The 143,401-nt window shown below is 49.5% G+C and overlaps 1 protein-coding gene and 1 long non-coding RNA gene across 7 annotated transcripts; one reads left to right on the top strand and one right to left on the bottom strand.

Moving 5' to 3' along the window:
• Positions 1 to 48,003: 48,003 nt before the first annotated feature.
• Positions 48,004 to 102,734, top strand: St6gal2 (ST6 beta-galactoside alpha-2,6-sialyltransferase 2). 6 transcript variants are annotated; one of them, XM_063229734.1, is made up of 6 exons: positions 48,004 to 48,102; positions 77,698 to 78,656; positions 84,911 to 85,008; positions 86,315 to 86,416; positions 86,879 to 87,053; positions 98,749 to 102,734. In XM_063229734.1, the coding sequence occupies exons 2-6, from the start codon at positions 77,753 to 77,755 to the stop codon at positions 99,018 to 99,020; spliced, it is 1,551 nt and encodes a 516-aa protein (XP_063085804.1). In that variant the 5' UTR covers positions 48,004 to 48,102; positions 77,698 to 77,752; the 3' UTR covers positions 99,021 to 102,734. The 6 variants fall into 6 exon arrangements, with proteins under 6 accessions (XP_063085804.1, XP_063085803.1, XP_063085802.1 ...); XM_063229733.1 differs by lacking the exon at positions 48,004 to 48,102 and adding an exon at positions 48,257 to 48,393; XM_063229732.1 differs by lacking the exon at positions 48,004 to 48,102 and adding an exon at positions 48,654 to 48,792.
• Positions 102,735 to 134,190: 31,456 nt separating this feature from the next.
• LOC134471510 (uncharacterized) lies at positions 134,191 to 138,800 on the bottom strand. Its single transcript, XR_010040960.1, has 2 exons — positions 138,634 to 138,800; positions 134,191 to 138,032 (listed from the first exon to the last, which is right to left on the bottom strand). It is a non-coding gene; the product is annotated as an uncharacterized LOC134471510 (long non-coding RNA).
• Between the last annotated feature and the right edge of the window lie 4,601 nt (positions 138,801 to 143,401).

A 143,401-nucleotide genomic window follows, 5' to 3' on the forward strand; every position in this document is an offset into this window, starting at 1 on the left:
GAAACAGGGAGCTTTTCCTAAGCAGAGCTGGGTATTTCAGGCACAGGTGAGCTTGTAGCAAATTCTAATAAATAGTGCTTAATGAACAGCTGTTGAATAGGTGGTGAATAAATAAATAAGAAAAGGAAGCCCATGTTTGGATAAGATACCTGGGCAAGTGTGTTTTTATTTATGAAAGGAATAAATTCAGAGCACTCAAGACACAATAGAAAAAGGCTGGTTACGTAGAACATACTATATACTTACGCTTAGTGTATGTTAAAGGGAAAAAACACTACATGTGAACATGGAAAAAGGTTCAAAGTATCTCATTAAATAGCATAGATTAAAGCAAAATTGTAGACACATGCATATATTTGTACACTGTTACGGATTATGTCCGGATGTCCCCACAAAAACTCACACAGTCATAGGTGGGGCTTGGATCCATAGTGTATGACTGATTTACAATGCAGTGATGGGGTGAAGGGCGAGTGGTTGCTGGATCAGCCTCTGATTGGTTTGACTCCGCCCTAGTCCTAGTAGCCTGGATACAATATAAAGAGCAGAGAGAGTTTTGTCTCGCTCCTTGCTGGTTTTTGTTGTCTTCTGTCTGCCATGGGCTGTTTCTCCTCTGTGATACCACTCTGCCATTCACCCTGTCTGGGAGCCAGCCGACTAATGACTGAAACCTCCACAAACTGAGCCAAACAGACCTTTGCTCCCTTAACTTGTGGGTGTTTGTTGTTTTGTACCAGCAATGAATAAGTAACTAAGACATACATGTATTTGCACATATACATGTGGAAATACATAGGCGCATGCTGTATAACAATGTGTTAGTCCATGCAACACAACCGCTGGATGGTGATCTCACGAGATCATGGTGGAGGCTCAGACATCCTACTCCAAGTACACTCAGCACCCCTTGCCCTTTCCTCATGCATGTGCAGAGACACAAAAACTGGCTGGCGAGTTGCCTACAGCACCCAGCCTGGGATGTGCTGTGCAGGTCTGTGGCCGGGAGAGGTTGTACCCGAAAGCTAGGGTGTTGGTTGGCCCTGGCACCTTAGCATGTGAACTCCCTGTGACAGCCGCAAGGACCCCACTGCCGAGAATGCGCTCCCCAGAAGGCACCCACCCCTGAGCAGCACCTGGCTGTGGATGACACAGTTTTATGTAATCATAGTGCCTGTTGATTGACACACAAACTCTAGATGGCCATGCAAAGAGCTGCCCATCATCTGCGTAGGAGGGTCGTCATCTCCGTGCCTGTGCACTCCTGTAACCTAGCATTTGCTCTCTAGACACAGACATCATGCAGAGAAGGAAGAAAGGTCAAGAAGACAGCAACCATGGCCCCGTGGGAGCTACACACAGCGCTGGGGCTCAGTGGTGGCTGGCAGTGTCACACGAGGGAACCCTGGCCTCCCAACTCCTCGGAGTGGCACGCTGTGTAGGGAGTGCCAGGGCAGCAGCTCTGGGGCTTCAGGAAGCAGAGAGCTCAGGCAGCGCATTCTTTATTCTCCCTGGCATTCAGCTGGGGATGCCGGGGCAGGCGCATGCTGTCATCTCTCCTGCCCTGCCCTGCCCTGCCCTTCTCTTCTCTCTGTCTCACTCTCTTTTCTTGCCCAGGGGCCCAGGGACTCTGAGGCACCCTGTCTTTCAGCAGCACCTATGGGTGTGGACCCTGGCTTTTCTCAGTGCCCAATCTATTTGTTTTCTCCCTGCAGTTTGAATTCTTTACCGGAGCCCCCAGTCCAAAGTCCAAAAGGGCTAGTGATGGCTGCCTGCATGCTGAGGACTGACAGGGAATTGTGGTCACTGGGCAGAGTCACAGAGGGCTGAGCTGCAGAGCTCTTGGAGGAGACAGTGGCCTCCAGTCCATTCAGCCAGATGCTAGTCAGGGAGGTCCTGCAGGTGATAAACAAGGCCACCAGACAGGGTGGTCCTTCCTGGCCATGGGACACCAACAATGAGAGACCTCGCTCTGTTGTCTCTTGTTCCCAGAAAAAGTAACAAATCTCTCTCTGCAATAAGCACTTTTGATGCCATGGACCACTGTCCCCAAGGTCCCACGAGGCACCGAGTGGCCAGGTCACACCCAATGCCCTCTTTGCTCTCACATCAGCCACCCCATGACGCCCTTCCGGCTTCTCCGCTCCAACAATTTCTGTCCTTCCACAGCTGCTGCTCAGCAAGCCAGGGGTACCTTGAGGCCCACCTGCACCCAGGCCCACCTGCACCCAGGACCCACCTGCACCCACCTTGAAGCCCCTGGCTTCCCTGGATTCCCGTACATTTCTTCCAAGACACATGAAACAGCAGGTGACGGGTGCTTGCTAACCCGCTTTCGTGTTTTTCAGTATGACTGAGATCCATCACAGTTGTTTTTTATCCACTTCCTTTAAAAAAATCCCAGAAAGTTCTAGCTTGTTTGAGGCCAAGGACCTCTACCTTCTACAAGTTCTAACCATGTTTGGAGGCAGAAGACTCAGGGATAATGAGGAAGGAAGATTTAAATGGCAGTGACCTGGGGCAGATACGCATGGGAAGAAACTCTTCTTCAGGGGTCTCGGGCAGGCTTTCGTGTGGTCAGTGCTGTCACGTTCACAGTACTGTTTAAATGGAGACCTACAAAAGGTCAGGGAGGACTTGAATCCCCCTTAATCACTGCACACAAAAGTGGCAGGATCCCCGTGGGGCTTGGGGACAAAGCTGCTCTGTCCTAGGGCACGGAGTCACATGGCCACTCCCACAGAAATGTGGTGAACACATAAAAACATAAAACCAGGTCCACACCCCAGACCTGAGCCACACGGTCTGAGTGGATGAGTCTGAGAATTTTCTGGGTGCACCAAGCCACCAACTATGGAAGGAGCCATGGGCTCTGCCCTCTCCCCAGCCACGCCATCCACATCACCTCCTGGCCCTGCTGCCTGCTGCTCCCAACCCTCCAGGAGACCCCATACAGGGCACAGGGGAGGACTTGGGACCAGGCTGTCACCCAGCGATGCAGACCTGGCCACTATGGGTCTCTTACTGCCTGTGCTGCTGGGTGATGAAAGCCCCAGGCTACAACATGGAGAAGACAGGCCTCTGCTCTCAACATAGCTGTCCTCTGCTGTGTCCCTCGCTCCCTCCCTCTGTGTGTGGCCCTGTAGCCAGATGCCCTTCTGTGAGGATGACGACCTCAGTGCAGCTGGGACAGCCCCAGGAGCCACTTTATGTGCTGCACACGACAGTGCTCAGGAAGGTCACACTCTGCAGCCCCAGGGCTTAGGACTGCAGACAAGGGGGACCAGGTCTCAGCTGCCAATAGCATCAGTCCAAAACAGTGAAGCACTTTGCCCTCCAGTGATGCCCAGCATCTGGGAAGGCTGGGGCTCAATGTCCAGACCCACAAGGCTGCCTCGTAACCAGAGAAGCAACAGCAAAACGATGGTGGTGTTCACATCTCAGCTGAAAGTGTAGCCAGGACTCCGTGAATACAGGTGCGAGTGTGGTACCGGACGCACACGCTCCCTGCTGACAGAGCTACCTTTCAAAGACAGCTTGGTGCTTAATCAAGGACATTTTTACAGAGTTGTTTAATTCAATCATGATTCTTGATTTTAGACACAAGGACTATAGTGAAAATGTTCGTTAAAGCACATTCTTTCCAGTAAACTATAATAGTAAAAAAATTTGAAAAAGGACATAAAATATGCTTATATGGTGGAGTAACTACATTGAAAATAAAAATAAGAGGTTAAGATAATTTTAATGACAATAATTGTATTATCTAACATAAAGTAAAATGTCAAGTGAAACAGCCAGGAATCTATAATTTTCAGTGTCATCAACGCAAAGATATTATTAAGAGTAACGGGAATCCCTGCAGTGATGAGCTGCGAAGAGCACAGCATTGCTTGCTGACAGGCGACAGGGTCAGAGATGATTTTACTTTTTAATGTATTTCCTGAACTTCTGGGAAGTAATATCTTGCATGTGATCCACAAAAGGCGAGAGTCAGGGCATCTGCACTGCACTTTCCTCCCATTTCCCCTTCTCTTCCCCTTCCCCATGGCGATTTTCCACCCCGTGGGCCAGGGTGGGACTGGAGCCAGGGCTCCGGTGCCCAGGGCTAAGGGTTCTGCAGCAGGGAACTCTGAGACCGAGACCTTTCATCTCTGAGCTGGGTGGGGACACCCACCCCGGAAGGGAAGCACACAATCCAGGTGAGCTTAGAGCTGGAGGATCCTCAGGAGGGCGGAAACCGTAAGAGCTGTGGAGCTTGTGCTAAAGGAAAACAACACAACGCAAAACCAGCCAGGCTCGGAGAGTGTGAGAAGCAGAGTCCATCTGCAGAGTGCACTTGCCTTCTGCAGTGAAGGCCAAGGAGGCCTCGAGTCCCCCCGGAAACCAGAGTGCAAGGGAAGAGTGAAGTGAAAGAGAGTCGGTAAGAAGCCAGGGTGAAGACCAGTGAGCGGGAGACACCAAGAACGGGCCAGGAAAGGGAAGGATCCTGATCCCAATCCCAAGGCCCCAGCTCTGAGCTTTCCATCACTGCCCTGTGCCCCATCAAATCGTGACCTCACCGGGGGTGGCACATTGATGAAGTTGTCACCCCATGATCCAGTCACCCCAAAAACCCCATCTCTGTATGAGACTCTGGGGGAGTCTTAGATGGAACTGTAGCACCCACACAGTGAGGGAAACCTGCTCTTCCCCAATTCGCTACTCATCCTACAAACGCCCTAATCTACAGGAGAAGGAGTTGGCCGGTAACAGGAAGCCACACAGGGCAAGCACACATTCATGTCTTAACCTGAAAAGAAATGTCCAGGGCACCTGAGCTTCCTACAGGGTTCCTGCGGTAACCAGGAATTGGGCACCTCCAATCACAGCACGGAAAGGCCCCTGGGGCTACCAGCTCTCTGCTGCCTCCAGCCTGCTCAGGTGGCTCCTCCTCCTGGATGCCTTCCAGGCTCTGCCGCTGCCCTTCACTCCTCACCCAGCTCCTGCTGCCCTGGGATGAGCTGGAGCTTGAGCTCCGGCCCACTGGCCCTCCTGTCCTGCAATCCTGCCGCTCCCCACATTCTTCATGCCCTGAGCCAGCACAGTCCTCTGCCTAGCGCGGTCGGGGACACAGTAGAACTTGAAGAACACGTCTTGATTGCATTCATTGGCGAAAGGTTGCCCAGAATTGCATTTTCTCCAGAAATGGGCTGGGCTGCCATCGGCCCCTCCCTCTGGCCCTGCCCTTTGCCCCAGCCTAAGGGCTTAGCTGAAGAAACTTGCTCTGGAGAGAGGTGGAATAGAGATGTGGGTGAACCTAAGGCATCCCACAGAGAGCCCAGCCTCACACCCTGACCAAGATGCTCAAGGAAGGTAAATAACACTAGCTTACAAAGGCGTCTGCAGATACTGTTAAAACAGAACTAGAGGGAAGAGTAATTTCCTCCTGTGCACACGCCAGCTTGGGGGGGGGGGGGGACGACACCGACATAGATGATTTTTCGCTGCTTCCTCTTTGTGGAAGACTCTCTCCCCAATTACTCCCACATAAACACATGTCACTGCCAGTTTTCTCTCTCTCCCTTTCTTTCTTGTTTTCTTTCCCTTCTTTTCTTCCTTCCCTGCTTCCTTCCTTTCTGTAGATGTCCCAACTTGAGAAGATTTACAGTGGCTGTAAAAATCCTCATATTCCAGTTCTCTACCTGAATACACTTAGTATTTGTTGGTTAAGGAAAAGCTTCATTCTCCAGTGAGCGCTGATCTTCATTCTCAGAAAGGACAGTGCGGTGCATTTGTCAGTCACTGTGCTGACCCCGTTCACTTGAGTGTCCGCTTTCCACACATGTGAAACAACTGAAAACACTGGTGGCCATCCTGGAAGTGGCAAGGATGGCCAGTACACAGCCCAGAGCCCACTGGGTTTCCACCAGAAACCCCCAGGAGTTCCTGTTATGGGTGACTCAGGCTTTATGGTGACAGATGCAAGCAGGCTCCACTCCTGCAGAAGAGACGGAGGGGGCATCTCCCAGGCTGAGTGTGGGCTGCATGCATTCTGGTGCAACCACAGCAGAAGCAGCTCTTATGGCAAGGACGCAACAGCACCCTGAGGACAGTTGTTGTCACCTCCCCCTGCACAGACCCTGGGCCACTGACCCTGAGACCAAGCAGGGCCCAGAGGCTCTGTTGCTCACTGGCTTCTGTGGCTGGAGTCCATGGAGGTGTCCACCTGGGATTCTCCTCCTGAGACACGGGCCCCCTGGGGCTTCTTCCTTTGTGAGTCCTTCAATGTCCCTTTCTCAGTCCCTTGGGGCCTGCCCTGTCCTTCACAGAGGCTCAGCAGCACCCAGCCCTTGTCCACAGGACAAGTGGCCCTCACTGAGAACCTGTTCCTGGGCAGCAGCCGGAAGTCCAAGGCAGCTCCCATGCACAGGCCTGAATCCTTGCCTCACAGGGTGGCCTCTGTCCTCCCCAGCTGTCCCTCCTGGGCTCCCTGAGAACCCCAGGAGGCTACAGTCACAGGCAGGCCAGGAAAGCCCAGGCAGCTGAAACAGCCCTAAGGAGCCCACAGAGGCCCTGGAGTCCTTCTGACCACAAGGGCACGACCCCTAAGGCCACCGCAATGCAGACCAGCCTCCTCTGCACCAAACTCCAGGCTGCTATGCTACCTCCAGCCCCACTCGGAGCACTGCAAGGCAGAACTTGGGCTGAACCTTTGTCCCTTAGGGCCACAGTGAAGACTTGTGGGGCCAGAGTCCTCCTGGAGTGGCCCTGGCACCCCAAGTGGTGCTGTCTTACAAAGGTGCTATTCCCCAGGGTGCTATCAGGAAGTTCTACCCTTGTCTTCCCTCAGGGCCCCATCACCACCTGTCACCATGAGCCGGAGCATGTGACCACTGGATCCTCAATGGTGACCAAAAGTGACTCCCTCTATAGTAAGCAGCCCAGTGTCTCCTGCACTGTTCCAGCCACAGAAGCAGACCTTCGGGACAGGGCTGTCCTGCCGCAGCAGCAGCTCCATTTTCAATCACCGGGGACACTGATAGGACGATGCATGACACCAGCACACGATGGTCCAGGCCTCCTCCTTGGGAGGAGACTGAACCCTCGCTTAACCACAGTCCACCTCAGGTTGGCTCTTGCTGGTTTTTCATGTTAAGAGAGAAAATGAGATGCCGAGGCTCACATGCTCCTGCGGGAGAGCTCCGGTCTAAGGAGGAGAACGGAGAGAACCATGCTCTGGAGAGCTGCAGACAGGGTCCCTGTCCTCCTGCCAGTCCCCAGTCAAGCGAGCTCCTCTCAGGGACAGGTGCAGACTGGCAACTTCACCTGAGGAGGGGTGTGCTGCTTTTCAGACAGGAATCAAATTCCACTGTTTTTCCAGGCCACCTGGAATTATGCCATCCGTGCCCCCCTCTTTCTGTAACCTCCCACAGGAGGCAGAGTCCTCAGCATGCCTTGCAGTGCCAACGTGCATGGAACGTGGTTTCGCGACGAGCCTAACGCTTTCTGCACTTCCTGTGAGTGAAGGAGACTCCGGCCGAGGAACTGACTGCCTCGAGGTGTCCAGCCCAGCTCACTGGCTCTCCATGCCTCAGCCTCTTTCACGTGGAAATCCCGTCTCAGGGGTGTTCCCATGATGAAAACCAGTCTTCCGCTTTGGAAAAACTTATCAAGAGCAGTTTTCTGCTGAGCCACACGGAAGTCCCCTGGAGAGACCAGGGGTTAAATCTTAAGGTGGGAGGACCCCAGTGCCATAGGAGCTGATACTGGCCCAGTGTAGATGATGGCATGCAGAGGTTTTTCCATGTGAAAATTCAACATGGAGCTCAAGGTAAGGCTTTCCTTTGCACAGGAGAACACAGGCCACGTGGAAAGGCTTTGGTTGAATTTGAATCAGGAAATGCAGCCAAAATGACTAGAGAAAATCCAGAGGACCCAGGGGCCTCAAATCTGCCATTGTCTGGTAAGGGGCATTGAAGTGTGGTGCCCTGCATGGTCCTGACCTGGCCCTGAGGCTCTGCGTGTCCTGAGGACACTACTTTGGACAGAGCACAGGAACACATATTGGGGTGCAGGGTAGAAGTCAAGCCCAAGGGTGGCACCAAAGAGACTTCCAGATGGGCACCAAGAGGCCCTGGGCAGGCTGCTTCCCAGGAGCAGCTGGAACTGCTGGAAGGAACCTGTGGAACAAAGAAGGCGCCGAAGTCCCTGGGATCCAAAGCGGCTCTGGTGTCAGCAGCGGGCTGCTTTGCATCCTGGATGCTGAGCTGCCGGCAGACCTAGCTTGGGGAGAGAGGCGGGGCACTGTGGAAGGATGTAGGTTAGGGTGACCATCTTGTCTGTGGTTCCTGGTGGCTGCAGGGGTGGTCAGGGTGATGCGAAGGAGACCACGGGAGTGGCTTTCAGAAAGATTCAGTCACAGTCCTGGACATGAGTATCGGGTATCTTATCTTATAGAAGAGAAAGCTGACCACTGCAATGGCATACTGCAAGGAAGAAACTTACTTATGTGGTATTCTTGAAAACTCCCATCCCATATGGAAAATTTGTCAAAATAAATCGCTGATGAACCAGTTGATAAAAAACAAAAATAAATTTATTTTAAAATATGATTGGCAATACACAGAAATTAGCTCAAATGCTCATATATAAGGATACTTGTCAAACTATGTACAATATTAAAAACTGCAAGGTATCACAAATCTCTAAGAAAGAAAGACTATACAGGGCTCTGTAGTATTGGATGGGAGCCTCAGGGGAGTTCTTTCTGGGCTCTCGAAATCCCAAAGAACTGAGCAGGTCGCTCAGAAAGAGTAGCCAAAAGCACAGAGTGAGTGAAGGACATGAAGGTCCAGTCTGCAGTGAGGTGATGGCCAGAGAGGGCAGGTGTCCACAAGGCAGGGCAAGTGTCCAAGGTCCTGGGATCATGGGAGGATCTCTAGCTGGGGGTGGACAGGAGTCCCAAGGGGCCCCAACTGGGCCCCCAGCATGGCCTCTTACGCTGTAGGAGGGGGAGACTTTGACCACACAAAAGGAAGTGTCATGGTGGCCACAGCCATTGTGGGCAGAAGGCTCATACTGCAATGCAAATGAGGGTGGGCAAAGACCAAGGTCAGGGACCTTCAGTCCGTGCATGCCTGGGGTCCTGGAGGGACAGGGTGGCCTTTATCTGCTGTTGCCTGGTGACACAGTGATCCTGCTCTCTCCAGAATCTCAGTTCTCTCTCTAAACTTCCCACTGCCCAGGGATCTGTGCTCCATCTGCTGCCTCGGGACAGTGCACCACTGAAAGAGTATTTAAATAATGTCTTCAGAACACTTTTATGAACAGCAAATATTCAAAAACACATTAATTGTAAGAAGTAGAAGACAGTATGATTTCGTTGAAAAAAGTTGCAGTTATCAGGTCTCAGTAATGAGGCTTTGCTTCCCTGTGCTCCTCTCTGTGTGTGAAAAATCTGCCACAGAGTGTGTAGTAGTTTTGTGATCAGAAGGAAATAGTCTACCTGGTTGTTTTTAGGTGTAACATATTAGAAACATAGTTTTTGCCAGAGATTTAGCTCAATGGTGCCTGACAAGCATGAAGTCCCGAGTTCAATTCCCAGTACAAAAAAATCAAAAATAAAAAAATACAGTTTTTAAATAAAACTTCATATTTGGAAGTGTAATTTTTACTCAGAACAAGAAAAATGTTGAGCACCTAAAATTTTCTCTGGTTTTATTTCAGTGTCCATCTCAGTGTCCCGAGCATTCAAACCACTGTCTGCTGAACCTTGGTCTTGCGTAAGCAAGGCCAGGAGCTTGGTGGGGACGGGCACAGCCAGGGCAGCCAGCAGCATCACCAACTGTACGAGAGCAAGGCGGGGCTCCACAGAACACACCCAGGCCACCAAAGGCACGGAGGCGATGGGTCTCCCAGGGCCGAGTCCGGGGCACTAGGAGGAATGAAGTAACTGGAGGGTGGGTTCGGGGTGAAACAAGCCCTGAATCCACATCAATACAAAAACGGTCGATGATAAATAAATACCAGTGACAGATGGATAAAGGGATAGACAGACGGATGGAAGCACAGACAGACAGAGAGAATCTCCTCCTTCCTATAGAACTCCGAGCAACAAAAAAGGTTTTAATAATTATACCATGGTTACATAAAATGTTAATATTTGCTGGTATAAGTTCAAGTTTGATGCACTTTTTGTAAAATTTAAAATCACTTCAAGATTAAGAGTTTAAAAATGAAAGTCATTCAAACAACACAACACAATACTCTATATTATGAAGTTAAATGCTGTTTTCTTTTGTTTTGCAGTAGTGGGAACTAAAATCAGTCAGGGCCTTGCACTGGTCTGCTTCCCCAGCCTTGTTTTATTTTTGTCTTCTGCTTTAAGATAGAATCTGGCTAAATTGCTATGTAGCCTCAAATGAACTCAAACTTGCAGTGCTCCTGTTTCAGCCTCCTGGAGGGCTGGGATATAGGTATCCACCCTAACTCTTGGCTGCTTGTAGAAAATCTAAAGGAAGAAAAGAAAACAGACCACTGCACAAAGACCCCTTATCCACAGGTAATTTCTGCTATGTGTGCTTTCTACTGGATATTTTTAAATTAATCCACTCCAAGGTGAGGATGTTTGTAGATCTTAAGAGACACTCGGGAGCCCCCTCGGTCCCCTCAGGCCTACAACCCTTTGCTCTTGTGTAGGGTGCAGAGGACCAAGCCACAGGCAGTAAGTCGCAGGGTGGAAGGAGACAGTGGGTGGGAATTCAGCTGGCCCCCCACCTCTCACAGTGCCGACTTCTGGCCAGGAACAGGTCACCCCATGTGGACAGTGTTAGCTGAGATTCACATGATAGTGTCCAAAGCCCTGAAGCAGCTCACAGGCGATTACATGCTTTTCAGATGCAAAGAAAGAGTGAAAGTGAAGCTTTAAAATCACATAAAATGGCCTTTAGTATTGCATCTTGATCAGAAATGAAAGCATCAGAAGGAATCACCAGGTGTCCACCTGGCCAGGTGTGTCACTAACCTGTGTGTAAACACACAGGCCTCAGCCCCCATCCACCAGAATCTCAACTCCTTCCTGGGGCACTGGGTCCCCACCCAGGCATGGTGGCTGGGACAAAGAGGGGAGACAGCTCAAGGCTCCGGTTGGCAGGAGCCTGCAGAGCAAACCCCTCTCTGGAGCTGGAACTAGGTTATTGCTATAGCAACAGGCAAATGATGGGCAGATTTTTGAATGCACTGTGCTCCACTGTGATAAAAGCTTCCAGGACACAGCTCCCCGTTTTCAGGTCCAGTGAAACACACACCCTGTGCAATGGTGCTAAACGCTGCACTTCAGGATTGATTTTAAATGCCTTTCTTTCAAATGCTGAAATGACAGTCTGAGCTATTTTGGTTCCAAACGACCATTGTGCTAATGCCAGTTTTATTCACTGGCCTGTGGAGTCAAAGCTCCATTCCTGGAGCAGCCCTTCCTCGAGGGGAGCTTGAGCTGGTTAAGGGGAGTGAGCCCCCAAGTCAGGGTGAGTCACTCTGAAGCCAGCGTGAAGCCTGTGCTGGGAACCTGTGCAGTGCAAACCCATTCCTGCCTTTGACTTTCTCTTCAGTTAAGAAAACCCTACACCTAGGAAGCGGTTTCACCGGGATGGATTCAGGGCCGAGCTCCAGGAGGGCCTGGGGCAGTGCAGTGTCACCCTGGAGGCGCTCAAGGCCACCAGAGGACTGCAGGGGGCCGTGGGCTATTGGAGGCTGGGGGACCCCAACAGGTGAGGTCCGAGGAAGGAGCTCCAAGGCCCTCGAGCAGCCCTGAAGGGACCTCAACACCCTCCCTCACCCTCCTGCTGTTCCCTGGCTCAGGGAGCTGAGCAGTTTTCTCTAGGTCACAGAGTATCACTCGATGTGACACTGCAGGGTGACAGGTGATTGCACAGGGGGATGCAGACCAGGACCTCTGAACTCCTGAGCCACAGCCACCTTCCCTCCTCCTTGGGAGCTGGCCTCGCCGAGCACCCGTGCAAGTCATGGAAGTGAAGGACACAGATGCTAGAGCGGCAAGGCTTGCAGCAGGGGGCTGTGCCTGTCGCCAGGTAGCCAGACCCCACCACCTGTCCAGGAGACACCGTGGGCTGAGCAAAGCTGTCAGCACATACGCACAGTGGTCACCACGGCTGCTTTGCAGCCTACACACTTCAGGAGAGTGGCGGGCTCCCTGTCCTCTGTACCTCCTCCCCGCCCTGTCCTGGGAAAGGCTTCACCCCCACTGCCTCAGGGGCCAAGAAATCCCGTGGAACCAGGGAAGCATCTAGGATCCAGCAACAGGGAAGCCAGGCTGCCAGCAGAGATGAGCAGCAGGCGCGCTTTGTCCTGGCTTCTGCCTCACTACACTTACTGCTCTGGGGTGTCCCCACTCACTGCTGCCCACTTCTGATGTTTCAGGGTGCATGCCCTGCTGCATGGAAGACCGGTTGTCCTCTTCGTGGCCAGTTTGTGTTGGCCTCTCTACTCAGGGTCTCTTTTCCAATGGGTTAGACCCTTTTCACACCCTGGTCCCACACCCTTCTTCCTGTCACCAAGAGAGCAGCTCCCCAGCTTCCGTGACCTCAGGAGAGAACAGGCGGTGCTGACTCAGCCCCTCCACTCCCTCGTTTCTGCCACAATCTGCCTTCAGTCAACTTTTCACTGACGCATGAGACACACAGGCGAGAAGACAGCTACCTGTCACCACCTCCCCAACTGTCACCGAAGGAACAGACCTGCTTAGACAGCCTGGAACAAGACAGGGTAACAACTGCCAGGCCAGTGAGGACCCTCCTCACAGTGCTGGCTGCCAAGGCAGCCGCCCAGTTCTGCGCGGAGCACAGCTGCCCTGCCTCACTGGACCAGGCTCTGGATCTTTCCGTGCCACTGCGCTGGAGAGGTTCCTGTCTGCATCCTGTGTAAAAGGGCAAGCAGGGTCAGCACCAGGAAACAATCAGGGTTTCCAAAGAAACTTTCCCTAGAAATCACAAGAAGTAACAGGCTGAGGAGGTGCATGCCCTCCTTTGAAATGTGAGCGGGCAAATTCCTGCTTTATTGCTTCGGGGCCTTGCAAGGGGAGGTCAGTCATGACTGACCTCGGGCCCTGAGCAGCACAGGGAACTATCCCCGCTGTTAAACATTCTTCTCGTGCACACAGGTTCAGGCCCAAATATTCTTCCACTTAAATGCATTTTGAGATTTCGTAAGGAATTTTCAGTGGGGTCCTGATTTCTTTCTCTAGCTTTCCTTCCCTCCTCCTTGGTGTCCTCCTGCTCCCTCTTCTTTTTCTAAGGCATCTAAAATGATTTTTGAAGAGAGGAAAAGTCATATACTGTCAAATATACATCCAGTAACAAGAGACAAAAACCCCATGCCTGTGGACCAGCAGTATATATTCAGAGATGTCCCCATTTTATTATTATTTTTTGAGTCACCAAGGAACACTTTGCAAAAGCTCCAGAATATCTTCCATTGAGAGCTTGCAACACCCTACCCAAAGCACCACTCTAAGTACAGACTGATTTCTGGATCATTTGCATTTACAAATGTTTTACCATAGCACCTAAAAGGAAATTACATGGCTGATAATTCATTCAAATGCATAAATTCTCAAATTTATTTATTTATGGCAAATACAGATCCAGCCTTAAAAGTCAACATTAATTCTATATTTTACTGTCTGCCACATTATACAATAAGGCAAGCACTACTATCTTTCCCTCTGAATATAGGAGGACGAGAACTAGGTAAATATTTTATCTTGGATTTCCCACAGAGGATTTGGAAGCAGAAGTCTCAATGTGCCCAGTCCTTGGCTACGACTTCCATTTTTCCAGACCTCGGCTTCCCATCAGTGAAGTGAAAGGAACTCACTGCCTGGTTGGCCTCAGGTTCCTCCAGAGCTAGCCTGCTTTGATTCACTTGCATAAATAAATTGAGTTGTGAGCAGCAGGAAGGAGGTCCAGGCTGAGCTCAGGGCCAGACGGTGGTTCCAGGAGCACAGGACCTGGTGGCTGGCAGGTGGTGAGGGGTGCATTTCTGGGATCTCGGCTGGGATGCACAGGCCTGGGTCTCCTCTGAGCACCCTTCGCCGTTCCTGTTGAGAACAGCATGTGACAGACACAGCTCCTCTGATCGTGCAGAGGAGGATCCAGCACCCGCCCTGCGAGGCTGTGTGGCACCTCCCTCACCTTCATCCTCTAAGGTACTCCATCCAGGGCAGGATGTGGGGTTTTAATGTTTTAAAATAACTTTTTAAAATTGTTAGAATAGGACCACATTTTCGACCAAGATAGCGCAGGACTTTCCCACTATCCCCAGCCCAGCTTCCCTGCTAACATCATGCCACTGCAGGACTTCTGTCCCAATCCATGACCCAACACCAAGGCATCATTATTAGCAGTAGTCAACACTGCATGCATGATTTCTGTAGCCACTGATGACTCTTTCTCCTGCCTGGTGACTCTGCCTCAGCTTTTAAGTTGCAGCAGCAGGAAGAACCCAGCATGTACAGGACTCTGCCTTCTGCCCTGCACATCATGCTACCCGAATGGCTTTGGGGAGCAGGACTCAGACCCCTGGAGTGGAAGCACAATGCTCAGCCAGCTGCACCTGTGTCTTCCAGTCTGTCCTGTTCCTTCAGGGCAGCCACCTGATTTGCGAGGCCAAGACGGTGCTTGGTAGGGCAGGCAAGGCCGTGCTCTGTTAACTTCTCGAGGCTGTACACCTGCAGCCCGCATGCCCACCTTCACCTCCTTCTTCATGACGAGTTTTCCACCAGTGTTCCAGAGACCTTGAGCAGGAAGAGGACACAGTGCCTTGGTGGCCTCACCTGTGAGGCCTGAGCAACTTTGTGCGTGTCTTTCTTTTAGACAAAAACAATTTAAAAGAGAAAAGAGCTTAGAAAGTAGGGTTATAAAGAAGGAAATCATTTTTGTATAACTGCACAATGAATTATTAGTGCTTTAAACTGAGTATTATTTTAGTTTAAAAATACTAAAATTTTCACAAAATGACAACATTATGGGTAAACCTAGGTTGATCCATCATGGAGATAAGAGAAGTATTCTGTGTCAGCTGGCTGTGGCCCAGGTGTGCAGTATTGTAGCACGTGCTGTCCTGCTCAGCAGCACCTGAACTCCACACTCTCCCTCACACTCACCATCACACTCACCCTCACACTCGCCCTCACACTCGCACTTGCCAGCGCCTCACCGTGCAGTGCAGGGCCGGCAGATCCTTCCTGGGAAGTGGCCCTCACAAGGCACCAGTGTCTGCCCTTTACACCTTGCTTTTACTGCTCCTTCTCCACACCTAGTGTGCTTAAACGCACCAGTGTTTGTGTCCAGCTGCACACAGCATTCAGAACAGAGGTCAACCTCGGAGTCACGACCCACACAGCTCCTTGAAAGCGTGCAGTGGCCCTGTCACCAGGGCCATGGGAAGGCACTGTGCCCTGCAGATGAGGCCAGGAGGTCACCAAGCCACCAGTCTGCTCTCAGAGGCTTCCCTTCAGGAAGCTCCTGGGACTGAGCCTGCAGCCACGAGAAGAAAGTGAGGCCGCCAACCCTGGTGTGCTGACTTCTTCCTTAGGCTTAACCTGCTGGAGTCCACTGCAGATTTCAAACCCATTAATGAGACATCGATGCACACACTGGCCAGTTTGTCTCCCTGGCCACCCGACCTGGGGAAGGGACTCCTGGAGCAGGGCCAGGTCCTGTGCGCTGCACTCAACAGCCTTTTCTACTGTGCTGTGTTCATAAGGCCAGGCGCTGGTGAGCGGCAAGCCAGTGTCACGGGCAGTGTGAAGCCAGGGTCCTCCACTGCACAGGCTCTGCAGCGCATGGCCGACCCCTGTCCCTGCCGCACTTTGCCATCTCCATTCTTCTTCCCAACTCTCCCCAGGACAGAAATGACAACCACTCAGATGCCACACTCAGCGTATTAAGATTGAAGCCATTGGGCTCTGTTATGGGGGCAGCAGCATGCTGTTTGCGGGCCTGCCTCACACCTGTGTGGCTTCCCAGCACCCCTGACTAAGTAAGTGCGTAGCCGCCTGCTGCCTGGCGCCATGGCCTCATCCCAGAGCACTCACAGCACCACACTGGACGGGATGCAGCGTTTCCTTCCTTCTGAGGGGTGTGCTCCCGGGTTTGCTAAACCATGCACTAGAGCACTGAGCCTGAGCTCCTGCTGCACCACAACAGGATGTGTATCTCACAGGCCAGGAGTGAGGAGGCAGAGACAGAGGCAGAGGCAGAGGCAGGAGTGTGCCACCTGGCTCCCAGATAGACGCAGCATATCTCCCTCCTCACGTGCCAGTGCTGTCTTTTCAGGGCCCTTTATGAGGGAATCTTTTATTACAATGTGTTCCTGGAAGGAAAGGGAAAATATTCATCCACGGATTTCCATGTTGCCTCCATCACTGAGCTGCTCCCAAGGGTTAAATCCTTAATCTCCCAAGAGATTGCACACCGAGGACAATGCTAAGCGGGGCCATTGATTTCCTGTATAACACATGGCAGAAGTCCCCACTGTACCTGTGTGAAGGGGCATGGCCTTAGGGAGTGACCAGATAATGAGGCCTCTGCTTACATGAGTGGATCCACACCCTGACTGAGGCCTAGTGGAGCCTTACTGTCAAGGACCTCATTGCTTTCCACCTAGCACCCTATGAGGTTGCAGTCTTTCAGGTGCCAGCTCAGCAGAGGCCAGGCCTGATGGGCACAAGACACACCACCCCCACTGGGTCTCCAGGACTGGGAGCAGGCGGTGTGGGTCCTTCACACATTACCAGTCTCAGATGTTTGGTTAGTGGAGCATCAGTTATGGCAGTGCCAAGGTGGGACCATGTCCTTACACCTCAGAGTCAGCAGGAAAGCCTGGCGGTGGACACAGAAATCTCCACCAGGTGCTGGCCACAGGAAGTGAGCTGTGTGACCACACCTGGCCAGGCAAACAGTTTCAACTGAGAGCCACAGCTGCAGGATGGTTAATAGAAGTACCTCATTCCACCATGAAAATTCCATGTTTGCCTTTGAAGGATCAGTGATATATGTGCTGGAAACTCCTGGCCACAGAATGGACATGGGTATGCCCGGACACCTGACCAAGGTGCAGTCACAGGTATTCTGGGACATCTGACCAAGGCCTGGCTAATGAGGAGAGGCCTGACACAGGCCTGAGCAAAGGAACCTTCTCTAGCCATCTGCACACCTAAGAGGCAAAAGCTATTTTTCCTTTGGTTACAAACGATAAGCTGATATCCTGAGGATCTCACTGTCTCCAGCCCCGGTCTGTGACTATCTGTAAACAACCATCTGAGTAAAGAAGGCCAAGCACATGCCTATGAGGCTGATGCTGACCCAAGAATGTCCCAGAGCAGGCCACAGGCATTTCACAGGTGAGAGCCCATATGACCTCGGACCGGAGGCTGAACCTGTAACTTCAACCGAAACCGAGTATAACTTCTGCCTGAAACGACTGACTTTGAATAGCATGTTAGGACTGACATTTGCCAGCTCTGACCAACTGGCCCATCATCCACTATGAGAAACTGTCTCTGCTCCAAACGAGGTCAGGAAAACCTGACAAATCTTACATGTGTTAAATTCAGCCAAATTGAGAAAAGGTATTATCAAGCAATCTTCAGCTTCCTAAATAATCTCTAAATATTTTCCAGTACAAAGTACTGTTCCACTGATTGTGAGTTTGGTTTCAAAGGTAAAAGCTAATTGGATCTACTGCAAAACCAGCAAGACTGCAGGGGTAACAGTAACCCATTTTGATGATGAAATGCTCAGCACACATCTGGAGGGGGCATCCAAAATGCAGGCCATGAGTCACTCCAAGATACTAATCAGAGAGGGAGGGGCAGGGCTTTGACCTGAAGGACTCAGATTCGCATTTCAAAGAGAAAATGTATTTCTGAAGGATAAGGGCACAACAGCAGCAAGGGGAAGCAACAGGCTGTCAGCTGCCAAAAACAATCTGATGATAACCTGCTCAGGTACAAACATGGGGAATCGGGGTAGGTGAGTCATCGTGGTCAGCAGATCCAAAGCTCAGAGTGTGAGTCAGGAATATCCATGGAATGCTGGGGAATGAACACTGAGAATCTGCATGTTATGGTTTGTGTCAAGGTGACCCCTCAAGCCTCATGCAATCATGGATGCGGCTGAATCTAACGTTTGGGATTGGTTCATTGTCTGGCATTGGGATTGGTGATGTGAGTGCTGTACTCACCCAGGGGTGGAACTGGCATATAGTGTAAGGGCAGGAAGGAGGCTGTCTTTCCTCTTTGACTCTTTTCATTCTTGCTGTTTGTGGTGGCCATGAACGGATGCCCCACCATGCCATCCTGCCTTGGAGACAGCTAAATGTAGACTAAAACCTCCAAAAAATATTAAACCTTCCCTTGCTTCACTTTGGGTGTCAGGTATTTTGTTTTACCAATGAGAGCAAAATAACCAAGACATGATGCTTCCTTTCTGTAGTGAAGACATACCCAGCTCCCCAATTCAGTGGAAACTGCATCATCAATTTAAAAATAGACGTGGGTGAAATATGTGGTGGGTGTGAAATACGTCTTGTGGGTTTCACTAGGACTAACCCATGACAGCATTCAAAGGCATTGTTCTTCCTTCTCTTAAGACGTTTCTTACTGTCAGACACTAAAATTAAAGAGTTTTTAATGTGATGGAGACTCACTGTCTCTTGAAACCAGTTTATCTGTGTTCTGGCTTTATGTAGCAGCCTTGAAATTAGCATGATTTTGAAGCATTTTGGAAAATCTTAGTTTTCTCTTTATTCTGAATGACTAAATGTATTACTTAATTTTTTCTTTCTTGAATCATGTTTGCTCAACGTTAGGTAGTTTCTCTTGAAAATCAGACAGACATTTTGACAGATAGATAGTCACTGTCTGAGTGACAGAAATATGAACTCATCCTAACAACCCGAGCTCCCAGTAGGAGACTTTTGGCAATTTCTACTACATTTGATTATATTGCCTGGAATGTGACAGGCATTATTTTGGCATGCAAGTTGGCTGTATTTTTAAAACTACATTTTTAAATATTTTAAGCTATGAATTGCAGATCCAAACTAAATTAAATTTCAGATCCTCCTACTATTACTATTCCCACTGTAAATAACTCAACAGATATATCCAGAGAATGCAAAGTGCTTTCAGGATGTGGCCAAACCCACAAGGAAAAATAACACTAGTTAGTGTCAATTACAGAGCACTTCTCCTTCTGAATCATCTTTCAAACTAGGGATAAAATTAATGCGAAATTCACTTGAAGGAAGTGGAGAGCGGCTGAGGTGGACAGGATTTCAGGGTCCAGATTTTGGACAGAAGGGAAGTTCTGGAAGTGTGTGTCTCTGTGTGTTGCTTTCATTCTTAAAAGATCTCATGATGAGATCCTGGGAAGGCGGCTGGGGGATGGCTGCATGGAAGCCAGGGAGCAGGAAGTAGCAGAAAGCCATACAACCCAGAAACACCAGCAAAGGAGGGTAGAGTCTGGTGCAGGAGGGTAGCCTCAGCAGGCTGAGCTTCAACTTCAGACTGTTAACTCTCTCTGATCGCCTGTTCCTTTTCTATCGATTTTTGTTCTCATCTGCTCTAGCTCAAATGTGAAATGTCCATAGAAGGCCCACATGTTGGAGGGTTGGCCTCCAGACTATGGCCTTTGGGAGGAGGTAGAGCCTTTGGGAGGTGTGGCCTCACAGGAAGAAATGAGATCACTGGGGATGTGCCTAGTAGTAGGAAGTGAGGGCTGGGGGAGCATTTCCTTGAATAAAGACATCACTCCCCAAATACCTAGAGGTGAACAGCCTCCTCTGCCACATGCTCTGACCATGGTGCCTGAACCTCCACGGTCTCAAGCAGCCCTGGACCCAAAACTCTGAAACCATGAGCCAAGACAGATTTTTTTCCCCTTATAACTTGACTGTCTCTGAATCTTGTCAAAGTGACAGGAAGCTGACTGGTGCATCTGCTTCTCTTGAGGACAATGCAGAGTTGGCTCTCCTATAGCATCTGAAAATCTGTGTCTTTTTACTGAAGTTTTGTATCATTTATACTTAAAGCACCTACTGATAAGGTTATGTATAAATTAGTCATTTTATCACTTTCCTATTCTTTCCTCCTGTTTTTTTTTTTTTTTACTCTGTGTCTCATTTCTTACCTCATTCTCCTTTGAAGTAAAAGCAATTCAATTCAACATACAATCAGGAAAGCTTTTTAAAAATAAACACTCAAAGTGTCCGAATAGGCTACACTATGCCCCTCAAGTTATAGTGAATTAGCCAAGGATGTTGATTTCTTACAAGAAAGAGGTACCCAGCGGAAGAGGGGGAGGCTTCCAGGGACTCTGTGCCTGGGCCTTTGTCTTCAGGGTGCAGATCTTCATTCATGGCCAAAGTAAAAGCTCCTCTTTACGGGAGTTGAAGTGCTCAAGCTCTTCTGAGCGCACTATGCCTCCCTGGCCTTTTGAAATTCGGTGTGGACACAGTGCTTACATTAGTCAGGAAATGTGAGAGAGATATTAAGTATCACTTAGGCAGAAATGCCAAGAGCAAGAGTTAAACCACAACATTCTTCTGCAATTACCCTCAGGGTCACATGGCTGTGTAAAGTCAGAGTCCCTGGCAGCCTCAGTGCCCAACCACACTAGAAACTCAGTAATGTGGGAAGAAATGAGCGGTGTTGTGGCGGACTGCTGACTCTGAGGACACTTGGTACCACAGGAGAACCTGCCTCGTCCTCTCTGACACCTGCTGGAACTTCGGTTGTATTAGCTTTTTAATATTCATATTCTTATTTGTACTGCAATGCACAATTTTATTTATCAGAGAACTGGATTTTTAACTTCAGGAATTATTACTCAGGAATTCCACATTATTAGAATGTGGAATAACACACTTTTGGTTATCATCAGGACTTTCCTTTTAGTCTTACTTTATCATGACAACTTCCTCTCTCAGAATTCAGTCTAAAATTATCTATTCTTGGGAGACCCTGAACTAACACGTTAGGGAAGTCTTGAGATAGGGTACTTGATATGTGTATTCCTCCTATACCTGGCACTTTTCCTCAAACACAAAAAACTCATTAAGAAGACATTTTATTTGTGAAAAAGGACAAATATCAGACTACTCATGAAAGAACACAATTGAAGTCCATCTAACCTGTATTTTTATAAATGATCTGTAAATTATAAGGTAGAAATTGAGCCTGCTCAATTTAGATAATAAATTTCAAAACCAGTAAAAATAACATGTATGGAATTGTGGAATTGCTACTCTTTTCATTAACTAAGCTTACACGGACCTGCCATGCACTCACCTAATGTCTGCTCCATGCCAGGCACTGGGAAAACAGCTGCCAAGCAGGCAGGGCCCTCAGTAGCTCACCTTTCTCACAGATAGCAAACGTATCCATGGGAAGATGCTCTGCGCACTCACATCTGAGTCTCCTCAGCCTCCACCACACTCTGTGAACCTGAGCCTGAGCGTGAATGTGAGTGTGTGCCTGCTTGCTGCTGGGCTTTTGGACTGAGCTGCACCCCTCACTCACTTTTATACATTTTCATTTCCAAACAATGTCTCTAAGTCCCTGAGGACTGAAACTTGAGACCTTCTGCTTCGGCCTCCAAGTGCAGGGCTCCCTGGTACACCCCACACCGGGCAGCCTGAGCTGCGGAAGGGGACACACGCCCTCTGCTTCCACAGTACACTTGGCTTGCTGGCATTGAGCTGCACAGAGAGCTGAAAAGTGCAGCACTCACAGGCTCTTCACTGAAGCGGCAGCCTCAACACAAAAAGAGTCAAATGAAAAACGTAAAAAACCAACGCCTCTGGCACAGTATGCTACTCTGCCGGTGTAAACGAAAAGAATGCTCTTCAGAGAAGAAAGGAAGACACAACAAAAGGAAATCCTCGCTATTATCTTGGCTTTCTGTAAACCCACAGAAAGCTGATGTCTGTAAGAGACACTCAGCTCTTACCCTTGCACTTGAGGGAGAAAAGGAACAGAGAAGACGATCCTCACAGTTAAAAGAACAGAGGCTGATGGGTGGGCGAAACCATCTGCATCATCCTGGTGCAAGGTCAGCGCTGGGTGCGTGGGGGATGAAGCCCAGCCACTGGACCGAAGGACAGCAGTGAAGGAGGCCTCCACCTGCACAGGGTTGGACATGGTCAGGACGTGGCCAGGGGCTGGCGGCTTCCCAAGCAGGCTACACAGGGGCCCAACCCCAGGGTCTTGTTCCCACTCATCCCATCTCCACTGGCCCGGCCGAGTCTTCCCTGGCTTGCACTCTCTGCTTCACCCACTTGCCTGCCCCTGAGCCCTGGCAGAAGCAGGTGACAGCACGGCCTCTTTGTCACCCCACACTGAGCAACACCTGGGCCCTGAATCTGCTGCTAGTCTCTGTTTACTCCTACAAGGAACAGCGTCCAGGGGGCAGTGGTGAGGGCTGTAAAATCCAGAATTACGCGGACAGGAGGGCAGAGGTGCCGGTCCTGAGGAGGGTGTAATAAGTTACTCAGTGTCTCTTAAACATGAAGGCGGGTCAGGAAATGTCCCCTGAGCGTGACAAAGTAAACAGCACACAGGCCTGAAGGGGCTACGCTTGATAGGCTGTGAAGTGGATATCCCTACAGCAACTCCTCCTCCCTGGACACAGAAGTCAGCACACCCCATCCTAACCTGGATCTGCTCGGCACACCCAGCACTGTGCCCACAGACATCCACCTCACCCTGCAGACCACAATCACCGTGAGCTGGCACCCCACTCGAATCGTTCGTGAATTGGCCTCAAGCAGCTGTTTGTTTTGACAGAGTTGTAGGATGGGTCACCCCAAGCCTCACTGCAGTCCCAAGGGGACCTTGTCCATGTGTCAGCGACCAGGCCTGGTTTCCCACACTATCTCACTTCCTGCACTTGACCTGTTCCTGGCTGTGCCCACCACTGAAAGGAAGCCCTTTAGGGTCAGCCCTGGTTAGGGGTTTGCTTTTTTTTTTCCTTGCACCCCTGTTCCTGACAGTTGCCCATCACCTCCACCTGAGAAAGAGCCACACCTCAACAGGCAGTGATCTGATGTGGGAAGCCACCAAGGCCACCGCTGGATCCTCCTGCACTTCCCCGATGGTATACTGTGGGCTCCAGGACAGATGGGGCTCCTGGGAGACTACTCTGCCCTCCCTGTGTCAGCATGGGCAGCTCCAGACAAGAGTGAGCTGACAGCCTGGTGCCCGTCTTCACAGGACAGAGAGCTGGCTGTGCCCTGCAGCTACCATGACCTCACCCCTGGAGAGAAGGCCAGCCCTTCAAAAAGAGTGGATCTGAAACAGACCCTGCATCCAGGTCCCATCCACCTGTGTGACAGCCACAGTGGGGCCTGTAGACCATCGAGGAACTGGCTAAAATCACGCCGACCACTACTGGCATGTGAGGAAGGAGCAGGGTGACCCGTTCCGTCTGAGCACACAGGCTTGTGTGAGAAACAGCAGCCTTGTGGTCCCCATGAAAGCAGGATGCACTGTAAACTGTGTACCCCTGGCAGGCGCTGGAGAAGCCTGCACAGGGGGAGGATGCATTTAGTGGCAATGACCAGCCCTGACCTGATGGCAGTGGGTCCCTTAGCTTCCGGTGAAACACAGTGTCAACTTCCTTTCAGCTCTCGAGCCCTGCCCTCCGAAGGCCAGAGGAAACCCCTATGGTCAGGTTTAGCAACTGCGCCAACTTCCGTCGATCAAACACAACACGCTTCGGGGCTCAAGAGGACCTCATGTGCAAAGAACTCTCACTGTTTTAAAAGCAGATGATGTTTTTCCTCTAATCAGATGGTTTTCTTTGAAACACATCTGGAGGGTGTTCAGAAGCTCTGCCTTTAACGTTCTCACCAAAGGCTGGGTTCTGAGAGGTAGCGTTGGTCTGTAACATCCACACACCACTGCTCTCTACTTCTGGCAGGGTTTAGAATTTCTTTCTCCACAGATTCCACCAAAACATCCACGAGGATCTTCTTTTCTTAATCACAGAATCCAGGCCTGCTGAGTAACTGACTCAAGACACACACAAAAGCCTGCAGGGTTGGTTTGTGCCCCAAGAGATTTTACCTTCCTGACACTTGTCCCTTGGCAAAGGATGCAGGTGACAGTGCAGGACGGTAAGGAGGTGGGACCCCAGGGGCACGACTGGGACTTGGCTTTGGGAGATGCTGGCAGAGAGGGTGTTTTGTTACTAGTTTTTCACCCCTTGACACACACAGGCACGTGTGTGTCCCATGAACGTGTTCACACACAACGGTATTTCGAACTGTCGTCCTTAGGGTCTGAGGCTTCCACACCATCCTCCTCTGGCTTAGTGTCCTCCAGTGACTGGACGCCTGCTCAGGAGCAAGTGCTGTGAGGGTAGTATGCGGCTCTGCACTGAGGAATTCCGGCCGTATTCTGGGGACGTCTGTCCTTGGACTGGGGACATGTAGCCCTGGGCTCTATCCCCATCACAAAGTCCCAAAACATAAGCTGTAAACCCACAGCAGATTTCAGGCAGGGCTTCCTGGGTGCCTGCTGTGCCCCACTGGACGCGTGTGCCCAGGTCCTGCACATAGCTGGGGGCTTTCGAAGCTCATCTCCGTGTATATACACAGAGAGCCAGGGTCCACCACGCTACCCTCACACAGTATGCACAGCTCAGTCACCAGCAGAGCCCAACACAGTGAAAAATGACGCAGAGAGACCAACAGGTGAAGGGTTCCAGCGCTTTATTAGCCGCGATCCTGACGGCATCCACCAACCCTAGCAGGTAGCGCTTCAGTGTTCACTGTGTATGCGCCATAGCCTTTAATATGTTAACTCAAGCCCTTCCTTCTGAGCCGAAAGTGCTCCAGACTGGCCTATTAGAGAAAGCTGCATTTCATCCACAAGCTCTCACTGTCTTTTGCGCAGATCCACACATAGTGGAGATGACTTCCGAGAGCTTGTCTGGTCCTCAGACTCTCAGGGATCCCAAGCCAAGGACAGGAATCCCCGGGCTCCCTGGTCTGCTGAGCAGCAGGATCAAGGCAGTCATCAAACACAAGTAACAGCACCCTGCATCCTGTCTGTAGCCAGTTCAGTAGGAGGAATCGGCCAGGCCAGAGGAGGGAGGAGTGGGGACCAAACTGGGTTGGCCGCTCCTGCAATGGGCCACTTCCAGCCCGTTATTGTGTGATTATGAGCTGGCTCTACCTCAGCCACTGAAACCCAGGAGGCCTGAGCAATTAAGATAAAACTGAGTCAGAATGCTTTGAGCCATTCAACTCAAACAATAAGTGGATTTATTACACCACATGACAAGGAAACCAGGTGCCCAGGTTTGGCGACTGCTGGGCAAGGTCCTCACCACCTCCCCAGGGCCAAGCACACCCTTTCTTTTGTTTGGCATTTGGTCAACTTTCACCCCACCCTGTCCTTTTCTGCCTGCCAAGGGCTGGGCAATCTCGGGACCCCAGCTTCATGCAGCAACACCTGGAGGTCCCAGGAGATGCCCAGCTCTCTACTGCCCTTCACCACAAAGACACAGGACCTCTGGAGAGGTCGTATGGCACAACTGCAGGGAGGACTCCATCAGGTTCCAGCCTTTTTGTTTCCTTATTGCTTTGTTTTAAGAGATTTTGGAACATTCTGAATTCCAGACTTCACTGGTCATGCAGAGAACTCATTCCATCCAGTGACTGGCTTCTCTTTGTCAGATTTCAGAGAACCAAATTTATTTTTAGAGACACTCAGTTTATTTTGCTTTTCCTCTGTGGATCATGCCTTATTTTTGCTATGTCTCAAAAGTCATCACTAAATCCAAGGCCACCTAGATTTTACTACGCATTGCCTTTTTGCTTTATCCTTTTGGCTTTTGCAATGAGAACTACTGGCCAGGACTACCAGAGGTGCAGACAAAAGCAATCTGTGCCCTGCACAAGTCTCTTAGAATGGACACAAGTCTCTTAGAATGTCTTAGAATGGACACTCATTGTCATTGGTTTCAGCTACTGATTCCCTGGCTTCTTCCAACATTGGCATCATCATATACATTAAGCAGGGTTCCCTAGAGAAACAGAAAAATTCAGGACATCTGTGTAGAAACACAGAAGTGGGGAGACATAGTCCTGCCTTCCCCCACCTTGCTGGGTAGCTGAGGAAGACTGGAGTGTGGAGGCAGAATTACAATATAATGCAGGTTAACAGTTACAACAGGCGAAGTTATATCACACAGACATTGCCATAGAACACAAGAAAACACTCGTGAACTACTTAGTTTTCAGCTTTCCGCTTTCTGAAGCATTCTATGTTTGTTTTTTCACTGATAAATTAAAGTAATATTATCATGCACTTTTAAGAAAAAGAGTGTTTAAAAGTGTAGAAAATAGAGAAATTTTCCTTGAGGTCAGCTGTGTCTGTAATGCATGAACCCAGACACTAGGACGTATGTGACTGGGGTAGCACGGACTCCAATTAGTCATCAAGAAATGAACATGGGAAGGAGAAGCCAGAGCCCCGACACTGGCCCAGGCCTGGGTGCACAGTCCTGTCTTGGAAAGCTCACAAGACAGAAGCACGAGTCTAACACGCCAGCTCTTGCCCTGGCGGTCCAGTCTACTGGAAGGTGGCTGCATTCCCCCAGGTGCGGATGAGTCCCGCAGCAGCCACCACATCACATGACATGGCATCAGAGTTATGAGAGCCATGGTGGCCTGCTCCATCCATGCTCCATCCTGCTCAGGCTGCCTGGACCCCGGCCTGAGCGGGCGGCAGAGGATATGCTGGCCACACAAATTACAGGGAATGATCTTCTCATTCAGTGGCCACTGACCAGTCCTGGCCACCAGAGTCCCTCAGTGGGTTGGGCTGGCAGAAACTACAGTGGCTCCTGATTTTTCCCGCCCCGAACCCTGTTCCACGCAGCCTATCCTCACTACAGAGTGACAGCCACATAGGGTGGAACTCCCACGGGAAGTGGTGCTGCTAGGGGGTCAGGGAGTGACAGCAGCTCATGGCCTACCGTGAGGGAGATCTGGGCACCGATGGGTCTGTCTTGCAGGAGATCCTGCTGCAGCAGAGTCCTGTGGGCATCCTGGAACCCTCACAAAGGTTCGAACATTTAAGTGGATGAGTAAAATCATCTCCTCAAAGGGCAGAAATGCTGGCAAGGAGGACTACAAGTAAAGAGCCAGAGACTTTCCAATAGAGCCTTAACTTTATTACAATTTGAATCCTGGGGAATAGAGGTTCAAAAAGGATGCTGAAATGGTTCAAATGTTGGTCCCTCTGAAGACCTTGCTGACCACAGAACCGTGTTTGGAAATAAGGGTTTTCAGGTACGGTCATCCTGGACTATCCAAGTTGGCCAGGAACCCAGTGACAGGTGCCTTCACAGGACACATGCAGGCAAAAGGCTCAGGGACACAGAGGACAAGCTATGTGGAGCTGAGAATGCAGATGGGCATCACACAGCCCAGACCCAGAAGCCTAGGCCCTCAGATTCCAGAGGGCAGGCAAGGACCTTTTCCTGGGACCCATCAAAGGAGCTTCGAGGAAACCTGGCTTTAAACCAGCTCTAAAACTGGGAGAAAATAAACTTCCACTAATTATAGCTGCAAAACTTACAATTTTCTTACAATCATAGCTGTAAGAAACTAAAGCAAAGCCTATTAAAAAATCGCTCATTGAATCACTCCAAAGCTGAGCCTTATGAGGTATAAACCTGAAGCCAGTTTTTTGATATGTATTAGTTCTTGCTCTAACATTAAAAGAATAGTAAACAAAATGCTTGACATTTATCCAGAAATATTTTCTTTGAAGCTAAATCAGATTTGGGGAAAGCCCTGGCTGGGTTTCATAGACTCTGAGTCCTTTTCTTAAGTCGCAGGCAATGCTGTGTGCGACTACCACTGGAGGATGCAGAGAAAAAAAAGTTAAAAGAGATTATTTATCTTCAAATGGCTTTCGGGCTTTGTGGGGAGAGAGGGATGCTCCTACCCACGTGGGTTTTCTGACAGACACACTTAGGGCATTGAAAAGGACTTCCATTGTCTGCTTCTATATTCTCACATTCCAGGCCAAGAAAAAACATGCAGGAAGGGTGAAATCGCTATTATCCTTTGAGAAACAGAGGATGCAGTCTTCCCCATTTGTTATTATTGGGCTCTTCATATTTTTAGAGGTTTCTAAGGTGCGTGGCAGCAAGGGAGGAGAAGGGGCACTCCCCCCAGAGAGCACTGCAAAGTGCCCGACAGAGAGGCGCCCTCTGTGATGGTCAGGAGACCACACAGGTGTATTTGCAGCAGAGTCAGGCAGTGCCCTTGTGTGGGGCAACAATGCTATCTGTGAGCTCTCAGCACACAAAAGCTCAAGGTCCACAGTTTTCCCCAAAGCTCTGGGGCGCTCAGGCAGGCAAACCTCTGCCTCTCTGGGCATCTGCCTCAGCACCCTAGATCTTAAGTGCTACTCACCCACTTGCTTAAGTCTTCCTGGCCCTGCTCCTCCTTGGTGTGAGCCAGAAGTGGGCCAGACCCAAAGCAGCCCTGCTGGTACCTGTTTAACGTGCTCTCTGCTTGGGGAAGAGAGGCTGCGAGCAGGAAGCACTGAGTGGCTGCCCATCGCCCATCGCCCTTTAGCTTCTCTTTCCCTCTTGGAGCTCAGCACAGGCTGGAGTGGAGGACACTCACCCCAGCGCTGCCAGTGTCCTCTCATGGAGGAGGACAAGGACTCTAGGGGTGTGGGTGCTGACCCAGTGCAGAAAGACATGTGTGCTCCCTACCAAGGCTCCTGCATCTGATGGAGAGGCAAACATGGCACCTGACAAGGTGCCTTGATGCCTTGATCACCTGCTGGGTACCAAGGGTGGACCCAGGGCACTGCAGGACACAGGCGGAGTCCCTGTGTCCTCAGGCTTTGTGTCATCATGCACCAGCCTGGTTCCTGGAGCCACCACAGCCTCTCTGTGATGGAGGATTTCCCTGGCAGCTGGAGTCTTCTCCACCAGCACCAAGAATCTACACTTCTCTCCACCCCAGGCAGGCCTGGTGCAGATTGGCAGAGACCCGGGCACGAAAGCCCCTCCCAGCACAGAGCCAGCTGCCCACACCCTGCAGAGCTGAGCTCAATGCCAAGAGCACTGTCACAGTTCTCAGCCTGCACTTCACTCTCCACCCCTCTTCACTGCTTGCTGAGATCACCTTCAAGCAAACGCATCCTTGCCTCAAGGTCGGCTTCTGGGGAACTGAACTGAGACTCTCAGTTGGTGCATTCTTTGTGAGCAAATCCCACTGCCTAAGAGGCTGCTGGCTCTACGTTCCCAAGGGCCTGCTCTGTCGGAGGGCAAGCCAATCCCCCTAGGAAGGATCAGCCCGGGAGTTATGGGGCCCAAGCGCATACTTTGTTTCTTGGTTTGTATTGGTTGACAGAGATACTTTGAGATTTTCCATTTTAATACAAGAAAGATGGAGTGCCAGGCTGCCAGCTCAGAAGCCATACAGGCTAAGGAGACAACTCACACTTCACCTCTTCTCCACCATGCCCCGGGGCCTGTCTGACCCCAGGTAGCTGCTGTGGGCTGGTAGAGCCCCATGGAGGATGCAGACTTTCATCACTATCTCAAGGACAATTAAGAGATACCCTTTCCTGCAGTGATGGTGTCAGAGAAGCCCTGCCAGAGCAAGCTCCAGATGAGCCCCTCCATCATGCAATACTCAAAATACTCAGGTTTAAGTAAAAAAAAAAAATCTATTGCCATCAAAACACTGGAAAGATTTCAAATTACATGAAAAAAATGACAGACACCAACACCAAGATGATATCAATGCTAGAGTTAATGACAGGGCCTTAAAGAGAGCCATCATAAAAATGCTTCAGCACTCATTATAAAATGCTTTAAAACACATTGCAATAGAGAACATCTCAGAAAGGAAACAAAAGATATAAACAAGAACAAATAAAAGATTTAGAACTAAGCCGGGCACGATGACCCACACACCACTTCTGTAATCCAGGAACTTCGGGAGGCAGGAGGATGACAGATTTGAGCCTAGTATGGGCAATTTAGAAAAACTCTGTCTCAAAATTAAAATGTTGAAAAATGTTTGGGATGTAGATCAGGGCTCAACCCTTTGTGCACTGAAAAGAATGGAAAGGAAAAGAAGGGAGAGGAGGGGAGGGAAGGGGAGGGGAGGGGAGGGGAGAGGAGGGGAGGGGAGGGAAAGAGAAAAGAAAGAAAAATAAGTTAAGAACTACAAAATACACCAGCCAAAATAAAACTTGAAATAGAATCAATAGCAAAATGGAGAGAAGAAAAAAGAGAATTTGAAGAGAAGGAAAGTAAGTGAACTTGAAGATAGAACAATATCAATTACCAAACCTAAAAATAAAGAAAAAAAGAACTATGGAAAGAAAACTAAGAGAATAAGGAGGAAGAAGAGGAGGAGGAAGAGGAAAACTAGGCAGAGAGTCCCTTCAGGGACACATGAGTTATAACAAAAGATCTGATGTTTATATCAGAATCCCACCAAGAGAAAAGAAAGAAAACAGGGATAAAAAAAAAAGTTCAAAAAAAAGACTCAAATTAGCAAAAACCCACATACATAAAGAGGCAAGCAACCACGTGGAACATGAAACTATCCATATTAGGACATATGATTGACACATTTCTGAAAATGTGTAACAAGAAATCTTAATAGCAGGCAGAAAGAAATGACACACCACACACATTAAGAAATAATTCAGATGACACAAAAGGTCTGAAGAGAATTCATGGATCTCAGAAGAAAGTTATGCAAATTTCTGCAAGCAAAGTGCTGCAAGGAACAACACTTGACCCAGAATTGCATATTCATTGAAAATGTCCTTCAGGGATGCGGGGCAAATACAGACATTGTACAGGAAGTGAGACAGGAGAACCTGTCACCAGTATACCTACCCAGAGAAGGGAGACACAGGGAAGCACTCCAGAGAAAAGAAACTAGAAAAACCTTGGAACAGCAGGAAGAAATGTTAAGAGCAAAACTATGAGAAACTGAAATAGACTTTTCTACTCCTCTTCAAGTTTTTAAATTATATTTGATATTGAAGCAAAATTATAACATAATCTAATGCAATTCTCAATGTATGCTAAGGGAAAACTTAAATATAAAACTGAGGAAACACATGGATATAAATTGATCTGAGTTTTCTATGCTTTTCCCAATCTGGCAAAATACCAATCCTAACAGGATTTTATTAAGTGTGCGTCTCAATGTAATACCTAGCAACCAGCAAATAAACTATAATCAAATGTACTCAAAACTATACACAAAACTAAAAGTCTAAAAATGTAGCAGTTCACAAAAATATAGAAAATAAAAACTAAAAAGTGAAATGGGAAAAATATAAAAGGTAGACTCAAGAGTCTAAAGATCAATAATTGCATTAAATGTAAGTAGTCTAAACATACCAACTAAAAGAGATTAAAAGAGCAGGTTAAATCTGTGGATGAGAAATAGTCAGAACTTGATAGTAAAAGATGGAACATAACATGCTATATAAACATTATTCCAAACAAAGACAGAATTACCACTGAATATTAGATGAGGTAGCTTTTAGAGAAAGTATTATCAGAAATAGAGGATAATTAAAAGATACATCCATCAAGAAGGCATACAAATCATAAAAATGTCTGAACCAAGCAAAAGGGCTAAAAAAATATGTTTAACTGAAAAAAGATACAAACATAACATTATAGTTTGAAACTTCTCCGAACTCTATTTCATCAACCAACAGAACATAAATCATGGTTATAGACCAGGTCACCTAACAATATTAGAAAATATATTTCTCAAGCACCCAGAGAACATATACTGAGGTTACAATAATTTGGGTCATAAAATCAACTACATTGCATGAGAAACTCAAGCAAAATAAAAAAACATATGAGTGGGAAATACTGAGCTTTTTTCCCCCAAATGCATAAGGAAACAAGAGATGGCGAGGAAAAGAGGATAGAAAAAATTATTGAAAGTAGAGAAAAACAGAGATTCTGCAAATGGAAAGGGGAACAAGAGTTGGAGGGGGCAGAAAGACAGGGAAGTGGTGGAAGGCAAAAAAAGAAGAAAAAAGAATTGAGATGTGATATCTGCCTGTGCCAACTCCCTGTGATAAAAGTAATCATTATGTACTACAAACATGTATTAGTTCAAAAAGAATCACAATAAATTTTAAAGAGTTGGGGGCTGGGGATTTAGCTCAGTGGCATAAGCACCTGCCTTGCAAGCAGGCGGTCGTGAGTTCGATCCCCGGTACCGATAAAAAGAGAAATTTTAAAGAGTGGTGTCCTGGTTACTTTTCTATTATCGCTGAGACAAAATACTTGACACCCAAAGTGAAGCAAGGAAAGATTTATTCAGCTTACAGCTTTGAAGGATTCAGTCCATATTTAGCTGGTTCCAAGGCAGGGTGGCCTGGCTGAGGCAGCCGTTTATGGCAGCCACACATAACAAGAGCCAAAGGGCAAAAGAGGAGGCACCCTCCTTCCTTCTCTTATACTGTATGCTGGCTCTACCCTTGGGCGGGTGTACCTCTCACACTTCCAATCTCAGCACTCGACAATGAACCAACCACAAATGCTAGATTCAGCTCCATGACTGCATGAAGGTTTGCGAGGACATTTAAACAAACTACAACAAGCAGAAATCATGAAGATCACATTCTCTGACTATAAAGAAATGGAAAAGAGAAAGCAATAACTTTTTTTAAAATTCCATGTTAAAGAAAAAGTTTTAAGAGAAATAACTACGTTCAGTAAAATAAAAATGAACATAAGAAAATTCATAAGATAAAAAATGGTAAGAGTGAAATTTATAGCAATGAATACTTACATTAAAATAGACAAAATTTCTCAAAACAATTATCTAGACACCTACTTCAAGACAAAAAAAGAAAACCAAGCTAAGCACAAAGAAATCAGAAAAAAAAAAATCATGAAGATCAAAAGTCAATAAATTAGTAAGAGAGCAAATAGCTGGGAACATATCTTGCCTAGGAGGTGGCTCTGTGTTCTATCCCCAGCATGTGTCAATGAAGATACACACACACACATGCACACACATGCACACACATGCACCACTACCACCAACAACAACCTCTAGCAAGACTAACACAGAGAAAATACTCCCACACAAATACCAATATTGGAAGTGGGAAAAAGCTACCACTACAGACCCTACAGGTGTTAAATAAGTAATCCAGAAATATGGGGAGCTCTACATACATAATTTTGATGACGCAGATGAAATGAATTGAAATCTCAAGGTATATGAGTTGCAAGAACTTACTGAATATGAAAAGATGATAGACACAGCCCTATAGCCTTGAAGGAATGAAATTTATATTTCTTAAAATTCCTGAGAAAGGAATCCACTAACCCAAAGGGGCTTATTTTATAAATTATCAAGTGTTTAAAAGAGAATTAATTACATTCTACATAATCTTGTCCAGAAAAAAATTACTTTTAACCCAAAACATATTGGAAAGTAGAACATAAAATTATTAAACTCTTTGGAAGAAAACATAGAAGAAAATTTTTGGACCTACATTTTAGTAAAGAATTCTAAGTCATGACACTAAAAACATGATCCATAAAAGAGAAATACTGACAAATTGCAAAAAGACTCTGTTAAGGCAAAAATTAGCTGAATGTAGTGACACACACCCATAATCCCAGCATACAGGAGACTAAGGCAGGAGGATCATTTGGAGTTTGAATCCAGCCTGAAATATGTAGCAATACCATGTCTGAAAAATTTCACACAAAAATGTTGAAGGGAAAACCCAAAGAATATGAAAAAAAAAAAAATTCCAGCTACTTCTCAGGCAAAGGACTAACACCTACACCACATAAAGAACTCAAAAAAAAATTAGATTCTCCAAACTTAAAGACCCAATTTAAAAATGGGAATCTGGAATAGACACATCAGATGGAGAAATACAATTATTTTTGAATACATATATAAAAATTTGCAACATCACTAGTCATTCGAAAAATGTAGATTGAAATAACACTGAGACTCCATCTTACTCCAGAAAGAATGGCTGTCATCAAGAAGTCAGCCAATAACCAGGGCTGATGGGGCTGTGGGGACAAAGGAACACTTCTTCATTGCTGGTGGGAGCGTAGACTGGTACAACCACTGTGGAGACATTACAGAGATGTCTCAAAAAAATAAAATTAGAAATTCAATATCACTTGACTATGCACCTTCTGAGTATCTTCCCAAAAGACTTAAAAACACGATGTCACAGCAATATAGGTACCTATGTCTCAGCATAGGTACACATGTACCTATGTCTCAGCAGCACAATTTATCATTGGTGTCCTGTCACAGTTCAAGTCACAAACCAAACTGGAAAAGAACTGAATCAAATTGTTAATTTTTAAAATAAAAAAGAATAAAATTATACAGAATTTTTTAAAAGGAAATAGGGCCGGGGATTTAGCTCAGCGGCATAAGCACTTGCCTTGCAACCGCACAGTCGTGAGTTCGATCCCCGGTACAAAAAAAAAGAAATAGGAAATTAACACTAGTTATTATGTTGCATATTGTTATCTTGAAAGTAGTTGTTCAGATCACAAGAAAAAAATGATCAAACAATTAGATGATAAAAACACAAGTAGTGAACCTAACCGTCAAATCTAATTCGGTTCTCACCCAGCTTGGTTTGCAACCAGAGTTACGGGAAGAATCAAGCCCATGACCTGAGGTACCATGCTGTACTCTGCCATAATGGAAGATAAACGAGTCATTGGTAAAAAAATAGATTCCTCTCAACACAATAATGTTAAGTGAAGTAAGTCTAACACACAAGTTTGTAAATCATATGGCTTCCTTTATATGAAAAATTTAACAGGAAAGAGAGTAAAAAGAAAGAGAACGTAAGAAAGTATATTCAGAGTATGTTGTTGGTCTCCAGCTTCACTGCAATATGGTGTGAGGCTCACTTTCTAGGATTTACATTTCGCTGGAGGCACTAAGTACCTACGTACAGACTCTTGATAGTTTTTGATCCCCTTTCACTCCCTTCCAAATTTCTCAGTCCGTCCTAACCCCCTTCCCACCTTCCAAAGAGTCTAAGCCCTGTTCCTTGCCACTTCTCTCTCTTTTGCACTTCACTTACGTTTTGGGATTCTCATGTAAGAGAAACCGTGTGATACTTAATCTCCCATGTCAGACTTATTTCACTGAACATCAGAATCTCAGGATCAATCATTTCCCATAAATATGATCCACTCCTGGTCATGGCTGTGCAGTCCATTTCGAGCACACACGTTCTCTCCTCGTTCATCTGTCGATGCCACCCGCTTGCTGCCCCAGCCCTGCTGTTGTGAGCAGAACTGCTATAAACAGGAGTGCCTGAGTGTAATATGATGTCCTCAAGCTTAGGCAAGATACCTAGGAGGGGAAATAGCTGGGTCAAACGGAATTTCTATTTGTAGTTTTCCAACAACTCTCCACACCGACTTCCACAGTGGTGGTGCCAGTTTATGTTCCCACTAACTATGGAGAAGTGCTCCTTCTCCCTCCACTTTTCCCAGGATTTGTTGTTTTTTTGAGTCTTTGGTGATAGTCATTCTGCCTGGAGTGAGACAGGGTTTCTGGGTGGTTTTGATTTGCAGTTTCCTGAATGTGGAGATGCTGGACATTGGTTTCACACAGCACTGAAGTCGGTCCTACCCCAAGGGAAGGAGGCAGTCAAGGGCACTCCTGGTTTCTGGTGTTTGCAGGCCAGCCAGAGACATTCAGGAGCAATGACAGAGCTGTCACCCAGCACATGCTCCAAGTCCCAGGTGAAGTTGTACAGAGGGATATTTTGTCTTCTTATAAAATCCCCACACCTTAAACACACATCCTTTGTGTAGTTTATTTGGTCCACAATTCTCATTTTTATGCTTTTAATTTTAGACTCACTGTTTAAACAGGCCCCCAGCACTACCCCAAGGGATGCTGGTGCCCTGGAAATGAGGCTGGGCCTTGCTTCAGCAGGAGACGCATGCCGGAGGTGTGAGGTGGCATGACTGAAAATGTGACAAATGCTCACCGGTCAACAACATTACTAAAGTACAGGGCATCTCATCATTGAGCACCCTAAAATCCCCCCTCTCTCGAAACACACTTATCCTGGCATTTGGGCCACTTTCCCAAGGAGCTCTGGAAGTCCTCTCTCATGAGAGTCTTTAACTATCATGGCTGCCTCAGGGTCCTGAATCAGTTCAAAATGCTTCCCCTTCCTGGTCATTCTGACTTCTTGGAGGAGCCAGAAGTCTATGGTGACTAAGGTGGAGGAAGATGCTCTGCGTCTTAGCCACTTTCAGTGTCCCGAGACTCAGCATCTGATGCCATGACTATCAGGAAGAGAGGTCTCTTCTGCCTCAGATTTAGTCTGAACTCTTGGCTCCAAAGCAGAAAGAGGGGAGAGCTGCTCACATCACGGCTGCCAGGAATCAGAGAGCCAAGGGGCCACAGAGGGAGAGGAACCCCTCCAGGTCACGTCCAGTGACCACCTCTTCCAACCAGGCCTCTTCCTGACTGGAGCAGCTAAGTTACCCCCATAATGCAGCTGCTTCCCGAAATCCCTGCCCTGAGTGTGTGAGGACTCTGGGAGACTTCTCAGCCAAACCTCGGCATTCAGATCTGCGTTTAAGGCTTTCCCCATCACTGCGACACAACACTGGACGCACACAACTGAGGGTTTATTTTGGTGCAAGGTTGCAGTCAGTGGCTCCAGGGCCAACTGGCCAAGGGACACAGCAAGAAAGGTGCTAATTTCATCGTGTTTGAGAAGCAGAACGAAGTGCAGAGCCAGGAGGGAGAGCTGCCTTCTAGGTCACAGCTCCAGTGACCGGCCTTTGAGCAAGCCCTGCCTCCTACAGCCAGAGAGCCATAGCGCCCCACGGCCCAAACCTCCTCTAAAAGCCAGGTGTAGGAACATACCAGACTCTGGGGCACATCCAGCTGTAAATGGTAGCACTCCACCCCTGCCTCCAAAAGACTCACATGCATCTCTTTGTGTAAGATGTGTCCAGTGCATCTTTCAGAGCTGCCGAAGTCCTAACAGTGCCGAGTCCAAGCCTCCTCTGAGACTGCAGGAAACTCTTACATGTGAGCCCCTATACAAGTAAAAAAGAAAATTAAAAACTGCTGTTAGGCAATGGTGTGGGGTAAACATTTCCATTCCAAAGTGAAAGAATAGGTGAATAGAGAGAACGTGGACAAAAACAAGACCAAATCCAAGCAGGGTCAGCATTAAATCCTCTGGCTCTGTGTCCAGCACCTGTGGGCAGGCTGTGGTGAGATGTGACCCCAGAGACTTGGGCAGCCCAGTCTCCATGGCAGTGTCGTGCCTTCTCTCGGGGCTGCCCATGGTCTTCCTCCGCACGGACCTCCTGCTCCTTGCAGACCTGATTTCCTGGGGTCTGCACAGCAATGTTTTGCTTTTACCCTCACAGCTTCAGCACTGCTCTCTCAGGGGCACCCTGCTTGGCTCCCCAGCTTCTGAAATCTGGGTGGAAATGTCTATCACTCCACAACTGTGGCATTGGCCATGCTTGTAAAACCAGTGCCATGGAGGCAATGACACCAAGGTCTGCCACAGCTGGACCCCAGGAGTTATGGGAAACTCTTACCTGGCCTTAGATGACTGGTTTTCCTCAAATGTGCTTTTCAAAGTGAAGCCTTTCAACTTCACACCTTGTAGCCTATGAAGAGAGGGTTCTTGCTGATTTTTGAGGTACCCTCAAGAGATATTTCCTATTATCCTGATAGAAAGTACTGGGCTTCTTTTTAATGCTAATCTTTTTAGCTGGTTAAAAGCAAATGCTAATGCTAATCTTTTTAGAAGCTCTCCTTGACCAAAGTTTACAGGTTCTCCGCTTCTGGCAAAACTGAAGATTTTAAAGTCATTCAGTTGTGCTGTTTGCTTTTGCTTGGCTAAAAGATCTCAAGGGTGTCCACACTGCAGCCTAAATGTTGGGCTGCTTTGGAATTTCCTCTGCCATACTAATTAGTCTGGCATCCTTAATTGCAGCATCCTGGCAAGTCCTACATCAGTTGATTCCATGCAAGGAAGAATGTGAAAAGGGTCTGGCAGAGAGAAGCTGTGCACATCAAGGCAGCCAGAAGCAGAGCACAAAGGGGCAATGGGAACAGTGTGGGCCAAGTGAGGGTGAAAGGACACCTTTCCAGGTCACATCCAAGATCTGCGTCTTCTGACCAGACTCCACGTGTGAAGGGCAGCTCACCAAGCAGTCCTCGTGAATCAGTCACCTTCCAAAAGCCCTGCCTATGAGTGCATGGCATCCTTGGGGGAAACTATTAATCCAGCTTACTGCACACAGAAATATTTGTATAAACCTCTCCCTTCATAGGATGGCACACGGCAGCAGCATTCACCTACTTTTGATCACACCTCATAAAGAAACCCTGGAAGTCCTCTGCCATGCACCTCTTTAGTTATGCTCTCATGGCCGTCTTAGTGCCCTGGACTGACTCAAAACTTTCATGCACTCATGGGCTTTTTGACTTGGGAACAGAGCCTGGTGTCACACTGGGCCAGTACAGGGAGAAGATGGAGCAGGACGCACTGTGATGGTCTTCAAGCCTGCCTTTCCACTCAGGGGCAGAGCAGCAGCACTCGCTGTCCTTGGTGCCACATCGCGTGAAGACGTGCACGAAACAGAACTTCAGAGCTGCTTCGGAGAGTGCAAGGAGGACAAATGTGTTCAGAGTGGGGTGGAGGCTTGGGAAGGGACCAGTGGCAGTGTGTCCTTAGTGTAACACATTTTTACCTAAACATTCATGATTTATTTCAACCACCTTTGATATAATGCTTCCATGTAAAAGAATGAGAAAAATCTGTGTTAAAAAAGGCATCTTTAAAGAAACTCACATGAAAGTAGTTGATGTACTGACTGGCGAGTGAAAATTTGCTGGCCAGAGGCTCACAGGAACTGATCCTGCATTTCTTCCAGCAGAAGGGACTCGGTGTTCACGAATGCAGGGTCCAGGGACAGCACGGAGCTAAGTGTGCTGGCTAATGATGATTCACTGTTGGTGTCTAAGAGGAATAGATACAAATTGAAGGGCAAGTACTTTTACTCCACTTTTTAGGTATTGGATCCAGGGTCTTTACACTGAACTGTGATCCAAGCCTTTTGTTTTATTCTGGTTTGGTTTGGTTTGGTTTGGTTTGGTTTGGTTTGGTTTGGTTTTCACTGGGACAGGTTCTCACTACTGCCTCCAGGATGGGCTCACTCTTGTGATCCTTCTGTCTTGGTCTCCTGGAGTGCTGGAGTCATTGACATACACCGCTGTTCCCAGCTTTATTTTATTCCCCATTTGAAATCCCCAATTAGCTGATGGCATGTGCTGCTTAGATCACTGCAGACCTTCTCGAACTTGAAACCAGACTGAGCATTACCTTCTTTAGTCTTGTTTCACTTAGGTTTTTACATCGCACTTTGAGCTACAATAATTTCTGGAAACACAATGTCGAGAAGACACAATCTCATCAATGAAAATGCCCCAGAATCTAACAATGCAGTTATCAAAATGGTTCTATCATGCCTCAACTGGATTGAGTCCCCAGAGCTTTCTCTGGAAGGTTCAAACATCCTGTGGCATCCTGGGGAGTCTGCCTTGGCACCCTGGGCACCTCCACCCACAATTTGGAACTGTGCATCTAATCAAAGAAAAATAAAAACAGTTTAACTGGATACCTTAAGAGATCACACTATTACTTTAATATGGAGATCGCATATTTATTAGAAATGGGAAAAATTTTAACAGGCTAAAAAATGAATTTTTTTGCACACTAATAATTGTTCCTTTACTTTTTAGTTCAGTTGTTCTAGCAGCTATGTCGTATCTGAGTCTGCTTCTGATGATTTGCATTGCTTTGCTTTAGTCTTTTTCCTTAGTACACACATGTAAGGGTCTGCACAGGGAAGCAAGCATCCCATCCCAATTCTGTCTCTTTCCCATCTCATCCCTTGCTACTCCTTCCATCTCTTATTTCTTGTCTCTTTTGAAAATGTTTCCATTTTTCCTCAATTCCCTCTTTTTAAAGTCCCTTTGCCCTTCTTTCTCCTTCCCCTCTTCCGTCTCTTGTTCCCCTTTTCACCGGAAGGAGACAACCCTACTTTCTAGTAGTTCCCCTCCCTTGGTCTCTGTTCACATTGTAGGTTTCTCATAAGAGATGCCAGGAGAAAGTTAAACCCTTGTGTCTGTTACTTCACCTAGCATCATGGTCTCAGGGGCATCCATTTACCTACAAATGCTCAGGGCTATCATTCTCTAAGGCAGAGAACACCGCACTGTGTGTAAATCTGACATTTTCTTTATCCATCCAGCTGTTGATGGGTACACATTGTTTGCAAGACTTAGCTATTATAAATTGTGCTGCTATAAACACAAATGTGGGTATCACACGGTATGATGACTCTAAATTTTTCAGGAAGATTCCTAGGAAGGGGATACTTGGGCCAAATGGAGTTTCTAGTTTTAGTTTTTTGAGCTCTCCAGCCTGGTTTCCACGGTGGTTGTGCTAGTTACTAAGTCTCCCAGCATTTGATTTCTAGGAGAAAACCCTTCTGAGTAAGACACACTCTCAGTGTTGCGCTAACTTTACATTTCTCTAATGGTTAGTGACAATGAACTGTTTTTAATGTATTTATTGGCCATTTGTACCAATGAGAAGGACTCAGTGTCCTTCACGTCGGCTGCCCATAAAAAGAGACCTGAAGTTTCCTGGGTGAAGACTGTGATTACTCCTTCGTGCTGGCCAGTTTTTGTCACTCTGTCACTGTAACAACCCTGAGAGGATCAGCTGGAAAGGGAGAGAGGCTCCCTGTCCTCGTGAGCTCAGCAGTAGGAGTCTGTGGGCCCTGGACCTGCGCTGAAGCCACACAGTGAGGAAGAAGCTGCCCACCTCACATGGTGGGTTCATCCAGGCTCAGTGTGGCTCCCATCTGTGATGAAGCAGACTGAATCTCTGCGTCCCTGAGCCCTGTACTGCCACACTGAGCACTGCCCGACATCTTCACTGACCCACTTCCCTGCCGGAGCCCATCCCTGGTCAGCACCACAGCCAAAATTCTGCCGCTTCTGGGTTCTAGGACCAAGCCCAAGGTCTGGGGAGCTCATAGGTTTCATTGTCAGCCTTGAGGAGGTCCAGCTTGCTAAGGAGCATACAGACAAGGTGCTAAGAGGTGTATAGGAGGCTCCCTGAGGACCACACCCAGGTCCAACACCGATCAGCTGGGTGCAGGTGAGCTGCACCAGGCTGCCTGAGGAGGAGGCTGGAGCCCAGAGGATGCTTGCCATTCCAGGTGCTGTGGCTGGAACCTGCACCAGGCTCTGGAGGAAAAGCAGATAGCTTCGAGAAGCAGGTGCGGAGGAGGACAGAGCAAATATTTACCAAACACAGAGCAGCACGGGTGACACCCTCGCCTCTGTTGATTCAAGCAAGAAGGAGACAGGGGAGCACACCTGAACGTCCTTTGAATACTTAGGCTTCCTTGTGTGCTTAAGAAATGACTGAGGCTGCTGCGGGATGCACCGCCCTCCCAGCAACTGCATTGGTGGCCTGGCCCACCTGGCTGTGCTTGGAGGCAAGGAGGGAGGGAGGGAGGGGACGTCAGGAGTGACTGTGTGGGATGTCCTCGGACCAAGTCCCCAAGAGGAAGTGACTGTCATGCACTGCGAACTCAGACTCATAAAGGTAGTAAATAAAAGTAAAGAAATAACCCTGCATGCTCTTCGGAGAAGCCGCGGTCTCATCTGATGTACTGCACCCTTTACCCACTCGGGTGCCCCTTATCTGCACCCAGTCCCTGTCTGGAGAAGCAGCCCCCAGAGGCCTGGATATCCTGAGCACCGTCTGGGGACATTGGAGACCTCCACGTGAATCTGTCCAGTGCCATTGCAGGCAGCGGTGCCCTGGGACTTTCTCCAAGTGGGTAAGCAATTGAAGCTGGGGGCCACGGCACTGCCTGGGATGAGGAGGGGAGTGCATGGCCGTGGGGTGGTCACCCACTGCGGTCACCGTCACCTGCCCTGGGCAGCTCGGGGTCCCCACTCCGTGGGACACCATGGTGGGAGAGAGGCTCGGCTTTTCAGGGTCTTCCTGCCCTTACTCCAGAGAAGAACCAAGTGTTGTGTTTATGTGGGCTGCAGCTTGGTGTTCACCATGTGTGAAATGCATTTAACTCACTTAAAGTTAACAAGCTATTGCAGAGCAACCTAAATTATGTATTTTATGTAAATTTAATTGTATTTTTTAAAAATATCTAGAAAGACGAGACACATTGTTTCCCACTTTTGCAAGTCATTTTAAAGCCTAGCTCAACAGACAGAGATCCCGAGGGCTGAAATAAGAGATGTCACAGAGCGGGAGAAAATGAACGGAGTAACACCCAGGGCCCACCTGGCCCAAGTACCTGTGCTCTTCCCTGAGCCTACGCTGAGCTTTAATGGCAGGTGCAGTGGGAGAACAATACTAAATTACAACAGTGTGCTGTGATTTAAACCAGGACTGATGAATTTTTTATTTCTGGAATCTTCCAAATAGTTTTGGGCCAAGGTCCTGGCAATAACTGAATTGAGCAACACCGACACACAGGGCAATGGAGGTACCATGTGAGACAGTAATGCTGGAGACTTTGGGTGCCCTTTCCAAGGTTCCAGGATTGTCCACTCCCTCAAGGGCAGCCACCCTCCCCAGCAGTCTGGGCCCCCAGGCCACACACTGCCCCAGAGCTGTACCTGCAGCACAGCTTCCTCCAAGCGGATATTACTGCACTTAAACAGTTCAACTGTGAAAGTGTATTTCTCTTTTCATCATTTCTCAACACTACATAAATAAGGGGCATCCTTTACAGCGCATATAAACTAGAGAGCAAAGAAAAGACCAAACTTTCAAAGTGCTGGCTTTTCCAGAACAAATCACCTGGGTATCTTAATAACACTGCCACTATAGGACACAAGCCACTCAAAACTTTAAAAAAAAGGGGGGGGGGTTCTTGCACATAATATAGTTCATAGTTTTTTTTTACTTTTGTTGATCTTTGAATTAAGGCATGCCTGGCTGCTGAGATTGTGCTATTTAATAGGTGACAACCAATCTTCATGTAAGAATCCTCATGGGAAACATGTATGGATTTTAAACTGTGTTGGAAGAGACAGAAAAATGAGCTGAGCTGAACAAGAGAAACAGCAGACAGCTTAGCACCTCTTTCCTAAAAATGCATGCAGTGTTTAAAAAATCATCCACACTTTCCACCTCTACTCATGCTTCGACACCTTACCTCCCACATTATCACCCCCTGGTTCTGGAATATAGCTGCCGGATTCAGTCTTCTGAAATAGAAAGGTGTCTTCAACCTGCCGTAATTGTGTGTCAGTACAGCCTGCCTCGCCCCAGAGTGATTAGTGATTTGCGGAAGATGGTTAGAAATTGCCAGGCTAATCAAGGGAAAAGTTCCCAGGCAGTTGAGGTGGGTTTTAATTAATTACCTCACTCGCTTGTCCGGGAAGGTCTTTGGGAACAAAATCAATGACACGCCACACACGGCTGTTTGTTCTCTTCAGAGGGTTTTTAAGACGGAAATGTCTTGAGTCACATTCACGTCCTCCCCAGAGACCCCCGACACGTCCTTCTGGTAATTTCCTGACCAGTATCTCTTCTTCCTGTGAGGAAGGAAACAGAGACCACCACCCAGAGCAGAGCAGTCTACAAACTTAGTGCCCGTCACAGCGGGCAGTGGGACACTGCAGGTTCAGGGGACGAGAAGGTGGCAGGTGACCCCGACAGAGACCTGTGAGCTGGAGAGTGGCCCCGTGGAGGAGAGGAAGAGGGAGAAGGAGGGGGCCACTGTGGGAATGAATGGTTGGGGTCAGAAACTTGCGGCCACAGAGCAAACATCCTCCTGTGACACCTGCATGTGATCCCGAGTCAGCTAAGCTCCCCTCCAGGGGCCTCTCAGTTTGCCTCTCTTAGAGTGCTAAAAATCACCGCATCAAAGCTTGCTCTGCATGGGGAGAGGAAAATATTCCTTGTGGGAAAATGCCGAGTGCTAAACAAAGGGGCTGCGGATGATGCAGAAATCTACTTTTGCAGTGGAATCGGGCCAGAAGGCAACAGCTAGCGAGAGGCAGGTAGAAGGCAGAGGCATCCAACATGTGCCCTCATGGCACCTGGCAGCCAATAAGGGACACGTGGCAGTGTCCTGGGCGCATGCTTCTGAGGTCCCCCTCACTGAGTCACCCAAGCCTCCCCTCCCACTGCTGGAGCAGAAAAATGACTGGGCTTGAGGTAAGGTAAGGCTGAAAGCTTTCCCGGGAAACTAATCTGATGTGGAAAAACAGGAGACAAGCCCGAACAGAGGGACATTAACAAAAGACATAGCTCCAATTCCACAAATATGTCAAGGTCATAAACACAGTGCCCTGAGGAGATGAGCGGGCTGCACAAGGCTCTGACCACGTGGTGCTGAGGTCAGGTTGCAGCTCTGATCACTGCTGTTCTCACAATCATGATAATTCTCTGGTTGTAAAAGAGAATGGGAAATGACAGTGCTAATTTCCCTTATCTGGCCACTGCATACCATCTACATGTACTGAATTGTCACTCTCCCCTATTTATGCACAACTATTATGTGGCAACAAAATATTTTGGGGGGGGGTGGTTTCCCATCCTTAGGGAGAATTAAATGGAGGATTTTTAGGGCTAAAGGGTTATGAGGCATACACCTTAATTTCCAAACATCCAAGGAAAGTCATGAAAATAAAGAAGCTCTAGGAATGCTAAGACAAATGCAGGGAAGGCTCAACATTCAGGCAGCCTGTGTGGATGGCATTGTTTATGCAGCTTTCCTATGGGTCTGTCATGGTTTATGTCTGTGGCCCCCAGGACTCATGAGTTTGTGATGGTTCATTGTCTAGTGCTTGAATTGATGGTGCCAGTGCTCCACAAAGGGGTGGAGCCAGGATGTAATGTAATGGCAGGAAGAAGGTGTGTCTTGCTGTTTTGCTGGTTTCGGCCTTGCTGTTTGCAGCTGCCATGAACTGCGGCTCAGCCATGCCAGCCTGCCTTGGAGCCAACTGAGCATGGACTGAAACCTCCAAAAACTGTAAGAAATAAACCTTTCCTTTCCAACTTTGGGCATCAGGTATTTTATCTCAGCAACGAGTAAAAAGTAACTAACACAGGGTCTTAGATTATTTCCACTCAAAGCTAGAAGTGAAGAGGGTCTTGAAAACTTGTCACAAAGGTTGGCACTAGAAGCCAGGTCTCCTGCCTGGAGTCCGATTCTCCTAACCCCAGGTTGTGGGGGACGGGACAACAGGGGGAGGAACAGTGACCTGCCACCCCACACGGTTTCCAGTCCTCTCTCGGACCCTGTTCCTTGCAGACTGAGGCCAGGTTCAGGCCAAAGGACTTGACCTGCAGAGGCTTCTGAGCCCAGGGCAAGGCCAGGGGGTGCCAGATGTGGACCCTGGCACCAAGTGCAGCCCCCCGTCTGCACCATGGTGAAGGCTGCAGACGCATCTTAGTTACCTTCAATGCTGAGAGTTACAGTTTTCTGTCCATGTTAGTTGGGCTTCACTAAACGAACTAATCAGTAGGAAATACATGCATAATTATATGAGGGATGTGTTGGGTAGAATCCAAAATGGCAGCCTGTGTGCTGGAGGCTGGGTGACCCAACGGCCATCAAAAGCCACAGGTTGGAGCTCACTGTGGTCCCCGGGGAGTCTGCGTTAGCAGCTGAAGTGTCTACACTGGGGGCCAAGGAAACCGGAAACAAATGTCCAAAGGCAGTGGTGAGAACGGGAGACTTCCTTTTCTTCTCCCTCTTTAGTCTGCCCATGCCCCAGCCTAGGGATGGGTGCCCCCCCCCATCCAGGGTGGTCTCCCTGTGGTGTGCAGTCCACAGACACACCCAGCATCTTGCTAAAGCTCAAGGCAGCTTTTCCTCCAGCCCAGTGCCACATCACAGGTAACACCCACACCCCATGTGACAACACCAGAGGAAAGGTGGGGAGGACCTCCCCCAGCTGTCTCCTTCCTGCTGTCCTATCTCTTTAGTAACATTGCCAAAGATTAAGAGAATTAATTAAAAAAATGTATGAGTTGGCTAGTAAACAAATGCCTTGCCCAATTTTTGGATTAAATAATGGATTCCCAAGAAGCCAGGGTCTGAAATTCATTTTTATAGCAACTTGCACAGAAGATCTGTTTCACTGATTAAGTATGAAGCATCCAGACACAGGCGATTTCCTCCCTGAGGTACTAATTTCCCAAGCAAGGAAGAAGTTGTGTTTTCCTAATGCCAGGGCATGAAAATCTCACATTCATCAGGGCCCGAGATGATTGGTTTATACACAAGGGTCCTACAAGTATCTGTCAGCCAGTTTCCCACCTGTAAAACAACCTACTCCCCTGCAAAGCATAAGGAGAAGGAGAGAAGTAGGTGTCTGTGAATACTAGGAAGTGAGAATGGCCCCTGAATCAGCAGTGGTGCCATGAGAAAACCTCTGGGTTCCTGACCCTCTGATGCCTTTCTCCCTGCATGACTTGGCTTGGGAACTGACCTTCCTGGACTGGCCACTTGGGGTCAGGGGCCTCAGGTGGCCTCTACAGGACAGGAGGTATTTACCTGAGAGCAGTGGAGACCCACAGTTGATGGAGGGACCTGAGTGTAAAACAGGAAAAGGAAATGTAGTTTATTAGAAGCCAACAGAAACCAGCAGTTGCTTTTGGAACGTCCCTTGTTTTCTGTTTTTCTTATTTTCTTATTGCTAGACTTCAAGAATTCCTCTTCAGACTGTAAACAATGAAAGTAATCTGCTTTGGCTTCTGTCCCTCTGAGCAACCCAACTGAAGGCTGTCAAGACATTTACCATTTTGCTCTGAAGGGGCAGCCACCAGCGTGAGCCTTCGTGTACACAAACCAGCATCGCAATTTCCCCGGAAGGCGACAGATTAATCCACAGTCCCTTCACTTTGTACCTAAATCATAAATAATCTCATCCAGCTAAAAATTTAAAACGGCAATGTGCTTATTTGTCTTTAGGTGACAGCTTTTCTATAAGCACAAAGTTAGTTGTTGCTTTCCTGCCCTTCTTTAACTCATTAAAATCTCTTTATAGTGTAAGACGACAGGTTTGCAGGACATATGCAAAGAACAGGAAATGTTACACCCCTAAGAAGTGTGCAAAATATTTTTTCTATTGCATGGAAACGCGTTTCCATGATGGTTCCTATCATACATTAATTACAACTCCTTAGCTGTCATATGTGAGGCACTAGGAAAAACACTCCTAGTGTTCACTCCATACATCCAACACCGATGGAAGGTACAGTGCTAACACACCCACTATAGGGGCAAGAACCCCGCAGTCAAGAGGGTTAGAGGCCACGCGGGGGACCTGCTGCCCTGCCCGCCGTACATCACTGGCAGGGCACTTTCGAGGGGCACTGTTTAGCACACTGGGTAGGGCCCACTGGCTGTTCTGACCAGGCGGACAACAGCAGCGCCGCAGAATCCCCAAGTGTCCAGCACAGATAATGCAAGCCAGAGCGCCGTGCCGGCTGCCTCCGCCCTGCCCTGCTCAAGCACTGGGGGGGGGGGGGGGGGTAGTTTAACTCTTGGAGGTTTCAGCCAAGCCCCTGTAACTTCCTTTTTTGTTGTTGTTCCATTTTCATTGTTTTATGAGTGGATGTTAGCAGCGCACAGTGAGTGGTTCTTTTCCTCGTGGGCAACTGGTGTTTGCATATCACACAGCTGAGTTCTGTTTTCTTCTCCACCCCTCCCACCCCCCACCCCCATCTCTGATCCCTTTCCTTTCTGGGGGAGCCCTGCTCACCTCCCCAGAGCGCAGCTCCAGGCTCTGAACGCAGGGCTGAACTCAGCATGCCTGGTAACTCAGTCAAAAACCCAGCCTTCCTTGCAGAGCCTCTGGGAGTTCTATGAATACACTTAAGGTTCCTAAAATATTCCACGCACTGGAGCATCCCTCACCAGGACAAGGGTGGGTTCTCGCTATGTCCCCCAACCCCTCCTGCTCCTGGACCCTCGCCCCAGCCCCGCTGGGCTCTGGGGGCCACGGCGGCCACGGCGGCCACAGGCTCCAATCCAGCCCGCCCAGCTGCGCGGACAAAGCGCAGCGGACTCGTCCCAGGACAGCTGCGCGGACACAAAGGCGAAGGCCACGGGGACAAACGGGAGACTGCAAGCGATACCCAGGCCTTCCGAGCCCCGCCCGCCGCTCTGGTGGTCCCCGCGCCTCGGCCCGGGCTCGCATCCCCTGGATGGGGCCAGGGTGAGGACCGCGCGCGGCGGGACCCGAAGTCCAGAGCCCAAGCTGGGCTGGGCGGGCCCGCGTCCTACGCAGCAGCCGGGGCGGGCGCAGGGCCGCGCGGAGCCGGGAGCGCGGGGAACAAAGAGGACCCGCGGGTGCGGCGCCGCGCCCCGGGCGCGCAGGTCGCGGGCGGGAAGGGCCCGGCGGGGCGCGTCCCTGCGGGGTGTCCCGCTCCAGCAGCCCAGCGCCCCAAGCCTCGCGGGTAGCCCCGAGCGCCGGGAGGATAGCAGGCGGGGAAGAGCAGCCTGCCTCTGTGGACAGCGCGCCGCCTCTCCCAGCCCGGCCCGGGCAAAGCTGGAGCCGCCGGCAGTGCCGAATCGGGGACGCGGGGACGCGGGGACGAGGACGACTCCGGCGCGGGTGCGCGCCTGGTGAGCTGGGTGCGGGGCGGGGAGGCCGGGGCGGGCCGGGGCGGAGCCGGGCGCGGGATCCACTGGAGGCTGGGGGCGTTGCCCGCCCCGCGCCCTGCACCGCGGCCCCTCGGACCCCGCGGCCGCCGGACCACGAGGCGCGCGGCGCGGGCGCGGACCCGAGGGCCGAGGCCGCCACCGGGGGCACCGGCAGGCCTGGGACGCCCGCATTCGCCGGGAGCCGGCGGCGGCCGAAGCCCGAGGACTGGACCCCGGCCCGGGTCCCCATCCCACCCCACAGAGCCGGACATCGCGGGAGTACGAGACGCGTGGCCGGGCGTGCGATGTGACGCGCGCGCCCCCGCGCCCGGTCCGCGCCCCGCACCGCGGAGCTCCGGGCTGGAGCGCGGCGCGGCGGGGAGCAGGTTGGTGCGCACCGAGCGCGAGGATTCGGGGCGCGGGGGTGGTCCTGTCCCAGCGTGGGAGGGCGAATGCGCGTGGGGAGAACGCGACGCGGAGAAGAGGGGCCAGACCGACACCACGCACGCGGCCTGGGCAGGGACCCTGGCCGAGCTCAGGAGCCGGTGCTAAGTTACTGCGTTGCGTTCAGGCTGTGGAAGGAAGCGGAGAACTATAGGGTCCTCTTGGCCCACAGCCCTGGGAACTACACGCGCCCCGCACGGAGTGTGTTCTGTTGGCGTCCTGCTCTCTGTAGCCACAGTGCTGTGGGTTGGGAGAGACCTTAGGGAGCCTGAAGCGCATGTGGATGCTCGTGGCAGGCGAGAACTCCGCGCGGGTTAGCTGACTTCCAGCCGTGCGCAGGGTGGCGTTGGGTGCTTTCTTTTGAGTGGGGACCATCGCATCCATCTCCACTGGATGGAAGGTGCCAGGTGCCGGTGCCTCAGCCTGCCTAAGTGAAGTTCCACTGGACTCCAGCGAGAGCTGAATAGCTGCGTTTGGAGGAGCCATGCTTTCCAGGAATTTAAATGAGACTTTTTGCGGTGGCTTCAGGTCACTCCTGTGTTCCTCTTGCCAGGCAGAACTTTAAAACTGTTTCATAATCTGAGAAGCACTTTGCTCATGGGGGGTGGTACTGCTTCGCAGGTTTTGCAAACTTGGTTTTACTGGTGCTGGATATCTGGCGAGCGGTGAACTGCATCAGAGGATATCTTTTTGTCCTGGGCCAAGTAGAAAGGATTAGGGTCCTTTAGGACCATGGCTGCCCTGGGCGAAGGGATCCTGGGCGGGCTCGCCCCAAATTCTGGGCACAGGGTATTTTCTGCACGTTTGTAAAGCCTCGAAAGTGATTTGATGGGTATTTCCTTTTAAATCCGCTCAACATCTTCTTTACCGTTTTGCAACTTAAAAGTATGACTAAGGAAGAATTCCAATGAAGGAAAGCACTGTGCACATCTCCGTTGCCAACTAGGGAAAACCATGTGCGGCCTTGAATCTGCCTTTGCCCTCTCTTCTTCCACCGTCATTTTTCTGGGACTGACAGACTGTACGTTCATATGCTAGAGCCTTGCATTTTGTACTAGTGCCCGGAGAACCGGCGAGCAGCAGTGCTTGGGTGCTGTGACTGGATGGAGAAAAGCCTAGTGGATGCATTGCTTTGAATTTTACAGGCAGTCAGGAAGAGGAGCCAAGCAGGCAGGGACTCAGTGCCCAGTTCTTAGCTCTCAGCGATGGACACTGTAGCGCCAGGCTTTTTTTGCTTGAGGCAGTATCTTGAAGCTCCTGGAGTTTCAAATCCAGTCTCGTGTAGAGATTTTGATATGAGCTTCAGTTCTTAGCTCCAGAATGTAAGCTGCACAGGGCTGTTGTGAGCCTTCAGAGCAAAGACCAGCATTTGATGAATTTATTACATGGTGGATGGAACCCAGGAAGTAAGGATACTCAAAAGGGAAGATACTCAGACTGAAGACTGGAGGTGGAGACATTTTGTGTTTGAACAACTGTGAACCCAGTGTGCAGGCAGGGAAGGCGCGGCTTCCCAGGGGGGAAAGGGGGAGGTGACTGGCAAAAGGAGTTGAGTCTATGAGTTGTGGTCAGCTCAGCCAGCAAGAGCAGGTAAGTGCAGGGGCCGCGGAGAATGCCCCGGTGTGCTCTTTCCGGGGCGTTTTGTTTTTTCTGAGTTTCTCTTCATTCAGAGATGATTTAAGTGTGTGAGTCTGGGATTTATTACTACATTAACTGAAAACTTATCCTCTAAGCCTAGAATTTATCCCAGCATTTCTCACTTGCTTAAATAGTCCTTAAAATGACAGTCTCACTCCTAGGCTTCTGCAGATCCTGCTTAGGTAAATAAATCTCCCCAAACTTGTAGATATTTTTTCCTAATGGAAAACTCTTCATTTTTGCAAATGCATTGCCTTGTACATAAGAATCTCAAAATTAGATCAGCCTTGTTTTAAAAGTGCATTTTCTCTTTATGTGTATGGAATTGTGTTGTTTTTAGCCATGTTTTTCCTCCTTGTGAATATTCTGTAATATGATCTTAAAATTTAGTTGCTTAAATTAAATGTTTTGTTCAACTTGCTTACATGTCTAAGAGAAATAAGTAGTGCCCTCATGATAGGTGTATGTTAGGTTTTGTTTTTTTAGGTATTGAAAGCTGAAAGCTCATTCTTTTGAAAAAAAACTATGGCGTGAAACTCTGATACAGGTATAAAAGAAGTAACTGCATAGAATCGGGTGCTAATTCTGGATCAGGGAGTGCAGGTGTGCGTTGGCACAGAGATCCCCAGCATTCTCAGCACCAATTGTTGTGGTGGTCAAGGGTAGAAGGGGGCCATGGAAGACATCCAACTGCTGCCGGTGGGCCATCACCTTTCGGGTTCGTAAGCCTCCCACCACTTTTCTCAAAGTCCTCTTTTTTTTTTTTTTTTTTTTTTTTTAACCTTTGAGAGATTTGTTTGTAAGCATCTTTAGGTGCACAGTGCAAAGACAGAGGCCTGGGAGAAAGCTGGGTTGCATCTGTCTCTTACCCAATGGAAATGCACCCTCATGTGGAGTTCTCAGCATCCTGTGAATTGAAAGGAAGCAGGTGCAGTTCCAGACAGGCGCTTGGAACCCATTTAGGCTGGATGTGAAATGCATTACAAGGACTTGAGGTAGAAGCCAAAGTCCTCTGGCTTCCCAGGAGTGGAGGACACCGTCCTTGGTGAGGGCTGGACTCAGCATAGCCCGCTGCTGTCTTCACCACAGTACCAAGTGCCTGCGGTTTGGCTTGGTGCCTTCAGGTGACAAGAGACCCACAGGCCACTCTTGAGAATTCTGTCTGGAGGGAAAGGTTCTGTACCCTGCTGGCCTCTGCTGCCCCCTGTGGTCAGCTGTAGGAAAGACGCCCAAATTCAAGTCACACCCTGTCTACACAGCTAGTGTGAGAGCTGAGTTTCCAGAGTTGCACAGGACTAAGAGAGGAAAGAGGTCAGGAGAGGAGGTAGCCCCGTGTCTCTGCATCAAGCTTCCCAGAGAGAGGACCAGCCTCAGCAGAGCTCACTCCCAGGCCTGTCAAAGGAAAGTTCAGATCGGGTCCTCCCCAGGGCGACTGGGCACTGGGGCTCCTCAGGATTGATAACTGTATGTTATAGAGTACCACAGAATTAGTTCCCCCAAAGGTCCAGGAGAGGGTAGCAATTCCAAGCATAATAATAGCAGCTGATTTGTAAGGATTCTGCACCATCCCCTGCGTCTGCTTGCATACCAGAGCACACTGGTGCGGCTCTGGGAGGTATCACTGTACCCACGGGACCAGTGAAAAGCCTGCATTGGGCTATGAGCATGGCACTGGGTCTGCAGAGCCCATGCTGCTAGGCTGTGACCAGTCAGCCCAGGAATGGGGAACACGTCCCTGTGCCTGGCCAGACCCCAGCTAGGACAGAGCTATCATCTCTGGTCTTCTAATCAAGGCTGAGCTGACTGGGCAGGCACATCGTGCACAAAGAAGGGCACAGGAAATCTTGGGACCCAGAATCCTGTCACCCGGGCCTGCTGGCAAAGCAGAGCTTGGTCCAGAGCTCTGAACGTGGACCAGGAAACTCGGAATATCTAGGCAGTCAGCCTCAGAGTGAAATTATGGATGATACGAAGGGTGTCAGCTTAGGTGAAATTTCTAAGGAAAAATTGAAGCTAAGAGCAAAGGAAATTATCCACCTGCTCTGAGTTATTGGGCTGGTGAAGAAAGCAGGCCTAGAAGTAGTCTCTCGGGATATTTAGAAATCTATTGGCTGAGGCATTGGAGAATACACTGTAAAGAAAAACCCTGAAATTGTGATTATAAGCCTCTGTTTTCAGAAGTTTATAATTCACACATTAACTTCTATTCTGCTCCTGGTTTTTGAGCCTGAGAGGAAAATGGTTTATTAAATTTCAAACAATTGGTTTTTCTGTGTTCAAATTATACAAATTTTTCAAGTAGAGGTTTTTCCATGTGGGTAATTGTGGTTTCTAAAATGACTTAGCTTTAAATTAAATTCAGTAAAGGGTAAATCTCTTAGATAATCCAATAGCTTCCATTATTCAGAAGCGATTTTAAGGAGCCACTTCCTTGGAAGGCCAAGGATGGCTTCTGAGATACAAGTGTAGTGTCAGGGTTGGAAACCTGCATTTCTGTCGTCATCCACACACAGGTACCCGTAATGCTTTTGCTTCAGGATTTGTTCACTTCGGGTGATCCCGTTGCACAGGCAACGGTAAGGTAGGACAGATCTGTTCTTATAGTTAGCAGAGGCATCTTGCTATGCTAATTATACCTTAAAGTTGGGAATGCTGTGTCCCATTGGGAATCTCCCTGGGATAAGGGGGTTGTGCTTGAAAGATGCACACACGTGATTAACCCCTGCACCATTGTTCCCACGGCAGCAGTCAGGGGGACTCGTAGCTGCAAGGTAGCTGGAGTGGAATGAGAGCCCCGCCCTGGGCTCCTGTGTGGCTTCTGCCTCTAGTTTACATGTGGCTCATGGGAAGCTAAAGGACATGTCCAGTGTCCAGCTCAGCATAATTTCTTATAAATGGGTCATAGGTGGAAATACAGCGTTTTAAGTTCTGCCTGGATCATCTAACCCACTCCTTAGAGGGCCCAGCCAGAAGGGGACCTCGGCCTGGGAAAGGCCCAGATCCTGCTCACTTTCCTGTGGGGTAGATTCCCCACCCCATGAAAGAAGCTGAGCGCACGGGCTCACCTAACCGGGAGTTGACCAGATCGGTGGGTGACTTGGTCTCTCCCTGGGAAGCAGATTATACTGCATTAAGTTGCTCTGACCATAGTGTTTTCTAGTCTCTGGGGACAGAAGGTTAAAGAATCCAAACCGTAAGTCAAAGGTTTTATTTGTTAAATCTGTTGTAATCTCTAACCCTCAAGGTAATTTTTAAATATAGTAATTTATGAATAAATGGCAACAAGACAAGTGCAGCATGTTTTAGTTTAAGGCTTATTAATATAAAGCATATAACATGTATAAAAGGTGTGCGGAGGTCCATAATTCTCATTTTCCAAAGAGCAGCCCTCAGCCTGCACCTTGAGTCCTAGTGTGGTGAAAAATATTCTGCTATGTGTTCAATTAGTAGATGGGAGACTTGCTGATTAAATAATCTGCCTGATTGAAGACTGTCAGCTTCTGTATCTGGGAATTCCCCATCCACTCACTCAGCTGTGGTTGGAAATATTTGGAAAAAGCTGTGCCGGTGATGGAACATGTATGGACTTTCCTCTTGTCATTCCCCAGACAAGACAGCGGTCACTGCTGCAAGTGCCACCTGCACTTGGCATGGCGCGGGCAGTGCAGCCAGTGTCGCAGGGCTGCAGAGCGGCTGCGGGCGTGGCACAGGCTCTGGGGGGACTCCACGCCACTTGTTCGGGGGACTCGAGCATCTTTAGAGTCTGCTATCCTGAGGGGTCCCGGGATCTGCTCCCCCACCCCCAGTCCCGAGGGCAGAGCACTCTTGTGCGGTACAGCAGCCTTTAGGGTGCAGCTGTGTCCGTCCCCTCAGCATCCTCTGAGGTAGGAATGTCAGGCACTGACTTCCTGTGGGAAAACACCTGTGGGGTGAGCTTGTGATGAGATAGAGTGGCACCCAGTACTTCGAGGGCCTCACCTTTCCTCACCCATCCCACTGTACCCCACGCGTACCTGCGAACACCATGTGTCCCTGTTCGATCCTTACACAGAATGTGTCCAGTGTTGCTTCAGCACTGCTCAGCCTAATATTAGACGTAAACTCAGAAGTGGGAGGAGGAAAAGCTTTGAACCGGGCATGCTGATGTGCCTTCAAGGGGCACCCAGAGGCTTCCTGGGCCCAGGAACCTGTAGCATGGACAGCCTGGTTATGACCCGGGCCTGGGAGAGCTGCTGACCAGCCTCACCTTGTGCCACCTTGTTGCTGAAGTTGATCTGTCTGGTGCTTTACAAGACAGGTGTAAAGACCAATAAGTGAGCTCATGCTGTCCAGACATGGGAGCATGGGGAAGGGCCTGCATATTTGAACTGGGGCTTCTGTTTCCATGGGGTGCTTGGATGTGGTCCCTAAATGTTCAGTGTCATGGTCCCACACCCAGAAGGAGCCCGGGGAGTGCACCCGCCTGGCCCTGCCCAGCCAGACAGCAGGAGCCTTTTCCAGGCCGCTGCTAGAAGTGCTCCCACAGCGATGATGCATATCTGCACTGGGTCACTCCCTCACCTGGGTCTGTCTGTCCTGTGAACCCCTACATTGTGTAGAGTAACAGGAAGGTGTAGGTACAGGACTCTAGCAAGAAGATCATGCGTGCTTTTGCTTGCTTTTGCTTGCTTTACATTTTTAAAAATATGTGATGCAAATAGCAAACAAGGCCTGACCTTCTCAACCAATGTTTAAACACTTGCTTTATTCAGGTAGTTGCTGAGCAAGTTTGTTTGCAGACACGAGGTGAAACCCTGTGGTTGCTTTTCCTCCCTATGACCAAATCCCTGAGGAACTCAGCTGGAGAAGGAGAGGCTGCCTGCACTCATGGCTCTGTGGCCTGCATCTGTGCCCCACAGAGCTTTGGGCCTGGTGAGGTGGAAACCTCAAGGTTGGGGTGCAGCGAGGTCAAGCAAAGCTGCTCCCCAGGAAAGGTCTGGGGGCCCATGGTATAGCCCTAGGGATGGGTCCCATGCCATGGCCCTTCTGCTAGGACCCACTCTCAACCTTCCATCCGTCTCCAGTAATGTCAGCCACGCATGAGCCATCAGTGGAATGATTATCCGCGATTAATAAGCTGTTCACCTTCAAAGCCCCAGCTCTGAACACAGGAGCCTTCGGGTCATTTAGACCCAGCCATCCCCAGCACCATGGCATGTTCAGCTATGTTCCCAGATGACAATCCTTCCTCACACTGCGTTTTCAGAGGGCTGAGGAACAGGGACCGAGTCCACATCCCCAGTGCTGTGACAGTAAATGGGAGACAGTGGTGATGTTTCTGAGATGCTCGCAGCCGTGGTGGATGGGAACACCAGGCACCTGGTGAGCGATGACCTTTAGCAGGTGGCTATGGCCCTCAGGGCAGACTGTCCAGTGAAGGGGCGAGGTGCAGCTTCTAAAACCCCCAGCCCATCCCCCACCCTCCATCCTACCACCCCCACCCCCCCATGCCCGCCTTGCTCAGTCCCTTGTGCAAAGTGGTGTAGCCTTGTGGAGATTCTATGCCTCTTCCCAAACTCTGACGACTGTGAATAGATCTTACACTGTGTTTATTTGGAAATCAATGACAAGGAGAGGATCTCTACATTTTCAGTGCAAATGCAACTTTCTTTTCCTATTTTCACTTTGTGGTTGGTTGAATCACAAAATGATTGCATGTTATCTACATATGTATGTGTATGCCTTGTATGTGTATCTGTGTAATGCATGCAGTACATACAGACATTCATCAGGTGTGATCAGAAATATGGTGCATGTGTAAATAAAAACGTTTGACTGTGTCTCGGGGAAGAGACATGGGCCTCTTCCCCCACCAGCCCCCCTCAGCTGGAGCACACGTCCCCAGCATCCTGCCATTTCCTACCAGGATCTTTAACAGAGTACACTAGATTACTTAGTGTCCCTTATGTGTGTTAAAGTTTAAACAACCACAAAAACTTACTTTACACAGAAGCAGAACTCAGGCTGCCTGGGACACTCCATCTGGGAAGGTTTCCCAACATGGAGGCAAAGTTAAGAGGAGTGGGGCCCATGTGGGCTGCTGGCTCAGAGGCGCCCGCACCCATCCCCATCCCCATGGAAACTATCAGCCCAGCCTTGTTGAGGATTCCGAGCTTAGTTCTGCCATTTGTTGTAAGCTGTCGATCAATTTTCCTTTCCACTGACAGCTACTACAAGATTGAAAATAATTTTTTAAAAGTGCTCGAAAATCTAGTTACATTATGCTTTAAATCTTCAAGACATATTTTTAAAATCTGGGGAAAATGCATTATTAAGCAGAACTTTGCTTTTCTAAGGGAATAAAGTGTCATTTAGCAACTGGAGCCATGAATGGTTGCAGGTGGACCCTGGTAGATGCTGAGGTCTCAGAGCCATTTTTATGAAGCAGTCGGGCTGTTTGGTGGTGGTGTACAAGAACCAGCTCCTAGGCCAGCCCAATGAAAGCCATGGAGATATCTTTGGCATTTTGGAAATAAACAAAAGTCTAAAGAGTCCCAAAGCCCTACCAGCTTCCTGGCTGGAGTGTCTCAGCCAGCCCGGTAGGACATTTGCACAGGCCTGAAGACAGGTTCAGCAGGGCATGAAGGAAGGTTAAAGCTTGGTAGGAAGGAAGAGAATAAAAATGGGGATGTGTTTGAGGACTTGAGAGGATAGTGGGAGATTGCACCCTATAGGGAGGGGTACACATGCAGCATTTCCTCCAGCCCCAGAGCTGGCTTGCCTTTGCAGCCAGGTGCCCAGCACCCCCACCCCTATCCCCACCTCCACCCGCCGCACTGTGCTGGGGCCCAGGGCTTTGCCTCCGTCTCTGTGGCCTGCAGTCTTGAGTGTCTTCCTGGAAGGAGATGGTGACATTCAGTTTCTGGAGGGCAGTGCATTTCCTGGGCTTTCGCTTCCAGCTTTTATCATTTCCTCTAAGGAAAACCCTGAATGAAGTCCTCCTGGTTTGTACCAAAAGGAGTGTTTCCACACCACTCTCTCCAGCCCTCACCAGTTCCCATTCTCTTTTCCAGCAAGTCCACACACACACCCTGCCCATGCCATTGTCCACGACACTCTCCTTGTTCTTACCCCTCCCCTGCTTCCCTGGGCAGATCCTGAGGTCAGGGGGTGTGTGTGGGTGTCCACTGAGTGATGGCCCGAAGGCCCTGTGAAGCCTGCACTGACCCTGTCCACTCCCTGCACAGTAGGGAGAGTAGGTTGTGGTCTCCCCTTTCTTCAAGCTGCACCCTGTGACTTAGCACCCAGATTCCTGCGCTCCGCCCTGGCTTCTCCATCCTGGCTTCTCTGTTCTTCTGTCTTTGAGATCAGAGAAAGGTAGCTGATCACTTAGAGAGGTCCGTTCAGCAGCAGGGCAGGAAGTGAGCATTAACCAGCCCAGCTTGTACTGTGTGACACTTGTTACCCTCACAGAGCAGGCCTGAATTCACGTCTCATTTCATAATCACTGCGAATGGGGCCGCCTCTTTGTTCCTCCTTCATCAAAGCACCCAGAATGGAGGGACATGTGTAATTGGTAAAATGGGGTAGGATCTGTCTGGGGAGAATCGCAGAAGCACATTGTCTCGGGTTCCTAAATGTGGTATGGAAGCCTCTGAGGGCTCGTTCAGTCACGCACCTGGAGAGGTGGCCCTGGAGGCTCTGGAGGAGACAGGCGCATGTGTTGCTTTGTTATTGGACTGTGGTTTTTCCACCCTGACCACATGTCATCTCTGAGTGGCTCTTATAATGTGGAACATTCCCTCTGCTGAGGGGAACAGGAGTGACACACGTGTGACCTGCTTGGTCCAGCAGCTGCAGGTGGGGAAGGGAGCTGGCCCGCTCTACCTCAGCTCCTGCAGACGCCACAGGCTGAGGGCAGGCAGCAGTGGGCTCTGAGGGTGCTCACAGCATCTCCTCACTCCCATCCCAGAGCTGGGGCTCTGGGGGCCACAGACTCGACCCCAGATCCCCACTGCTCTGCACTGAGCGTTTCTCTCCTCAGCTTTGTCTGGGTTATTGAAATTTCACCACTTCTCCGAAGCACACACCAGGACCAAAGATAAAGCCAGGATTTGTTGGTTCCCAAGGGCGTTTTGCCTACTCAGGATCCAGGCCGTGATAGAAGTTGAAAGACAACTGAAGTCAGGGACAGTGGAGGCCTCGGGGCAGGACAAGCACAAGGATGTGGAATTTTGAAGCAGAGTCTGGGTGGAGAGGTGCTTTAGACGCTGGGGAGGGCTAGGTGTCCAGACACAAGAACCAAAGTAGACCTCGTGCCCACAGAGGTCATCTCCAACCATGTAGGTAGTCACCTTCAGTGGATTCGAATGACTCCTCGTATGCTGGCCTTGAGCGGTGGTTTGGTGACCCCACACTGCCCAGCTGTGCCTGGCTCACAATGCAGCAATACAGGGTCTTCTGGCCTGGACGCAGGCACAGGTGGGGACGCTAGGCCTGAAGCCCTGCAGCACACTGGGTGTGCTATTTAGGACACGTATTAAAACATCAAAAATCCGTGGCATTGAATTCGTGCTTTTAGTGATCTTAGATCTTCTGTTTCCTTACAAGGCTCAGCCTGCTCTCACTGGCCCCGGCCTTGCCCACTGGCTTCTGTGCCCTTTTCTTTTGCTGTTATCCACTGTAAGGTCTGTGATAAGGTCAGCGGCTCAGAATGTGGGAGCCACAGGGGCAGCCTCCCTCCTGGAACCCCAGGGCAGCTGTGCCCCATAGGAAACCTGAATCTGCAGGGTTTGGAGTGGTTTCCAGAAGACCCTGGCTCTGGGGCAAACTTGGCCCAGACATGGCTGGTGTTTTGTTTATTTATTGAACTTTTCCCAGCTGCTTTAGACTCTGTGAAAAGGCTGACTCAGGCAGTAAAAGTAAACACAGTTTTGTGGCTTCCTAGAAAACTGGTAATGTGTCTATGAGGAGAAGCCTGGGTTTACACGTGGGCCCTTGGAGGCTACCCCAGGGAGTGCAGGAAGCCTGCGTCCCAGGCTCCTTCGTGATCACCGAGCTCATGCTGGTGACTCCTAGGCAGGCTTCTTTGTTCCTCCTGGGGAGAGGGGTGCATCCTGCTGGCTGTGCATCAGTCTGCTCTGTCTGCCCCTGTGGAGGGCCAGAGGGAAGTTAGAGTCCTGCAGCCCAGGTGCAGGCCCAGGTGACCCCATTGTGTCTCGCACGGTGATATAGTCAGTTCGTGGTACCCCCTGGCACTCACCCTCCCTGGAGAGAGGAAGTGGCTGCTCACTAGAGCAGTGAGATCTGCCAGCCCAGCCTGTTTCACCCCCTCCTGTGGCCCACACCCACCCTGGCCCAGGGAGAGATCTGTGAGGTCCCTGGTGCCCTGGCTGGGCTCACACTGTATCCTGGGCCCATACCCTGTACATGTTCCACTCTCTACTCTCAAGTGCCCCCAACTCCGTGTCCAGAGTTCCTAAGATTCGGAGGCCGGGCTAACCTAGCCTTCTTTATCTTCTGGCCAGGAATCCCCTCCTTAGGGTTCTGATAAGTAAAGGGCGCCTCCATTTCCCGGAGTAGTGCACCCTCTACAGTGTTGCAGGGTTAGAGTGGCAGCTGCTGCCTGATACTCTGTCTTACTGCTGACTGCGTAGCCTGACTGCACTCCTTTAACCCACTGCGAATTTAGTAAGTGTTTGATTTCTTTTAAAATATTGCTCTCCCAGGTTTCTACTCTCCAGCCACCATTAATGCTTAGGGGCAGTTGAGGAAAGGCACATGTGAGGGACGTAGAGCAGAAGCGGCCAGTGACTGCCCTTGTCTGTGACGCGCCCTCACCAGCTGCTTGGAGGCATCATTGATGGTTTGGTCCTGGGTGCTCCCTTGGCCACGTCTGCTCTGTTGCTTGTCCAAGTCCCAGCAGGGACTGGAGCTGGAGCCACTCGCCTTCCCCTCTGGCAGTCGTCTGTGCTTGGGAACTCGTACACACATATTTGGCTTATTATAGCTGGTTCTAAAAATTTATGACCTGTGAAAAGTTTGTTTTCAGTGTAACTGAGGTCAGAAATGGACACTGAATCTGAAATTCGCGTGTCACTGATTTGCAGCCTGGAAGCACTGTGTAAACTGTGGAGGGAAGCCCAGGTGTGACAGGCTCCAAGGCTGTGGCCTCGGGAGAGGGGGGCTCTGCAGGCCACAGACTTGGTCCCCAGCCCCAGGGCTCCGCTTAGGGACATGCTGTGAGTTACCCGGGTGTGTCTCTCCTGCACCTTCTTCTCCTGTACCTCACTTTCTTCTAACGCTGATCTTCTGATTCTCCTCCACTTCCTTCCTCCTCCTCACCTTCACCTTCCTCTTGCTGCTCATTCTGCCTCCCCCTCTTCCTCTCCCTTCCTCCTCTTTCCTTCTCCTCCTCCTCTTCCTCTTCTTCCTTTTCCTCTTCATCATCCTTTTCCAATTCTTCTTGGTTTTTATTTTGTCTTCTATTTTTCTTTTACTGAATACACACTCACAAATTAACCATATTGTAGGCTTCAAGTTCATCTGCCAGAATTAAGCATATGGGTCTGGTTCCTCGCACTGGCCCTGGTCTTTCAGGGAGGGCCAACAGTGACCTACGCAGGGCCGGGGGCCGGCCAGGCTCTTGACACTGGAGCACCGTGGGTCGTGATGGAGTTGGCTTCGACTTCGGCTCTTGCACAGCTTCTGACTCTGGCTTGCAGCTGAGGCAAAGCCACATGCGTCTCCAGTGGGAGTGCTGGACTCTGCCTCCCCTCACAGAATGCCTGCCCCTTGATGCGATGCTGGGTGTGGTAATTTATCATCAGGCAGTGGCTGTGAGGACTGGAGGAGGGAAGCCCAGAACACGTTTGGAGTAGAAGTTCGCTGACAGAGCGCACCCTGCACTGAAAGCAGTTTTAATCAGTCCCTTTGCCAGGTGGCATGGCTCTAATGTCCTCCAAAAGCTTCTAGTGTAATTCTGAGATTGCCTTCTCTGTCCATGTCTGTGCTGTGGTGGGTTAGTGCAAGCGTAGGAGAGTTACTTGCCGTTACTGCATGGCTGGCACACAGTGTACCTTGTTTCTCCGCTCAGGAAGCCCAGGCAGGGACCAACCTCATGGCTGCCCTGGTCCCCCTGTCCCCGGCCTTCCCCTTGGCTGAGTGATGGGCAAGGCAGCTGCCCTGTGTCCCTGCCTTTAGTCCCTGAGTCTGGCAGCTGGGAAGGCAGGCTGGAGCCGCGGGCCTTGGGGTTCTCAAAGCTCAGCTGTTTTCTCCTGGGTTCTCGTAGGTGTGACCGCACAGACCAGTAATCTGAGCAGCCTGGGCAGCTTCCTGGGCCCCTTGACTAGGGGCCTAGCATGCAAACACACATGCTGCACAGGGGCACACGCACCTGCTACGCTCACAGGTGTGTCCTCCCATCCAGCTCCTCAGCTTCGCAGCACCTGGAGCCACAGGTCCTGTTGCAAAGCCTAGGCAGGGGTGATGTCCGCTGCAGAGCCTGTGCTCCTGTGCTCCATGCCTGTCATCCACTGGGCGTGAGGAAAGTGTCTGAGAGTGAATTCCTGTCACTTTGGCTGCAGAGCACATCTTGGAATTGGCTGGCTGTGTCGCCCTGCAGACGGCCTAATGCAGAGGCAGGCAGAGTCGTTGAATGTCACTTCTGGAACACAGCAGACTGCCTAAGAGATTTTATAAGTCACAAATATGTTTTATTATCTCTTCTGAAACGAGTCAGTGTCTGAACAATTGAAGGAGCAGGTAAAATGTGATGCCTCAAAGGCTCTGAATAACAAAGCCATTTTCTGAAACTACAAAGCTGGGCTTCAGTCCCATGTCCCAAACTGCAGACAGCTTGTTGTCCTGCTCTGTGCCTCTGTTTCCCCCTCTCTCTAAAGAGAGAGTGTCAGATGTGTGACAGGGATCCTGAAAACGGTCTGTCCTAGCACAGTGCCTTCCAACTGGGAGGGACTCAAGTAGCTTAAAGCCCGGCGAGCAGAGGTGTGCAGCGAAGCCTCGAGGCCAAGCAGCCGCACAGTGAATTTGTTGTACTCTGTCCACCTGATGGGCGGGGTGCTCCCCAGGCATTAGAGCCGTGGGGCTTCCTGTCCTTATGGATGGGGTCTGGCGAGGAAGGATGCATCACAGACACGCACTGTTTAGCAGCCGCGATCCCCTTGCACAAGCTCCGAGCTCAGGCTTCCTGCGTGTGTTTCAAGGGTCCTGCATCAATAAAGCTCTGTGGGTAGGTGGCAGGGCCTGGAACTAATAATCGTCTGCACCTGGAGTCCTCCTGGCAGGGCAAGGTGGTGTGGCTTCCTGGTGCTGGCTCATAGGTTTTCAGGAATTTTATGACCCAATTATTAAATATTATTAAGAGCCAGGGTAGTAAATTTCTAGCACCCTCACTAATGATTTTCCATCACTTTACTGTTGACTCTGCTCCTGGATTATTTATAAGCAGTGTCCGTGGGTGCACACTGTATACATCAGTGAGCTTGTTCCCATCTTTTCACAACTCTGCCCAGTGACAGTGTACTGGACACTTGAAACTGGCCATGTGGCGATGTTTACCCAGCAGCACGGGCAGAGCCTCCTCCCACTGCTTCTCCCGGAAGGCGATTGCAGACCATTGATCACCACAGAGATCAGTGGTGTGGAAGGTCCTTCTGGAGGATTCAGGCCAACCTACAGCTGTTGTGGGCCATTACTGAATCCATCAGAGGACCTGAAAGGAGAAGGAGGAACATTCTTTGAGCATCAGCGGCTGGCAGTACTTGAACTGCCTTTCACTGGAAGCTCGGTTGAGATCTGCCTATAGGTAGGCACAGTTTCAATGCTGCTCCAGTTTCCAGCCTACAAAACTGATCTGTGGTTTAACAAGTTGCCCAAGATGATGCATCAACCCATGAAAAACCAAACCACAGGCCAGTGTGGTAAATGCACTAGAGTTCAGGTATTTGTGTCTGAAATGGTTATCATTTTTGCCTTATCCAATGGAAAACCAAATACATTAGGATGTTTCCTTAGGTGGTGCTGGGGATCAAACCCAAGCCTGGTGCATGCTCGGCAAGCATTTTCCACTGAACCCCCAGCCCTGAAACGTGAGTATGTGCTGCAAAGAGCTCAGTATTAGGTGCTGTGGTAAGATCTTTGCAAATAAGATTAACAGGATGTTCATTCTTTCATTTGTTTATTTTTCTACCTTGGATATTAAAAGCAAGATATGCCAAGCACTGGCTGTTGGGAAGTCCTGTCTGGGGAGGAATAGTTAGGAGTGTGAAGTCCGGAGCCAGGAGAGTTCAGGACTGGAGCACACAGGTTGGAGAAGGCCTCTTGAGGAGCAGCCGTTGTGGATGCCTGCAGGTGTGTACCTGGGGTTGTGTGGTCTCCAGGTATGAAGTGCTGCAGGACAGGTGCGCCATCGGTGGGTAGTTGGAGAAGCCTGATCACTGTGTTCAACACTGTTTCCATGGGACATATGTCCAGCTGAGACACAGTGCCCTTTTCTTCAGCTTCTTCTGGCTTCCTCCTGGCCAGCTTTAGCCCCTTCTGGGCACCTACAAGAGGAGAGTGGCTCGCTTCCAAGGCAGCTCACAGCCAGGCCCCGACATTGCAGCTCAGTTATGTGGGATTGAACCTTGGAAGGTGCCCTTAAGCATGTTGCTTAGAGATTCCCAGGTGCTGCAGGGTTCCCAGGATCCTACCCTTTTGGTCCCTCGGACATAGTACCCGACACGCACAATGTAGAGGAGGAGAGCTTTGACCTGGCTGCCAGTTTCAGGGAATGCCAGGGCAAGAGCATCATGACAGAAGGGCCTGGGTTGGGAAAATGCTCAGCTCCTGGTGGCTGGGAAGCAGAGCAGTGCCATAAAGGATGGCCAGGGAGCTAACACTGACCTAGGGCCATGCCTCACAGTCCCAGCACTTGCTTTGCTAATATGTGGATCATTGCTTAATCCAAGAAGTCAGCCCAGATGGGATGCACCATCCCATGGGGACACTGTTGCATAGTCTCAGGGCTCCTGCATAGCCTCAGGGCTGCCTTTCCTGGTAACAGGCAGGGACACCTTGCTGATAACACCTGCAGCCCCACACTGCCCTCCTGGAGGCTGTCACTGTCCACGGTGGCTCTCGAGGAGCTTGGTGCAGTTTTTCTCCACACAGGACAGGACCAACAGGGCAGGTCCCTCCATTAACAAAGCCGACGCAGACTTCACAGTGTGTCCTCATGAGCCGTTCTGGGTACTCAGAACCCCATTGTGGCCACTGCCAGGACCAGCCTCATGGACATTGTGCTTTGGATCGTGGGGACCTGAACACTCCAAAATATCCCTAACTCCTCAGAATGACTCTGCAGACTTTATGGGGCACTAATTCCCAAGTTGTCCTCCTCCTCTTCAATTGCTGCAACTTTCTGTTTAGCCTCTGAATTTGGAACAGCAGTTGTACACTGCATAACCACATGTTGGCCAGCAGTAGAGGACACCTGTAAGTGGTCCAGCAGGATGAGTAGCCTGGTGACAACGTGGCCACCTCAGTTGGCGTGAGCGCCTTCTGTGGGGTTTCCATAGCCCTGGACTCAGCTCCAGAGAACACGCCCATCTCTGAATGTCACACACTGTGCTTGAGCAGTGAGCCGCACCCAGATGGCAGGGTGCTGCCTGCAGGGGGAGCAGAGTTCCCTTGACTTTAAAGGCTTCCAGCACAGCGAACAAGGTGATGCGTGCGTGTCCATTCTTCAGAACCTGTGTCCCATTCTGCATCTGCCTCGCTGGCCTGGTGACTGCAGATAACTCACCTTATTTTTCCAGACCATGGCGCCTCCTCATGTGTGAGGGGAGAAAGACTGAGTTCTCAGCTCCTTGGCATAGGACAAGAGCCTCTGGGGAGAAAGCCTCCCAGCCTAAGGCCAAGAAGGGTAAGCAGAGGGTGCGTGATTCTGCTCTCTGCTCATTTACTTAAAAGTAGAATAGAAACCTGCTTTCCCTGTCCAGTCTTTGAGTTCAAATAGCCCAGTGACTCAATTTCTCTGGCATTCACCATCTTTCTTGGGCTGTACTTCCGTGACGCTGCCTTTGCTATGTAGACAGCTTCCTCCCATCCCTGACCCCAGTTTAGTGCTGGGCCTCAGACAGAGCACAGCGAGACAGAACCACATCCACCAAGGCCCATGCTGCTCCACTGTTTTCATGTAGGAAGGATTCTGTGTAATAAGATTTTGACTCAGTGTTTTACCCCAGTGAGAAAGGCAGCCAAGCCAGGGTGGCTTTCCGGAGCTTGTGAAGTGGCATACACTCACAGAGGCTGGGCACGAGTGAACCTGAGCCTCAGTCTGAGAGCCGCAATACTTTGGGGCTGTGCTCTTTTTTCCCTTTAAAATCAAAGTAATAACCCTAAAGTATCCAGGAATGGATTCCAGAGATAGATTTTCATCCAGCTCATCAGACACTTGAGATGAATTTTAGGCTGATGAATTCAGTGTTTCTGCGATAGGCATCAGAAACATCTTCCGTTTTCAAAAGGCAAGCCAGGGAATGTGTATTTGTGCTGTAGTTAATGCTCTGTAAGGCGGTGCACTGTAGCGGCTGCAAGCATCCACAGAGCAAGGGAAGAAAGCCTTTATTTAAACCTTGCCAAGAGCAGAAATAAAATGAGCAAAAGCACACTAGAGTGGGAGCAGCATAAAGATTGGTGCTGTGCAGTAAAAGCCATGGCACGGTGTCACTGGCGTTTCCTTGAGCTGTGTGTCACTCATGAAATGACTGCTCCTCACATCACAGCTGAGTGTGTGGCTGACAAGAGAGGTCTGTTGAGTGAAAAAGTGTTGAGCAAGTGATGTATCATTTTGTGCTGGGAAACATCATTTATCAGCACAGATAAGAGATGCAGATGTCCTAATTATAATACTTTCATAAATTTACATGAGAGTGGGAAGTGTATGAACAGCTGTTTCAGTTAGTTATGAAATATTCTTGGCTGATGCGGACACCGTGAAGACCAGTGATTTCTACTGAATTACAGAATCATGAAAGAGGAGAGTGTTGTCATCTTAGCACAATACCTGGATATCTGACAGATGTTTAGTGTGCACAACATTCAGTGTATTTGTGTGTGTGCATGTGTGCATTGGCAGGCTGAGAACCCTTATTCAAAATCCTTAGAAGCAGAAGTAAGTCTCTCAGGCTTTAGATTTTCCTGGGTTTTGCAGTATTTTAATGTACTTCCATGCTTGTATCTAGATGTCCTGTGAGATGTACTCACAGGAGGGGCTTTTTGGAGCTGATCAGATCTAGGATGTGTAGATGTGGATCTAGGCTGTGTGAATATGAATTAAGGGTTGATAACTGTCTGATGGGTTTAGCATAGTTGTGGGCATGGCATCACGCAGCTGGCTTGCAGCCTGGAGGGGGTACAAGCCCAGAAGGCTGGGTGCTCGCTGCTTCCTCTCTGCTCTTCCATGGACTGTTTCTCTGCTGCCATGCCATCCTGCCTGGGAACCAGCCAACCATAGACTGAAAATTCTATAAACTGTGAGCTAAAATAAACCTTTTCTCCTTTAACTTGTGAATGTTGGGTATTTTATCTCAGTGACAAGAAAGTAACTAAGACAGTGGGTAACAAGTACACAGTACAGTGAGACAGGGTCTAGACCTGGTGTCCGGCCACATTTCTAGCAGGAATCATGCTGTGGATCCTGATGCAGAGAAGTCTGTGCACATTCGGTCCCCAACCTATGCGAGGCTCCATTGTCCTCCTAGAAACCATACCCCAGGTCAGGTCAGAGGAGTCTGAAAGCTCTTTGGAGAGCCTTCTGGGAGCAGACTCTCCTGGTCCAATCTCAGTCTCCTTCCTAAGTCGCCAGGAAAGAGGAAAGGGCCCCAAGGACCCCTGCCCAAGCTTTGCCCTCTTGCCCTCCTTGAAATGCACTTCTGAGCCTAAAACCTGCAATTACCAGGGCTATCCTCGGGCTCCTTTGTGGCCATAACCCCTGTGGGTGGGAGGTCTCCTCACAAATGCAGGAGGGTCACAGGGTAAAAGCGTCTGTGATGGGAAAACCAGCAAAGATTCAGAGTGAGTCAGCAAGGTCTGAGTAGGCAGCCTCTCTCTTCTCCACCCCAGTCATCATGGAGAGGCAGAAGTTTGACAGTCCTCCCTCCGGATCTTCAGGGGACGATACCATGACCCCTCAGATACAAACTCCCAGGACACCCAAACCTTAGTGTAGGACTGGGAGTTTAGCTCAGTGGCTTAAGTGCCTGGTCTGCAACATGAGGTCATGAGTTCGATACCCGGTACCAAAGAAAGAAGCCAAACGCTAGTGTAAAAAGGTGATCTGCAGAGACCCTGTGTGCATCCCCCAGGTCCTTGCTTCATCACCAGGTGGCTCAGAGTGTCAAAGGACTGTTAAGTGCTGGGCAGATGTGTGCTGCCCATATTGGTCAGGGAATAATGACAAGAAAAATCTAAGTATGCTCTCTGCAAATGCGATTTCCCCCTGGAGACTGTTGATCTGCAGTTGAGTTGCTGCTGGGATGCTGAACCCAGTACACAATGGGTTCTGTGTTGCTCTGATTAGCAGTGTAGACCCAGAATCCAGTATACAGCAGGCCCTCAGTGCCGACAGAGCATCGAAGCAAAGCAGTGTTTGAGTGTGTAAGGTACACTCACACTCATGCTCCCATATACACTTGTGTGTGTAAACACACATGCATGCACACACATGTGTGCACACACCTCTGTAGTGGTGATAACAGGAGGTAGCCAGCGATCACAACAGCCTGGTCCTTAGGGCTTGTTATGGCTGTGTCTGATGTCCCCTCAAACCTCATATGGTCATAGGTGAGGCTTTTTCAGAGGTGGCTCAATCTAGTGTGTGGCTGGAATTGAGGGCACTAGGACTGAGTATGAGTGCTGCCCACCCTGAGTGGCCTGGATAGAAAAGGGGTAGAAAGAGCTGTGATCATGCCTCTTGCTTTGCTACCTTCTGCCCACCACTGACAGTTTCTCCTCTGAGCTGTCCATGCACCATGCCACCCTGCCTTGGAGTCAGCTGATATGAAACTTCTACAAACTGTGAGCTAAATAAACCTTGCCTCCCTCTAAATACCTGTTGGGTATTTTGAGATTATTGCATCTGCTGGCAACTTTCACATTCTCACAAAAGCCAAAGCCAGTCCTGAAGAGGACATGCCCAACCTCCATCCAGGTGACTTCTGCTCACTGTGGCCTTCTTAAGTGTCACCAGAAGCCTGTGACTCTGCACTGGGTCTGAAGACAACTCCACAGACCTGGGTTCCCCCATTCTGCTCTGGGACCCGCAGTGATAAATCTTCTAGCAGTCTCATGTTTCATGTTTGACATTAAATATTCAAGTTGGCTTTGAGTTTGACTCTAAAATATGTGTGTATGTGTTTTAACATAAAATATGTGTGCTTTAACATAAAAAGGAGCACCTTTTTCTCTCCCTGTGTCTCCTGTTAAAACCACCACCCCAGGACCAGTGGCTGGCTTGCCCTATGGCTTCTGTGGTTGGTATTACTCTCTCATTTTAAGGAGCAAGGTGTTAGGTAATTAACAACTTGGTGTTCTCTTTCAGTAAAATTACAGATGTTCTATCCTTAAAACTCAACCTGTTAGCAGTATTTCCCCGCTGGCCCCCTGGCTGTACAGAGTCTTACAGATACCATGGGCAGAAGGGTCACTGGCCAGTGACTTGTATTCACACGTCTACACCTGCGTAGGTGACATGCTGTATATTTTGGGATCATCTTTTCATTTACATGTATTTCAGGAAACAAAAATTGACCAAGACCCTGTGACATGATTATTGAATCTGAGTATTCATTATTCCTCAAATCACAGGAGCTGAATGGGTTGGAAGGACCCCAGATTTCAGATGTTCTCACTGACCTCCCCACCGTCCCTTTCCTTAGCTGTCTTCAACAGCCCTGGAAGTGAGGAGCACAGACGAACTGTCTCCTTTGATTGCCTGCAGGGTAGGAAGGTGCTGTCCGAACTTAGGCTGGTGTCAATGTCGGGGTTTTTAGGCAACTGCACTGTGACTTATGTTCCTAGTCCTGAAACTGCTCTTAACTAGTTTCCAGGTCACAGGGCTCGCAGGAGACTCTGACAGCGCCTGTGCAGTGTCTGAGGGCCTGCGTGTCGGGCAGATGAAGACTACAGTATCACACGAGGCATTGACAAAGCCGCAGCAAGGTTGTGGGCTAGGTGTGAGCCACAGATTGGATTGGCAGCCCTGCCTCTGCTCCTGCACCTGAGTCCATACCTTGGCCCAAGCCCTGGAGACACAGGTGGCTTTAGGGAGATTCACAGCAACGTGAAGGCTTTTTAGTGGACTCCTCCATGGGAAGGATTAAAGAATGGAGCAAGGGCTGCAGATGTGTTGGGATGTCCTTCAGTATGGCGGCCAGGAACGGGACACTCTCCTGTCAGAGGCTGCTTCTTATCCTGCTGTCCCAAGGGGTCTAGAGCAAAGGCAATGCACATCGCCACTCTACAGCTTCTCCTACGGTGGAGCTGGGACTCTCAGCTCCTTAACACTTATGGGGTAACAGTAGATTAGTGCTTACTGTATTTATTTGCATTTTATTTGAAATTTGTAATCAGCTTATCGCAAAGAGCCCTCACACTTCCATATTCACTGCAGTACCATCCACGATAGCTCCTGTGTCCACTGATGGATGGGTGGGTGCAGAATAGGTAGCAGATCACAATACCCTTCAGACATAAACAGCAAAATCCTGTTGTCAGCGGCAGAATGACTGGAACTGGAGGACATTAGGCTAAGAGAAGTCTTCCAGGCACAGAAAGAAAAACACTGCATGTTCTCCCTCGTGAGTGTGAGCTAAAACAGTAGATCTCAGAGTGGGCGAGCAGAGCATCACAGATCCTAGGAAGGGTAGACAGGGACACGGGGGCCTGAGAGCTGGTACCACCAAGTCACTGGCGAGGAGTGGGAGTCATCTGTCCTGTGTGTGGGGCCAACGATAGGGAACAGTAGCCCCTGTGTCCTTTGAGGAATGGAAGAGAAGAGCACAAAGGCTCCAGAGAGAGAAACAATGGGCGGAGATGCAGCACCTTGGTCCCATCAGTGCACAAGGGACACACGGGGGGGAAACACTTCTCTGCCCTGTGAGTGCGCACAACTATTCATGAGGGAAAATAAGATCTAAAAGTACAGGTTATCCTAGAATGGTTCTAGGTTGGGATTTTCCTCGAGTTGCAGAAGACAAGACTGAGAGATTCAGGTCCCAAGACAGCTGGTCTCAGGCAGGTGCCTGTGTCAGCCCTGAGCTCTTCTGCTCCCTGACACCCCTGAGGCACATGGTGACTCTCCTCGTGTCACCCTGGAAGTTTCCAGCACATCAGGAAAGTTTGTGACACGTTAGCTTTCTGCTTCGTGTCACTATGAGCAGGAACTGTGACCCAGAGGGCTGAACACAAACACAAGTGATGACTTCTCTTTCTCATGTTCATAACTTTCTACAGCTTTTTTGCAAATGTTTTTTTAAAGGCATTGTAGAATCATTACCTAATAAGAATATGGTAAAGCAGGAAAGTATTGGGGACTTCACACACCTACATTTTAAGTGTATTAATCTTTACAGGTTTACTTCAAATCCTAAGAAAGCAACACTTTAGCGTGGTGCACACATCCCGCTGCCCTCCCACCCCACCCTCTCTTCTTCCACCTGACCTGTGTGTGCAGGATTCTGCCTCAGTGGTCCTGTTCTGTGTTGTGCAGCCTCCATCCCCACCCTAGGGTTGCATCTCAGTTTTTCGTCAAAGTGGATCCAAGATATTGATCTTTTCTGAAATGTATCTCCTCCTGCACAGTCCCTTTGCAGTGGAAGCAAGGTCTGCCCAAAGACCTCTGGACTCTGCTGGATACGGCTCTCCGCCCCTCCTCCCTCTTCTTGGGAGAGCCAGACACTGGGCTGTGTGTCACCATCCAGCACATCACACAGCCTTGCCCATTTAGGACTCGCACCCAGGACCAAGCCTCCCAGGGCTCCCCCATCACCCTGTGCCGGGCTGTCTGGCCATGAGGCCTCTGCTCCGCCTGGCACGGCCTTTGCTGCTTACAGAGGTGTTGCTATCTTTGTCCCCTGCAGCTCCAAGTGCGGGGCTGCGGCAGCCTGGCACCCCATCCTTGGGTACCATCACCCTGGCCATCACATGTCCACCCATCGTGGCCCTCATGTCCTGAGCCTTGCTAGGCCTGGGTGCGGAGTTGGTTGTATGGCTCCTCCCCTAAATGGTGGCCTCTGAGCACCGGGCCTGCTTGTTAGGTCCACCTGCTGGTCACCTCCCTACAGAGCCACAGCCCACAGACACCTTGGGGTCCAGGCCAGCCTTCTGGTCTTGGGTCCCAGCTCTCAGCTTCCCCTCTCCTGCCTATCAGATGTGAGCACAGCAGTGAGTAAGCAATTGGTATGCAGTGTCCATGTTTGAATGCCATCACTGCAACTCAGGCTGGCTGCCAGGTCCACACAGACGAGTGATCTTTTGGAAGCCAGCAGACCCTGGCTCCTGGGCAGCCAAAGACAGACGTCTCGAGCCCAATTCCCTTCCCTGCCCCGAGGGGGTTGCCAAGTGGCTCACATGTAAAGCTTTGCCTCCCGGCCATCGTCCATCTGCCCGGTCTCTCGGTCTCTCGAGGAAAACCCTGTACTGGGGAGTGACCTGACCCTGAAGCCGTCTGTTCCCTGGGGGCGTGTCCCGCATCTCCAGCAAACAGTGGGATGCTGTGGAAGAGCATGTGAGGGCAGCCTTTGGCCTCGATAATGTGGGCAGTGGGCCTGATACCGGGGTGGCTGTGCACAGGGGAGAGACCATTACTCGGATTTTAAAAAGCTGAGATGGTTGGGAGAAAACATTAGAAGGAAACCTGTGGCACCTTGGAGGCCAAAAGAGAGTCAGGATGCTGAAGAGTTCCTTGTAGATTAAGCTGAGATGGGGACTCGAGGTGGAAGCATTCCAGACTGGGTACCTGCTAAGTGACAGCCCCTGATGACTGCTACTAGCTCACCCACAACTGGCCTGATGAGCACTGAACCTCTGTGAATGAGCAAGCGTGGCCACCTGGAAGCCAGCCCGCCTGCAGCACCACCCTCAGCAAATAGCCTGGCCACCCAGCCACCCCACCACCTGGTCACCCCACCATCTGGCCACCCCGCCACCTGACCATCTGCCACCTTATACCCAGCAGCTTGCTGTACATTTGCCTGAAGCCTCCTGGACTTTTTGGCCTCCAGGCCAAAAAGTACAGCAAGACACAGACACGCTCATCACCCAACAGAGTCCTGTGCTCCACCCTGTGCCACATTTTTCCCATTTATTTTTGTCAATTTCAATCATTCATAGCATCAGTTCTGAAGTATTGATTAGGAAGCTCCCTGCCACCTCCCTCAGGTTGCTGGGGATGTAAGATGTGGTCCTTCCTGCGGGAAGGGGCAGTCTGCTGAGTTTTAAATAGCTGGCCACCCTTGGTGCTTTAGCCTCATGCCTTTGCCAGGTGAAGCCATGTGGATCTCTCAGCCCCTACAGAGCCCCTCCTGGCTCAGCGGATTGGCCTCCAGCTTCATACCTATATGGAGTCAGAGCCCAGGGCCCTGCCGGCCATGGGACCAGCCTGCCCAGGACTTACACAGCTTGCACGGAGAACAAGCACTGTGATCCATGGCCCCATGCTCAGCTGACCCACTGGCCTTTCTCTGTATGCTGGCTTAAGAGTGGGTGAGGAGTGGGGTAGACTCGGCTTTCCACACTCAGCAGGCTGGAGACCTTCTCCCATTTATTAGAAAATGAAGAAGGGAAGGGGCCGTTTGTATGAGGCAGGAGACAGAATTCCAGCTGGGGAAAGATTCTTCTCCTGCTGACGGACTGTGTCTCAGATCTGTGACAAGAGCTAATTTTAGAAAAATGATTCTCCAAAGAAAATGACTCCCGCGGCCCATCAAGATACACGAGAGCCTCCCGAGAGCTGACACACAACTTTTTATCATTCCAGCATTAAAATATAGAGACTGAAAATCAGTGCAGGCAGCACACACACGCATGCACACACACATACACACACACACACACACACACACACACACACACACACTCTCTCAGGTGTTTCTCAGACACACAGGAAACCTGGTGGCTACTGGTCGCAGCACACACATTAGTGTGTTTAAAAGAAAAAAGTCTCTATTCAAGAAAACTGGTGATAAAACTCGGGGCCTGCAGGGCTTTCGAGGTACAAGCCGGAATTAACTGTGTCCTAGCCAGAATTAACCTCGCTCTGCCCTTGAAGGGAAGGAGAAACAGCTGCAGAAAACCTCTCTGTGCTGTGCTGTGTGTCACATTTCACAGTTTCACTGACAAGTGATAAGCTGCACCTTTGCAGAAGTGTGGTTCCCTTCAGAACAGTTGTAGAGGGAATTTCGGCACTCCTTGGCTTGAGGACATCAACAAGAACTGTGGCCCCTTCCCTGGCAGGGGCCTCAGGATCCAGCTACAGGCACCACCTCCAGGGCACGGAGGATTTTGCCTGTAAGGACAGATGCACCCTGGAAATTTGGTTGCACAGGAAGAGACGCCGGAGCAGAGCTGGGAAAGGAAGGGAGGGAGGCGGCAGCAGAGAGCATCCAAAGGGCGTCAGCACCTTCCTGCTGCCAGGCCAGAACCTTGGAATCGAAGCCATGGTGCATCTGGCACGTGGTTCACCCTGCCCAGCCTCTTCCCAGGGGAGCAGTGGCACAAACTCGACACTCTTGGTCTCTTACAGCACTGTCCATTACACACTCAAGGCGTCTGGCCAGGGAGCTCTTCCTGTGGGTGCCTGGGGACAGACGATTTGCCTTTCGGGCCTCTGCCACCCCACAGAGAGCAGCAGTGTTTGACAGCTGACTGCTTGCACCATGTCACTGCTTCTCAATGTCCTGAATTAAGGAAAGGCTGCTTTCTGCTCCGGGGCCACACCCTCCTTCCTTAGACAGTGTGGTCCTTTCAGAAGAGGACGGACACACTGTCAGAGACCCATGTTCCCTGGAGCGGCTTCTGGAGCATTCTGCTAGCAGAGCATATGCTGCTACCTTGAGATGCAACCCATCCCTTGTTAGTAACAGGAGGTCTGCAGTTCTGGGAGCCCCAGGCCATCAGAGTGCAGGCGGGGACCCACTGCTTTCTGTAATTGCTTCCCCCAGGGCCCAGCTGCATCATGCCTCAAGAGGAGCCATCGTCCCCTGTGCTGGGACTTGGGCCCCTCTGCAGAGCTCAGAGCATGCACGAGCCCCCTCTGTCTACCTTTTAGAGGACAAACCATCCTGGCACCCAGAATCCAGGCAAACTTGCTGCCTTTTCCTTTCTGCTGTCCCCAGCTAAGTTCCGGCCACCCCTCTGTCACATGGGCCACCTCCTCCCTGAAGGAGCTGGCTGCCATCTCTTCAGAGAAGGATCTGCAATTTACATAAGGACGTCAGTATACCATGGGAGGCAACCTTCTGGGATTATTTAGCAGGTTCCCCTTCTCAGCAGGTCTCCTGCAGCTTCCTGAGACCACTGAACCAAGACGTCACTCCTCCCCGTATGGTGATGCACTGGCCGCAAGCCAGGGGTCTATGGCTCCTCCTCAACAGTTCGGCATTTGTCATTTTACTTCCCTTCATTCCATACACACTTCAGCTTGTCTCTCAGGTAAATGCTGGGAGCTTAAATTTGCTTTCTGTCTCATGAGTACAGGAAGCCAGGAAACGATTCCCATCCACAGAAGGCAGGGAATCTTCCAAGTCTGTGACCGCACCCTGGCGTGGCACAGTGGTCTTTTCCCCAGGGCCTGCAGGCCTGAAGTTTCCAACTTTCCAGGAATTTCCTGAGTGACAGATGATGTCTGCTGTCCTAGCAAGGGAACCCCCCCCCCCGGAACCACAGACAGCTTCCAGCTGGGCACTGATCCCCAAAAAGACCATCCAGGGCTGCACCTTGGGCCAGCTGGTCTCACGGCAAGACAGGTGGCCTGGAGATGGTGTTCAGTCACACAACCAAGTCTCTCAGTTAGCCTAGGAAACCCCATGAAAGCCGAGCTGAGCTTTCTGATTGGCTGCTGTGATGTGCCAGGAGGGGTCGGCACCCAGACCCCTGCTGGTCCTCTAGTCTCACTCGTGTGCAACATGTGCTGTTAATCTGGACCATCTACCCAACCAGACAGCGAATTAGCGGACAGCGCACTAGGGTTAACCTTGCTGAGCAGAGCATGTCCTCACGAGGAGGGGCCGGTTGGAGGGAAATGGTCAAGAAGGCTCAGTCTGGGGACCCTATGTGACACCTGGCTCCTTCCCATCAGTCTCTTTCCTGTCTCTGCCTCCCATGAGCCGCTTTCCTTGGCCACACCCCTCCCTGTGACCCCTGAGATACAAACCAAAGAACTCTTCCTTCAAATTCAAATTTTGGCAGTTAAGAATTTTGTCTCAGCAGCAGAAAAACTAACACGTTAAGCTTTAGTACAAAAACGTAATCCCAAGTGCTGCTCTTCCCTAACTTCTGTTAGTCTTTCCAACACTACCAAAGCTGAGGGGGTCACAGGAACCTCCCAGCCCAAGGGGCCACTGGCAGTGAGGGCCTTCTTGCCAGTGACGGCACTGGCTTTGGATTGCAAGTCTCACAGTTATCTTCATCATGATTGAAAGAAGAGCTGGTTTCGAGGGTAATTTTCCGCCTTCTGTTAGATATCTTGAAACACTGCAAAGAGCTTCAAGCCCTTCTTGCTGGGCACTGCAGCTTAAACCCAGGGTCCCGTGTGGACAGATCAGGCAGGCGATGTCCAACACACCCCACCCCCTGCCAGCTGTACTGACTGAACACTGGCAGAGCCATCACCGATTCCCAGTGAGACGGCAGGGCCGCCGAATAAGCACCTAGAAACTTGGACAGACAGCCCTGGATGCTGCCAGCGCATTCAGGCAGTGACACATGAAGACATCAGACAGTGACGACTTGGGAAGAACGATCGTTCACCACGGACAGTGTGAGGAGCCCAGTTTAGGACCAGCACTTCAGCTGGTATGAGGAGCAGATGGATTATGAAATTAGAGCTAAAAGCCTGAGCCCTGGAATCAAGCAGATGGGTTTGCATTTTCTGCTGGCTGCTGGCTCTGGGGCTTTGAGTTATTCAGCCTCTCCGGGCTTCCGTTTCCCTGCATAAAGATGGATACAGCAGTGTCTCCAACCTTATTAGATGCTGAAGAAACCAAATGAGATGTGCCCAAGGACAGCACCAGCACCACTTCTCCCAGGTTCACTTCCTATCCCTGGTGACCCGTGCTGCTGCGGAGGTAGAAGAGTGAGGTTTGAGGGCCCTGTTGAAGGCCACAGGCATGCACCTGGTGTAACACGTGCCAGGAAACATGATCAGCGGTGACCCTTGGGGCTGCCTGAGAGGCCATCAGGAGACAGCCCTGGCTATCTCTCCCCGAAATAAATGCAGAGGTGCTGCTGGAACACAGTCAAACTCGGAGCCTCCAGAAGGCGACTCAGGGACTCAGGAGAGATGCTCTGCCGCGCTGAGATTCTGTAGACGCTCATTGAGCACTAGTTGGGTGGGCCCGTGGACTTGAGTCAGGAGCAGACCCTCAGGCCCCCGAGTCATCTGCTGAGGGCGCTTCTCTTCAGAGATTCCCGAGACCCTGGCGGGACAGGTCTAGCTATCTCTGACCCCTGAATCCAATCCGGCAGTCCCCATGCCCCTAAGCACCCTCGCTGCCTTCCACGTGCTGGCTAATCACAGCTCTCGCCTGTTTTGCAGGTTCCTCGGCCTTCCGCCGCCGCTCCAGCCCAGGCACTGACCCCACAGCTCTGCCATGAAACCGCACCTGAAGCAGTGGAGGCAGTGCATGCTCTTCGGCATATTCGCGTGGGGGCTTCTCTTCCTGGCAATCTTCATCTACTTCACCGACAGCAACCCCGCGGCGGCTGCACCCAGCGCCCTGTCCTTCCTGGAGACGCGGCGGCTCCTGCCGGTGCAGGGCAAGCAGCGCGCCATCATGGGCGCCGCGCACGAGCCCGCGCCCCGTGTCCACCCCGGCGGCCGGGCTCACGCAGTGCCCGCAGACCCGCAGGAGGTGGCCGGGAGCCAGGGCGGCCCTCGGGACGAGGACGAGTTCTTCACCTCCCAGGTTGGGCGGAGATCCCAAAGCGCCTTCTACCCGGAGGACTACGACTACTTTTTCCTGGGCAGCGAGCCCGGGAGGCGCGGCCGCGCGCTAGGGGTCCTGGGGCTCGCGTCCCCGGGTCAGCTCTCCCCGCGGGCGCGGGCCCGCTCCCTGGGGCCGGTCCCCAGCCGGCGCGCGCAGAGGAAGACCCGTGGCCGCTCTTCGCTGTCGCCAAGAGGCCTGGACGGGGACCGGTTGGCCGCGCCCCTGCCCGGCGTGCTGTTGCGGCGGCTGTGGACCGGCGAGGCGTCAGCGCGCATGCTGAGCCCGCGCCTACAGAAGGCCATGCGCGACTACGTGCGCGCCAACAAACACGGCGTGCGGTTCCGCGGGCGGCGCGCGCCGCGCAGGGACCCGGCTGAGCTGCTGTGCGCGCTCAAGCGCGCGCGCCCGCGCACCCTGGACGGCACGGAGCCGCCTTTCACCACGCTCGGGTGGCAGAGCCTCGTGCCCGCCACGGCCCTGAGCCAGCTGCACCCGCGTGGCCTGCGCAGCTGCGCCGTGGTCATGTCGGCCGGCGCCATCCTGAACTCCTCCCTGGGCGCCGAGATCGGTGGGTGTCCAGACGCACCGGACCCATGGAAGACCCTGCGGGTCACTGGCCCTTGGAGCTGGGGAGGGCTTGGAGGTTCCCAGGTAGAGGATGAGGCCCCCAAGCTATTCCAGCTTCCTGGTCCTCACCACTGCGTTCCTCCCAAGCCCCCTCACACAGTCTCCCTGCTGCACCCTGTGGGTGCGTCCTTGTCAAACCTCAGAGGCCAGAAGACAGGGAACCAACCAACAAAGAGGGAGGAAGGGAGGGAGGGAGGGAGGTGCTCCGTGGGCTGGCACCCCGGGGGAGCATGCTCTATGAGCATTCTGGGTTCAGTGCCCAAACCTTGGACTCCTACAAGAGGGGAGCAGAGCTGCATGGGGCTCTCATTCCCCAATCCTCACCTGGCCTCTGGACCCCTCCCTGGACATGCAAGGGGGGGGGGGCTGCGAAGGGGCTGAGTCTGCATCATCCTGACCAGACTAGCTCCAAAGCCTGTGGGATGCCTGCATTTGTCAAGTACCCGGTGATAGAGAGACTTAGTGGAAGGGGTCAGGCAGGATGGTTGATGTGCAGGTCCTGAATGTGCCTGATATTCCCAGAGGTGGGGACCAGGTAGGGCTCTCTGGCATTCTTAAGGCAGAGTCTTTGTCCCGAAGGCTGATGCACTGAGGACCACACACTATGTGAGGAGGGCTCTGCCCTCCTGAAGTCGGCTGACCTGGGCGTCTTCACACCCAAAATGGGAGCTTCTCAGGGGCATCTCTTAACCAACACCGGCCACACAGTTGGTGCAGGTGACACGTGGCATCAGTACCAGAGTAGCACAGGGCACCTTCAAGAGTCCCAGGGGTCACACACACCCCACCCTCCCGCACTCCCCTCTTGGGCTGAGGGACCCTGCTTCTCAAGGGCTCCTTTCTTCTGCCCTGGGGACTCGGCACCTTTGCTGCAGACTTCTCCCTGGATCCAGAAGTCCTGCTGCTGCCCTGCATCTTTGAGGAGAGGCCGTCTAGGCTCTCATGGAACATGAGACAGAACGTGAGCTGTGGGCAGACTGCCAGGGTGTCCTGGCAAGGAGCCGGATGGGAAGGTTCTTTGCCCAGAAACCCAAACATGACACCTGGGTTTGCGGCCCAGGGTCCCCGAGTCTGGGGTCATTGCGTGAGGCTCAGGATAACATGGTCCAAGTGTTGCGTGCTCTTTTAGTCAAAGGCGGGGCAGAGCGCCTATGGTTTATTAGGAAAGAGCAGCAGTTTAGGGATCACAGCTCAGTCCTCCCCGTTCTGGGACCAACATTAATAATGCAGAGGAGGATTTAAGTGTGATGCCCTGAGGGGGCAGCAACTGGCTTCTGATCTGGTTTTGCTGTAAACTTCTTGGCAGCATAAACTCACAGCATTCAGGCTTCCCTGGCTGTGCATTCCTGCATCAGTGTCCCCCGCCAGAGCCTTTGACAGGATTCTGTGCTTGGAAGCGAATTTGCAGGATGGCGCTGGGACATCTGCTTCTGGGAACGTGAAGAGCTGGGGTTGTGTTATTGCTCTTTCTGATTTTCCAGTCCACTCAGATTGAGTGCACTGCTGTGAGGCTTTGTTACAGAAACAGGGAGACTCAAGTGAAGACTGTGCCCAGAAGTGTGGTTTTTTCCTGATGTCTTTTTGAAACAGGGTCTCACTGTTCAGTTCAGGCTGGCCTTGAATTCATTTTGTAGCCCAGGATGGTCTTGAACTCACAAAGATCCTCCTGCCTCAGCCTCCTGAGTGCTGGGATTACAGGAGTGCACCACTGCTCCTGGCTTCTGGGAAGTGTTTTAAAAGCCTCCTTCTTGCTCTGTCTGGCTCCCTGGAGTCAGAGCCATTTGGCACCTACATTTACAGGATGGATAATCACAGCATGAGACATGTGCACAGCAAAGCCTTCCTGTCCTAGGCTGGCATCGCTGTGGGCCAGGTGGTGTCCTCTGCTTTGTGTCTGAAGGTGGCAGTGGTCAGTACAGACCCAGCAGCTTCACAGCTTCCACAGTGAAGACAGATTTGTGCAGGATCCGCTGTAGCTGCACTCTCGTTGGGCCCTCAGTATCAAGTCAGGGACTTGCCAAGGTCATGGACCCATGAGGGCTGCAGCCGAGCTGGGAGGTGCTCGCCTAGGAATGCTGGGGAGCTCGGTTCTGGAACCCACCTCCTGTGGGCGCACACCAAAGAGGAAGGGCTGTAGCAACAAGGGAGGGATGCAGCCTGCATACTGGGTGTGCGGGAGGCAGGGATCAAGGGAGCTGTTCATACAGCGCTCCAGCAAGTACTGCCCCACTTCCACCAGAGCCTGTGCTGGACACAGAGATGGGTAAGGTGTAGGCACAGCCTGCAGACTCTGCATAGACTCAGTAGATGAGCCCCACATACAGGCAGCATGGCTGGGCAGCGGGAGGAGGCAGAGGGCTGTTCCAGAGAGCGAGTGGGGCTGCAGAGGGCACCAGGGAAGCAGAGACCCAGCGCACAATGGGAGGGCACCAGGACCTGCAGGCACTGGTGGGAGTGCACAAGAGTGCCATTGAGGCAGTGCAGGGACAGCCTGGCAGGAGTCAGGGCCCCAGCTTTAGGAGTTTGCTACAGATGGAGCCCACTCCATGCTCAGTAGTGCTGGCTGCAGGTCCAGAGTGTAGGACCTGCAACTGCTCTGTTGCAGGGGAGCAGAGAGGACAGCGTGGTCCATGAAGTCACAGGGGAGAGCCTGGCTTCCACCCTACCTGGGCCTTAGCTTGGTACCTGCCGCCTGGCCCAGGACCAGGGCATGGGCTCTGACTCAGCTTCCTGTGTGCTGGGGCATTGGGGAGGTGGTCGCTCAGACCCTGACCCCAGGTGGCCACTGCAGTCTCACTCATTTTCTGACCAAAGACAAGGGTAAGAGGGTCCTGGTCTGGTGGTGTCTGGCAAGTGATCTTTGCTGGGGGCTGGGGGGAGCACCTTTGGCTGCAGCACCCAAGACCAGCACTGGCTGCTCCAGAAGTGGCTTCTCCAGCCATGGGTTTTGCCAGACTCTGCACACTTGGGTGCGACCCTTCTGCCCTATGCAGTGAGCACAGACAGCAGCTTGGTCTCTGCTGTCACGTCGCCAGACAGTGCCAAGCCCCTGCCCCTCTCCATCCAACACCCTCTTCTTTTCTGCCTTCTCAGGGGTTGCCCTCAGTCCCAGCAAACACTGTGGTCCAGGTAGGGGCTGGAGGACTCTTTGGGTCCACAAGGGAAACTGGCTGTGGGGCGACACCCAGGGCTCCTGTGCTTCTTCCTTTTGGCTTCTGTGTGGTGGCTGAAGTGGGGATGGGTAACACGGTTCCCTACTCAGCTCAAGGCCTGCCCAAGGTGCCAGCTGCAGGGTGTTTCTCGCCCCATGCAGTCCAGGGATCAGTGCCTTTCATGACAGAAGGCCTGAATGAACCCACTCGAGGTCAGCTTTGAGCCCAAGGACACAGGTCCTGCGGGACCAAAGGGGTGTGGGAGGCAGCCCGCACCTCTCACTGGGGACAGTGTGTGAGATGCGTGTAACTGTGCACTCTCAGATATCCTGCAGGCGTTTTCTCCAGAAGGATTAGGTGAGCTTCTAAGAAAATAATTGATCGTATTTGTTGAGTATTAGAACCCAGCCCTTTAACCGTGCTTGGAAGCCTGGCGGCATCCATGGGGCTGTTAGCCAGTGAGGCTCCTGATTCTTGGGAATGAAATGCATTCGAACCTGGAGGGTCCGCCTGACTCATGGACTGGAGAACCTTCAGATGGTCATTGCTCAGCATAACAAGATTATGCATGGGTCAGTGACCCATTTTAAGAGCAAGATAGACAAATGGACTTTGATGTAGCAGAACTCGTTGGATCCCATTCAGCCATTTGTTTGAATTTTCTAAACATCCCCACTTCAGAAGCCTCTTATCATGGAGACAGGTGAACGGAGGGGTCCTGGTGAAGGAGACACTGGGATGGGGTTCAGACTGGGATGATGGCAGACCCTCGATTTCTGCTTAACTGAAATCTAGAGTTATCAGTTTACTAGGAAAAGGCAACTCAGTATTTTTCCAGTTACACATTGCACCAACCTTTAGCAAGTAGCACTTGTCACGTTTTGAGGAAGAATCAAAGGAGGGTGTTCATGGCCATCTGGGAGGACCCCTAAAATAGCCCCTTCTCAGTGCTGTCTCCAAGGCCCCAAACAGCAGCCAACACAGCTCCCCACAGAAGATGCAGCCAGAGCTTCGAGGAGACACCAGCTGTCCCTGCAGAGAGCCAGCGGAGCTGGGGAGCGTCCAGAGCAGAGCCAGTCTTCCCACTGCCTGTTAGGATATAGTTACTTTATTAAAATGTCATTTAAATATAAATTGATGCATGAACATTTGAAGTTTCTTTGTCCTACTTCTGAGCAAATGTGATGAATATTTTTTCTTAAAGCATCCCTGAGGCTAAAAAGTATGAGTCTGATGTTTCTAGCTCAAGTATCATCGGGTTTTTTTGGTTTTGGTTTTGATACACTGTTCAGTACCCTGTTTAATAAAAGTACATAACGAACCACAATACAGGAAAACTGTTAGCTAGCAGTTCGCCTATGCAGCGGGCAGCAACCCCATGGGGGGTGCAGGTGACGACGCTGGTAGCCCTGTGCCCAGCGAGCAGGTCTCTGTCCCATAGCTCCAAGCAGCCTCTGCAGGCCATGTGCACTAGGGGACCTGTGAAGGTGTTGCACTGTGGCTGTCCCTGGGGCCAAGACTGACTTGGCTCTCAGGTCACAGCTTGTTGCCTCTGGCAGGATTTTCCCCCACAGGAGGCTAGTGGTGGTTGCCAGGTTAGCCAGGCTGCAAGAGAGCTTGCTGTGTGTTCCAGTGTGGCAAGTGTGGCGCTCAATGCTGGCATCCTTACCTTCAGGCTGAGAGCTTGTGTTCAGGTGCGAGCTCATGCTTAAAGGTGCCTCTGTGACCCAGTGGGCCATGTGTGGTAGCCACTCCAGGATCGAGGCGGAGACACCACCAGGGATCCAGGACCTTGGAGGAGGCAGTGTCTGTGGGCTCATGGGGTGGACGTGGCATTGCTGTGGGTCGATTGTGGTGTGAGCAGCAGTGTTGCCCAGAATCCCCTGCTCCTGTTCACACTGGCTGCGGCCTCTCAGCGCCAATGCTTGCAGCCTGACCAGGGGACAGGGACTCAGCTCCACATCCCCCTCCTCGCTTGCACCCCCACTTCCCTGTGTCCTCCTCAGCCCCCATGGCAGGGGACCCTCTCAGGTGGCGGCTGGAGAATCTGGATGCAGGGCTGCTATAGATGTGGGATGTGTGTGACTCTGGGGACCAGGAATGCACAGTGAAGCAGAGAGCCCTGTAGCTGGGACACCCAGCCCTAGACTCTGAGCACAGAGTCAGGTGGAAGGCGTCTCAGAAATGAGGACTAGTTTTCTTCGTTTTTTTTTTTCCTTTTTTCCTTCCTGCCTCCCTTTGTTCCTTTCCCTCTTTTCCTCCCTCCATCCCTACCTTGTTTCCTTTCTCTTTTCTGTTAGAAACAGTGTCTCACTATGTAGCCCAGGCTGGCCTCCAACTTACAATCTTCCTGCCTCAGCCTCCCAAGTGCAGGGGTTACCTGTGTGTACCACCAAGCCCTTGAGCCTAGCTTCTTCTTAAGCACAAACCCTCAGCAGAAGTGGGACAGTGGACCAGGAGGTGGGGTTCTTACCCAATGTGAGGTGCAGCGGCCCTGGTGCAGCCCAGACTCCCTCTGCAGACCTCAGGGCTCTGTTGACAGCCCACCTGCTGACACCTGCTCCTGCTCCTTCCACAGCTTGGCACTGTGGGAGGCAGCATGAAAAATGTCACCTGTAAGGAACTTCAGAAGATGAGGTCCAAGTGTGGCTCAGGAGGCCGTGACTGGGGTTCCTATGTGTGAGACAGTCACTGATAGGTCACTTAGGAGGGGATGGGCTCTGAGACCGCACCCCTGGACACGTTCCTCAGTGCAGAGTGTGGAGGGAGCTCACAGCCTGAGACAGTGCACCGTCTATGGCCATGCTCTCTGGGGGATGCGCGAGCCCTTCAGGCAGACCTGTGTTGTGCGTGCATGGCTGCGTGTTTCCATGTTGATCTCCAGAGCCGAGTGCTCATCCTAAGCCAATAGTAAATTATCCGAAAATGTATGTACATATACCTTGGCTTTCTGGCAATGTCCGAGTGGCTTTGGTATTGAAAGGTTTGCTGTAACATCTTTCCCTACAGAGATAGAGTAACCTTGTCACTTATGTGCCCTTAGATGCCCACGACGCGGTGCTGAGGTTTAACTCTGCGCCCACGCGTGGCTATGAGAAGGATGTCGGCAACAAAACCACCATCCGCATCATCAACTCCCAGGTGAGTGGTGGGCCGGCCTCGGCTGTGCGTTTCTCGGGTAGAGTTTGCCTGGGTGAGCGGGCAGAGGTTGCCTGCTGCTCGTGGCCATGGCACTTGCTTATCGATGTGGGTCTTGCGATTAGAAAGACTCCAAGATGAGAAGTGCAGAGCAGTGGAGAGGAGGCACGGGACGAGTGGAAAGAGGCTGGAAGACTGAAAGAAAAAGCAGCGGAGACCACAGGCCTGCCAGGCTGCCTGGTAGGGCCTGAGGAAAGCAGAAGTCGCTGTAAGAACAAGAACTGCAGGGCCTAGCGGGTGTGACGACGCACATCGGTGATCCCGCACTCTGGGAGGCTGAGGCAGGGCGTTGCAAGTTCCAGCCCAGCCTAGGAATGTAGTGACTGTGTAACACTCTGTCTCAGAGTTTCCAAAAGTTTTTTTTTTTTTTAAAAAAAAGATTGGGCATTAGCTCAGAGTGAAGGCTTTGGGTTAAATCTCTACTATTGAAGTAAAAATTGCAGAGATTAAAAGGAAGATAAATAAAGACAATTAAATCCAAAGGCTCGTGGATCCCTTTGAAACTTTAGTATTTGGAAATCTGAAAATTAACAGAGATGGTTGATACAAATGAATATACCCCATTGCTTCACATTTGTGATGAGAGTGTCTTCCGAACTGTGGCGCAATTATTCTCAGAACAGAACACACAACAATTTCCAGAGTTCTAGAAACTGTTGGAAAAATGAGGTGGTCAGTGATTTCCGGTGCGTTGCCCCATAGCCAAGGGTCAGCTCCCTGGGCCCAGCTGCCCACTGTGAGGGAGACACAGCCCCACACCTGCTCAGGACAGCTGTCAACGGCTGGAAGATCCACTGTTCATTTACCAGCAACTCTTGGAAGAGGAGAAACCCAGCACGTTAAAACCCATCTCCCCTGTAAGATGCTTCCTGGTCCCAGGAAAAGTAATGTGGGAACAGTCCAAGTCCTTCATGGTGAAGACCCCAAGTAAGAGCTTGAAAAGGTGGTGGCAGATGAGACTGGGCAATCCTGGGAGCCGAGCGAACTCGGGGGAGGATGGTGCTGGCCTCCAGTGACTGCCTCAGCACTCAAGGCGCACTGCAGGCCTGGGGTGCAGGGTGTCACCCCTTCGGGTGCAGTGCGGTAGGAGAGGAAGAGCAGCGCCGTGCTCTTCTCCCCCTGCCAGCGGGGTCAGGGAGGCTGCCCGTTTCGCCCCTTCCCCTGCTTCCTCTTCTTCACTGACACTGGCTTCCAAACCGTGCTTCTGAACAGCAGAGCCCTTAGCATGGCTTTTCCTCTGTGTTTGCAGATTCTGGCCAACCCCGGCTATCACTTCATTGACAGCACTTTGTATAAAGACGTCATTTTGGTGGCCTGGGACCCCGCTCCCTATTCCTCCAATCTCTACCTGGTGAGTGTTTCTGTGATGGCCCACCCAGGTCACCTGATGCTTTTGATTGACTCATGAGCCCTGGGCCCAAGGTGTGGCCTGCCTTGGCCAGTTGAGCCCGGCCAGAGAACTAGCTGGTCCTGTGCATTGCTGTTGTGACAGGGTGACATTAAATACCTTTGGAAATTGTCATAGAGTTTGCAAGGGAAACAATTTAATACAGGACACGTAATTTATAGGATTGTTTTATAATATTCACCCAAAGAACCACATATAAAGGAGTGCAGGAAATCTGTCCACACACTGGAGACCCAAAGAATCCAGCTGAGGGCCTAGATCCTGCAGAAATGTCCTGTATGAGTCCAGCGGGGAGCCTAGAGCCTGCTTCCCTCCTGCCTTAGCCTGATCCCTGTGCCTGGACCCACAGGCTGCCCAGTCTCCTTGTCACTGTGTGTCCTTGACCACATGCTCTTTTTCCCTCAGTGGTACAAGAAGCCAGATTATAACCTGTTCACACCGTATGTTCAGCACCGTCAGAGACACCCCGCTCAGCCGTTCTACATTCTGCACCCAAAGTTCATATGGCAGCTGTGGGACATTATCCAGGAGAACACGAAGGAGAAGATCCAGCCCAACCCACCGTCCTCCGGCTTCATCGGTAGGTGGGCAGCAGCAGGGTGGCTGAGGAGCAGGGTGAGACTTCACACATAAGGAGCAGAAGGTGACACTGCACAGCAAGAGCACCCAGCAGTGAGGTGGCTTTGGGGAGTCACGAGGAAAAGAGCCACCCTGTCCTGTCCTGGGCAGACATGACTAAGGCGGGCTCCACTAGCCCCTGGCCATGTGCCTATATGTCGTTACCTATGACGGTCCCAAGGTCCTGGTGTTGCATCCAGGGTCTTCTTACTGAACTACATCCCAGCCTTTATTTTTTGAGACAGGCTTTGATACATTCTTAAACTGCCCAGTTGGAGCCAAACTCGATCCTCCTGCCTCAGCCTCCCAGAGTGCTGGGATTATAGCTGTGCACCACCATGCCGGGCGATTCAGTCAGCTAGAGAATGCGGGGTGGGGGTGGGTCCCTAAAGACAGGAAGTAGGAGTTTTTGGTCTCTTCAACCCAAGGTAGCAGACATACACCATGTCCTCTCCATCTCCTGGTGGTCAAGGCAAACTCAGGCTCATGGATGACCTTCTGGTGTGAGGCACTAGGGGCCTGCAAGGAACTCGTGGCTCTCTTTAACCCACATCTCGCCTGTTCCCATTATTATGGGATGCCAGAGTTGGGAGCCAGGTGGGTAACCCTGGGGAGGGAACAGGATGTTAAGGTCACTGGTGGTCCAGGACTTTGCTGAGACTGGCCCCTGGGTTTCACTAAGCTCTCACCCCGGAATCCACTCACTCTCATTCAAACTCAGGCTCATGGAGAAGATAATCAATAATCACACTTGACTCACAGTTTTTGACCCTCTGTTTCCAAACCACTCTTTTGCAATCCCAAATTCTCCGTCTTTTGCATAGTTTCCTGTTGATTTAGGAAGGAAAACATAATCTGGCTTGTCTGTCAAAGGTGAGGCAGGATAGAGTAGTGCTTCAAAGGTGTACGGGCACGTGGCAGAGGTTTAATGAAGTCTTTTTCATGTTGCCTTGAATTCATGTGACTGGTATTTGGTTAGGGCCGAAGTTCGCAGCAGAGTTTCGGGCCTGTCAGATATAATTAGGATGGACATGGTTTTAACAGTTCACGTTTGATTGTCATAGCCAAGAGAAGTGCTTTCGTGTGTGTGTGTGTGTGTGTGTGTGTGTGTGTGTGTGCGCATGTGTGTGTTGAAAGAATCACCATCATCCACCCTTTCCTTCCCTCATTGAGTATGCACAGCCTGGAGCTTGTTGAGGCTCAGAGCTGCCTGGAGACTTCTCTACCGTGAAGGGCAACTGCAGCTCAGTGTCTCTGTGGGAGCTGGGCTGGACTGCCTGGATTTCGCTGGAGTTTTCTCTGCCGCTTGCTAGCTTTCCGATCCTGGGCACCTCGGATAATCCTGAGACTCTCAGCAGCCTCCAGTAAGAAATGGGAGTAATGATAAAACCTTCCAAGGGCGCTGAGAGACTATTATTCTCTAGCAGGACCTAGTGCAGTACCCAGCTCTAAGCCGATTATGACTATTTAAATTTCAGCTGATTGAATTACAGCACCTGTTTGAGTCCCCGTTAACACGTGCTCCTGGTGACTGCCATACTACAGGGTACAGAGGAACCAAGCCTTCCCTGGTCCCAGGAAGCAGAGTTTGCCAATCAGAAAAGGAAGGAAGGGAGGGAGGCAGGGAGGGAGGAAGGAAGGAAGGAACGAAGGAAGGAAGGAAGGAAGGAAGGAAGGAAGGAAGGAAGGAAGGAAGGAAGGAAGCAGGGAGCCAGTCAGTAACTGGACAGGAATCACACAGTTTGGCAGGGTAGGCTGCGCCCTGGCTGTGTTGGCGCATCATTAAATCCACTTGTTGCCCCAGCTGTGCCACCATGGGCTGTGCCAGACACCCCTCCAGGGTGGGTGTGAGAAGCCTGGGCAGCTTTGCCAGCACCGTGTGCCCCTGCTTTAGCTGAGCCTTATCCCTCTTCTGATACTGATCAGAAAGAGGCCGATGGTGGAGTCTGCGCAGCATTCACTGGACTTCCTTTGATAGTAGGGCAGTGATGTCACCTGCCATAGAACTTCCGGAAAACCAGTGAGGTTGTCTTCTTCTGCTGTCACAAAGCTCTCCAAATTTGCTGCGTGCTCCAAGGACATGTTGAGAGGTGCTGACTGTGTCCCTGCCTGTCGTTCCACATGCTTACCTGCAACCTTGGCTCTTGACCAAAGCTCCTACACAGAACCCTTATGAGAAATTAGATGTGTGTGCATGGCTAGTGTTATGCTGGTGCCCATCTGCAGGGCAGCACAAAGCCAGGCCTTGGGAGGTAAGGCTTGCCCTGTGTACCAACAGGTTCATCCACAGTGAGAGCAGGCCTACCCTTATCACCCTGTTTCTAAACCAGTGCTGACATTTCCTTAACAAGCTCAGGAGTCTGCATGATTGAAACAGAGGGACCCCGAGGATGGACACTGTCCTGAATGCAAAGGATTGTCTCTTTAAGGAAGAGATCCAGTGGTATCAGATCCCCATGGAGGTGCTCAGGTCTGGTGGGTGCTATTCAGGTGCTGACCGACATAAACCCTTCCAAGTCACAGCCCAGTGACCCGCCTGTCCCAACCAGACCCCACTCGTAACAGCACACACCTCTCTGACCTCAGCAGTAGGTGAGCCCCTAATGGTGCCTCCCAGTCACTTTCCAAGAACCCACCTCTGAACACATGCCCTTTGAGGGTACATTCTAGACCCCTACACATTCTGTCGCTGGCCCCAAAAGGCTTATATCCACTTCATTGTTCATTGCCCATCTCTAGGAGTTACCAAAGTCATAACAGTTCTCGCATTACTGAAAAGTCCAAAGTTGCCTCTGAGACTCAAGGCAAACTCTGATTTTGAGCCTCTGTAAAAATTAAAAAGAAGTTCAACACTTCTAACACGCAATGGCATAGGATAAACATTTCCATTCCAAAAGAGAGACAGACACAAAGGACAGAAAGGCATACAACCAAAGCAAGACAAAACCCCAGCAAAGCAAGTATTAAATTCTGTAGTTCTGTGTTCAGCACCAGGAAAACTGTGATGAGATGTAACCTGCAAAGTGCTTGGGGGACCCCACCCATATGATGTTGCTGGTTGCAGTCTACAAAGCATTGCTCTCCAAGTGGCTTTGCTCACCACAGAGCTATCTTCAGGAGGATGTTTCACATTCCTGGCTTTTCAACTTTTCTGGGGTCTCTGCTGCATTTTGGGCTTCACCCTCACAGCTTCATGAACTGCCGTTTCTGGGACACACTGCCTAGCTCCCCAAATCTGGGTGGAAGCCTCCCTGACTCCACAGTGCTTGCCTTCTGCATGCATGTAAGACCACTGCCATGTGGGTGATGCCGAGGTCTGCTGCCTGTGGAGCAGCACAGAGGTGAGGCTCTGTTGGATCATAGCTGCAGTGACCACTGAGTGCCTAGAAGGCTGAACCCAGGGAAGCATCTCCCATTGCAGCCCTGAATGAGCTGGGCTCCTTGAGGCTCTCTTTCCAAAGGAAAGCATTAAAGTTTTGTACATTTGACTTTTCCAAGGGGTTTTGCTGATTCCTGAGATACCTTCAAGACATCTTTCCTATGGCTTTGATGCAAGGTTTTTGGCTTTTTAAGATACTAATCTTTTCAGCAACCATGCTTTCTGTATCCCTAACTGTGCAGGAAATGTTCCCTTGCTGTTAAAACTACAAACTTTTTATCTGCTGACTTTAATGTTTGCTCCTGGTTTTCACTGTAGAACTGACTAAAGGCAACCAACGGTTCCCATGCCACAGCCTGGACATTGGTCTACTTTGAAATTTCCTCTATTAGATTAATTAATCCACTGTCCTTTGTCTTAATCTTGCCAAAAGTCTCAGAACAAATTTTCTGCCAGAGCATAACACACATGGGTTGTACTTGAACTACCAATGGAGTCTTTGTTCCAACAGAAACCCTCTAAGCCTGGTCTTTTCTGTCCATATTTCTATTTCTTTCTTTCTTTCTTCCTTCCTTCCTTCATTTCTTTCTTTCTTTCTTTCTTTCATTGTTGTTGTTGTTGGTACTGGGGATCAAACTTATGACCTAGTGTTTGCCAGTCTGGTGCTTACACAGTTGACCTAAAACCCTGGCTTCTGCCACATTCCTATCCTAATTTTTATGTTTTGAACTCTGTGCAGAATCTCCTATCAAGCTCAGCTTATAGAATTTTAGGCTTCTCTATTTGGCATCTTGAAATCTTTTTAAAGTCCTTTTAAAGTCCCCCTTTAAACCACATCTAAAGGCTTCTAAATCACGTGGTCAGGAACAATCACAGCAGTGAAGCTACTCCTACAATATCTGTCTCTGTTGCTTCCTCTGGCTGGGACTGGGCACCCAACATCCACAGCTTACAGGAGGAGAAGTCAGCTTTGGCTCATAGCTTTAGGGTATGGTCAGTTGAGTCCAAGGCAGAAGCAGGATTGCAGAGGGACTTGGGGGAGGAAAAGGTGTCAACCCTACACATGCAGAATGTGGAGAGAAGGGAGGAGCAGGAGAGGAATGTGTACCATACAAGTCACAGCCCCAGTGGCCCATCCCTTCCAGCCAGGCCCCACCACTTGGCAGCACTGGTTTCACAGCAGCTTGCTGTCCCTGCAGTGGTCAGAAGGGCTTACCCTGTCCCTGATTCCTGTACTTAAATCCTAACCCTCAGGGTGAAGGCTTGGGGGTTGGGCCTTGGAGAAGTAATTGGTTCATAAAGGCTGAGCCTTCATGGATGGAATTAATGCCTGAATACAAGAGGCCCCAAAAGTTAACTTACCCCTTGCACCATGTGAGGACGGTGGGGGAAAAAGTCATCTCTGAACCAGAAAGAGTCCTTACCAGACACTTGGCTATGCTGTTGCCACTCTTGGACTTCTCAGCCTTCGCAGTTGTGATACATGCATTTGTCTTGTTTATAAGTCGCCCATTTTATAAGCAGCGTGAACAGATGAAGGTATTCAGCAGCAGCTTCCGCTGGGGAGCATAGCGCTGGGCTTTGCATCTCTGTAAGATGCCCCTCTCCCCGCTCTCTCAGTCCCTGCTGGGGCTCACGGATCTCACAGCCTGTATCTGTTGCGTTTGGAGCTGGGCATATATACCTGTGCATGTGTGAGTCCTGCAAGGACAGGAGAAGCAGTCAGTGTGGGAGGGAAGAGGCGTCAGGTGCATGTTCTGCTCATGCCGCAGGCTGAGAGCTTCCGGCCAGCCAGGCTGAGTCTCCTCCCTCTGCTTAGGGTGGGTAATTACCATGTTTAGTGCAAAAGGAAGCCAGGATTCCTCATGAAGTCAGATGGAACCAGAAACATTTCTTTGGCAACCAATTAAACTGTTTGTCTGTTCGCGTAGGACTTCTTCCTTCGCCTTGAGAAAAAGAGCAAAAAATCATAGGATTTGAGCAGTTATCTTCCCTTTTGCAGTATCTATTTTGAGTCTTGTTTATTCTTTCAGTTTTGGGTCTTATTTACTCTTTCAGCTTTTTTTTCACTAGGGAAAAGAGAAAAGAAAGAAGGGATAAGAATATATACATATATAGGTACACATAAGATAGATAACTGTACTACTAATGTCTGTAGCTCTTCAGGAAGAACATTTTGTGCTTTCATTGTTCCATTGTTGGCTCATTATTTTCATACTACTCATGTCTTGTAATCTGATCTGAACAGCTACTCTGAAGATAACAATATGCAAAACATTAAGCAGTGCTAATGTCCTATTATTTTGTTTTGAAATTCTGTATCGTCATTTTTATTCTTTTTATTGTTGTTTTTAAAGAAAAAAAGCCCACAGGATTTGAGGGTTGCATTGCCCTAACATTTCAAGAAGCAAATGTAAAAACGTCTTCACCAAAACATTGTTGGGACTTCTTGTTTCAGAAGTTTGCTATCACCTACAGAGAGAATTTATCAAAGTTAATCATTTATTATGCCTTGTAAATAATCAGTGCATTAAAGAACATGTGAATGGTTCTAATTATACTATGTAAATACATATTCATAAAAATGAATCGAACTACACTTTCATTACATATTCATTTCATATTAATAAGGTGTTATTAAAGTTTAATATCTGTAATGTACTCTGAAGTTAGCCTTCTCAGATTGCTAAGTGAATATTTTGGAATCATGTTTTCTGCTCTTTAGTATCAGATGAGCAGCTCCCCATAACAAGACATTTTGAACACCCATCATTGGGGAGGTGAATATTGATTAATTAAACATGAAGACAAAACCCAAAATGCAGCACCCTGATAACTGACTTCCTTTGGAAGACACTTTAAAATAACTTTGCAAATACGTTTTGACTTTGGGTAATAAGGTAATCACATGGAAATCTGTGCTGACCCAAGTAAGGTTTCAGGAAATCTCATTGCCTTAGCATGTAGGTCTAGGGCAGTGTTGTTTTTCTTGAGGCAAAAGGAATGTTTGAGTTGTTTTTTCTCAACTGAACCTCAGTACTCAGTTGAATTGCAGTGTTGGCATTTGCAGTCAGTGGGTTTGGGGTTGCAGTTTCTCCTGTTCTTGGAGATTTAGAGATATTATTTATCCACAAAAGCAGATGGATCCAAAGCTTTCACCAAACCTTAGAGAATGACTGTCTTGCCTTGCAGCATTTTAGAAGAACCGCCTTGAGCTTCCCAGACTTTATAAAAAAAAAGTCTAAGGAACGTTAACTAAATGCTTAAACACTTTAAACACATCAAATAATTCTGGCACTACCAGCGTTGTTTCAGTATGTGTTTTCTGAGTCAGGACCACATTGAGGTTTGAATGCTGGTGCCAGGAGGGGACTCCAGGGCTGGGGACTGCTCGGGATAGGCAGCCAGGATACACTTCCTGACTGAAGGCGTGAGCTAGGGGATGGAGGCTGAGCTGTCATCTTTAGACTCCGCCTCTTTGTGTAAATGGTCTCACTGCAGGCGCCTGCCTCCTCCTCGCTGAGAGACCAGGGCAGATCTTGGCCCCATCTCAGCTTGCTGGGGCACCTGAGCAAAGAACCCTGAGAAGCCCAAGTCTTCTGTCCCTAAACGGAGATGCACACTGCCCCTGTGACGCAGAGTCATGGTGGGGAGGAGCAGGAGAGCTGGTGCTTACTATGACTGTGGGGTGCCCCCCTGAAAGATAAGATGGTTCCCAGCAGAAAGGGACTGCCCTTCAGAGATGGCCTGCAGCAAGGGAAGCGGGCTTCAGATTTCTCAGGTATTACAGAGGACATTCAATTACAGGAAGCAGGTCACCTTAATTTAAGTACCCCTCAACTGTGGAGGTGTCTGCCTGTTTCAGAGTGTTCAGTCTCATCAGATACTTATGCCGTGTACTGATCTGTGCTGTAGTTTTATTCTATATGTGATACATAAAATTCTCTTCCCTTTAAACCATTTCTTCCCCATGAATGCCCAGCAGTGGTAGTGGCAGATAGAGGGGGAGGCCCTCTGGTGACTAGGTAAGTGCTGGCGGGACTTTCCCAGCAGTTTATGAGAGGCATTTCTGATTAGAGCTATCATGTCTGTCCTCAGAGGGAGGTGGCTGGGGACACGTCAGGACTGTCCTGCGCATACCACTGCTTCTCCTGAGAGGCAGGAAGGGTATTCAGACCTAGACAAGGCAGTCTTAAAATCAAGAGGCAGCACCAGGGCACTTGGAAGACCCAGAGGGACTGGCTTCTCAGAGCAGGGTTCTCCTGTCTTTGGACTCCAGGCTATCAGCCCTTCTGGAGCTCCCTGCTCGGGGTGCAAGGAGCCCCACCCGCTTCATGCCCAGTTGGACACTCAGGTTTTGTCTTGCCATTTGTTCTAGGGAAGTCACTGTGCTTTGTCTGTAGGCAGGCTGAGTAAGAAGTGATTTTCTAGGATCCCACAGCTTTCCTTTCAGCCTCCGGGTATTGCATATCTTCCCCAGAGGCCACGTGAGCTCACCTGGGGTCACCTGGGGTCAGGCAGCCTGGCAGACCGCTGGCTGCCTGCCTGGCAAGTAACTGGGACAGCCTAGGGGCCAACTCTGTCAGGTGGGCCCTGTCACACCCCATGCACATCCTCATCCCCCTGTGGGCTGTGCGCAGGGTACAGGTGCCAAATCACACCTCAGAAACCAGCACCCCCTGCCTTTCCAAGGGGGCCTCTCCCTGCTGTTTATGAGGAAGTTTCTGAAGTTCACAGAGGCAAGTGCTGTCATGGCAGCCTGGTTAATACACGCACAAGAGTAGTACATTTAAGAATAAGCTGTAACTTCCTTTCTTCTCCATTTCATATGCATTTTGGGACTTGATTTTCCAATATATCTATCATTCAAACTCAGGAGATCAACACAAAAATAATAAACCACTTAACATCCTTATTTATTTATGATTTTGTGAAATGCACTACAACTTTTTAAATTTTCCTGTAAATAATGAAACAAATAATACACTATCAACGAGTTTAAAATCATGCTGTTTTCTTTAACATAGTAGATGCTTCTTAAATTATTATTTTTATTACATCAAGATCAAACCATCTTTCCAAACCATCTTTTAATGATAGAAGTTTTCTAGAAATATCACTTTACATATCCCTTGCTCTTTAAGAATCTTACGTGGACCTCTCATCATTTTCCATCTTAAGACCACATTTGTGGAGAAATTACAGAACAGCTGCTGCTAGACGTCCGAGGCCCAGCCTGTCTGGCGCACTTAGCCTTGGGCCTCCATGATTTCTTCAGGAAAGTGCTGGGCAGTGTTCTCTGGGACATGTTCAGAAACTCCCAGTTCACTTCACGTGTGAATTGTATTCCTGTGTTTTAAAACTGATAGAAGCCGCTGTTTTCCCCCATTATGTGAAATATGTTCTGCTTTACACCCATGGCTCATTTTGCTATTTTGCAAAAGGGTCTTTTCATCAAGCAGAAAATTCTGCCAGCTGAGAAGCAGCCTTAAAGAAGGCAAGTCGCAGCCGAGCTCAGAGCTGGGATCTGGTGACACAGAGGTGCTGCACAGGCAGGCTGAGTTCTCAGAGAGCCACGTGCTCACAGGACCTGAGGCATCGGACCTGGATTCTGCAGCCCATAAACAAGGTCCATCTACTAACTATGCTGAGCCGCATAAAGCAACATTTTATTAAGAAAAGCTGAAGTGCTTTTAATTAGTTTGATCATAATGTTGCACTATGCAGTATTTAAAAACATAGAATTTGGCAAGGGAATGTCTCCTAGATCGTGATTGCCTGGAAAACAGTAATGCTGTTTATCTCCAAATGAATCTCTCATGTGGACTCATCTATCAAACTTGGCCACCTAAGAAACAGGAACAGTTGAATTCTGTTTGAAGGTCCCAGCTAGCTGGCCGCATGCCCGTGATTATTTGGAAAAATACATCAAAAGGCACTGAATATTCATGGGCTTTTCAAGAACTCCAAACCCAAACCAAAAGTAGTCAGATGTGTATCAGTGATGAAAACAATTTATTTCGATAGCCAGTAAACAAAATTATTTCTCATAAAAAGCCCTCAGTGATTTTTAGAGATTATTCTTTACCAGTATTAGGCGATCTGTACCCTTCCCGCCTGTCAGGAAATCTGAGCAGACAGAGAGGAAATGAAAAGAGAAGTCGATAGCATTTTTATCACAAGCAGATGTGAAGCACCCGTGTCAGTCTGGCATGAGGACAGGACTGCGGGGCAGTGAGGCCCTGAGTGTGGACCTGCCTGGTGTCCATGCAGGAAGGTTTACCACAGGGGTTCCCTGCCTATTCTTCTGGCCCTGGGTTGGTATCTGGGACCCTGGCCTAGGGAGTCCCCACTCCACAGGGATGAGGGGGCTCCCTGCACCTGCACCACCTGTGCAGCCAAGGAGCTCACGCTGAGCACGTGCCCTTCCTTCCAAGGTCCGGGGACCTGGGGACTCGCCAGGCAGGGCTGTGTGGGAGCGGCTTCCAGTAAACCCCGAGTGCTGTGTCTCCAACGATGTTCCTTGGCCCATGGTGTTTCAGAGGTGCTTTCTCTTAGTGCTTTTGGGTGATTATACAGCAGAAACCGCCTTCTCAAGGTCCCACAGGCTGGAGTCCAAGGTCCGGATGGGGCTAGGCCAGTTCCCAGTGAGTCCACCACACTGGCTTCTCACTGTGGCCTCCCATGGTGTCACAGGGAGAGATGTCAGCCACATCTCTACGTGTGAGGGTGCCGGTTTCATTTGTGAGACTGCACCTCCATAACCAGGTCACCTCCTAATCCCATCACCAGGGCCATGGCTCCCTCAGACCCACTCAGGGATGCTGTCTCAGCTCATTGCTGGGGACTGAAGAGCCTCGTCCCCAGCAGCAGAAGACTCAGGAACCTGTACCTGGCCTCCCTGGGCCACCTCCCTGCCTCTTTCCATGGCTGACGGCTCTGTGCCCATGAGTGCAGCTGTGTACAGGACCCTGCAGTCCAGCGAGTGAATCTTCAAACCAAGAGCTGGGCTGGGACCTCCACAGTACCTCCTTGGGATCCAGGTGTACCTACGTGACACTCAGGACACCCTAAGATGTCACAGCCTGATCCCATCTCCAGATACTAACATGGGATTTTTTAGTTCAACATACAAATTTTAAAAGGAAGTTGCTCTAAATCCCACAGATTTGTCCTGGGTCCAGCTTGAGAATGTGGAAGGCTGCTGACCAGGCTCCCCCAGCACATGCCTCTGCTCCCCTTCCCACCTGCCCCCTGCATGCCTGATCCACTACCCCACACTCTGAACCCCACCATGCTCTTCTGCACCTCCAGACACAGACAGCAGTGGAGTTCCCTTGCAAAGCCCGAAGAAATGCATGCTTCAGCTTTCCGGGAACCAGTTAAGTGCTACTAGAGACCTCTAGAAAAAACTATGTACAGTTTTAACCACATTTAATAATTTTTGGTTTTTATTATATGACAGACTCTGAATTTAAATGCAAATTTATATGCTGATAACAGCATTAAGTAATTAAAATGGCAAGGACACATGTGGCAAATGACTTAGCCATGCTGAGTGAAAAACAGCTTAAAGTAGTAAATGTTCTTCTCCTTCAGGATGGTAAATCTCCCTGTCTGCCTCTCACATGCAGCCCGGGAGTGGTAAGTCGTGTTTTCCTTCTCCCTGGAAGTGCTCCGTCCCGACCCATGCCCTGGATCATTGCTGGCTGCCTTTTAAGCTCACAGGGCAGATTCCTTAAGCCTAAGATGCTTGGTGCTTGGCTGTTCCTTAAGCCTAAGGTGCTTGGGCTGAAGTTCACCTCCTTCCACGTACTTTTCATCATCCCCAGAGGACTTAAAGTTCTTCCCGCAGTGTAGATGCCACCCGAGAGACAGCTGGGGAATAAGGACCAGGAAGAACACCTGCATCTATTCAGTGCAGGTGCGGTTTTCCCCAGGATTCTCTTTGAACCCCAAATGTGGGAAGCTGGGGCCCAAGGGCTCAGTCCAGAGCCCGTGAGCAGCCTATGCCAAGCAGAGGTCCAGTGTGAGGTGCCTCAGAGCCATCTTGCCCCAAGTGCAGGCCAAGGAAATGGCACCAGAGAACACACACCACTGTCCAGAGTGTCCCTGGCCACTGCCCCACACCGAGAGCCACATGAGACCCTGTGGAAGTTGGGGCGGGGCAGCTGTGAACCGCCTGGAAGTTGGGTGTCTCTGGCCAGGGCCCACCCCTCTCCCAGGTGAAGTGGGCTCCTCCTTGACACTGCTCACCCAGTGCCCTCCTTCCTTCCAGGCATCGTCATTATGATGTCCATGTGCGACGAGGTGCACGTGTATGAGTACATCCCATCTGTGCGGCAGACAGAGCTCTGTCATTACCATGAGCTGTACTATGACTCGGCCTGCACACTGGGAGCCTACCACCCGTTGCTCTTCGAGAAGCTCCTGGTGCAGCGCCTCAACATGGGCTCGCAGGCTGACCTGTACCGCAAGGGCAAGGTGGTGCTGCCCGGCTTCCGGGCGGCTCAGTGCCCTGAGCCCGGCCCCGGGGACGCGCGCTCTTAGGAAGGGACCTCGGGAGCCATGTGCAGCAAGGTACTACTGCCGTCCTCGTCCTCAGAGACACAGAGAATACTTGAAGCTGATCCTAGATGCTGTCTTGCAGAGCCGTGAACTGTCACGTTCTCTCCCAAGCCATTGATTATTTTTTAGTACTTTGAGTATAAAAATGGAATTTTAAGTAAAATACTCAAATAAGAGGCAAGAAAAAGACTAGATAGAAAACCATGGGTCCAATACCTCAGACAGTGCTGGCATTCTTAGGTCAGGGCTGCCCTTTATCAGGGTGGCTGCAGCTATGGCTCCCCTGATGCTTCTGGAGACAGAGAGGGTTTCTGTGTAGACACATCCAGACGGAGGTTAGGGGGAGCTGTCATCCTTAGAGACACTGTTCCCTGGTGAATGTGAGTCAAGAGCCGCCTGGACAGCAGGGGTCCCCTGATAGGTCAGGAGGGCAAGTTCCCAGCCTTGCATCCATCTCTGCCCCCCCCCACAATGCTCTGCTGCCTGTATCAGAACCAAGTGCTGGCACCCAGCTGGTCCGAGAAACAACTGGCCCCTGAGGACACGCAGAGGAGGCCCTGTGCCCTGCAGGATCCCAGGACTCTCTTAGAGCATTGGTTCAGGCAGCTTCTTGCAACAGCACCCAGAGTGTCCCAGATGCTGATTTTTCTACCTGCTGCCCCTGGCCCACAAGTTCACCCCACAGGTGACACATGTGGCAGTGATGTGGCCTGCAGGGGACACCAGGGACACGCTTATCCTTCCTCTCTAGCAGGAAGGACTTTGGAGCCACAGCCCCAGGTTACAGGGGACACACAAGGGCCTTTTTTATGCGGGGTTTTATCCGCTTCTACAAACCTGACAGCCAGTTCTTCCCGCTGACAGGTGTCTCAGAAGCCAGTCCTGGTTTTCATAGGTGTGTTTTCTGTCAGCAGCATGACAAAGCCATAATGTTAAATAACAACATGGGGTGTGGGATAGCACTGCTCTTAACAAGGAAATTCCATGCCTGTTTAGATGGAGAAGCCCACTGGAAAAACACTCACACCAGCCTGTTAGTGATGCTGATGTTTTTAACCTCAGATTCGGTCACTGATACTTTAGCGATTTTTGGTAGTGCAACAGGAACTTTTTAAACACCTTAATGAAGCATGCTGTTATTCCAGCATCAAAGCAGAGCATATCTCAGTGCCACAGTTTAGACCGAGGGCAGTGGCAACAGTGGGCTTCCTTGAAGGCAGCCCCTCACGAGGCAGAACTGTCAGAAGAGCCCACTGGCAAAGGCTTCTTCATTTCTGGAGTGGTTTGTTCCCGTGCCCTCAGGAGGCTTTCCTCAAGCAAGAGTGTCTTACTGAGCCCCACGGCTTCTCCTTGATTATTCTACCCTACAGTCACAGGCACCCCCATTGCCATGGAGAAGTGGGAGCAGTTGGAAAGCTTGTGTGTATTTATGCCGAGTCAGTGAGACAGGGTGGATGGTTTTGTCTTCTGTGTTAAATTACGTCTCAGTAGACACCATCCCGCCCTGCTTCACCCCGGTTTCCTGGAAGAGCCGGGTCCCAGCCACACTTTAGTGGGGAGAAACTTCCCAGCTCCAAAGGAGGCACCCAGGAGGTGCTCACAGTGTGAGTTCTGCTTGAAGCCTGGGGATCTTTCTAGATCTTCCAAGCTTTGCCACTGTTAAATACCCGCAGCCCTGGAAATCCCTTTATAGTCTTCCAAGTGGACTCGTTCACGGCACCCTTAGCATTCAGCACAGCCCCCTTTGGCAGGAATTTGGCCAGCAAATAATCAACTGGGGCAATACAGGTATCCAAATTAAAAGGCCCCAAAAGTCACTTCACAGATCTTTAAATAGAGTTCTATCGTAGCGGCTGTAGTTACAAAAGAATACTTTCAGTTTTGCGGAGTTACAGGAAGGGCCAACGAGCATAAAGCAAGTTTAATTAGAATCTGAAAATTTGTCCTGGCCTTAAAGAGTGCTGGGACTCAGGGTAGGCTGAGCAGTGCGGAGCACGGCACTCAAGCTCCAGGCACTGCCTGCACAGACTGCAGCCTGCAAGTTTCAGGTAGTGTCCTCACCAGTGTGTCTGCTGTGTGTCAGGCGACCTGAAGGTGCTCCTGGTCCTAAGGGCCGGGTTTTGTCCAATGCTGGCTGACTTCCCTGTGCACAGCGCCAAGCTCCAGCAGACACGTGGCCTTCAAGGAGTGGCCAGTAGTGATGACCCAGCTCCTCCCTGCCTCTGCCCTTCTGGAACACCCTTGATTCACTTGGCACAGGCCGCATCCTGTTCTTCTGCATCTCTGTCACCAGAGACCTGGTCTCTGTCTCTGTGTAGACCAATACAGCCTCCACCTGTGCCTCAATGGCCCTGTCGCATTTCTGCACTTTAGTGCCTGCTGGGGTGTCAGATGGACCAAGTGGGGTCCACCTTCCAGGAGTTAGTCTGTGATGAAAGACGGTCAGAGCCTCAGCGGAAGGCTTGGGGACCTCCAGGTGCCCAGCACTTGACGCAGTGCCTGCAGCTGACAGTACCAGCCCCCTTCTGCTTAGCCATAGCGAGACACACAAAGGAAGTGGTATGGGGCTGGGGCTGGGGGCAGACAGATAGGGCCGACACCACCCCCTAGCACCCCATGGCGTTTCCACGTGGCTCAGTCTCCCTGCACCGCACGGTGGTGGAGCCTGCTCCACGTGGAGACAAAGCACTTGGCAGCCGTGTGGGAGCTCAGTGTGGCGCTGGTCCCCTGGACGTCTCCACTGTGAAATGACTCCGCAGGGCTCAGTCACCCAGGCATTATCAGGAAAATGAAAGGGATTCCTCTGATCGCTCAAAGAAATCAAGGATAAGTTCTGATTCTTGTTTTATTAAATGATTGAAATCTTTTAGTAAGAAGAAAATAATCCAGTTTTTCTGTACAAGTTTAGGGTAATGAAAGTTGAAGAATTTGAGACCTTGATATAGTAAGATTCTTGCTCTTAGTATGAAAGTGTGCATGTAGATATAGTTATATAATTGCATATATACATATCTACACACATGCTTGATTTTATATTGTCTTTTTCATTAACTTTTATGATGTAACCTTTACAGTGAAATTTTTAAATTATGCAAACACTAATTTTTTAAGAGAAAGAAACAAATGTTACACCTCCTTCTACTAACAACATGGCCCTCCAGCCCCTCCACACGCATTCTGCACCCCCTGACGATGGCAAACCACAGGCAGAGCAGAAGTATTTTAAAGACACTGTGAAGGTAGAATCATTGCCTAATGTTGGATCTGCATCAGAACCCTGATTGTAACTCTGAACTCAGTTTATCACTAGCTCGTGGCTTTTACAAGATCCGGGGAAGAAACAATTATTTGGTTCCATGGAAAATAACCTAATTAGATAAATGCATTGTTGTGATGAAATCTAGCATTTGTAACATGCACCCTGTTTTGCTCTGTATAAAATACTTATAAAATCCTTCTAGTGGAAACCAATGAACTTTTGTAACAGCTTTGGGAATTCTTTTGTATGATAATTTTTAAACTGAAATGTGTGCCCTTCCAATTAACTAAGGCTTGAGGTTTTCCAGAAGTTGCATTTTAGAAGTGTTTGTACACATTTTAACACTTTGATATTTTCTATTTTGGTTTTGTATATTTTTATGTTTACACAGTGTATAGACTTTTCTTGTAAATAAAACATGTTTTCATTTGTCTGGAGGTTTCTGCTTTAATTTGTAGAAGTTACACATACAGCCAAGTAGATAGCAAAGAAATGGGCCATTAATAATGAGGGTGGATCAGAGATCTAATTAGGTTCCTGAGAAGCGAAAGCAGGGACCGGACTGGAATCACAGGTGTCCCCCAGGGTTGTCTTGCATCGTTAATTGTCACATGCAACAAAACAGAAGTGGCAGGAAGAAGAGGGAAGTGTATTTTAGGCTCATGTGTTCCTTGGTAAAGGAGCATCTGGTTCATTCTTGTCCTTTTTTAACCGATGGCTCTCCCCAGCCTGTCTACAGGTATGGCAGGAAGGCCATGGCCAGTGGCAGGCGGGTCCCATGTTGGTGGTGGTTGTTCTTGCCCCACTGGATACCAGCTTTGAGCCTTTCGCAGGTGACGGTGAAGGTTTAGCTCTGCTGGCTGGGACAGGGAGGGTCAGGTGAGGCTCTGTGAGGACCTGGGGGTGCAGTGGGTGAGGGAGCCGTGGGACCCCCAGGCCAGCAGATGGTGTCCTCTAAGATTTAGGTGCTGCAGGAAGGCTCAGGGAAAGAAGAGGAATCACAGGAATTACATTACCTTGGTCTCAGAGAGGAAAGGGCTGGCAGAGTCCCTTGCTGAGATGCCGACTCCCTTTACAGGGTTCTCTCCACATTGTTTGTCTTCACAAAGGTCCAGGGGGCCCCATCAGAGTAACCACCAGCAACATGCCCTGGCCAGAGGTGGTAGAAGGAAACCCTTCCTGCTGTGGGTGGGTATGTGCAGGGCTTTCTCAGGAGTTAAGGCAGCTGCCCTGGTACCGGTAATAGACACAGGAAGAGAGAATAGGGTTCCTACGTCAGACAGGCAGCTACATTGGGAGTTTTTGTGGGTGGTAGCGTAGTACTGGGGACCAAATCCAGGAGCATTCTGCCGCTGAGCTACATTCCCAACATCCTGTTACTGATTTATTTATTTTTGGTACTGGGGATCAGACTTATGACCTAGCACTTGCCAGGCAAGCACTTGTGTCACTGAACTAAATCCTCACTTCTTTTCTTTGAGACAGAGTCTCCCTTAGTTCCCCACATGGGAATTGAGATTTCGATCCTCCTGCCTCAGCCTCCCAAAATGCTGGATTATAGGTGTGCACCACTGTGCCCAGTGTGCCCTGGAGTGCCATTCACAGTAGCCAAAAAAAATGTAAGTGACTTAAATGTCCATCAAGAGATGGATGAGTAACAAAATGCAGAGCACAGACACTGTCTGACCATGAAGATGAGAGTCCTGCTGTTTACAGCACAAGAGGGACGTGCGAGGGACGTGCGGAACCTGAGTTCACGAATACTAAGCCAGGCACAGAAAGACAAATGCATCGTAAACTACGTACATGTAGAATCTAAAATGTTAATGCCATGGAAATTGAGAATAGGATGGTAGTTACCAAAGGCTGTGGAGAGCAGTGGAGAAAAGATGGAGAAAATTTGCTCAATGGATGTTAAATTTTAGAAAGAAAAAATAAATTCTGGTGTTATTTTACAAAGCAGGTTAACCACGGATACCAGTAATGTACTGTATCTCTCAAAACACCAGAAGAAAGGATTTTGAACATTTCACCAAAAGAAATGACATTAGAGGAGACAGACATACTTACTCTGATTTAAACATTGTAAAATATATTGAAACATTGTATCATATTCCAAAACTATGGACAAATTTTACATATCAATTAAATAAAATTACATCTTTGTCTATATAAACAATAGTAACTTAGAACTTATTTTATACTTATTTGAAAAGATTTAGACTTATTTAGATATTTTTCATGGCTTATTATCACCTTGGGAATAAAGAAAAAGCAGAATAAGGTGTACCTGACCACTAGGTTATTCTGGGAATACAGCCCCTCACTCCCGAAGACTTTTGGAACAAGACACTTAGTTCTCTGGATTCCCCCCGCCTTGTCCAGTGAACCGTGGGAAGCGATGGCCCTGCTCACATATGAGGAGCCCTGCCCAGTGCCTCCAGGACTGTCTCCTGACCTGCTGAAGTGGTCTTCGGTTCTGAGGTCTGCAGTGGACAGTGATAAGACCCTCCAGACTGCAGACCACAGAAGGATGACTGGAAGATGCACCCCAATTTCAGAAAAATTAACATGGGACATAAATAAATCTTGATGAGAATCAGCATTTCAAGTCTAATATGGATTTAGGTTCTTCCCTGATCATTGTTTAATTCTGAGATGCTGAAGCACTCCTGATGTGGCAAAAAGAAGGACTGAAAAACATGAAGTCCACCCACAAAAGCCAGAAGAACACTGGCAAGAAGTTTTCAAGCCAAACTTCTCACACATTTGGAAATTAAGGACTGCAATAATCTGATTTCAGAAAAGTGGCCACTACTCTGTAAGAGTGTTGACCTTGGGGCTTTAACAGGCCCTGACCTCCTGCTGCCCAGACATCTTGAACAACACCAATATCATCATTGTGAAAGCTGTGAAAGCTGGGAGCCCTGTGGTCGCTGGAGGGGTCAGACAGCTTTGAAGCTTCCTAAAAACCCAGAAAAGTGCTCCTGTATTTCTTATGTCCAATGAAAATTTCCATTCAACGTGAGTGTCATAATTTACCCAATTCAGAGCTCACTGGGGCTCACAGTTCTGTCTCCTAGATGTTTGTTGAAGACAATCAGTGGCAAGTGTTTGATACCACAGCTACAAGACCTCTTGGTGCTAGCAAGAGGCAAAATAAAACAGCTACAAGAAAAATTGGGAAATTAGAAGTCGAATAGACCTCTACTCCATTCCTGGGAGTCGAGAAGGTCATGCCTGTGTGCATGGCTGGGGAGATCCGGGAGGAGCCTGACTTGGATCTGGCTGCCCCAAGGCCACGGTGTTGAAACCACGTTTTATACACAGTCCCTTTTCTCTACCATGAAGGAAAGGAATGAGTGAAATGAACACCTTTGTCCACCTAACACTGTACACAAAAATTAAATTATAGACTAAAAGTAACAGTTAAAACAATAAAGTTCTTGGAAGAAAACACAAGAAAATCTTCTTGATTTGGGGTTGGGAAATGTTTGTCCAGCTGTAATAAATACCTAAGCACAAGTGACAAGAAAAAAATAAACTGAACATCACAGAAGTCAAAACCTTTTGGGGTTGAATGACAGCACCAGAGTAGTGAAATGAGAAGTTGCATATAGAGGAAAGACTTTCGAATCATAGCTCTGATACAGGTAAAGAATTCTTACAGCTCAATAATAAACAGCTGAGAAAATTTAAAATGAAAGGGATTCAAATAGCTATTTCTGCCAAGCAAGTAGAAAACGAGAGCTTAGATGTGAAAACAATCTCAGCAACCCAGGAGACTGCACTGTGGCATCCCTTTGTGCTCTCAAGGGTGGCAGAATCAAAACTCAGGTTCAGCGGGTGTGGACGAGGGTGGGGAGAAGTGCAGCCATCGTGCTCTGCCAGTGGGGATGTCGGTTGGTGCAGACACTTAGAGAAATAATTCACAGTCCTCAATAAAATCAGAGATTCCGTTACCTTCTGACTCACAAATCCACCCAAGGTGTGCACCTGCGGTAGGCAGAATGGGGCCCTACACAGACACCTGCATCTGGGCCCCTAGAAATTGTGACTGTGTCACGTCACATGGCAAAGGGCAATCAAAGCTGCAGATGGGATTAAGGCTACTAGTCAAATGACCTTAAATCCTGCAGCTGTGTTGGATGAGCCACAGTGGTCTTTAGGGAAACCCAGGAGTGAGAGAACCACAGCCAGCAGTGTGGGCACAGGTTCCTGTCCAGTGATACCGGCCTGCTGTAAGAGACAGCCAGAAGCTGAGGAGTGTCGGCAACTCCTGGAGAGCAGAGTTCCCCAGAGCCCCCTACTGCAAACGCAGCTGTGCCACACCCAGATTTTAGCCCGTGAGGTCCATGTTGGACTTCTGAACTGGAGACCTTAAGAAAATAAAATGTTATTGTTTTAAACCATTGTGATAACTTGTGACAGGATTCCTAGGTAACTATTATGACATCAGAGATAATCATTAACTATATGTGCAGAGTTATCCATATCAGCCTTGTTCATAATAGCAAAAAGGCAAAACAACCCGAACATTCATGCCAATAAATCGGTAAAGAAAATGTAACGTGGCCATGCCACGGAACTACTTTCCATTAAAAGAAATCCTTACTGACGAATGCTACAGTGCACGTGAACTCATGACATCATTCATGGGCGGTGGGGAAGCGTTGAAATGTCCAGAGCAACTGAGTCCATAAGCAGAAAGCAGATCCGTGACTGCCTGGGAGTGGGAAGTGGATGGGTGGGGAGCACGTGTTGATGGCTTCAGTTTCTACTTGGGCAATGGGAAGTTCTGGAATTAGGTAAAGGTGATGGCTGGGCAAACTTGGGAATATCCTTCAAAGTATACTTCACAGCTGAATTCTGTGGTATGTAGATTTTATCTCAATAAATATTAAACATTTATATTTAATTTTATTCATAAAATTTCAATCAGAGTTATACTGAAAAATAAAAGCCATATTTTATTGAAATAAAAATTCTAGACTGTAGGAGAGAGTGTCAGCAAACAGGAGGGAGTCTGGTCTTGGCTACTGTTTGTCCGTGCAGAGTGTCCCTGACCCTGTCCGAAACTTGGCCCTGGGTTTGACCACTACCCATCCGTGCTAAGATGTCCCAATGCCATCGCAGTCCACTGTTGGTCAGTCTCCCACAATGCTGCCAGGCCCAACTGTAGGTCACTTTAGGCCCAGCTGCCGCCCTCTCACACCCCCCCCCCAGCCAAGGCCTCCGAGCTGTGGATCTCCTGAGTGGTTTCTTCTCCCTGCAGGCTCACAGCTCCCCCAGCTCCCAGCCGGGTGTGGCCAGGGCACTGAAACATCAGCGGAGTCTCCGCTGTGCTAGTGGATGCCCCTGTGTCCCGCTACCTTCCCTGTCTCCCAAGACAACAAGTCCTGCAGTGCCTATGTGCCCACCTCAGAAGCCTTTCCTACCCCACCCTGGGATTTAGGGTACAGTGGGAGGAGCAGGCCATGCTCCTTGCTTGGGCCCCACTGTCTAACTCTCCTGATTCCCTTTTTGCTTTCCTCCCATCCTGGACTGGAGAGTCCCTAGCCACTTATTTTCAAGATTTTGTCTCAAAACTAAACTATGGTTAAGGAAAGGCAGAAGCTGGGAATCTGGCTCTGTTTTCCTGTTTATGCTAGCTCTGCCCTTCCCTGAGGAGCACCGGAGCATGCTTCTACCCCTGGGCTTGGGAGGGCTCTGGCTATTGGGACTTGTGAGGAGAAACCTAAATTATGTCACAACACACCACATGCACGAGGTGGCCATGCTCCGGGCCCGTGTGAAGCAGCAGCTTTGGTTTGGGAACTTGTGGTCATTCACTTTGTGTTCTGACAGTGATTCCTCAGCACCTGAAGACTTGTGAAAGTTTAAAGTAATCCTACATTCATCTCCTGTTCTGAAAACACACTCCTCCTAGGAAAAATCTGCATTTCATGTGTGCCCAAAATAAAATGATAACCATGGGCCTCCCTGAAGACCAGGTGAGTTTCCCAACTAAAAGTAGTTTATCCTCAGACTCACAGTCCCTCTTCTTTGTGACTTGCTTATTGGATTTGTCATTTGGCATCATTAGCAGACAGCAGCGCTGCGGGCTGGAGGTTAAAGAGAAAGATATAGACGGCCTGCTCCACCCTGAGGAGCTCCACACATGAGCAGACTCTCTTGCTACAGAAGAGAAATCACTGCTGTACCAGCAGGTTGGACTACTGTGGTAACAAGTCCTAGATACCAGAGCGTCTGGGCTGTGGCTGACCTCTTCCACACAGGAGACGACACAGTACCCCAGAGTCTGCACTGCTTCTTCTGCTGTGCTGCACAGTGAGGGGCAGCCCCTCTCTCCCCCATCCTGGCCTGAGATCCACAAGCTACGAAGAGGACCTATGGAAGCGATGGCACTGACTAAGCGCTTCATTCTGTCCAGCGTCCTGCTAGTGTGCTGTCTGACCCGTGGGGGACACGATTTTGCACTTGGCAAAGGGAAGTGACGAAGGTCAGAGAGCAGTTGAGTGGCAGAGCTGGGATCCACCCTTGCACTCGGTTTCGTGGCCCTTACTCTTTGTTGTGCTGCTGCTGTGATGTGTACAACAGCTCAAAAGACCAGCACTGAGCCATGTCAGGGCTAGAGAGTCGTCTTTTGCACATTATGAGACCGAAACATTGCTATTTACAACCCAGCCACTCTCCCCTTTCACAAAGGAAAGAAGGCTGGAAAACAGAATAAGATCGGCATGCAGTCAGGGCCCTCTCAGAGGGGAAGCTGGCAGATGTGTCCCCCTAACCTCACTGCGTCCTGACAGCGCCACCCAGAGGATATGCACAGACCTGAGGCTCCAAGGTCCCTTCTGGATGGAGATCACTGGAGGAGACAGGATTGAAGCCCAGGCCCTTTGACCAAAGTGAGCCATGTGTTATCCCCCACCCCACCCCATCCCTGCCGCTGTTGTCAGAAGAGAGTCAGTTAGAGGTGAGGGTAAACACTGGACTGGGCTGTTTAGCTGTCTCTGCTCCCCTCAGTCAGTCCACCCCTGGGCTGCATCCACAGGGCCCTGAGGGGGTTCCCTTGGAAACCACAGTGGGCTCCAGCTCCTCCATGTGCTGATTTCAGGGACATGTGGAGGAGCAGAAGAACCAGGCTCCTAAACATAAATGGGGACGCGGAAACTCAGGCGATGTACCTGGAGGACTTCTTACCTCGTGGGCTAGGTGAGAGTCTCATGAGGGTGTGGGTGAGCTCAGGAGACCCATTCTTGTTTGCTCATTTGTTTAACTCACGTGTGGTGGGTCCACAGCCCTGAAGTCCACACGGCCTGGGCTGGGCAGCCCTGTGATGAGCAGCGTCACCCTCAGCCTCACTGCTGAGCAGAAGCCTGAGCTCAGCACTTGCTTCCCTGGCCAGCTATGTGGCCTTGTGCATCTGACTGCTTCCTCCAGAGTTTCCATTTCCTCCTGGTAGGTCAGAGCTGCTGCCAGCACCCAACCCCAGAAACCTTGCAATGCGATTTCAGAGGGGCATGTGAAATACTCAGCGCAATGACCCCAGAGAATGCAAACCCTGATGGCACCATCACTGTTAGGCTTCTATCCCGGGTCTAATACATCTAAATAAGTCACCAAAGTGAACAGTGATGGGCACTGCATACTGAGAGGGCTTCTTCCTCCAGAAAAGTTCACAGCTAAGCTAGAAAAGGGACAGCACCGCCGATCCTGAAGGAGATGGTTTGTTTCCAAGGCTCCCTGTGCAGATCCCCACTCTGTCCATTTTTCAGGGTTCTCTTTATTTCCAAGGGTCGACACTCCCTCCTCTTCAGAAAGCTCCTCAGCTGCCAGGCTGCTGCTCAGCTGGAAGTTGATGAGGTTCCCCTACACACAATTCCTCTGCGTGTCCCTCCACCAGCCCCTCCACATCACCACTGTCCACCTGCAAGCCTGTGCTTTATACTGCAGTGACAGTATCATCAGCCATGGCGTCCACTGAAGGCTCGGCTCCTCCGCACTGGCATACTTATGCAAATCTTCCCCATCTAAGACTGTGGAGATGGTGAAGTCCAGCAAGCTGTAGGTAGTGGCAAGATCTCCACAACTCTGCTTCTTCATTTTGATTGACATTGCTATCTTTATCTTCCCTCCTTCCTACATTCCACTCTTTTCTAGCTTTGGGGGGCCACTTTGATAGCACTAATTATATAAAGCACTGACTGAAATCTTGTCCACAAACACACACATCTGGGCTCAGCCTGATGCTTACACGCACTTCTCTGGCACCGCAGGACTTGGTTTACAGCCACGCAGAGGACACTAGAGAGCCCTTCAGGTGGTAACTCAAGACTTCAGCAGAACATTAAACCTAAAATTCTGGTGGTGTCCCAAGCCACCCATTTGTGAGGCTGGTGGTAACTTGAAGGTCCACTGTTTCAGAAAGGGGCACTGTGTCATCTGAAACTCATCTTGATTACGTTTCTCTCATTGTTGACACAAAATACCTGACGTCCAAAGTTAACGTGGAAAAGTTTATTTAGCTCACAGCTTGTGGAGGTTGCAGTGCATAATCAGCTGGCTCCAAAGTAGGGTAACATGGCACAGGGCAACCATTCTTGTGGGTGGAAGACAGCAAAAGCAACAAGAGTGAAAAGGAGGAGGGAGAGCTTGCCTCTTCCCCTCCCTTATACTGTAAGCAGGCTGTAGCACTCCTGTAGACTGTAGCACCGTCTCCCTGCCCTCCTCTTGCACAGGCTCAGGATATTTACAAAGTGAGTGTCAGGTCTTCAGAGCAAACCCTCAGCCCGACCAGTAGAGAAAAACTTCCCAGCAGATCTGATCCAGCACTTAACAGGAAGCCAGCAGGTGCCCCACACAGCTCCACCTGCAAAGAGCTGGTTCCACCTAAAACCACAAGACATGCTGTGCCTGCCAGCACCTCTGTACCCCACACCACCCTCTGTACCAGCCAGCCCAGAGCCCCTACTCAGAGACCCAGAGTTTTGCACCCCTCTCAACAATGCCCACCTCTCCCACCTAAATCTCCATAAAACATTCTTGCCCCTTGCTCAGTGCCATTGGTCTTTTCCCACTGGGTCTGTAATAAACACTTACACATTACTTAAACTCTGCTTGCCTAGTGGGCGCAGTTGTGCCTCAGTTTACCCTAACAGTGAGGGCTCGTGGTCCCCTGCTGAGTCAGTTAAACCTGTAACCTCCTCAAGTTGACACAATGTATCAACAATTACACTCCCCCTTGCTCTCCATCTGAGAGGGACTGAGAGGCCTGGCTGAGAGCCTGGGCAACAGTTTTGGGCAGGGGAGAGAGCAGTACGAGAAAGGCCAGTTATGAACCAGGAAGTGGCTCTCACCAGGCACAGAGTCTGACCCTGGCTTCTGGACCCTGGAAGCGTAGGAAGTAAGTTTGCACTTTGTGTAAGCTCTCGTTGGGGGCCTTTGTTAGAGGAGATGGAGTGGACCGGGGAGCCCCTGTGCCCTGGCTGTATCTGACCGGTCTATGACCCAGGAGTTCGCTCTTCCCCTGGGTGACTCCCCTCCAGGATCATGGAAAGCCTGAGTACCCCACATTATGGTTCACATGTGTTCTGGGCCCCAGTCCCTCAGTGCCAGCCTGTGAAAGCTACAAGATGAGCATTTGCTGGTGGCTCTCGAATTCTTAAGGAAATCTCAGACTAGAGCCCCAACTCCCTTGTTGGTAAAATTCACATCATCAGCGAGAACTTTTCAACAGGAAACTCTGAGTGGCTTTATCCCTGTTCTTCTGGACCCCCCATGCCCCACATTAAGCATTGTGACCTAGTGATGGACACACAATGAACTCCACCTGCAAACGAGTCCCTGCCACACACCTGCCCGTAGACTAAGAAATGCCACCATTTACAGTAAGGAAACGTCCCCGTCACCAAGGAGACTGCATTTGCTGTTTGCGAAACTTGTCTTGATTAAAACCATCAGTCTCGAATTCGTTTTGGACCATTTTAGTATAACCACTGAAAATGATTCTGGAGTAGAACACTGGTTTTTTTTCAGTCACAGTAAAGAAGGAAGAGATCAGAAAAGTAAAAACAGTTCAAAACAAAAAAAGTAAAAACAGTTCTCAGCCCTGAACAACAAAATACTTTTAAATGGATTCTTGTGGGATGTGTGCGCTGAAATGAGCTTGTCCCAGGCCCTCGTCTGCTCTATCCAGGAAAAGAACAGAACCACAGTCTGTCTGAGTTACTCGTCTCATTGCTGAGACAAAATGCCTGACACCCAAAGTCAGAGGGGCACAGGTTTATTTGGCTCACAGTGTTTAGAGATTTGAGTTAGGGTTAGGGTTGGCTCCAGGTCAGGGTGAGATGGCAGAGGGGCATGCACAGGGCCCACAAGACGGCAAAAGCAATGAGAAGAACAATGACCCCATCTTTCCCCTTTCTACACCATCTAGGCTACTGGGGTGAGGGTGGTGCCAAACAAATCAGTAGATCACTCTGGTAATCACACACCCTGAAACCATCTTTGCACAGGAATCAATCACCCACCCCAGATCCAGCAAACTCTGAAAAAGACCCAGCCTGTGACCACATGAGGCTTTGGGAGGATGGCTAGACACAACCATAACATTGTCTTTGCCCCTGGACCCCAGACTGCAGAGACAGCTGTGCCTACAGTGGCTGCCCTGGGACACCACCCCATGCTCTCTCCTTCCTGTCAGCCTCTCATCTGTCACTAACATCAGTCTACAACAGCTGTGAGGACACACCAGTCACGCATCCTGAGAAGCAGCCCATGAGGAGCACAGGTGCTGGGGACAAGGATGCCCTGGACCCTGCTCTGGGGATGCCCCCCAGCAGAGGAGATGCAGGGACTGAGAGAGCAGAACCCCCAAGGCCACCCTCAAAGCCTCAGATGACCTATGCCAGCCATTGCCTAGGGGAAGGAAGGGCGCAGTCAGCCGTCTGTGCCACGGGGGTGTCCCTTGCCTTGAGTGAGCCCTGTGAAGTGTCCCCAGAGTCTAGAGTTTGCAGCCCAGGTGAAGACAGGTGGCATTCCAACTGGGCAGTGCGACTGCCAATTTACTATCCAGTCCCATTCCAACACCCACCGGGGACCCAGCCGTGGCCAACTGCAGCTCCTCAGTCCCTGGGGCTGTTAGGGATGAGAACCCCCAGATGGACGCTGAGGACAGTGGTTTAATGAATGTGACTCGGCCAGCCCAGCCTTCCTGGACGGCCTGCAGAGCAGCTGCCCACATTGCTCATGCCACACTCAGTTTGCTTCCTGCTGCAGAGGAGAGAGGGAGGCCAGCCTGGTAGAGGGAGCCTTCCATCCTCTTCCCGGGAACAGGCTGGGAGCGATGCCCTTTGAGCACCAGGGGAGGCAGGTCATCCTCCCCCAGGTCAGTGTTCAAGCAGCAGCATCTGTGACAACATGGGTTCTCCCAAAAGCAAGATTTCTAGCTCCTTCCCATGAGAAGGACACTTCAGTAGCAGACCACTGCACTGAAGGTGTCTCAGGGCTTCATTTGAAGAGAGCTACTGGATTGGCTCAGTAGCGAACCAAAGAAGAAACCACAGGAGCCCAGTGCTGATACGCGTAGGAGAGCTTTCCACTCTCCTCCCCGGAGGCCAAGGAGATGAGATAACTGCTGCGCTCCTCAGCTGGTCATAGACCCCAGGAGAACTTCATCCGCAAAGGACAGGAGGTGACCATGGAAGGGGCAGCCTAGGACTCTGAACTTTGTGGGGGACAAACCCCAGCCTCCCATCACACTCATCCTTGCAGGGTTGGAGGCTTCCCCTTCAGCAGGTGACAGGTGGGGCCCTCCAAGGCCAGCACCTGCAGCTCAGAATGGAGGACACTGCTCTGCCCAGCCGTGGCTCATGTCCTCTGCCAAACATGCTCGGCTCAGGGTGGCAGACTGCCTAGACACCTCCCCATTTGGGGGTCATTGATTCCTGTATGGTATTTTAAGTCCTAACAATAGCTTCTCCTTCCATTCTGGATTCTTTGGTCCCCTGCCTCTGCACTGTCACTGTCACCAAGCTCAGAGAGTGGAGGGTCAAACACAGCACTGACAAAGCTGAGCAAGCTTACAGCTGGTTCCCAGGAAGAGAGGGGTGGGGGGCTGGCGGGGATGAGCACTTGTGAATGTGGCGTTGCTGGAATTTACAGCTATTGGAATGAAGCTTGGCTACTCCAGATAGACACAAAAGACAAAGAAAGAAACCACTTACCAACTTCCTGGGAGCCAATTTACAGATTTTTAGAAACAACATTATGTGCTAGAGGGAAGTGTTAAAGTTTAATAAAGACTTGGTACATTTTACACAGTGCAAACTCAGAAACCCACTGCATTCTGCTATTTTTAATAAAACTCCTGAGTTAAAAAGAGAAAAGTGAAACAGTACCCCCACATGCAGAAATGTGCTCTGGTATCTTCTGGGGTGCCTGCAGTTGTGCTGAGAGAAAACCCCACAGGCACTGTGATTTTCCTTACACATGTACACCTTAGTGATGGAGTGTAGCTTACAGATTAGCAGGGTAAGAGGTTACAACAGTAGTCATAAAACAAAACACTTGTGACAAAGCCTGCCAGACCCCGACTCACCTGCTTAGGGCCATCACTCAGGAAAACAAAGGTTACTCAGAGAGGATACTAAGGTAATGTGGCCAAGGTCTATAACAGGCTAAGTGACCAGCAGGTGGGAGAGTGTCTCAGGGACACAAAGGGATGATTTCGGTGCCAGTGGGATGGATCAGGACAGCTGAGGTTTCATCACACTATGCAGGCGGTCAACAGCTCACAACTTAGGAGCTGCTCTCTTGGGAATTCACCATCCAGCATCTGCAGACAGCAGCTGGCTGGAGGCAACTGAAGGACAGCACGGAATAGGCGGAAATGATGGTAACAGGTTTTAGGAGGCTCGTTGTCAGGCTCTGTTTAACCCACTGCATCCTCCTGTCTACTCACATCCAGTGCTGCAGCCACACTGATACAGGAAACAGCGTTTTTTGTGCATGAAGCAGAAATGAGAAGCATCAGGCCTTCATCCCAAGCCCAGGAGGCTGCTTCATGCAGCAGGGTGGGTATGCCATCTCTGACACCCAGGGGCAGCTCTCAGGGGGCTGGGGTGGCCCCTCCTGGGGGAACTCCAGAGTCGGCTCTGAGAGGACCAGGGTGTCATCCCACTGCTCTCAAGCCAGGCCCCAATTTCATCCCTGCCAGATGTCCTGCTCAAGAAAAGCTGTCAGGCCTCACGGTGTGCTTGGGTGCTGCCTGCCCTCCTCGAGGTAAGGTGAGGGCTCACCAGGGCAGGGCTGTGCTGGTCTTCCTCACCAGTTCCTGAGCTCGAAGGCTGGAGCACACACCCGCTGCCCACCTCCATGTTGATGAAAGACCCACACAGGGGTCGTGAAGTGACTGAGAGACCAGAGGGAGAAGCAGGCTGCACTGAGATGAACGTTGATAGTGCTCTGTGCATTTTGGGTGGATTCGGGCAAAGGGTATCAGGAATCCTAGACTACAGGGCCAGGTAGGGTTTGATAATGTGAGTTCACAGCCCTGCTCTGAGGCAAACCACCCCAGCAAGGGTAAACCCACACAAATAGGGAAGAAGGAAGTTTGGGAAGCCTGAGGAATCTTCTCACCCCTAGACACAGTCTCACTGGACCAGTGTCCGATGTGACCATCCCGGAGTCTGCAGGAGGCTGCGGCTTCCAGGGGAAGTTAACTGGATCAGTTTCAGCTGGCAGCACAGTGAGGTGGGGTAGAGAATAGGGAGCTGGGGTCCAGTACTTCCATCTGGGTAGACACAAAGGCCCAGCCCTGGATGGTGGCAGTGGTTTCCTGTCAATCTAAGTGCACTTAATACCACAGGAATGCACACTTAGAGATGGTTAGGAGGATACGTGTTTATGGTAGATGCCCTCCAGTGCAGTTAATACAGAAAAGTGAGTTCACACAGACTGCAGGAGCGTTCTGGTGTATTCAGGGTGGGCGGCCCGAGGCCCAAGGTTTAGATATTATGCTCCCAGACTTATCCCAAGTGAGATTAAGGAGGTGACAGCTATTTGGTGCTGTCCCTCAGTGTGAGAAAGCAACATCTTCCCACCAGCTAAGGGACAGGCAATGGTCCACTGCAGGCAGGTTCCACAGTGTGTCCTCTGTTCAATAGAGGTGGAATTGCTTGCCCTTATTCCGATGAGGGGCGAGTGGATCTCAAGATGCCTCACCAGAGAGGACACCCTGCATGGTTCTGTTCCCCTAAGGTCTCAAAGGGCAAACTGACCCACGGTGGGGGATGACTGTCAGAAGAGCTCTACCTCCTGGAGGTGAGGTATAGGAGAAGGGCCAGGTGCAGGGGACTCTGGGGGAGCAATTCCACTCATCACAGGAGCTCGGGGCTCACAGCGGCACACGTGATGTAAAGCCCGCATGACCATCATCCATGAAGCTTATGCCACACAGCAAGCTGGGTCATGAGGACACCACCGATGGACACCTTCCCCTGTGCTTTCGGATTCACTGACTGGGCCTGGAAACTTAACTGGTAAAAGATAAACTTCTTTTCTTTTTTATTTGTCCTGGGGATTGAACTCAGGGTCTTCACATATGCTGTATCTCCCATGGTTTGGTTTGGTTTTGTTTTCTTGGTAGTGGTAGTTTTTTTCTGCTGTGCTTTTTTATTCTTTTTGTTTTTTGTTTTTTTTTTTTTTTTTCTTTTTGGTTACGTGCCAGGACCCAGTGCGGCTCCTGATGTTCTTGGGGATAAGGACTGGCAAGAGGATGAGAAAAATAAAGAAGAGACAAAGCTGGGGTCAGGTGTAGCCCTCATCCTGCTGATGGGAGGAAAGGAACTGCTCAGCCAATGCAGCCTGTTTATTTATACCCTCCAGAGAAGAATGGCAATTTCAACCCTGCTGCCTAGCAGCTTGTTTGCCTGGCAGGCTCGGGCCCCTTGCCTTCTTGGTGCTGGAACAACTTGTTTACATGGCTAGTTTTGGTCTCTGTGTTTTTTCTGGGCTGGCCTTGCATTAGCCCCACACATGTGGTCAATCTCTAGATTCAATGGCTCCCAACAGCTAGGGTCTCCCTAAGTTAAGTAGCCCAGGCTGGGCTCAGACTTGTGATCCTCCTGCCCCAGCTTCCCAGAGTGCTGGGATTGTAGGCATGCACCACCACAGATGAACGGCAGAGAGGGACACAGGTTTATTCCTATGTTACAGGCACAGGATTCACAGACAACAAGTGAACTCAAAGACCTGGTTGGACTCAGGTGCTTACACAAGAAGTGATACAAAAATACAGACTAACAGAACATTTATGCCTTGCTTTTGTAAAAAAAAAAAAAAAAAAGGGGGGGGTGGAAAGGGAAATCTTTATGCAGCTATTAATTCTCATTGTCTTTCCTCAAAACACTCCTCTGTCAAAGCGGTGGCACATCTTGGTTCCTCTAATAGGAGGTGTGACCCAGTGTATGTTAATATATAAATTATTACAGTAAAGGACACACTGCCATTCGCCCCCTACCTAACAACACCAAACTCTGTACACACTCAGTCTTCCTCAGCACTCTCTGAGGCTGTGCTGGAAGCTCCCCTCCCTGAGCCTTGTTGCTATCTAGGGGTGACCAAAAGCACAGAGATCACTGCTGCTGCCAGCCGGTGGAAAGGAGGCTCATAAAAATGCGACAAGGAGTCCTCACCGCCTTATTCAGTGGGTGTCTGACACCGAGTGACTCCTGGATCTTCCTCAAAGTCAGTGACCAGAAAGTTACACATTTTTGACTAATTCAGGACACTCAAGCAGCAGAAAACACAACTAACACACTCCGGAAAAGAGGGCTCAGAACCGCTTCCCACGATAGCAAGGGCGACAGAAAAGTCTGTTCACAGCGAGGGGAGGGTTCCAAGGGGGATTGATGGCAAGGTCTCTTTCCTCGGATTTTTAAAAACTTAAACACTTACTGTATTTTTAAATTACATTTTTATTATGCATAATAAAACATCTGGAGAAACGTGAATGGCTGTGTAGAATTTATTTGGAAAAATAAAATGGATAGATGGACGTTGGATGGAGGCATCAGTAGATAAATGGCCGTGTATGTTTTAAATGGCATTGAATAGGCGTAGCAGAGCCATGTGGGTGTTTAAATGTTGTCTTCTGCCAGGTTCCCTCAGCTTGGCTGGGGGTTTGCAAGTTCCCCGATGCAGTGCTAGGAACCTGCCGTGCTGGCTGGCGGGGTACATTGCACAGTAATGAGGTCACAAGGCTGCACCCTAAGGAGATGCAGAATGGCCCTGGCTCTGATGCTCCTGGAGGCGCCTGAGCTTCACTCATCAGAGACAAAGAAGGGTCTCGTGCATGCTTCTCTACCCCTCTCCTTACCCCCTAAGCAAGGGACTGAATCGCTTTACTTCTGGGCTATATAATGTGGAGCTCCTCCAAGAACAGGTGAAGGACACAGATGTTCCAGCTCCTGGCAAGGCCTGGTGGTCCCTGCCCACACCACCTCCTGCCACCGCCCTCCTGCCCTCGCTCTGCAGGCCTTCCTCCACAGCCTTCCCTCTCACAGGTCCTCCCACCACGTATGGCATCTCCAGCAGCACCTCTCTGTCCTGGGGACCCAGAAAGGTAACTTGTCATGAAATGAAGGCTTTCCCCTGCTCTGCTTGGTGGAAATCAGACAGGGGCCACGTGGTAATCCGGGGTTTGCTATTAGCCTTGTTAGAAGATAGACACAAACAGAGCAGTCCGTTTTTATGATTCATCTTCTTTAACCTGGTGCCCCTAAAATGTCATTTCAAAATAGGAGACAACACCTGAGAGCGGCCCTTTGGCACACTGCTTATTTGGAGCTGAGAGAAACTGTAGATAGAAGCGCTCTGCCCTCCTCCTTCCTGCCTCAGCAGGACATCAGTCTCTCTCTCCTGGACCAGGTAAGGACAGAGACCCTCATCACCAAACCAGGACTAGGACGGATCTGTGTGACGGAACCTCACCGAGAAGCCTCCCCTCTCCTGGCTGGGGCCCCCACTCCCCCCACCCAGGGTCCAGAGCTTCCTTCTGACTCAGCTCTCTACCTTAAAGAAAGGTCTAAGCCCCCACGTCTGACTAATTCTCTAAATCTCCACTGCCGTAGCTCTTGCACATATAAAAACTAGCATCAATGAGAGTTCTTTGTCCACCGAGTTTGTAGGTCTCAGGCATCAAATCCAAGAGAGCCAGAGAAAAGATTTTCCCATCCTTACATGTGTGTATAATCAGTATAAAAATTACTGATAAGTTGCATGACGGAGACATTTTATATTCCCTTTGAAGATTCTTCTTATTGTCTACAATAAATCCTGGAAATTCTACGCATGTCTTGCTGTTCATCTTAATTTAGACTACCCAGATCGGCACATGAGACCATGGCTCCAAATCACACAGCACAGAAATAAAGTGACTCAGGTTCTTTCTTGGAGAGAAGGGGAGGGAGAGAGGAGGAGAGAAGAAGAAAGGAGGGAGAGAGAGAGAGAGAGAGGAGGGAGTGCATGTATGTGCCTGTGCATGCTGCCCAGCCCACGTGTGACTGGGTAAACTGACACCGATGACTCCCGCACAGGCAGAATCAGGCTTCCTGTGTATTTAGCAAAGCTCTCTGCTGCAGCCTGAGTGGGGGACCACCCAGGCAGATGCATGCGGGAGCCAGCAAGAAGAATAAACCCAGATGTTTGCCTACATGAAGCCGGCATTTCCAGGGAGTTTCTCCCACACTGGGGATAACAGATGATTCCCCAGCATGGAATGATCACTTCACTCTGTAACCTTCGGGGCCATGAGATGGTACACAAAAGGACAGACAGGGAATGTGAGAGGCTGAGGCAGGTGGACCAGCAGGTGATTATGACACCATCCCTGGGGCATGGTGGATCCAGATAGGGGACTCTTGGTGTCCACTCAGCGCCCACAGCTGCCATCACAAAGTCCTGTGGCCTGTCGCTTTAGACACACAAAGCCCTCAGCTTCTGATCCAGGAGGCCGGGAATTTGCCATGGAGGCGTCTGCAACTTGGTTCCCACGTCCTCACCTGCTCATACCCTGTGAGCACCTGTGTCTCCCTCTGCTCCTCCACAATGATGACAGAGTCCCTGTGACCTTCACTATCTCTTCAAAGACCTTACCTCCAAATCCAGATGTGAGACGGGGGCCAGGGCTACAGTGTCAATGTTTGGGGACATGTTTAGCCCATCATGTGTATTCACTATGAAATTTCTCTGAACTCATGATATAGTCAGACTTTTCCATAACAAAATGTTGGGGGAAATTTAATCAGGAGAAATGTATTTCTTGCTTGCAATTCCTCTAGACAGCTCAGCCAGGAAGGAGACTGCAAGTGAGACCATCTCTCTCTCCCTCAGCATCAGCTGCCATCAGTGGAAACATGTGGCCACAGCAGTTTGTATTTTGCTTACGACAGTTGCTAAAATCTCTTCCATGGCTAAGCATCTTCCCCAGGTGGCAGAGGCAGACAGTGTCAGTGCCATCAGGGTCTGAGACAGGAGTGTGCTCCTTCTGAGGGGACTCTCCAGGGAGACTGAGCTCGCTCTCCAGCCGCTGACCCTGGACCTCGACCTTGGACCAGAGCGAAGCTATGCACGGAATGCAGGGTGAATTCTGCACCAAAGTGTGGGGCTTCCCTAGACACCCCGGCACAGGTCAGTGTACAGCAGGATTCCTCTGTGTAAGTACAAACAGACCCTGAGTAGCTCCAAGGAGATGGGTGAGGAGCTTTAGCAAGTGGGTCCAGTTAGAGCGATAACAATTTATAAATAGGGCATTTGGCCCTTTTGCATGGATAATGGTGACTCCCACCTCTAATCCAAGGCCATGGAAAATGCCAGGTTGTGGTGGGCACAGAGGAGCCAGGCAGGAATGGTGGGGAGCCACCCAGGAAGTCTGTGGCTGCCAGTGTGACCACAGGCTACATTCGCACACATGAGAAGCCACAGCTAGAGCTGCCACCATCTGCTTTCAATTCCTGCATGAAGCTGGCTGGAGATGGAATCCTGCTTATTAGTCTCGTTTTTCACATAGCTCATCCCACACATTAATCATACCGGTGAGAGGGACTCACTACGGGTTTCTGCAGAAGGCTACAAAGCTGATGGGGAATTCAGGGTGTCAGAGCGTGGATGTTCCCTTGATCATCGGCTTGTAGTGACCTTGAGAAAGTCACGCTTTGCTGTGGCTGGCATCTCTGCTAAGGGAAGGTGACAGTGTTAATCTCCTTCCCCTGAAAGCTGGAAGGAGAAGGACTCAACACACCCCCGCTGTCTGGTCCACGACACTGCAGCAAGATCTACATGTTCAGTGGGGCATGGCAATTTCTTGCCCAGAGCCCGGCAAGGCTTTCCCTGTATGAAAGCCACTGAGCACACCACACCGTCATAGAGGACTTTAAAATGATATTGTCTTGTTGCTGCAGCTGCCTGACTTGGTTTGGATGATGATCACTGAAAACGCACATGGGTGGGCAAGTAGGGACCCAGGGGCATGGGCTGCGTGTGGGTGGGGTCTTGGCAGAGTCCAGATATCATATGCACAGGCCTGGTTCTCACAAGTTCAACAAAATGATCAGTGGTAAGCATGCAGGCGGGTACACTGGGGGACCAGAGGGACAACACAGTCCTTGGGCACCCCAGGGATGGAAGGAATGGGAGAAGGGGTGACTCAAACTACAGAGGGCATCTGTGGTCATGCCCAGGGTCAGAGTCCAGCCTGTGGTGACCGAATGGATGGATCCAGGACCAGGGACATCTTGCCTCCTGTTTCTCCTCCCTCCCAGTCCTGCTGACCCCTAAGGGCAGTGGGCACCAGGCACAGGTCCAGAAAGCCCATCTCTGTCACCTGCCAGGCCATGGAGGACCAGTGCAGGTGGTGCAGGATGGGATGGTCCTACAGTTGTACAGGGCTTAGAATGCTGTGGGGTTCAATGCAACAGCTCTGGGGTCCCGTGCTCAGGTTGAATCCTGCTCCTCCATTATCAGGAGTCAGCTGAACTACGCAGACTTTCCGCAGACTGCCAGTCACATGACCGCAGAGCGACACAAACACAGTGGAGCACTACTCTCAGAACCCGTGCTTCATTGACTGGGCAGGGGTGCTGAGGCTGCTGGCCAGGGTCCAGGCTTCCTGGAGTGCCTGATCCTATTCTGGCAAAGCAATGGGGGAAGAGACTAAGATGCTGCCCAGAGGGCAGGGCTCTGCTCCCTGAAGGCCTTCAACAGACGTCATTGTCTCAGGGCTTCAGGGAATGGAAGCAGAATCCATGAAGCAAGGCTTATCGGGAGAAGGCCAGGCAGGCAGGATGCCTCTCTGAGGCACATCATGGAGTGAGGAAACTCCTATGGCACAGGTCCTCACACTGCTCACCCAGGCCAGTATGTGTGGTGAGGAAAACAATCCTTCCTCCATAACTCCAGTTGTCTGTGGTCTAGATTACTGGGAAAGCTCAGGATGAAGAGAGCTCTCAGTGGGGACCACAAGAGGCCACTGTGTGCCCAGGACACAGAAGGAAGGAGACCCTCACTGCCCACACCCTGCAAATGGAGGTCAGGCCTGGAGAGAGGGTGTCCTGGCACTTTGTACCCTGAGACCACTCTGGCCCCAGCCTTGCCACCTCCCCACAACAGCTTGTCCACTGGGAGAGTGCTCTGGTCCTTTGTGCACAGCCTCTGACATCCCTGGGCACTCAGCGGATGGGTGGCCCTCAGGTCTCAGGCTCTGTGGAGCCTTGGTCTGGTATCCTGCTGTCCAAGGGTGGTCCCAGCTCCCTATCCTGCATGCTTCACATCCCTCAGATCAACCGAGTCTATATCTAAGCTTCAGCAAGACCTGAAGCTGCCCGGGTGGACACTGCATGGAGACCCTGAGAGCTCCATATCTAAGAGTGGAATTTATAGCCAAGTCCTGGTTCATTGCTTTCCAGGCAGGACAGGAGGTGAGTTCCAGGGAAAGGTGCACATTTTCATCAACAGGCTGAGGTCATGGGGTACCCCAGAGAGCATGTACTGATGTTGCAAGTGGATGTCCTGAGGGCTTCCTTCTAGGTCCTTGGTGTCCCAAACAAAGAATAGGAAAAACATACAGAAAAGGCAGTGAAGGTGTACATTTATTGATGGTAGAAAAGACGTTCACATTGTGGGGTAGCTGGCCAGTGAACAGACTAACAGTGTCCAAGGATAAGGGAAAGAAACTGTTTGGGTCTCAAATTCCCAAGCTGTCTCCCCCTATGCAAATGAGGCATGGGGACCCTTGTCTAATCAAAAACTCACTTGATTTCACAACAGATACAAACTGTCTTATGGAAAAATTCAATTTTCCTCCAGGTGGAAATAAAGGGTCTGGAGCAGTATCTTTTGATTGGCTGTGGCCACATATAAATGAAGGATTGAGAGTAGCATCTTCTGATTGATCCGGGAAACAACACATTCAAATGAAGGACCGAAATTAGCATTTTCCTGATTGGCCCACTGTGGTTGGCCTGATCTCATTTCGGGTCACTTGTTCTGAGCATGTCTTCTCGTGTTCAGAAATGTCTCTCTCAACCTGTCAGCTACAGGCTTTTATGACCTTGACACATTCAGCCCAGTTGGTTGTCAATTTGCCCAGCCCTGTGTCCTTTGTCCCTGGCAACATGATCCCCAAGGATCAAGGCTGCTGGTTGGTGATGAGGTCCCAGGGTACAGTGCCAGATTCTCCAGTACGCAGGGAGCTGGTTCGCTGCATGATTGAACTTGGCCCTTTTCCTTCTGCCCTCCAGAAGCCCGAGTTGAAGACTTGCTGTTCCTTTTGCACCACCAGTCACCAGTGCTTTGTGATGGTGGCACACATTAGCAAAGGAGGGCTGTGTGCTGGTTCCAGGGCCATTGGTGAACACAGGAAGAGGGACAAGAAGGCCTAGGTCCTGCATCTGCAAAGCATTCTGTCAGTGTGAGTGCTGTGACAAGGTGGGCACCGCCCAGGAAGGGAACCCCAAGAGCCTGTGACTGAAACACTCCTGACTTCACCCCCGAGCCTGTAGCTTCCCACCCTGCTCCAAATCCATGTGCCATTTGGCACCCTCTAACATCAGGGGCCAATGGATCAAATGCACAGCACCCAGGATGGTGCTCCCCAGCCTCTGCAGATGCAACCGGATGCACTGAGGGGCTCGATGGACACTGAAGCTGCTTTTCCTGTCACTCTGTCCCACAGATGAAGATTTGTGTGGGGAGATTTGATGCAGTCCTTGCTGAGGCCACACTTGGAGGTAGTGGAGAGCCTTTCTGCTTCCTCCAGGGAAAAGGTACTTGTGACCCCAGGAAGGAATTCAGTACTTCAAGCTTGCAGGAGCCAAGCCAATGAAGCCTTCAAGTTTTATTCCAAAATCCAAGTTGATGTGTCTGTTCTCAATGAATCCTCTACTCTCAGCCTTCGCAGCTATGGAGCTGGCGGGGTTAAGGTTGTCATATGGAATTCAGTTATAATTGCATTCAGCAAGTCAGGTCTGGGTACAGCTAATACTGGTGGACACGACTTTTGTAATTCCTCACAAGCAAACTTTTAGCTCAAACCCCAGGGTACATCATTAGCAGCTCAGAGAAGCTTTGCCCTTGACTTTTCAGTTTCCCCTCAAAGAATTCTGGGGTTCAGCCAGGGACTGCCTGCTTAGCCGCTCAGTGTCCTGAGGTGGCCACCACAGTCCTCAGGTGATGTCAGCATTTCCACTCTTGAAGCTGTGGATTGCTGAGAAGATGAGAAACATTTCAAATACCAGCTTAGGAATTTCAGCACTAATATCTACTGCAAGTGAAAATGAGAAGATGGCTGAGTTTCAGAAAGCAGCTTGAGAACCACACAGCAAACTGCTGTTTAACTCCCTGTCCCAGTGGACTTCAGTTCCACCCAAAGAAATGGGCACTGCAGTAGAGAAGGGGGTTTCAGACAGAAAAACCTCTTAATGTGAGACTTGCCAAAGGCATAACATTCATATTATTTAATAAAAAGGTCTTTCTAGATGGAATGTAGGGTAATTTTAGAACTGAAATCCAGAACAAACAAGTCGGGAAAGTAGCATATAGGTAGGGCAACATAAGACCAGACTTCAAGAGAGTTTCAATAGTTTTCAGGAAGTTTAGACAGAAAAGAAAAAAATTTGTGTTCAGATTTGAAGTCAACTTTGGCATGCTGAGCTAAATTCCTATGAGACTCAGGCCAAGCTATCTGACTGGGTTTTGGATATTTTTAAACCTTGAGCAGGGGAGGCTAATAAATGCAAGCAAAAGCTAAGAAAATATGGTGGGCACATGGAAAGCCAGTTCAGTTTCCTGCCCCAATTCTTTTCATGAGCATACAGTCCCCCATCACACCTGCAGGAGTCCCTGACCCCAGGAGTACCAGCAAGGTTTTGCTGAGAGGGAAGCTCAGACCTTGCCTCTCTGTGTCACATTTCCTCAGTCTTCTCCATGTCCTGGCCAGCTGCAGTCCCTCTGTTTCCAGGGAAGGAAGCTGCTCTAGTGATATGTAATGAAGATGGCACTGAGCTGCAGGTGGAGATGGGCAAGCTCTGCATGCCATTCTCTTGGAGCCCACTGTGCTATGTTGGGGGGGAGTGGTCCTTGGAATGGATGTCACATCTAGGAACCACCCTAAATTAAATGGATCACCTGAGTTTAAAAACATTAAACCCTCCCCCTACCCAGAAGAGGTTGGTGGACTGAGCTCATGACACAGTGACACAGTGACACAGTGGGGCTGCAGCTAGGGCACAAACCATGGGCAGATGGGTCTGGTGGCATGGAAAAGTCTGAAGTGGCAGTAACAATATGAGCCAAGAGTGGTTCACATCAGTACTGCTGGGAGAGTCAGCCCAGAAAGAATCCAGGACTCACCCAACTAGACCAATAGTAGAATTTTGGGTGACTATCTCCTCCCTAGTTTATTGAAGGAATTGCTCAGCACAGGTAGAGAAGATATAAATAAAAATTTCAGGCATGTGATGGAAACCTTGAAAAAAACAATATAGGAAAGAAATAGAATGCATGAAACAGATTGGAAGAGATATCCAGAAAATTAAAAACTCCATTGAAAGCTGGTAACATCACTTGAATGAAACTGAAGATAGACTTTAAAGACCTTGAAGACAGGATTGTGGCTAGTGATCATGAAAGGAAAGATATCTTAAAAATAACAAAGGATCATGAAATAACAATTCAACAGCTCCAAGATTATGTAAAGAAAAACAATATAGGATTGAGAGGTGTTAGTGAAAATGTAGGAGTCAACACAAATGACATTAAAAAAACTGTTTGCAAAAGGAATATCACATTTCCCAAGCCTGGGGATAGAAATTAACATACAGATAACTGAACATATAGACCTCAAAAAAGCTATAATGGAAATTAATCTATACACAGACACATAAAAATTAAAATCATAGAAGTTCAACACAAAAACAATATTAAAAGCTGTTAGAGAAAACAAACAGTCACCTATAAAGGAAAGCCCATCAGAATCACAGCTGACTTCTCAGTGCAAGCCCTCAAGTCAAGATGAAGTTGGAATGAAATGTTTCAAGCCCTGAGAGAAAACAACCTCCATCCCAGATTGATGTACCCTACAAAACTATCTTTCAAAATTAATGAACAAATAAGATACTTCCATGACAACAAACAACTGAAAAAATTCATTCCATCAAACAAACCCTAGAAAGAGTACTGAAAGATATTCAACATAGAGATAAAAATAATCACAATTTTCCAGAACAACAACAGAAAGAAACTACCAGGCAAAGCAAGCAATTAAACAGAGGGGAAAAGCAGGGAACCAACAAGAAAACAACATAACAAAGATAAGCCAATACATATTAGTTACAACAACCAATGTACCTGGACTCAATTCACCAATCAAATGGAACAGATTAGCAGAATGAACCAAGAAACCAGATCCAACAATATGCTGTATACAAGAAACACATGTAAAACTTGAAAAGAAACTCATAGACCAAAAGTCAAAGGATGGAAAACAATACTTGTGACAGGGACCCAGAAAGAAGTGGGGATAGCTATTCTGTTTGCATACAATGTAAACTGCAAACAGAATATGCAAACCAAAAATGACCAAAAGAGATAATGGTCACTGCATTCTTATTAGGAGAAACATGCAAGAGTAAGAGATATCAAATATAAACATATATGCACCAAATACGAGAACACTCAACTATATAAGACAAATATTAATAGACACGAAAAACCAAATAATACCACAATTGTAAGGGGGGACCTCATTCCCCCATTGCTACGAAGAGATAGGTTGTCTAGACAAAAAGGCAGCAAAGAAATAACAGAACTGAATCAAACATGTGAACAAATGGACTTAATAGATGTTTATGGAGTGCCCTACCCAACAACATCAGAATATACATTCTTCTCAGCTGCACATGAGACATTATATAAAACAGCCCATATACTAGCACACAGCGTGCTTATGTCAATGCAGATAAACTGAAATTATTCCATGCATATTATCCAACAATAGTGTGATGAACTGGAAATTAATGGCAAAAGAAACCACAAAATCTCCATAAATACATGGGAATTAAGTAACAGCCTCCTAAACAACCAATGGGTAACCGAAGAAATTAAACAGTATCTAAAATCAAAGGAAAATGCAGATACAACATGCTGGAACCTGTGGATTACAATGACAGCAGTCGTAAGAGGGAAATAAATAGCACTGAATTTTCACATCAGGAAAGCAGAAGGAGCACAAATAAACAGTGAACGCTGCACCTCAGTCTTATAGAAAAAGAACAAGTCAAGCCCAAAGCTCATAAAAAGGAGGAAATTATAAGAGCTGAAATTAATGCAATTGAGGCTATTAAAGCAATCCCAAAGAATTAATGCATGGAAGAGTTTATTCTTTGAAAGAATAAACAAAATTGATAAACCCTTGGCCAACCTTATAAAGAAAACCAAAGAAAAAACTCAAATTCATGTAATGAGAAGTGAAAAGGATGAAATCATTACACATCTTGTGGAAGTTCATAATATCATCAACACCTACTTCAAAAATCTTTACTTGAATACAATCAAAAACACAAAAGAAATGGACAGATTCCTGGAAATGTATGAATTACCAAAAGCTGAATCAAGAAGATACAAACATTTTGAGTGACCCAATATCAGTTACTGAAATTAAAAACTTAATTAAAGACTTACCAGCAAAGAAAAGTCCAGGTCCTGATGGATTCATACCTGAATCCCATAAGAAATTTAGGTAAGATTTTATTTCAATACTCCTCAAACTCTTTAAAGAATTTTAAGGGAAGCAATTTTTCCCAGCTCATTCCTGGAAGCAAGTGTTACCCTGATACCAAAACCAGAAAAGGATCCAATCAAAAAAGAGAAGTACACACCAATCTCCCTAATGAATATAGATATGAAAATCCCCAATAAAATACTAGTAAATAGAATGCAGTAAATCATCAAGCAGACTATACACCATGAACAAACAGAATTCACCCCAGGTTCAACATATGTAAATCAGTAAATGTAATATACCACATCAACAGAGCCAAAGACAAAAATCACAAAGTCATCTCAATAGATGCAAGAAAAACTTTAGATAAAGTCCAATATTCATTCATAATAAAAACCGTAGTGAAAATTGGAATAGGTAGTCTCTATCTCAATCTGATAAAAGCCATCTATGAGAAACCAATAGCCAGCATCATACTAAATGGACTAAAACTGAAAGTTTTCATTCTAAAATCAGAAACATGACAAGGATGTCAACTATCAGTAATCGTATCAACATAGTTCTGGAAACATTAGCCAGAGCAACTAGACAAGAGTGAGAAATAAAAGGAATAATGATAGGAAAAGAAATTAAATTATTGTTTGAAGATGACAGGATACTCCACAAAGAGACCCCAAAACTCTACCAAAAACTAATAGTTAATAAGCAAATTTAGCAGCATATCTGGATACAAAGTCAACACTCTAGAATCAACAGCATTCCTGCACACAAACAACAAACTCACTGAGAGAGAAATTAGGGAAACTGCACCTACATCATAGCAACCAAAAACATGAACTATTTAAGGGTGAATCTAACAAATGATATAAAAGAGCTGTATATTGAAAATTACACTTTGTTGAAAAAGGAGACTGAAGAGGATATCAGAAAAATGGAAAGATATCCCATGCTCATGGATAGAAAGCACCAACATTGTAAAAATGGCCATATTCCCACAACTATTATACAAATTTAATGCAATTGATCAAAATATCATCAGTGTACCTTACACATCTAGAGAAAACATTCCAAAAATTAATTTGTAAAAGGATGATACCTAGAATAGCAAAGGCAATCCTGGGAAACTAAAGCAAAACAAGAGAAATCATTATATCTAACCTGAAATTATACTACAAAACTACTGTAATTAAATCAGCATAGAACTAGCAAAAAAAAGCCCTGAGGATAAGTTGAACATATTAGATGATGCAGACACAACTACAAAGACACTCAGCTACCTCATCTTTGCCAAAGGGGACAAATATGTTCACTGGAAGAAATATAACCTCTTTAATAAATGGTGCTCAAAAACTGGCTTTTTACATGTTCAAGACTACAAACTAGACCCATGTCAATCACCATGCACTAAAGTCAAGTCAAAATGGATCAAAAATCTAAATATTAAAACAGAAATACTAAATCAACTGGAAGCCAAGGTAGACAGAAAGCTCACGAACAAAACTCAAACTGCACAGGAAGTACTTCAGAGAATCAATAACTGTGATCTCTTCTTATCAAAAAATTTTGCTCATCAGTAGAGTGAAAAGACAACACACAGAGCGGAAAAAAAATTAGCCAACTGTCCCTCAAACAAAGGACTTCTATCTAGAACATATGAAGAATAAAGAAATCAGGCCTCCCAAATCCAAAAACCCAATCCAAAAATGGGCATCTGAGATAAATAGACACTTCTTAAATGAAGAAATACAAACAGCAAATAAATATATGAAAAAATGTTCAACATCACTGCTCATTCAAGAGTTGCAAATTAAAATAGCACTGAGAGTCCACCTAACCCAAAAAAGAATGGCTACTATCAACAAATCAATCAATAACAAGTGCTGGCGAGGCTCTGGGGAAAAAGGAAAGCTCCTCTGTGGTTGGGAACATAGAGTGGTGCAGCCACTGTGGAAATCAGTGCGGAGATTCATCAAAAGACCAAGTTTAGAAGTTCAATTCAGCTATTCACCTTCTGGGTATTTTCCTCGATGAATTGAAAACATCATACTATAGCAATATATATGCACCCATGTTTATAGCAGTATCATTGCAATAGCTAAGCATTGGAAACAACCCAAATGCCCATTACACAGGGAATAGATAAAAAGATGTGATATTTTTAGGCCATGGAATACTACTCAGCAGTAAAGAAGGATAAACTGGAGACTTTGTAGGTAAATGGATGCAACTTGCAACCATACTCATAAGTGAAATAAATCAGACAGACATATACAAACATTGTATTGCCTCCTTGCTATAAAAAACTGAAAGAGTAAATAAGATCCAAAATATATAATAGCTATTATGAAAGTGAAAGGGGAAGAAACTGCTCAAAAGAAAAGAATGACTGGGATGGGGAAAGGAGAAAAGAAAGGAAAAGGATATAGAAAAAATATAAATGTATATATTGTAGATAATTACATTACTAATCTGTTAGTTAATCAAAAAGAATGGCTTGTGCTTTCATTGTTTGATCAATTTCTCATGCCTATGCCTTGTAATCTGAGCAACTACTTTGAATATAACAACATGCAAATAGTAATCATTGTTAATCTCCTATTGCTTTGTTTTGAAATTCTGTATCATCATTTTTATTTTTCATTTTAACATTAAAAAACAAACTTACGAGGTCTGCAGAGAAGTCCCCACTCCTGTGTAGGCTGAGCCCTACCAGGCTATACATGAGTCAGAAAACCCCCAGTGCTTAGAAACAACCACCCAAGAAGATGAAAGGGCACCTCTCAGAGCTCAGTGATGGCAGGGCATTGTCTATTCTCACTCTCCAAAGCAGAAACACAAGATGCATAGGTCCTGGACAGAGTGCTCAGAAGGCCGCCAGCTCTGTCACATCGCAGATTTCCCATTCAGAGAGGCACCTTCTTATGCCCCAAGCTCTCCTCCAAAGCTTCCAGGACTCAGAACCCTTCTTCTGTAAACTCTTAGCCCACATTTGCAGGACATCCTGACCCCATGCCTCAGGGGGCATCAGTGTGTGGACACCACACATCTGCGTTCTTCACCCCTTCCCTTCTCGCCTTTCCCCCACCTTCCGATCCCTTCCCCCGAGAAAGGGCCATCTGCCCTTTATTTTGCTCTCTATTGAAGCTTTGGGCTCCTTATCCATGGGAAATTAACCCGTGTGTCTGATTTAGTTCACTTGGCACTACGGTCTCAATGTGCATCTGTTTTCCTATAAACAACAGAGTGTGTCCTCCTTCATGGCGAAGGAGTACTTCCTTCACGCGATGCCCTGCAGCAGGGGGCTGCGGCTGGCCTGCCCTGCAGTTCCACACCCCCAGCGGCCTGTCCTGGGGCTGACATCCCCCAACCAGAGCTGGGCCCTTTCAGAATTTAATGCCAAAGAAATTTTCACTTTCTTCAATTCGAATGGAAGTCCTCCAAAAAGTTATCTTTTCATCAGTTGGCAGTCACTGTAAGTTCTGCACTTACTTCCTTGGTTCAGCAAAAATTTTGAATGCCATTTCACACTAAGAGTTTAATGAGAATGCATCTTTTGAGGGAAATTACTCATTTGAATTTCACCAATAAAAATAGAGACAATCTCAAGAACATAATTTTTATTTCCACATACATTACTCTGTACCTAGCAAGAATGCACTGACTCCAGAATGAATGGGTGTTTTATTTCTAGCCTTACTCTGCCAGTGCAGGGTCACGGGTGGGGGACACCACCGATGGCTCTGAATTCAGGCACAGGCTGGACTCAGGGGTCTGAACCTGCAGACACCTGAGACGTCCTCACACCACCCTCAAGGAGTTTGCCCTTCCTGCAGCTGTGTCCACCTGGGATGGCTGTGGCCCCCAGGCAAAGCTGGGTGCTATGAGTCCCTTCATCCCCACAAGGCTGTCCTAGCTCTCACCCTGCACAGGCACTGTGCTGGAGTTTGGGTCCTGTTCAATATCCAGCAGGGGGTCTTCCCTGCACCCCAAGATGACACAGAGCTATCAAAACAGGCAGCACATCTCTGCAGCTTTGCATCCCGACAGGGCTGCTGAAAGTCCTCTCGTGTGTTCTGGTTGCCCTGAAGTGGGACAGTGCTTCCCTTGGGGTCCCCTCAAGGCCTGCAAAGGACTCGGGGACCCAAGCCACATTTGCTACACTGAGTGTGGGACAGCTCAACCCTCCTGTCTCTGCTTCATCTGGAATGAGTCTTCTCTCAATGCCCACTGCTTTCTTCTCGCTCTTATTGATCTGTGCTTGACTCCTTAAATGAAGACACTCATCTCTGCTTCATTCCTGGGTCCTCCATTCACTTTCCCCCAGCTCCAGATGGGAAGCCTTGCGAAATCATTCCCAACTCTTGGAGTCTGGAAACCCAGAGGTGCTCGGTGCCCACAGGGTGAAGGTCAAGATGTCCACATGTTGTCCCCACTCCCAGGAGTCAGAGGTCTTGAGATGGAAAGAGTGCTGCACTCCCTGTGGACTCAAAGGTGACCATGAGGGTCCTGGGGTGAGAAGAGGTCAGAGAACAAGATGGAGCAGACATAGGAGTGAGGTACCTGGGCTCACCTGGGAGCTGGATGGGTCCTCCCAGCCATGCCCCACCTGCAGTCCAGGGACACCATGACCTCCAGAACCGTCAGACAGTAAACCCACACTGCTGTCAGGAGACGGTTGTGTGAATTCACCACAGCAGCTGTGGGAGCCTAACTCAGGGTTGAGGACTTTTCATTTACTTCTTCACCACCACTATCCTTTGCCTATTAATGTCTAATGGGGTCCCTGTCCTTTCCCCTGCTACCCTGGAGACCTTTGCAAGCCACCACATCCCACATGGCCTGGCCCCATTCTTTACACATGCCCTGCTCCATGGCCTGCCAGGTGTCACACAGAAGTCACAGGAGAAGAGAGCTACACCCTCCCCACTGGCTTTAAACCCAGCCCATGCCATGTGTGACCCTTTCCAAAAGGTCACTCTTTCCTCTGGAAGCCTGTCCACCTTTTCTCTCCCCCTCCCTTTGCAGCCACCCTTCTTAACTGGGTAATGAGTGCTGGAACCCCTCTGCTTTCTTAAGGAGTGTTGCTCTGGTCTGTGTGTGCGTGGCTGCTTTTAGAGGCTGTGCATGCATGTATGTGTGTGTATGTATGCATGTGTGCATGTATGCGTGTGTGTGCATTATAAACCCCAGAGGGGCCTGCAGGATAAATCAGTACATTTTGAGGAAGTCAATTGGACCACAAATTTCAAGGCCTTCAGAATCTCAGAGCTGTGTCACAGAAATTTGTGGCTTCCTAGACCCTCTCCAAGGCTCAGCAGACCTCTTTGTCCCAGGAAATTCTGTGACTCCTCTGAACACCTGGAGAAGGACAGGGATCAAGGAGGAAATAAAGTACAACACTGGCGTGTAAGCAGGGATCAGGGCAGAGCCATTCCACCCAAGGACTTCCCACCTCAGGTGCACAGCCATCCAACACCTACTGAAGAGTGTTCTGGGGAAAACAGCAGGACACAAGAAAAGCCATTATTGAAACAGTAAGTAGCATTTGAAAATGTGTCCCATGTATCTTGGTTACTTTTCTCTCTTTGCTGAGACAAAATACCCAACACTCAAAGTTAAAGGAGGAAAGGTTTATTTAGCTCACAGTTTGTGGAGGTTTCAGCTCATAATCAGCTGACTCCAAGGCGGGGTGGTGTGATAGAGGGGCAACAGTTTATTGCAGCATAAGACAACAAAACCAATCAAGGGACAAGACAAGCCCCTTTCTGTGCCTTATACTGTTTCCAGGCTAAGGGGATTAGGGTAGTTCCAATCCAATCAGGGGACTGATTTAATGATCACACCCTTAATCCTAGCACTGCACACTGGATTTAGTCACCTCTGTAAAAAGCCCCACCTATGACTACCATGAGGCTTTGGGGGTACATCAAGACATGAACCATAGCATTCAACCCCTGTCTCTCAAAATTCATTGAGATCCCTTTAGTCAAAAGGCATGTAGTCCATCTCTGAGTCCCCAAAGTCTTAATAGTTTCAGCATTGCTGAAAAATCCAAGTCCAAGGTCTCCTCTGAGAATTTAAGGCAAAAGCTTAGCTACAAACCCCTACAGAAATGACAAGAAAGTGAAACACTTCCAACATTCAGTGTCATGATAGACATTCCCCTTCCAAAAGTTAGGAACAAGAAGATACAGGGAAGGAACCAAAGAGAGTCCAAAACCCAGCAGGTGAGCATGTAGTCCTGTCGCCTATGGTTTGGTTCACTGGGCCACTAGACTTGTCAGAACTGTGCCCGAGTGTGGTAGTGGCCATGCTCTGAGCAGTGAGGGTCCCTGAGAACTGGGCTCTGATGAGGGTGGATGCCCAGCCCAGGAAGGTGGCAGAGGCTCAAGTCCAAATCAGAGTGCTCCTGTCACCCCAGGTCAGCCCTGACCCCCTGAAAGCAGCTCTTGTCAGAGTCCCCATGGACAGTCTCTTGAAAACAGAGCAGCGAACACACACACTCATGCACATACACACTCACTCCAGAGGCCATCGCCCTCCCATTCTGGTCAGCACTCGAATGGGCACTTAACCTCTGGCTGCAATGTCTCAGGAAAGTTTAGCAGCAGTTCCCGAGCAGTTGGGATCCTGGCAGCAAAGGCACTGAGCAGAGTGAGCAGAGCCTTGGGGGCCACTGCAGGTCCATAGAGACAGGTCATGCCCTCCTGTCACATGAGGTGACAGTTGTGACTAAAATCCACTGCCCCAACAAGGAGTCTGCCCATGACAGAGGTGGGAAAGTCCCTTCCATAGCCGTATTCTTCCTTGAGACTTGTGTAACTTTGATAATTCCTACATGTTCTCTCCTAATAGTTTCCATTCTTCCTTTAGAAGCATAACCTAAGCGTGTGTTGTGAAATGTGCACACGTACTTATACTCCGGGATGTTCACGGTACCTCCATTAATCAAGTCAGGAAACGTGAAGCTATCTCAGTGTTAATCATGGATAAGTAAATTGTGATCCCTCATCATGCAGAGGAACAAGATGCAGGCACTGCCTCAGGTCTTCAGTCTACTTAAAGATGCATTCTTCACTCCAATTATGTCTTTCATAGGGGCACAAAGCGCCCTTATTGGATGGAAGGAAATCTAGGCTGATTTATGGTGGCGGTTAGACAACGTGGCAAATCTGCTAAAAATCACAGCTCTGTGCACTGGAGATGGGTGACTTATAGGACGTATGTGATGCGTCTCCATCACGCTGAGACAGGATTGCTAATCTGGGGACCCGGAGCAGCGCTGGTGGGGAGATTCGCTAGTTAATGAGGCAGAGGGGTGAGCTCCCTTTGCAGTCGTGGATGTGTCAGTCACAGCTCATCCTAGGGTTATTTTCCAGGCCCCCAGCTCCAACTTCCTACTTCTGCTGGATAACAGGGACACTTACAGTAGCTGCCCTCACTCTGTACCTGAGGCCCCCCAAGTTCCCCTGGCAGAGACAAAGGTTTGCAAGCCCACAAACTGCTGCAGCAGTTAAATCCTAGTCTGGACCTGCCAGACGTGGACACAGGACACCCGGTGACTGGGAGCAATGCTTTGCCAGTAGGGGAGGCAAATGACACATGCACACAGGGTGTCCCTTCAATAAAGTATCCAGGTCCAGAGCCTGGAACACACGAGGACCCCCTCCAAGGGCAGAGCCAGGTACCCATCCAGCATTCTTTGCCACAAGGCCACACATCTGGACTCTGGGGCCACACAAACCCACATGTTAGCTTTCATGTAGCCCCCTCCAAGTCTCTGCTGGTTTCCCAGTTACTTTTGGTCTTCAGTGGGTCCCAGAGTCAGGTCAACACAGATCCCTTTTCAGCTGGGATTAAGAGACCAAAGCTAATGCCTGTGCTGGAATTTCCCCTCCTGATAGAAGCAGGCTGACCTGGCTCTCCTGTTTCTCTGCCTCCTTGTGCCTGGAACATGAGGCACTAGAGCGGACAGAACAGTGTAAGATGAAAGGAAAAGCCAGGAGTGCTGGGTACAGGCAAGTGCGCTGAGGTTGAGATTCTTCGGTAATGAGACATGGAGGAGCCGTCTCAGGAGGAAAACAGCACCAGAATTATTGGCTGCAGACGAAAGGAACATACATGGAATGTGGAGAACCAGCTCCTCTGCAGGCGCTCAGGGCCACCACTGCTGAGCAGAGACTACAGGTGGCAGTACTTGGAAGGAGATCACCCCCCATCTTGCCGAGCAACCTGCTCTGGTTGCTTGGAATTGGCTGAAGGATCTGACGACCATTGGATTACACTGCACTTGTGGTCACAGGACCAAGTCTGCGTGGTAGAGGGGTCAAGCACTGTGGCAACACAGGAATTCCAGACATATGTAGGAGTTGAGTAGTCTGAGGCACAGGCTTGAAAACAGTCCAATTTTTGAGATGGGTTGCCAACCAGATTGGAACATTCTTTGTTTGGAAGAAATGTCTCCGTGTGAGTCCTGAGGGACACAGAGCTCTCCCTTGTGGGACAGAAGTGAGAGAAACCAGGTGCTCCCTCTCAGCCCCCACCTGAAGCCCAGAGTGGGCAGGTGGCCCACTTGTGCTGTGGGTCCTATGTTAGCAGGCTTTCCTGGACAACAGAAGTGGCAGTCTTGAGGTGTCCAGAGGGCTGCTCGTGGCAGTCGCTGGGCTCTGTCTCGCTGTCTGGCCTTTGCCATCCTCTATCCTGGGGCTCCTCCACTTACTCTCTGTTGCTGTTAACTACTTGGTCCCCTTCCTTTCCTTGTTTACTGAGCAGAGTCCATTTCTGTCCCTTGCAACTAGAATTCTTTCTAACACACAAAGTGAATCAGTATCGCAGTGTCCAGAGCATTCCTCAGAAATGAGACACCTTTTCGAGAAACAACTTGTGTTTTACTTTAAATATTATTATTCAAAGTCCACCAATTTTTTCCCCAAATGATTGAAAGGATATTCTGGTACTTTCTGCTCACGTACCACCAAATCTAAGAGCATGAAAAATTGTCCAAACTCACAAAAATGCTTCCACCTTGTGTGTATGGTATGTGTGTAACATCACAACTTTCCATCACTGTGACAAACTATCAGATTCATAACTTACATGGAGCAGAAACTGACTCATTTTGGCTCACAGTTTCAGAGGTTCTAGTCCACCGTCACCTGGCCTGAGCTTCTGGCATACACCAGCACAATGCGTCATGGGGGAGCACACGGCAGATGCTCACTTCAGGGCAGCCAGAAGCCAAAGAAACAGGAAGGAACCAAGTCCCAACACCCCTCAAGGCCATACTCTGATGACGTCATTTCCCCCACCAGGGCCCATCTCCCGGAGGCGCCATACCTTTTACTGAGAGCCAGGAGCTGGGGCCAAGTCTTGGACACACATGGCTCTGAGAGACAATCAACAGCAACCATCACCACTTATGGTCATCACACAGGTCCTTCAGAACAATCACAGTAACCTGTGCAGGCACAAATTAAGGATGGCTGAGAAGAAAGAGAAAAATACCACCCTGGGTCACAAGTGGCTCCACAGAGGGGTGCAGTACAGCCTCCATTGCCCCAGAAAAGCTAGAGCATTTCCTCAGGCAGAAGGCATGTGCGGGGAGGCCTGGGGGCCCTTCTCACACTGTCCCGGGCTAGAAGAGGTATGACTGGCTGGGCAAAGTGAGCCAATGGCGGTGCAAGAAAGGGACCTGGAGTCCTGGGCAGAGGTGAATCACAGGCAGCTCTGCAAGGTGCAAGAGGTAAGACTCTGCCCAAGTTTAGGAGGGACATGCTGGCCTCCAGGGCTGCAGCACAGAGCACCTCCGGCAGCTCCAGCAACAGAGCTCAGTTCCTCACTGTTCCCGAGACTGCACGAGGTCAGGTACCATCGGAGCCGGGGTGAGACCTCTTACCCACCACACCATGCTTCCTGCCATGCAGAAAGGGACAAACTACCTGATTAACCCGCAGTTATGACACACTGGTGCCAAGAGAGCATGGTGCCACTGAGGCCCCAACTCCCACAGGTGAGGGAAGTGACACCACAATGGCCCCTGTCAGATAGATAACCTTTACCTCATGCTTAGCACGAACAGAGCCTTGAGGTAATCGTGGTCGCACTGCCACAGAGGGTGGCAAAGGAAGCACAGAAGACTCGTTTTTAACGGTTTTAAAGAGTCAGGCTCAGCTTTGCCGTGATCCAGCCAGGGGACTCCCCCGGGTCCGCCGTCTTTACTTCCAAGAGGCCTCTTTCCTAGGCAAGAGTAGTGAGACTAAGGGTGGGGTGGGCAGGGGCAGCCACAGCCTTGGGCTGTCTCTAGCCTGTCCCCAGTTGGTGTCCCGCATGACCCAGGGGCTGCAGATGGCCCTTCTCACTGGTCATTGTGAAGTCCCACAGGACTTTGTCTTCAATATCTGAAAGAGTACTTTAGAACATGACTCTCTGTACATCTTTATTTCGTTGATTCCACTGAAATCTAGACTATCAAATATTCTTTGACAACTGTACAATTAATAATTTGCTCCTGCAATTAGTGTATGTTTATGAATAAGCATACATTACATATTATACTTTTTCTCATTTAACAATACCTCCAAGTTTTATCTTTCTATCAACTTATACTAAAATTTTGAAGCAAATTTTAAAAATATGAAAATTTGAAGCTAGTCTCAGTACTAGCTTTAATAAAGTTTCTAACTGCCTTTATTTAAGTTATAATGTTTTAGAGCATTTCTAATAAACATTTTTAAAACACAAACACCACATAAAACACAGCACTTTCTGCTTATATACGGATTTGGGTCACTTGGGTTGAGAGTTCAAGAAACCCACTACAGCAGCAACAGCAGCCATGGCAATAGTGTTACTGGGCAGTCCGGTCTTAGGTGGGGATCTGCTCTCAACACAATGCACTATCTCTGGAAAAATAAAATGAAGAACTCAGCCAACTCAATAATTCTCCCGGAAAAAATGAGTTCCAGAGGCAAAATGTCAAGGCCCACAGAAGAAGACCTGGGGAACCCCAGGCCCTCCTGAGACACAGGAGTGGGACAGCCTCATTCTGGTCCCCACCCCTCACATCACCTGGACCAGCTTCCTCCGATGGGGTGCCACCGCCCCTCATGTCCGCACCACTTTGCTCTGGTCAAGGCTTTCATAACATAGCTCCTCCGGTGATGAACCAAGCAGGAAATGGGAACATGGGGCTCCTGAAACTCCACCACTTTTCACCTCTGTCTCACAAACCAAGCTGCCTGGCCACACCTATCCTCTGGAGGGGAGAAAAATGTAGTCCTTTCCCATTCCCATGGAGGAAAGCAGGGGAAATGCTGGTGAAGAACGCTACTGAGAGCCTCCTGCTGTTACTCACAAGGACTCCCAGGAGCCCAAAGCATCCTCACAGCAAAGCAGCGGTCCCCAGACTATGATCAGCACGTACTTAGAAGCTGCACGCTTGCCTCTGAAATGCACATCAAACAGGAAACCCAGTTATTATCCAGTGTTTCACCGATACTCTAGTCCCATAGCCTGCAGAGAAGTATCTCTTCTGGCAGAGGCACTTCTTTAGGTGCAAGACTGGGTAGAGACTGATTTCAACTGAGTTTTGAGCTGGTAGAACACTGGGCTTTCCCTGCTTATTTACCAGTTTGTACCTTACTGGGTTATCACATGCAGGGCAGTGCTCTTGGTCAGATGAACGGCATCACCCTATACTCGTGACTAGTGATACCATTGTCAGTGACCCAGTGGGAAGGTCAAGCCATCACTCCACAGGCCAACAACAAAGGAAAAACAGATGCTAGCGAGACCACGAGAAGACACAGGGTCCCCCTTGCTGACTGCAGCACTCTCAGCTTTCCCAACCCGAATGCAAAGCGATACCACTTAAATACTATTGGCAAAGTTCTAAGTTTGCTGTAGTGGCTCAGGAAAAAGCACAAGTCCTTTCATCCCCAAATACAGATTTCCACTGCAGCTGGAGCTGAACAAGATCAACAGTCCGAGTCTACTTAGTTAATTAAAAACTTATATTACTCCCTAACATAATTTAGCATGGAACTGATAAAAAGCAACCCTAAGTCAGAAAAGCTCTAGCACATTGAGTTTCCCCCACCAACCACTCAAGAGTTTTATTTGTTAATCCATCAGCATTAGGAAGAGAAATTGGTAAAAGTGATATGACACAATATTTTCCTATCTTTCTAACTTCATAGTTCAGAAGGGAAAGGCTTCTGTCTCTCTGTATATTGGAGAAATGCTGCCAGGAGTGAGTAACGAGAGGCACCTCAGAGTGTGCTTGAGTGCCAGCCCAGGTACGCAGGTCCCACGACAGCCCCTAACCACACCTCCCACAGTTCGAACCCTGAAGTCTCAATCTCTCATAGCTCAGAGTGTCACTCTCTCCTGACTGTGCCTTCTTCTCCCTAGGAGGTCCTTAGGGCTTTCACCACAGAATCCTAGGATTTTGTTAGAACCCTAAATCACAAAAGAGCCCTGCCTCTCCCTGAGCCATAGCTCACCGTGCTCCCCACCAAACCAGCCTTGATCAGTTCAGAGCAAGGCAGGAAGTTCTGATGATCATTTTCTTTACATTTCAGTAAAGCAACAGGAAAATGTCAGCCCAGTATGGCGGTGCACACCTGTAACCCCAGCACTCTGGGAGGCTGAGGCAGGAGAATCACAAGATTAAGCTTAATGTGAACAATTTAGCGACTTAGTAAGACCATGTCTCTAAAATAAAATACAAAAATGAGCTGGGAATGGAGCTCAGTGTGAATGTCCTGGGTTTGATCTCTGATTCCAAAAAAAGAAAGCGAAAAAGAAGGGGAGGAAGGAAGAAGAGACAAAGAGATATTAATATTGTTAAAGGATGATTTTTCAGTAGCTGCTAAGTTACAGAAATGAAATCTGATGCTACACAGCAGCATCACTGGCTCAGGCTGGCCCAGAGCTTCTCCTGCAGGCCTAGACCCCCGAGTCATAGCTGCCCTGCTGGATCCATGGGAGCCACGCATCACATAGGCCAGGCATGTTGCAGGGGCTTCTAAAGATGAACAAGGGTGAATTTCTACCCACTGCCCCCTTTAGCTAAGTAACTAGGCATTACTTTAAAAAATTGTGGAAGTAAAAGCTTAATAATGAAAGGTGGAAATCTATCAGTGTTATTAGAGCAAAGGTAAACTTCCCTGCAGATAACTTGTCAATAGCTAATATATCAAAATCTTTAGAAAAAGTTACTTCCATCTATGATCAGTCTCTAAAATAAAAATCCAAAATACACTACCTACAAATAAATTTAGTCAAAGAGATCAAAAACTTTTATGTTGAAAACTGCAAAACCCAGCAGAAAATCTTTGAAAGACTTAGACAAAGGAAAGACACCTGTGTTCCTGGATGGAAAGACGAGACCCCTGAACAGGGACACTACTCAAACTGATCTGCAGATTCAGTTCAGTTCCCATGACAATTCTCCATGCTTTCTCGTTTTTGTTTTTATAAAGATAAATGGGAGACACACTCCTCAGTTCACACCAAAGTACAAGAGACCCAGAAGAACCAAACAATTCTGAGAAAGAGCACTGTTGGAAGCATCACATTCTCCAGTTTCAAAAATGACATTATTACAGGGACCTGGACCATGTGAGGCCAGGCTAGGCCGGGCACACGGGTCACCAGGACGGAAGGGAGCTCCCAGGAGAGGCTGCACCACAAGGAGCTGGTTTCAGCACAGCTCCCCTGCCCGTGTGATGGCAGGAAACGCCTCTTTGACAAACATTAGTGACTGAGCTGTGAGACTCCCAAAACGCAGGCCCAGGACTTAACACCAAAATACACATCACAGCATGAAAGTTTATAAACGAGGACTCGTCAAACACAAAGTGCTGATACATGCCACAGCATGGAGGAATTTCCAAATGGTTTGCTAAGGAAAGGAAGCCTGCCTGGAGGACGCAGAGTATGTGATTCCATTTTTATAAACTATCTGTATATGTGAATCAGTCGAGACTGACAGTAGCTGGTCGGCAGGTGGCATGAAAGTGACTCACCATTGGGTCTTCTCTCAAGGCAATGGAAACACGTCAGCCATTGCGTAGGCAGTGGGTACTCGGTCCTGCGATGCAGTAAATATGACTTGGACTGGTCAGTTGTAATTTATGTCAATTTCACCAGTTTTCTAAAAAACATGAAAAAAATTAGCACCCATTAAAGGGTATTTCACAGTTGGGTCTCTCTTGATCACTGGACTTGAGGTGAGATTTCTGGATGCAGAGTGAGCTGAGATCTAGAACCATCCTGCTGCCCAGGACCTGGGACCAACAGCACACCTACCCCTGGAAAGGGTAGATGGCAAAGCCCGGACCAGCTCACAGAGGCATCTTCCAGCTCCAGTTCCTGCGGCCAGATGACACAGGGAAGGGATGGGAGTTAATCAGATCGCCCACACAGTCGAGAGATTCCTCAGCACAAAACTGGTGGGAAAGAGGCCGAGTCATCACACTTCTGCATGGCTGTGTGTCCTAGGAGACACTGACGCGCCACTATGGATTCTGAAAAACTCCTTCAGTTCGCAGGCTATTTCCCCTGCACTGTGTTTCACATCCCTGCACACGAAGCAGAATGAGCGGAAGTCGTCATCATGTGCCAGCGTTTAGACCTGAGTGCAGATTCTGCCTTCCCTGCTCGGATGCACATTTAGTTCTGTCTGCCCAGAATGGAGAGAAGCGGCGAACATCAGAAGGCGTGGAAGCAGCTGCGCTACCTGGCAGCCTCCACAGTGCAGCAGTGTCACCTTGCACAAATGCCCCATGTGCGGGGAGTTGTCTATCTGGGAAGATGCCACAT

The sequence above is a fragment of the Cavia porcellus genome, unplaced genomic scaffold, assembly GCF_034190915.1.
Source record: "Cavia porcellus strain 051 isolate PalLab524CR breed Dunkin Hartley unplaced genomic scaffold, mCavPor4.1 scaffold_18, whole genome shotgun sequence".
NCBI lineage: Eukaryota > Metazoa > Chordata > Mammalia > Rodentia > Caviidae > Cavia > Cavia porcellus.

Excerpts from the sequence above, each read along its gene's own strand:
- St6gal2 (XM_063229734.1), top strand. The coding sequence starts at position 77,753 with ATGAAACCGCACCTGAAGCAGTGGAGGCAGTGCATGCTCTTCGGCATA. Across the intron at positions 86,417-86,878 it reads ATTCCTCCAATCTCTACCTG|TGGTACAAGAAGCCAGATTA; the intron begins GTGAGTGTTTCT and ends TTTTTCCCTCAG. Across the intron at positions 87,054-98,748 it reads ACCGTCCTCCGGCTTCATCG|GCATCGTCATTATGATGTCC; the intron begins GTAGGTGGGCAG and ends CCTTCCTTCCAG.